The sequence below is a fragment of the Drosophila albomicans genome, chromosome 3, assembly GCF_009650485.2.
Source record: "Drosophila albomicans strain 15112-1751.03 chromosome 3, ASM965048v2, whole genome shotgun sequence".
In the NCBI taxonomy this organism is placed as follows: Eukaryota; Metazoa; Arthropoda; class Insecta; order Diptera; family Drosophilidae; genus Drosophila; species Drosophila albomicans.
In genome coordinates, this window is record NC_047629.2 from 1,680,831 (window position 1) to 1,814,348 (window position 133,518).

General features: G+C 37.9%; 11 protein-coding genes across 18 annotated transcripts; 3 read left to right on the plus strand and 8 right to left on the minus strand.

Moving 5' to 3' along the window:
* Nucleotides 1-2,945: 2,945 nt before the first annotated feature.
* LOC117568409 (protein ORD) lies at nt 2,946-9,244 on the minus strand. Of its 6 annotated transcripts, none has more exons than XM_052004824.1 (7): nt 9,141-9,241; nt 8,630-9,079; nt 4,052-4,146; nt 3,737-3,986; nt 3,492-3,671; nt 3,357-3,434; nt 2,959-3,292 (listed from the first exon to the last, which is right to left on the minus strand). In XM_052004824.1, exons 1-7 carry the CDS (start codon nt 9,171-9,173, stop codon nt 3,053-3,055), a joined length of 1,326 nt encoding a protein of 441 aa, XP_051860784.1. In that variant the 5' UTR covers nt 9,174-9,241; the 3' UTR covers nt 2,959-3,052. The 6 variants fall into 6 exon arrangements, with proteins under 6 accessions (XP_051860783.1, XP_051860784.1, XP_051860785.1 ...); XM_052004825.1 differs by lacking the exon at nt 8,630-9,079 and adding an exon at nt 4,204-4,653 and having other exon boundaries at nt 9,141-9,239; XM_052004823.1 differs by lacking the exon at nt 8,630-9,079 and having other exon boundaries at nt 2,946-3,292; nt 3,357-3,401; nt 3,474-3,671; nt 4,052-4,653; nt 9,141-9,244.
* Nucleotides 9,245-21,338: 12,094 nt separating this feature from the next.
* Nucleotides 21,339-22,553, minus strand: LOC117570900 (neurogenic protein mastermind). The gene is made up of 3 exons (XM_034252805.2): nt 21,644-22,553; nt 21,537-21,586; nt 21,339-21,476 (listed from the first exon to the last, which is right to left on the minus strand). Exons 1-3 carry the CDS (start codon nt 22,435-22,437, stop codon nt 21,451-21,453), a joined length of 870 nt encoding a protein of 289 aa, XP_034108696.1. The 5' UTR covers nt 22,438-22,553; the 3' UTR covers nt 21,339-21,450.
* Nucleotides 22,554-50,888: 28,335 nt separating this feature from the next.
* On the minus strand, nt 50,889-52,115 carry LOC117568380 (proteasome subunit beta type-5). Of its 2 annotated transcripts, XM_052005351.1 has the most exons (3): nt 51,881-52,115; nt 51,401-51,815; nt 50,889-51,328 (listed from the first exon to the last, which is right to left on the minus strand). In XM_052005351.1, the coding sequence occupies exons 1-3, from the start codon at nt 52,028-52,030 to the stop codon at nt 51,027-51,029; spliced, it is 867 nt and encodes a 288-aa protein (XP_051861311.1). In that variant the 5' UTR covers nt 52,031-52,115; the 3' UTR covers nt 50,889-51,026. The 2 variants fall into 2 exon arrangements, with proteins under 2 accessions (XP_051861311.1, XP_034104880.1); XM_034248989.2 differs by having other exon boundaries at nt 50,889-51,815; nt 51,881-52,114.
* An 18,531-nt stretch (nt 52,116-70,646) lies between these two features.
* LOC117569768 (uncharacterized) lies at nt 70,647-72,119 on the plus strand. Its single transcript, XM_034251061.2, has one exon. It carries the CDS (start codon nt 70,744-70,746, stop codon nt 71,614-71,616), a length of 873 nt encoding a protein of 290 aa, XP_034106952.1. The 5' UTR covers nt 70,647-70,743; the 3' UTR covers nt 71,617-72,119.
* A 10,350-nt stretch (nt 72,120-82,469) lies between these two features.
* On the plus strand, nt 82,470-85,165 carry LOC117569782 (uncharacterized). Its single transcript, XM_034251083.2, has 2 exons — nt 82,470-84,764; nt 84,828-85,165. The coding sequence occupies exons 1-2, from the start codon at nt 82,581-82,583 to the stop codon at nt 85,065-85,067; spliced, it is 2,424 nt and encodes an 807-aa protein (XP_034106974.1). The 5' UTR covers nt 82,470-82,580; the 3' UTR covers nt 85,068-85,165.
* Nucleotides 85,139-87,237, minus strand: LOC117569783 (probable serine/threonine-protein kinase clkA). Its single transcript, XM_034251084.2, has 2 exons — nt 86,805-87,237; nt 85,139-86,735 (listed from the first exon to the last, which is right to left on the minus strand). The coding sequence occupies exons 1-2, from the start codon at nt 87,134-87,136 to the stop codon at nt 85,139-85,141; spliced, it is 1,929 nt and encodes a 642-aa protein (XP_034106975.1). The 5' UTR covers nt 87,137-87,237.
* A 269-nt stretch (nt 87,238-87,506) lies between these two features.
* Nucleotides 87,507-88,504, minus strand: LOC117568508 (uncharacterized). Its single transcript, XM_034249204.2, has 2 exons — nt 87,813-88,504; nt 87,507-87,747 (listed from the first exon to the last, which is right to left on the minus strand). Exons 1-2 carry the CDS (start codon nt 88,407-88,409, stop codon nt 87,727-87,729), a joined length of 618 nt encoding a protein of 205 aa, XP_034105095.1. The 5' UTR covers nt 88,410-88,504; the 3' UTR covers nt 87,507-87,726.
* Nucleotides 88,505-88,547: 43 nt separating this feature from the next.
* Nucleotides 88,548-90,906, minus strand: LOC117571128 (phosphopentomutase-like). The gene is made up of 3 exons (XM_034253129.2): nt 90,496-90,906; nt 90,340-90,441; nt 88,548-90,290 (listed from the first exon to the last, which is right to left on the minus strand). Exons 1-3 carry the CDS (start codon nt 90,825-90,827, stop codon nt 88,685-88,687), a joined length of 2,040 nt encoding a protein of 679 aa, XP_034109020.1. The 5' UTR covers nt 90,828-90,906; the 3' UTR covers nt 88,548-88,684.
* A 1,700-nt stretch (nt 90,907-92,606) lies between these two features.
* LOC117570740 (glucose 1,6-bisphosphate synthase-like) lies at nt 92,607-94,892 on the minus strand. Its single transcript, XM_034252562.2, has 3 exons — nt 94,609-94,892; nt 94,448-94,549; nt 92,607-94,373 (listed from the first exon to the last, which is right to left on the minus strand). The coding sequence occupies exons 1-3, from the start codon at nt 94,767-94,769 to the stop codon at nt 92,762-92,764; spliced, it is 1,875 nt and encodes a 624-aa protein (XP_034108453.1). The 5' UTR covers nt 94,770-94,892; the 3' UTR covers nt 92,607-92,761.
* Nucleotides 94,893-112,742: 17,850 nt separating this feature from the next.
* On the minus strand, nt 112,743-118,623 carry LOC117571049 (glutamyl aminopeptidase). 2 transcript variants are annotated; one of them, XM_052005350.1, is made up of 6 exons: nt 118,568-118,619; nt 116,649-117,100; nt 116,437-116,592; nt 113,784-115,188; nt 113,237-113,718; nt 112,743-113,172 (listed from the first exon to the last, which is right to left on the minus strand). In XM_052005350.1, exons 2-6 carry the CDS (start codon nt 117,092-117,094, stop codon nt 112,959-112,961), a joined length of 2,703 nt encoding a protein of 900 aa, XP_051861310.1. In that variant the 5' UTR covers nt 117,095-117,100; nt 118,568-118,619; the 3' UTR covers nt 112,743-112,958. The 2 variants fall into 2 exon arrangements, with proteins under 2 accessions (XP_051861310.1, XP_034108908.1); XM_034253017.2 differs by having other exon boundaries at nt 112,744-113,172; nt 118,454-118,623.
* Nucleotides 117,573-118,491, plus strand: LOC117571050 (uncharacterized). Its single transcript, XM_034253018.2, has one exon. The coding sequence runs from the start codon at nt 117,660-117,662 to the stop codon at nt 118,434-118,436; it is 777 nt and encodes a 258-aa protein (XP_034108909.1). The 5' UTR covers nt 117,573-117,659; the 3' UTR covers nt 118,437-118,491.
* Nucleotides 118,624-133,518: the final 14,895 nt, after the last annotated feature.

Consider the following 133,518-nt stretch of genomic DNA (forward strand, 5'->3'; position numbering starts at 1 on the left):
CAGCATCAACTGGATGCTCTCTAATACTCAAAATCCAGCAGCCGCTTATTAATTTTTAATTATGGCAGAGACGAAGGCTTGACCTTTTTTATGCAGTACTGAGCAGCATATTGTCTTCGCTCTGATTCTGGAATACAAAAGATGAGGGTATACTCAATGCCTAACTCGAACAAGCTAACATAAATACCCTGTGTTCATTGAAATGGCTAGGTATTTACTTCCGGAGTATATTGATACCCTCCTGCGACGTTTACTAGCCCAACATTTTATCAGTTTTTGTAAACAATTATGTTCACAATTATTATATACTATACCAACAATTTCAATTCAATTTATGAACTGTTGCACTAATTGCAGTAATGTAATAAAATGAAAACAGTGCGGTATTATAATTAAAATATACCGAATAATATACCACAAAAATACTAAAACTGAAGACCATATTTGGAATATCAATGAAGTACTGCATTCTAAATATACCATAGTTGTCAAAATATACTAGATTGGTAGCAACCATTGCAGTAGCCGTAATTTGCCACACAAAAGTTATTCTATAACAACTTCTTTAATTTTTATCGGATTACCACAATTGTCAGAAATCATAAATAATATACATAGTTAATAATATTAATCTATACCAAAATTCGCGACACTAGTTTAGAAAGTACGCTTGTTATTCGATTTTTTCTGATTACAAGCCCTATGGAAAAAAATTATAGCTCTATGTTTTAGAGTTTTTGAGATCTAGATTGATTGCTGCCGTTAAAGATAAGAACTGAATTGATGGGGTGTACATACATATGTATTTGGATAAATGGGTGTTGACTTTAACTTAATGAGAACTGGGTGTCTCATAATCGAGCAGCCGATGAGAACGTTTTTGCTTGGTTTTTAAAGTAAATCTAGCCATTAAGAAAGGAAATTCATATGACAGCACTTTCAAAAACTGAATACCAATAGAAAAATTCTTATTTCAAAGTCTTCTTTGAGTCCTTGATGTTAGTTTACTTTCCAATTGCCTAAGCAGAAAATACAAAAACAACGAGTAAATCGTGAAATTAGAGCCAAAGCTCAGTTTTAAGTAATGTTCAGGGAGGATTCTTCCTTGGCGTTGCGCAATTTAAAATTGCCAGCGCGCATATGAAGAGTGTAAGATAGCATAAGGAACAACATGCAACAACGACAGGTGGCACGTCTAGTGCGTGTCTCTGATGTTTAGCTGTCATTTGACTGAGTGCTGCCTCCCCAGCATCTCATCATATGCATAAGGTGCGAAAACTGGCACGCAATTCAGCCTGCAGCTGTCAGCTGGATATAACGTGGGCAGCAGCGTGTACACAGAGAAACTAGTCAGGAGACGATGGAATTGCAGCCGGTCCAGCAACAGCCACTTTGCTGACCCCACAGTCACAAGTCTCGGCAGTAAATTAAACGATTACAAATATGATATCCAGCACTTAGCGGCTGAGATACCCTACTATTTTCAAATTTTATTTCTACATTTATACATTTGTTTATATCTTGGTAATAAGCTAATGGCTAATTAGCCAAGCATATGTGAATAAATGACTTATAATCTAATCTTATCTCAACTCATATTTATTTATTTACAAGTTGATTATTATACAAAATAATATAATAACTAAAAGAAGGGAGTGCTAGCAACTAAGGCCATCGACTCCTCAATTCATAATACAATTAGCGTAGAGAAAATAATGCCTTGGGGCAACAAAAATCTAATAACTATTTCAAAGCGCTGGATCACGGATACGCCCTAAGTATATAATACATATGTATATAAAATGCCTCTTAGTTTTCCTATTGTCGTTGCAATAATACTTTATTCAAATAGAGTTCATTTTGTGACCACGTTGCGTATGAGCGATGCACAAAAGCTTTCAGCTGACACTTTCTGTCTAGGTGCGAATTTCTTGTTAAAAATAGAAGAACGGCAATATTTCAAGTGGTTGGCTGGCCCAACGAACGTGCACTAAAAGTTGCACAAACAGCCACCAATCAGTCAAGCAGTCAGTCAGTCATCGTGTCGGGTACCGGATGTGGATGCGGCAAACATTTTCTGTCAGCAGCATCCCTTAGCTCTGTTTCTTCTCAACTTAGTGGGTGGACAGACGGGGAGTGCTAGAATATGAGTCTGTTCCTAAAAATGCTTTACAGTTTGCGCAAAATGCAATTCACCAGCAAATGACGCGTACCACTGACTGACAACCATTGTAGTTGTTTTAGCTCTGCTGCTGCTTTTAGCTATGGCCTCAGCCATATTTTGACTCTCAGCCTGCCTGGCCTTTTCCGCATCCCACAGATGAGATGACAGCGAGCTGACTAATTGAAGCGCAGCTAACGAATGATCCCACCAAGTCAACAAATTATGGAACTGTACTTCTTCCAAGGACTTCGAGAATATTAGACTGGTAAGAAAACTACAATCGAGTGTGCTTGACTGTGCAATTCCCCTCTTCCCATATTGGTTAGGTTAAAAGCTAAACAGTGCGGTAAAATTTCTATAATATACCAAAGTTCCTATTTGGTATATCGATATAAAATTACAAGATTGTCAACCAAAGCAGCTAAGACCCTACTGCAGCAACCTTTTGCTATATAAAATTATTTCTTGAATAACTTCTATGATTTTTGTCCGATCGCAGTTTAATTATGATCTTATTGTACCGAAAATCGTGACTTTAGTTTTAAAATTACGCTTGTTTAACTCTATTTTTTTTTATTTGCGAGGAAATATGTGGGCTTGTAAAAAAGTCTTAGCTGTTGACGCTACTGAAGAATATGGGGTCAGATATTACTCCTTCTGCCCTTTTACTAGCGAAACCTACTAATGAAACAAATACTGTTTTGGAGCATATTTGTAATCTTTAATATACATTTTTTAAATAAAGAATATAGTAAATAAGCAAAAACATTGTCAAAATTAAATCGAATGTAATTTTTTTTAATAATTCGGATATCCGATTAGGTATAAAATGAAAATTTTCAACTTCAAATATTCAATTTCAAACGTGATTCAATTCAAGCAATGTGATCAGTTAAATCCCATAAGCTCACTAAAATTACGGATTTGCCTCTCAGTATTTTTGGGAACATGCACGGAGAGATTCCAGAAGACGGACTTAGTGTTTGTATCGTAATGCTCAACACATTTGATCACATTCCGGGGCTCCGGTAGCAGCGTTAAACCAAATGGGAACTCAATGAAGACAATGATGTTCAATTTCTGTGCGACTTCAATAATGCGGTGTAAATATCGTTGGCAAACCCATTGCTGCACAAGAACAAGAATAACGAATCGTTACATATTTTAAGGATTAATATCAATCACAACTTACGGTGGAATATTCATTATCCACATTCATTTTGTTCATGAAGTTGGCCTTTATAGATGAAAGAGATGTGAATTCAGCCAGCTGTGTAAAAAGCATTAGTGAAGACAGAATAAAACTTACAGCGGATATTTTGCTTACTTTCTCCAGGTGAGTAAGGAATATCACCGTCTTAGTACCCAACGTGGCCAGCACAAGTTGAAAGGACACGTGAAGTATGTCCATAATGTTTTGATCAGTATGATCCCAATACAATGCGCTAGCGTCGCCTGTCAATTTTATGATTGTACGCACGTTGCTCAAGTCAAAGTCATTCACATTCTAGGAATAAGAAGCAAAAACTTTAAAATTGAGTTGCTTGTCAAGCAGACTAGATCTCTCCATACCACACCATGCAACGGAGTGTAGCAATTCAAACGGGGCACAAAGAAGTATAGAGAATACTCGTCACATGTGATGTATTCAAATACTTTACGAACATCATCGAAAACTGTCAGCAGAAAGCGGCGCTCACTTAGTCGAATTGCCTCCCTGTTAAACAGGCAGGTGGAGGCGGGCTGTTCCAAAAGCTCGTTTCTCTCGTAGTCTTCATGATGAAATAGTTTGGCAAAGGTCTCAAAAGGATTGCCCTTCTCGCTGTAAACAAACACGAACAATTAATATGTGTACTTAATCCGTAGATGTGTAAAATTTGATGTCACCTGAAGTGACTATAAGAGTCTGTATCTCCTCGTATTATTTTCATCCAGTTCGTTGGATTCATCTTATAGGCATCGACCAACACTTTTGGTAAATCCTGCGGTTGAACAAAGAAGAAATCACAAAACTCAATAATAGTTTGTTCTGCCCAAACTCCTGAGTTTATCTGAATCATAACTCGATCAAGAGTGCGAACATCATCAAAACGCCGAACCACGGACACCTCATAGCGTTCAAATGAATTTTTTAGATTCTCTAGCTCAAGTCGCAACTGCTGACGCTCAAATGCCTGCCGGGAAGTGCTCGGTCCCATGTCCAAATCCTCCAAATAAACATCTGAATGATTTGAATGCGATAGACTTAATGTCATTTTTACACAGCCCTTGCCAACTTGCAGCTGGGGCAAGTTTTGCAAGCTTGCTGTTGTTGCATATTCCTTGGAGCACATTAGCTTAAAAGCTTGAACAACTGGCGTAATTGCCATCGTTGACAAGGAACCGCTTCTTATCTGATTGCCTGCCTTATAGAGCAGTAGGTGCACATTATCATTTGCTGGGAATTTGATGTGCTCCTTCTTGCAGCCCAAGCAATCCTCGATAGTAATCTGTCGAACGAAGAATTTTAGTATAATTACACGCATATATCAATTCCGATTTCGTACATACCGTTGAAATACGCATAGTGGGGACGCCACTCATTGTTCACACATAAGATTGCAAATATTAAGGATATTGGCTTTCATGCAACTGGAAAGATATATATAAATAAATACACATGTAATAGTTTGCCTTTAGAATGTATTTTTTTCTTTCTTTTAATGAAAACTTCTCAATTGGAAAATGTAAAGCCCTATTTCAATATTATTATTAAATGGTGGACACTTGCTTAACCACGCAGTTATGTAGCTTCTGGTAGCCTCTATCAGTAAGCGATAAATGTCACTAAATAGTGATGAGAGCTTACATATGTAGATCATCGATACCTATAATCGAAACAAATAGTTTGAAACAGCGGTATCGATAACATGATGCTAAAATGCTTTTAGTAATCAAGAGCTGTCAGAATCTTAATTTCAAAGGTTGCAATGCAGAAACAAATTTGCTTAAAATTACTTTGTTATTATGTAAATAGAAAACTGTGTCAATAAAATTTGATTTCTTAAATATATGATTTATTTGACAATTCTTGTTGCTTAAAGATAACTTATATGAAGATATGAACAATATCTTTTGTATATTGTACAGCTGTAACTTTTAGCTTAACTTATTTTTAACTGTGATATGTTAGTAAATACATTGTCTAAGCTCGTCTTGTCAGGCATTACGAAAATTAAACTTTTTAATTTTTGAGATCTTCAGTCAAGATACTTGACCCAGCCAAATGTGAGCAAACACTGTTGTTCATATAATCGAACAATTGCGTTAAATATAAGCTCCGATTTATTTTTTTTTTTGAACCTAAATAATATTTATTTGTGAAGTCAATCATTTATAACATAGTTGAACATTTTTAAGATCTGGATCTGGAAACTAAATTGGTAAAGTTGCAACACTCATTTGATCTGCTAAAAGTAATGCTTCAGTTTTATCGAGCTTGTGTAGAAGAATTTGCGAAACTTTTTATTTCACCCTCCCATCCAACATCTCCAATTGATGCATCATAAAAATGCCAACAAAGTAATATATATTTTTTTTAAGATTTTCTTTTAATTTTGTATGGGAATCACAAAAGTTTTTTTTCCCCCTTTTATGAACAAACCAAATGTAGTGACACAGTGTTTAATGCGACGATGTCATCTGCAAAGCATCCTTCTCAAACTGAAACTCAATTAAAGACCAAAAATTATAAATATAAATATTTATAATTTTAAGCGCACAACGCCAGTCGATGAGAACGATTTTACTTGTTTTTTAAAGTGAATCTTGCCATGAGTAAGGAAATTAATTTAATACTACTTTCAAAAACTGAATACCAATAGAAAAATTCTCATTTCAATGTCATCTTTGAGTCCTTGATGTAAGTTTAATTTCCAATTGCCGAAGCAGAAAATACAAAAACAAAATACAATGAAATTCATGCAAATGCAAATGACGCGTGCAACTGACTGACAACCATTGCACATTGGGATGAAATGCCTTTATTTTGGCCACAACCGTAATTTTAAAGCTAGAAAGTTGAAACATGGAGAATTTGCTTATATTATTTGTGAATTTCGCATTTTCTTATTTTTTTAGTTTTTAATTTCTTATATTTTATTTTGTTTTTAATCACCTCTAAATCGTTTTCCGGGAAATCATGTGGAATTACCCAGACAAAAGAGGCGTTGACATTGCGATTTGTATTTAGCCAAATTTTTAGTGAGTCACCTCGACGAATAGAAACCTTGCTTGCATCTATTGAAATAAATTAAATTAAATTAAATATTTTCGATGTCTAGGGACCTTTCTAAGCTTGAAATAATTGTAGCATTATTGATATATTAACATGAACTTTTTAGGTTTTGGCCAAAATAAAGGCATTTCATCCCAATGTGCATTGTAGTTGCTTTAGCTCTGCTGCTGCTTTTAGCTATGGTCTCAGCCTGCCTGGCCTTTTCCGCATCCCACAGATGAGATGACAGCGAGCTAAGTAATTGAAGCACAGCTACCGAATGATCCCACCAACTCAACAAGTTCTGGAATTCTACTTCTTCCAAGGACTTCGAGAATATTAGAACTGGTAAGAAAACTACTATCGAGTGTGCTTGACTGTGAGATACCCTCTTCTCATATTGGTTAAAAGCTAAACAGTGCGGTAAAATTTCGATATAAAATTACAAGATTGTCAACCAAACTAGCTAAGACCCGACTGCAGCAACCGTCTTTTGGTTTATAAAATTATTTCTTGAATAACTTCTATGATTTTTGTCCGATTGCATTTTAATTATGATCTTATTGTACCAAAAATCGTGACTTTAGTTTTAAAATAACGCTTGCTTAACTCTATTTTTTTTTTATTTGCGAGGAAATATGTGGGCTTGTAAAAAAGTCTTAGCTGTTGACGCTACTGAAGAATCCATATTCTTACTCCTCCTACGGATATTACTCCTGCCCTTTTACTAGCGAAACCTACTAATGAAACAAAAACTGTTTTGGAGCATATTTGTAATCTTTAACACTGTATAAATAAAGAATATAGTAAGTATAGATTTTTAATCAATTCACAGTTAACTAATTGTATAGAAAATTGCAATTGCAGAAACATTGTCAAAGTTCAATTAAAAGCAATCTTTTTTAATAATTCGAATATGATCCGATTAGGTATACAATTAACATTTTTAATTTCGAGGACTCAAATTCAAACGTGATTTTAATTATTCAGACATTATCTGCTTAGGTATAAAATTAAAATTTTAAAGATTCAATTTCAAACGTGATTTAAGCAATGTGATCAATTAAATCCCATAAGCTTACTAAAATTATGGAGTTGACTCTCAGTATTTTTGGGAACATGCACGGAGAGATCCCATAAGACGGACTTAGTAATTGTATCGTAATGCTCAACACATTTGATCACATTCCGGGGCTCTGGTAGCAGCGTTAAACCAAATGGGAACTCAATGAAGACAATGATGTTCAATTTCTGTGCGACTTCAATAATGCGGTGTAAATATCGTTGGCAAACCCATTGCTGCACAAGAACAAGAATAACGAATCGTTACATATTTTAAGGATTAATATCAATCACAACTTACGGTGGAATATTCATTATCCACATGCATTTTGTTCATAAATAAGGCCTTTATATATGAAAGTGACGTGAATTCAGCCAGCTGTGTAAAAAGCATTAGTGAAGACAGAATAAAACTTGCAGAGGATATTTTGCTTACTTTCTCCAGGTGAGTAAGGAAAATCACCGTCTGACTACCCAACTTCGCTAGCGCAAGTTGAAAGGACACGTGAAGTATGTCCATGACGTTGTGATCACCATGATCCCAAAACAATGCGCTAGCATCGCCGGCCAATTTGATGATTGTACGCACATTACTTAAGTCAAAGTCATTCACATTCTAGGATTGAAAAACAAAAGCTTTAGATGTGTGTTGCTTGTCAAGCAGACTAGATCTCTCCATACCACACCATGCAACGGAGTGTAGCAATTCAAACGGGGCACAAAGAAGTATAGAGAATACTCGTTACATGTGATGTATTCAAATATTTTACGAACATCATCGAAAACTGTCAGCAGAAAGCGGCGCTCACTTAGTCGAATTGCCTCCCTGTTAAACAGGCAGGTGGAGGCGAGTTGTTCCAAAAGCTCGTTTCTCTCGTAGTCCTCATGATGAAATAGTTTGGCAAATGTCTCAAAAGGATTGCCCCTCTCGCTGTAAACAAACACGAACAATTAATATGTGCACTTAATCTTTAGATGTATTAAATTTGATGTCACCTGAAGTGACTATAAGAGTCTGTATCTCCTCGTATTATTTTCATCCAGTTCGTTGGATTCATCTTATAGGCATCGACCAACACTTTTGGTAAATGCTGCGGTTGAACAAAGAAAAAATCACAAAACTCAATAATCGTTTGTTCTGCCCAAACTCCTGAGTTTATCTGAATCATAACTCGATCAAGAGTGCGAACATCATCAAAACGCCGAACCACGGACACCTCATAGCGTTCAAATGAATTTTGTAGATTCTCTAGCTCAAGTCGCAACTGCTGACGCTCAAATGCCTGCCGGGAAGTGCTCGGTCCCATGTCCAAATCCTCCAAATAAACATCTGAATGATTTGAATGCGATAGACTTAATGTCATTTTTACACAGCCCTTGCCAACTTGCAGCTGGGGCAAGTTTTGCAAGCTTGCTGTTGTTGCATATTCCTTGGAGCTCATTAGCTTAAAAGCTTGAACAACTGGCGTAATTGCCATCGTTGACAAGGAACCGCTTCTTATCTGATTGCCTGCCTTATAGAGCAGTAGGTGCACATTATCATTTGCTGGGAATTTGATGTGCTCCTTCTTGCAGCCCAAGCAATCCTCGATAGTAATCTGTCGAACGAAGAATTTTAGTATAATTACACTCATATATCAATTTCGATTTCGTACATACCGTTGAAATACGCATAGTGGGGACGCCACTCATTGTTCACAAATAAGATTGCAAATATAAAGGATATTGGCTTTCATGCAACTGGAAAGATATATATAAATAAATACACATGTAATAGTTTGCCTTTAGAATGTATTTTTTTCTTTCTTTTAATGAAAACTTCTCAATTGGAAAATGTAAAGCCCTATTTCAATATTATTATTAAATGGTGGACACTTGCTTAACCACGCGGTTATGTAGCTTCTGGTAGCCTCTATCAGTGAGCGATAAATGTAGGGTTGTTGATAATATATCAAAATATCAATATATCGATATTTTTTTTATAAAAATAAATATTTATATCATGATATTTTTTCCCCTGATATATCGAATATCGCGATTTTTTTTTTTATATATCTTTGATATTTCCTAATTGGTCACATTGATTTGACCTAACTTCCTGTAAAGATGAGCGCGGCAAAAAGTTTTTTTTTCGGAAGTTAAAAATCATTCTGCAACCTGCAACATTTGCAGTAAAATTGTCAAAACGAGCGGCAACTCGTCGAACTTACTGTCTCACCTTAAAAACAGGCATCGGCATGTGTGTATTTCGCCGAAATTGTGCCAAGGGTTCACAATTTCGGGGAAATACACACATGCGTGTGTCTGATGTTTTTCTGGGGAATTCGTGTATTCCGTGTAAGAGATTTAATAGGCGAAATAAAATCAGGATTATATATGTTTTTATGCAGATGCATATGTTGATATACACAAAAAAATATAATTATGTATTTATTATAGATATATATAATTTTGGAGTTAAATTTTGGTTAATGAAAAACAAATAAATATATAAAAATTAAAAATCAAAAATACTTGATATATCGATATTTTTGGGTGATAAATATTTTTATCAATTTGATATATTTTGGAAAAACGATATATCACTGATACGATATTTTTTAAATATCATGCAACCCTAGATAAATGTCACTAAATAGTGATGTGAGCTTACATATGTAGATCATCGATACCTATAATCGAAACAAATGGTTTGAAACAGCGGTATCGATAACATGATGCTAAAATGCTTTTAGTAATCAAGAGCTGTGAACTGAACATAGTTGGAACGAGTGCTGCCAGAATCTTAATTTCAAAGGTTGCAATGCAGAAACAAATTTGCTTAAAATTACTTTGTTATTGTGTAAATAGAAAACTGTGTCAATAAAATTTGAATTCTTAAATATATGATTTCTTTGACAATTCTTGTTGCTTAAAGATAACTTATGTTCATATCTGTTGTATATTGTACAGCTGTAACTCTTAGCTTAACTTATTTTTAACTGTGATATGTTAGTAAATGCATTGTCTAAGCTTGTCTTGTCAGGCAATACGAAAAAGTAGCTTCCTAATTTTTGACATTTTCAGTAAAAATTCTTGACCCAGCCAAAAGTGACCAAAAACCGTTGCTTATACAATCGGACCATTGAGTTAAATATAAGTTCCGATATACATATTTTCGAACCATAAATAATCCTAATTTTTGCAACCAATTCTGTAAAAAAAAATCAAAGAAATATTAAAAAAATATTGATCAATTTGTTGCAATCATTTATTTAGTTGTACATTTTTCAGACAGATTCAAAATCTGGAAAATTTATTGATAAAGTTGCAACACTGATTGAAATTACTAAAATTATTGCTTCAGTTTTATTGACGCTTGAATAGAATTGATAGCAATAATATTAGTTGTACTAAATTCAAAAGTTATTTACATATGAAATTTATGATTCGGCAAACCAAAAATACAGGAAGTAGAGCAAAACGTTGTGTTTCAAATTGGGAATTAAGATTATGAGAGTTGTCCGCACGAAGTGAGCCATTAAATTGGAACAGCCAACATAGCACATAATATTAGGATTAACGGCTTTCTAAGTGCCAACTAAGCGCCCACAGAGTATTCTCTGGCCAACAATTAGTCCAATGTGGCATATTAAAATCGCTATAAAATTCCATACAAACATAGAGCTTGGTAAACTTTTTAATTTACCCTCCCATCCAACAACTCACATTGCCGCATCATAAAAATGCCAACAAAGTAATATATATTTTTTGGTTCGCATTTCTTTTTTTTCAGGAATAAAAGCAAAATTGTGATTTTCTTTTAATTTTTATGGGATGCACACAAGAGATTTCTTTTTCTTCCAAATGCAGAGACACCGTGCGACGTTGTCATTATTTGTAAAGCATCATTCTTAAACTGAAACTCAATTCAAGACCAAAAATTAAATAAATATTTATAATTTTAAACGCACAACGTACAATTTTAATGATGATTGCGCTTTGGTGCAATGCGAATGACTTGATTCATAGCACTGAATCTGCCCATGACCAGTCGAGCTGTGATCATTAGGATTGAAGGCTGTTCAACTACCGGAGAATATTGTGGACCACACAAGCAGTGATTTGATTTAATGACACGAGCTTCGTTTGTTGGAAATGCCAGCCAGCAGCTGTAAGTACATGGCTCGAATAATTACAATTCGATTTTTCCATTAGCATAAGACTTGATATAAGCCTATAAAATATTTACCTCTTTGATTCGCATCCCAAAATCACGTTGGCCTTAGGCGAAATGGTTGCGATTTAACTTCGAGATCTGTGGCCACCTAATAAGCCAACTTTGGCTCCCCCATTCACGTGGTTGAGAACAAGTACGACTTGGAGCGAAACTCGCCAGCTCGTAATCCAAAAGAAGTTATGGCAATTTAACGGACGATCGCGATGCTCCAGACTCCCAAAGTCTCACAACCCAATTAGACGGGCCTTCGGGGCACTCTGCATTCGAGCTGAGCTCCGTCTGGTACGACCAGAATGGTCGGTAGTCGTTGAGATTTTATCGCAAACATAAATTTCCACAGATAAAAGCGCGAAAATGCTGCTCAAGACTGGCTACATGTCCTCACAAACATTCTCAAGAAACATACTCGCGGCGGGCACAGCTAAAGATACTTCTTCCATTTGTATGAAAGCCCCGCCTCCGCTTTTAGATGCACCGCATAGTTTTCGATCATTGCATTAAAGAAATTATAGCAATTTGCTTGTCAAATTGTTGCGGACCATGGCCATAAATCGAGCGCTTTATGGCGCAATGTGGTGCCGATCGCGATAGAGTTGTTTTAGAAATAAATTATCCCCGAAGCTTAACTCAGCTGGTGGTGATCCTCGTTGGTGGTTGGAGGACTCCATCTGGATCCCCATTTATTGCTCGTAAATTTGTAAATTGTGCAATTTCATTGGTGTTGCTTTTACTAAGGCCGATCATTTTTTTCTCCACTAATTTAATGGTGCTAGACCGTAAAGCATTCCAATTGAATAGTTTTGAGATGTACCGATCGACGGCACAATAAATTGATTGAAATATGTATTGAATGGATGATTTAATGGTTGGGGGCAGGTAATTTTAATGTTAGCTTAACCCTTATGAATATTCGATTATCATTAGATCATTGATAAAACTTAAACATAGACTTGATTTATCGATTGGCAACTATTTCTAATTAAGATTAAATAAACAAAATGAAATTGAAAATACAAGAAAACAGAGTCATGTCAATGACAAAGTCTCCATTAAGATACCGATAATGTGGTAAAGTCAGTACTGATTCCTGATACCAGCATGTTATAACTGTGCGAAATAGTATTTCTTGTGTACTTATGTATTTTGTTGTATTAAATTCAATAATTAAATTCTAAAAAGCTATATTTTTGAGTGTGCTCGATTTCCATTTTATTTTGACACTGCTCTTGAATTTCTTAACATATTGCTTTCTATTTCTAACTTTAATTTAATCTTAAGCTTCCAATTTAATAATCAAGTTTATTATTATTACTCGTCGTTTTTCTTATTTCATTACAAAATCAATCCACAATTAATTAGCTAGCTTAAATATAATATAGCTGTAAGACTGACCAATAATATGTCTCGCCCATTATTTTACGTTATAAATGATTTTCGATTTCTTTTTATTTTTATTTTTATCAGCATTACAGTGGCCATTAGCTATCGTCGCTTCTACTCGATTCTGCAAAGTGTCTTAAACTGTTTAAACAAATATCTTACTAGCTCGCCATATCTAAGCTCTTTGATGTCGCGAGGCCGGCTTTCTACTCGAGGCCTCTGCAATTTGGCACAGTCCAAGTCTACATTTACCTAAAATTACAGGAGAGCATTTTTATTGTTTTCTTCTGTTTTGTGTGGCGCTTGCATCTGGCAGGGTTTTCGTGTATAGTAAATGGTGAACTGGAGCCATATGTACGAATTTGGAGCTACCATTCGGTCGTAATTCGAAATGTTTACGGTACATTTAATTTCATTTGGATTATTACAATATGCTTTAGGAGCTGTGGCTGTGAAATTTTTGGCTGTTGCCTTGGCTCTCGCTCTCTTATGCTCCATTTGCGGTGCTTTCCCAGGAACAATGAGCCATGAAGTGGGCGGTGTTTTGTAGTTCTCTATATAGGTGCTGCCTCCCACTCAATGTTTATCTCTATTTCACCCATCTTTCTCTTTCTGTGACATCTCTATATCAGGTGCTAGATGCCGGAATAGACTCGTCTTTCATTGTTGTTGCCAAAATGTAATTGCGAATTTCAGACAAATGTGAAATTTGAATTTACAAGTTTAACTTTTCTTGTAACGAGTAAAATCATTTGTTTGGCTTGCTTGCTCAACACACACACAAACGCACAACACTTCGACTGCTCCTTTTGTATGTGGAGCGGAGTGTGCAGTTGGCAATTCTTGACTTAGTTCATTTGTTCCATTTCAACGCTCTCAACATAAGGCGCCAGGCAGTCAGACATCTTCCGTCGCACTTCTTGCCAGGCCGCATAAACAAATGCTCTTGTCGGTCTCTAGATCTCTCGTTCCACAACACTGCAAGAGATTTACCCACCATATACTTTGAATCTCAACACTACCGCTTTCCGTTTTCCTTCTCGCTCGCAGACGTCGTCGTCAGTTCACAATGGCAACCGTTGCCATATTTCCGGCTTTTTGTATCGTTCCTCTTGTCCTTTGTACTTGGGTAGGATTGAGTTGAATTGAAGCCATAGGTAGTCCAGTGTAAAGATTTTATACGTGCGTACTCCTATAAACAAGCTTGCATCTCTATATGTATGTGTACATCGTTGTGTGAATGCTTGGCATGAATTTTTGATCAGGATTGCCGCTATTTATTCTACTCAAATTAAAACTGTATTAATACAATTTCAAACTTTAAGACAGACAATAAAGATGCATGAAATCTTGAATTTATTATTGATTTCCATTTAAACTGTTTTCTCTTTAATTGCGAATTCCAAATTTCAATATGAAAATGGGAATCAAAATACTTATATAAAATAAATGTGGCGGAGTAGTTCTGAATGATTTGCCTTGCATTGCATACTGTCATATTTTATTGTGAATATCAATGCTACAAAATAATATCAACATAATCAATAGTTAGCACAATATACTAAAATATACATTCCAAAGCAATATTATACCCGCTACCCATAGGGTAGAAGGGTATTATAACTTTGTGCCGACAGGAAATGTATGTAGCAGGTAGAAGGAGGCATCTCTGACCCTATAAAGTATATATATTCTTGATCAGCGGCAACAGCCGAGACGATCTAGCCATGCCCGTCTGTTAGTCTGTCCGTAGATCTCAGAGACTATAAGAGATAGAGCTATAATTTTTTGACATAATTTGTTATGTTTGCACGCACGTTTGTTTCAAATTTTTGCCACGCCCACTTTCGCCCCCGCAAATAAAAAAAAAATCAAAATCGAATAACAAGCGTAATAAAGCTAGAGTTGTGAATTTTGGTATACACGATAAGAACTATAGTAGTTATGATTCCTGAAAATTTGGTTGCGATCAGATAAATTGTCGAAGCTATTAAAGAAATACTTTTGTATGGGCAAAAACGCCTAGTTACTAGGGGTTTTAGTTGCTTTGCCTGACAATCTGGTATATTGTGCCGTCTATGGTATATTTTGAATGCGGCACTATATCGATATACCGCATATACCATTTGGTATATTTTTAGTTTTTGCAGTGTATTCGGTATATTTTGGGAATAATACCGCAAAATATATTGCTTTTATTCAAAATGGGTAGCGGGTATCTCACAGTCGAGTACACTCGACTGTAGCTTTCTTACTTGTTCTCTTCTTGCTATAGACCTTGCTAACCAAAAATGTATCTGGAATATATTTTTCATATATGTAGCTTTATTGTTTGTAATTGTTTTTTTTCGATTTACAATCGCAAAACATTTAGAAGGAAGAATGATAAAATAAATATTGGCTTCTTAACAACTAATACAGCATAAGTAAATATTTGTCAAAAGTTGAAACTTCCTTGTTATATAACATCCAAGAGTACTCAGTATTCGACTAGTTTGCCGCTTCAATTTGCGCCGTGCTTTTCTATGCATTTGTTCGGCTTTGTGTATGAGTTCCGTGGGGAGCTTTTGTACTCGAGCGTCATACCGAGAAAGTTGCATTTCACGTATTGTTGGCTTTGGCTGTATTCGCATCACTTCTTCATATTTTCTTGCTGTTGTAATACTGCTTCAGACCGACGACCAAAGCCAAAGTGGTGCGTTCCGGTCTGCCGCATAAAACACTGGCACACGGTCTACTGTCTACAGTCCGAAGACCAAAGCCCTCAATCCTCACTCCATGAGGAGGCATAAGGCATGGCCCACTGCAGGCGCCCTCGTATGCACACAAGCACAAATACAATTAGAGACTTGGTTTGTTGGTTCAACTTGTTTGCTTACATTCAACTTACTTCACTTTTGCTGCGATAGTTTCTTCCATTCCATGTGCCACATTCCTTCTCCCGTTCCATCAAAAGTTTTTGGCCAACTTTGTTCTCGTCATTGTTGTGAGCGCCTTAACTTAATTTTGTGGATTTCTATGCATTTCTCTCCGTGTTTATCTGCGTCTCTGTCTGTGTGTATGTGTGTACGAGTGTGTACGAGAGTTTTTGGACTTTTGTGTTTGTTTAAATGTTGTATAATTCACTGATTTCGTGTGGCTTTTGTTGTATTTTTGTTGGTCGGCAAAAGAGTATAACTGTGTGTGTTTATGTTTGGTTTCCAAATCTGGGCACACGATGCGTATGAGCAATGTTCATTGGCGTGCTGACACAAAATGGTTGCTGAGAATTGTGTTATAGTGCTTTTGTCGAAATATGACGTAATGGAATAATTAAGTAGATTGCCATTTCCGGATGTGTAGTACGCTTTAGTACTTTTTTAATTTCTTATGAAATTTAACTAGCCATTGGATTGTCTGCTTATCTGCAAAATACTTTTGATGCATTGCTTTCTGCAAAAAACTAAAATGCAAGAATTATTAATCCACATAAAAATCTTTGAATTTGGGCTCTCAACTACAAAATAAAAAGAGTAGCAGAAAAAGGCAGACAATCGACATGCCATGCAAATTGTGGTATCCAAAATTTACTGGCGGCACTTATCAGATTCACTCATAAATCTGTTGAAAAAAGCCGTTAAAAACCAATTTCTCTCTGTCTCTCTCTATCTTTCTCTCTGAGACACGCGTGGGTGGACGACATGCAGGCAGCGAGACATTTATTTGCATGCCCTACTGTCCGGCACAATCCACAAATTAACATGACATTTTTACAAGCCCAAACATGTGTACACATGAGCCCCCGGCCCGTGCTTGGTCCGGTCCGAGACCGAGTCCGGCGGGTTCATGTCCGAAGTCTCAACCATTCGAAATTAATAGCCAACCTATAACAACAAGAACAACAAACTAGGCATTGCCCTGGACATGGACATGAACAGGGACATGGACAGTCATGGACATTGGCCAAAAAGTCAAACATTTGAACAGCATCTGCGGCTGGTGAATATTGAGATCGAAGCGAACAGGTTGCCGGTTTATGCATGTGCCGCCAGACAATAAATTTAATTACTCAAAGCACACACAAAATGAGCAAAACAAAAAGCCATTAGCCCAGGTGAGGGCAACTCAATTCCAGCCGAACTCAATTCAACTCAACTCAACCCAACCAAAGACCAAAACCAAACCGATTCACATTTCTCTTGCCACCCGCAATAACCCCTTCAACATTGTTTTCCATGGCAGACATTCGATAATCTGGGCCAAGTGATGAGCACATACACACACTCAAACTTACATATAAAAAAAACTGTTCTGCTGTAAAATTTTCACTAGTCTATAGAAGGCAAAATACATACACAGGCGCATTTCCCACACGCAAATCATGACAAAACATTTGCCCAACGAGTTTTAACTTTTGTTTTTCGCTGCAAAAATCCATAGCCGGCATGATGATGCTAACGACGATGATGAAGTTATCAGCAAAAACGAGCAAACATGTTGGCACTGTTTCAAAAAGCGAAAAGACCCAAAAAACGAAAAAAAGCGGACAAAAAGAAAGACAACAAAAAAAAACACACAGTGCAAATTCTAAAAATGGCTCAAAGCCTAGTAACCCATAGAGGGAGCAGTAAGAAGAAGTAAAAAGATGGAACAGTCGCAGAAGCATCCTGCTGGTGTCCTCGGAATCTGTTTGCTTCCACTTTCTTTCTCTCTCTTCGTCTGAAAGCCGTACATGTTTTGTGCAACAATTGCAACAAACGACAAGTTAAATTCATGTTGACTTTCATGTTTGCCACAGAACTCCAAAATCATTATTTTTGCTGCTTAGGCACTTATTTCATTTCTGTTGCCTGCCGTCGTCGTTTCCACTTCTGTTCCCGTTATTGTGGTTAACTCGAGTCTTACCACAATCAGAGCAGAGACAATCTCTGAAATGTGACAGGTCTCGAATGAAGAAGCTGTCAACTTAATTTGTCTGCAAATTGAGCCTTTTGTTCGCAAACATTTTGTTAGTACATAATTTAATACTTTATGTATTAGTACTCCGTTTTAATGATTTTGAAATTTAATTCGAACTCCAAAAATGTAGAATTATTTACATAACTTTAAGTTGTAGTGTGAATTTATATAATTCGTATGCATAACGGCTAAGTATAAATTATACCATACTGCGGTATATTTCAACAGATATTTAACCCATTAAATTGTTTCTAGTATAACTTCCAAAGGTAACTAAAATTTGGGTAGAATAAGAAAAATTTTACTCGAATAAATCTAGTGGTTATTGTCCGACTGCTTATATCATCACCTATGTGACAAATATAAAATAGTTATATGTTTATACCATACTGAGGTATACATATATGGTATACTAATGTATAATTGCATAAAATATCACACAGGAGCACCTGATTTAGCTTCCGATGGTAACCAAAATTTGGGTAGACTAAGAAAAACTTTAGTCGAATAAACTTACTATTAACTGAATTGATGTACTTTTAGGACTTTAAATTAACTTTAATAAATGTACTATAAGTTATTATTTGGAAAATAAAGAAAAAAACAATTTAAAAATGGTAGGAATAAGTCCGACAGTTTCTCCATTTGTTGTATCTTCCTTTTTGTTTCCATTTAATTGAACAGTCACACTTTTCAGAGGGCACTTATGCACTTTCCTTCAGGTGGCTGCGCTAGTCAACCTGTTCCCTGTAGATGACTTCTGATGCTGCTGCTGCTGCTGGTGTGTCTGGAACTACTATTGTTACAGAAATATGACATATGTTGATGCTAACATGAGGTCGCCCGCAAAAATAATAAAACGATTCTAATAAATTTTGTGCTACGAAATATTCCAATGCACTTATTCTATGGATATGCTGCTCTCATGCGGAAATTGCACATTTTGCAGAAAGCGGACTATGTAAGTGTATGCGCTTGGTGTAGGTGTAACTGTAGCTAAGGGTGTGGGTGTGGGTGTAAGCCAGTGGACTTCAGGCGGAGTATAAAAGGAATTAGGAATGCAATTTGAGGTTATGCTGGCAGTGTTCGCCCAAGCAGATCGGTAGTTGGTCCCGGTAGTCGCCTCAGTATCTAAGCAACCGCATTTGTAATATAGTATATGTGTTTGTGTCAGTTAGAAAAGCAGACAGTTGCTCTGGCAGTTGGACAGATGCAGACGCAGCAACCTACCCAAAGCACTGGCGCACCAATATGGACTAGGACCAGGCCAGTTCCATAACTTGACCAAGCGTACTTGAACCCCCCACATGCACACACCCCAAACAATTGCCTAGATATTAACGGACAAAATTTTGAGTATTGCTTCCGTCATGAATAAAATTCTCCACACACAGACAACGTAGCACAACGAAGGCGACGCAAATGATGTACATAGGGTTTTCAACTTTTGACATGGCATCCATGCAGACACTTCTGCACTACATAAGAGAAGCTCCCCTTGGGCGCCACCTCTGGACACAGTCGTAGTGCACTCACATTGTCGTGTGCGTCAGTTTCCTTGCTTGGGAAAGTTTTCAAATGTCCATTCGTGGAGCATTCAACGTCCATTCAGCTGTCTGTTTTTGTGGGTTTTTTAATTTTAATGATGCCTCAGCTGCCACCCTATCATTCTGCCGTCATCCCGCTGTCCTTTCTTCCATCCTGCCGCCCGTTGGGCCCGCCCGCCCCACAACAAAAAATGTAAAATACTTGCGGGAGCTGCTTCTGCAAATTTCTCAACCAAAACAATTTTGGGCATGTGCATTTTATGTGCGCATCGGGACTCGGTTCAAATGGAACTCTACGCAAAGTATTTTTGTGTATATGAGTGTGTGTGTGTGTGTGTGTTAGTCCTGTATTTGTGGCACTGTCCGAGTTGCAGCTGGATGACAGTTTAAATGAGATGATTTTAGTTTTGCCATAGTTGAAATTTTTAGCAAGTTTACGAGAAACAACTTTTTTCAACCGAATGGTAGATTTTGTTGATTTCCGAGTCGGTTCCGGAATAGAATAAATGTGAAATTTGTAGAGTCATTGATTCTGTACATTTTCCTTGTTAAACTATTCTATTTAACCAACATCATGTTAATACAGCTCAGTTGTACCATAGACGAAAATACATTTTCATAAATCATTTAACAAATAAATTAAAACAGACTTCTTTGGTGCTGCTGGTTTGCTTTAAATAAGTTGATGCAACTAACTTTTAATCAACTCCATTTTTAAGTTGTATTTATTCAATCTCCTGGAAGTGTGACACTACAATTGGCGCCACTTTCATTCTAATGTGTGAAACAACTGCAATTTGTTGCACAGACATCAAAGCACTTCGCCCACGAAATGCGGCTAGAGCAAACGAGGTTGAATAAACAACTTAAAGATTTATAGATTTCAAAAAAAGAGTGTCACATAAAATATTCACACCTTCGTTGCCAGAATCTAACGACAAGCAAAGCAAAGTGACTTACTTATTGGTCTCAGTGCCAGCTCCAGTTCCTGGTCGTAGTCACAAGGAAAGGGTATGGAAAGAGTAAGCATGAATCACTTTATTAGGATCCCTATTTTTAGAGTGTGGTCACTTGGGCAGCAAGCTGATGCCATTGGCTCGATAAAGTCATTGTTTATATTCCATCCAAAGAGTTGGATTGCATTTTGGCTATAAGTTGGCAGCATTTTTTATGCGTTCATCATGCGGTCAGCATAAATTTTTCATCATGACTTCGCCGTTCGCTATTTGCCTCTTGGTTGGGGGGAAGAGAGAAACTGCTTTTGCTTGCTTGGCTCATTTTTTAGCCAAATGTCTTGATATCGGTCTCGGGCTAGTTGCAACATGTTGCCAATTTTGATGTCTGAATGCCATAAATCAAAGCGTTTAAAGCCAAATCCGCATCCAAGAGAAAACCCCACGCCAAATGCATTTGTGCCTGACAGCGAAAACTGAAAACTTTTACTTCCCCCTCCCCTTTCCTTTCTCGAAAGTTTTCAACGACATGGAGTTGTTGCTGTCGCTGTGGTATTTGCGGCTGTGGTCGACAATAGAATTATACAAAGCTTTTAGAGATACAGTATAGCACACAAAGAAGACCCATCAGGCAAGAGAAATGTTGGTGATTGCTAAAAGAAAAAGCGCTTCAGATTAAGGATATAATTAAATGCAACTAGTTTTAAATTGTGGGAAATTAAATATTGAAGAATAAAATAATATGGAATATTGAAAGTACTTATTTATTTTTTAAATGGACGAAAATATGAATCACAATAGTAAAAATAATATTTAATCATAAATTTGAATTTAGTTTTGGAAGTTTTATTCATTTTTTTTGTTTACAAGTAATTCTGACGATTCAATGAAAAAAGAGCGAAACAACAAATCCTAGATTTCTGGAACTCAATTTAACGCCAATGAGGGACCTTTTTTCCTGCAAAGAAATTATCAGAATAGGTTGTAATCAATCAATTTATATCATATTCATTCATACCATCATTGCCATTCCTTGAAAGCCTCATAGAGTCGTGCATCGATGGGGAGCTATGAACATATATAACTATAACTACTCTTTCATCTGTGACTATAAGAATCACTTACTTTAAACCGTTGCGAGCCTCCCTGTAGCTGCTGGAGTTAGTGGCGTAATCGTACTGTGATTTCATGCGGTGTTGTTGCGGTTGTTGCTGCTGTTGCTGGGGTACACTACTCTGCATGTTCGGATAGTTTTGAGTATAGTTCCACATATTGCCGGGCATCATTTGGGATCCATTGGCAGCATTGCCGTAACTCATCCAATTAGCGGTGCCCGCACTTGAACCGCCTGTTAATCTACCGCCATGTTGCTGTTGCTGCTGCATTTGTGGAATTTGTGGCATTGGGGACATCGGCGACATTTGGTTATTTGTGCCCATTTGAGCCATGGACGATAGTGGCTGCAGATCGGGCACAACAACATTCATACCGGCCCCATCGATGCCGCCCATCACAGGCATCATTGTGGTGCTGGTCAATGGAGTTACCGCTCCAGGTGGTATCTGCGACATGGTTGGCATTGAGAGTGGCGACATTGTCATATGGCTGCCCTGGTGACCACCACCCTGTGCCATCGATGGCATCATGCCCATCTGTTGTGGCTGCATAATGGGTTGCCCCGGCATCGGATAAGACATAGCAGTCATTGAAGACATTGGCATCTGACTCATCTGCGGCATGCTCCCAATCGGCATCTGCATCTGGTTCAAATTCATACCAGGAGCAGTTGGCATGCTCATCATTGGCATGGAAGACGGACGTTGGGTTTGGCCAAATGTCTGAGCCATGCCACCCATTTTATTAGTGCCATCATCGGAATAATCGGATTCATAAGGCATCTGATAATAATTCATATTCATATTTTAGATCGAAAATTTAGTAAAACACTTGATTTTGGAATTTTCGAAAATTTTTGGGTTTTTTTACGATTTTTTTTTATTATTTCGATCTGAACATGAGCACAAACTAACTAACTGAGAAGTTTCCCTTGCTCAATACATTTCTAGTACGAGTGTAAGGCCAGAGCCTGCCCTGGTAAAGAATAATGTTAGTTCTGGCAGTTAACACAATTATCGTAGATAGCCAACACTCAAATTAACTGTGGAAGCGCCTTGTGTCGTTATTTGTGTGTTCTCTCATGGGTATAACGTGATCCTAGCCAGAGTCAGAGTCATACAGGTTCCAGTTAGGAAGGTCCTTTCGCAGCCAACACAATTAATTTTACCTTCGCTTGTCATTTTATTGTTTATCTACATAAATACGAACACGAGACGGAGCGTACACTCTCTCTTTCTCTCTCTCTCTCTCTTCTCCTGCCTCAGAGCTTGGCGTGTCATTTATTCAACAGCACCGCAAAGTCAAGCCAAGTCAAGTCGAAGTGAGCTGAGCTGCGAGCTGTGCAGCTTACGGGGGAAGGGCATGTCCTGCTTTCCTGTCGGATGTCCTTACTTGTACACTAGTCGTCCGTTGCCACACCATTTATGCCATTAAGTCATTAGCTTTGTTTAACAAATAACAAACTGTCAATGAGTTGATTAACGATGTTTTTCGCATGAACTGCAATTAGCTGTCGCTGTCGCTGCTGCTGCTTCAGTTGCTGTTCTCTTCCCCTGTTTCTGCCTCACCGTTTGCCACTGATAAATGGGTGTGATTTTCTACCAGCATTGCCAGTTGACTTGCTGCCAAAGGCTGGCTGACTGGCTAGAGTAACAGCCATCCACTTTGCCAAGTTAGCGACGCTACGCGTTATTGATGCGCAACAGACTCCATAGCCAATTGCCATTGCCATCGTCATAGCCATCGTCATAGCCATCGTCATCACCATTGCTATCGCCATAGCCATCGCCATTGCCATCGTCATTCCATCGTCGTCACGCGGCAATTATTGTGTGTCGTGTGATGAGTTGTTGTGTGGCTGCCACAAGCCGCAGTCAAAGTCAGCAGCACTCATCACACAGCTCGCATGGCAGCGTCAACGCAATTACTACCCGTTGACAAGTGTAATGTCAGCCTAACGCCAAGTCCTGTTGCTCCTGCTTTTGCTCCGTCTCCTGCTCCGGCCCCTGGTCCTGCTACTCCTACGACTGCTTGAGCTGCTGTCGACGTGACGCGCTTCATCACTCACTACTCTCATACACAGCCATTTCTCATGGAACTAAACGACACTCGGCTCATTTCGATATTTGCCATTTATTTTCCATAGACATGGATACAGACAGGAGTGCACAGGAGTGCACTGAGGTTGAGATCAGGCCAAACTTAGCTCGCTTTTCAGATATGAATTCTATATACATTTATATTTACCTACTTTTAATGCCTCACTTTATATATTTGTCAATTGTATTTTTGGCAGTGAATTTTGATTTGCCGCTCCTGATTGTAAAATATTTACACTGTAATTATTATGCAGAATATGCACTTGTTGGGCACAACTTTTATTTACAATGTTGACATAATAGGAAAGGGGTTCGAGTCGAGTCGAGTCTGTCCGGGACAGTGGCTTGGGTTCGTTTCGGAAGCCAAAAACATACAATGCGCACATAAAATAAATTAGTTTCTGTGCGCGCTGCTAATTGCCTTAGCCCAAAGTTAATTATGGCTAAAATTTCAAATTTTGTGAAATTGGACTTGTCAAAAACATTTTGACATTTCCCACTAGGAAATTAGTTTTACAAACTTTTTCATTTTTGCGCGTACTTCGGTTTTTGTGTGTACTTTGTATTTTGAATTTGTAATTGTGCTCTTTTGTATATTTGACAATTTCGCTGTTACTTTATGCACAGTCAGTTGACGTTTTTTTTACCATCCATTTTATGATTAGCTATTGTAAACAGAACATTAACCAGGAAATTGTATTCCTGTTAAGCCCCCTGTGTGTATGGCGGGTGTCGAATTTCAGGCAAAAACAACATCAAATCCCATTCAAACTGATTAAAATAAATGGAACCGCACATAGTATTCGTAATTAAGAGGGATGTGAATACCTGTCGCGTGTAGAGTCAAATAATTGCATTAAAATTGCATGTGAATATAATTAAATGAGTGTAATACTTGGTAATATTGTAACTTCAATTGAATTTGTCATATTGTTAAGCATATATTGTAACACTGAATTTAATTCAAAATATGCTATTATAAAAAGTTTCCCCTCACAGTTTTACAATGCAATGGAAATATCCCATTCCATGAAAGCTTTGACTTCATCATCCCACTCGATGCACTTTTGCATTGCGCTCTTTCATTTTATAATCGACTTACACAAAGGGAAAAACTAATGAGCCCGGCAAGAGAAGTGACCCTGAACAGAACAAGGAAAATACTCGTAAGTAGAAAATGCAAATTATATCTCTGTGTATGTGTATGCATTTAGGTCGCACACCATCTTAGTTATCACATGGAACACCGAACTCATCTCTGCAACTCATTAGTCATTACGCATGCATGCCGGAGTACAGCAAGTCTTTGATTTAACACCTAAACTGAGCCCGAACAAAGGCGTCATTAATTAGGAATGCTAAGATGATGAAAACTAATCTGCTAAAAGCTTGCGCCTTCCCCTCTTCTCTCTCCTTTCTTCAGGAGGCTCATTTGTCTGCAAGGATCAACATAGTGCTGAGCTCCTCCTCTCTGTGGAGGAAAAGGAATAACAGCAGGAGAGGGTGTGACATTGTTTGGCACCGGCTCACATGCGCTTAATGAACTCTGAAGCTGCTACCAGTTACAACAATGTGGCACAGGATAAAATGCGCCAGATTTGAAAACACAGTACAGCACAGCACAACATAGCAGAAAAAGAACAGTAGAACAGAACAGAACTGTACTGAAAGAGGGCAACAAAATAAGGCGAACTTGAGCTCGACAAGCAAAAATCTGTGCAAATCACAAAATTTTTGTTGGCCGAAAAATAAAGGCACTGCAAAGTGGGGCTCCAAATTGCTAGCGAGTGTGTGTACGTGCTTTTATATGAGGGTGTGTGTTAGTGAGTTGGTTTGTGTGTAGTGAAGAGGAAGTGGATGCTGAAATCGAATCCGGTATCCGCATATAGATTCAGAAAGAGAGTGAGAGAGTGGACGTCATTGCAATAGTGTTGCCATAAACTAAGTTGTATCGGTATTGCTGCTCTCTTTCTTTCCTTCATTCTTTTTCTCTCTTTTTTACTTGCCTCTCTCTCGCTGACGGCCTTCCTCTGCATTCAGCTCATGATGCCGATGCATGACGCTTGGCTGAGTGCAAATTCAATTAACTTGTTACAACACAATCTCAGGATCAGCTTTAGCATCTCTGTAGATGAGAACGTCGACGACGATGGCGGCGGCGACTTTGACTGCAGCTCTGGCTGGTATTGCGATTGCTATTGGGATTGGGATTGGCATTGGGATTTGCTGCACTAAAAGCACAAGCAAAACTAAACTAAAATGCTGCGCCATTTCCTTGGCCATAAGCAGTAGCCGGAGGCGATTTTATGCCCCATCCACGTCCATGTCCATGCTCATATCCATGTCCATGTTCATGTCCGTATCCGTATCGGTGTCCTTCGTTGTTTCGTTCGCCAACTTTGTTTATTTTATTTAGAATTTTAATTCCAATGAAATTGGTTTGCGGTGCGCGGCACAACGAACACTGAACTGAACACACACACAATCCACAGTGAATAGACTCAGATACACATACATGTATATTGTATTTATTCACATCGTATCCATTGCCATATTTGACTATTTGATTTAAGTTCTTGTAAATGCATTTTTCTTATTCAATTAATAAAAGATTTTATCGTCATGGCTTGCTGTTATTCGATTGACAACACTCAGTCAGCAAATATTTTCACTATCCATAGCAGCGACAACAAAACCGGTTGAAATTGACATTGGATTAGAGCCGGAGTCAATTGCAGATGGAGTGGGATATTGCACTGTACACTGCAAATTAAATGAATATCTTAGCAATCGCAAAATGGAATTATTAATTAAGTGTCAATTAGTTTATGGTGAACAGTTCAATGCGGATTATAAGCAAAATCCGTTTTCATCTTCAAACATTGTCTAATACGAAATTAATAAGTAAAGAGATGTCAGCTTATTGTTCACCTCGCATCATTTTAGAACATCGCACTTCAAAAATTATTAAAATAAATCCAGCTTATGCGAACTCCAAAATAAAATAAAACACCGTCTTCACTGGCCGCGATTTTCAACCGAAAAAATTGTTAAAATGTTACCTTTTTATGCGTTTTTTCACATAATAATCACTGGAACCCATTCATAATTCATGGCCTGTTCCAATTCCAAGAATACACGCCGCCATTACGAATTTATTAGCACCTGCGGGCTCTCAAAAAAACTCAGCAAAAATGAAATATAAAAATGTAATAACAAGCCAAGCAGCAATTGTTAGAAGCTCTCGACTAAGAGATACTACGTAACTTATTAGCCAATTAAGCATACAAGTTGACGAGGTGTATAAATATAATAGTACTCTCATCTAAAATTCATTACTTCCTAAGCATGAAATGAACAAAATCGAAAAAATAAAAATAAAAAGACTAGCATTTAAAAAAAGAATGACAAAAACAGAGGCACTGGGGAAGACCAATGTCAATAGGATCCAAATTAATGCTTAAAAGGGGGAACTCCTCCAAATACGCCTACATTTCCTTTAGCTCTAACATTGGCATATTGACCGATTTCTTTCTTTTGGTTTTTGCTTCAAATTTTATTAAAGAAGTAGAATTGAAGATAAACGCATCTCAAACTTAGTTACCACTAAATGCCAGATTAAAATACTGAAATGACAAAATTATATTTGACAAGTTAAGCAACAAGTTAAGTTATTTATTTATTTTTATTTAACCATTAAATTATATATTCATTATTCAAGGCGGATTTCGGAACGAAAAGTTAAAGAAACGGTTGGTTTGTGATTTAATTTGTCGCACTTGTATGTGGATGTGAACATTTCAATAGACATCTTATTAGTGATGTACTTTGCAGCCATTGCTTTACCAATAGTGTTAGTAGAAATTTTAATTATAGCTAGCCGTTTGAAATAAATAAATAGTGATGCCTATATATTTATTAAATCCATTACATTTTTTAGAAAGTTTGTTCATTTTTTTCAAATTTAAATAAAATGAATTTACATATCCGTGCTTGAAGTGGGGTCAAACTAATACTTATGGCACCCATATTACTAATAGCAACCAAGAGATCCATGCTACGTGCCATCAATTCAACTGCTTAACTCGTTGCCTAAATGCGTGGCACGTTCGGCTGCAGTCTCCAACCGACTGCATTTGCAATTAGATCGACTATTGGGATTGGCAACCAGAAACCAGAAACTGAGAACTGAGAACTGGAAACTAGAAACTGCGAGTTGGCATCGACTGCAGTTGGTGTGGCTCTGCATCCGAAGGATTTGCAGTGATTTTGCGACGCTAAACAGTTAACCGTCGATGACAGCTGGTGACCCAGGCGGGTCGTCACAGTAGGATGCCCACATTGAATAAAAACGAAAGAAAGGAAAGAGCGCACACCGACAGCGGGCCAACGAAGCAAGTGTCATTTCGAATACTTTGGGGCCAGACGTTTTGTAGCCAAATGCGCGTTGGCAGCAAATCCTGCGACATTTTATGATGTCTGCCCAGTCTGATACGCTGGCCTCCTGCTTGCGACATCCTTGGCAATGTCACCTTTAAGGCGTTGTCCAAATCAACGTCACGTAGCAAATACAACAAACCATAAACGATTCGCACGACTTGACGAATAGTTTCTGCTGACTGCAGTGAAGTTGCTTCCTTCCCTCCGTTTCCCCTCTCTCTCCAACTCCTCCTTCGATCCTTGGCGATCCAAACAGCGTCTGTATTTGTTATACATCTTCTTGTGTCCTCTGCTGAGCTCATGAGCAGCTACGTGCTAGCTCTGGTTACAAGTTCAAAGCAATCGATAGATACGCAAGGTCATGGGGGTTAGATTGAGTGGGTTTGTTAGCTGCTTGGATGACCACTTAACCTGGCCTCAGATTCAAAACCAAGGCTTTTTGCATATGAAATCCCAGATACATATACAATACATAAAGGGAAAGTAATACTAGGTTTGCAGAGAATATGTCAAAAATAAATATGTATTACATTACGCCTTGCAGTTCTTTAGGAACAAAAGGTCTTTTTGTTTATTGACTTCGTCGTTATTTTGTTAATCGTCCATATTTAAAGACTATGATCTGGTAACTCTAAAAATAAAATTTGCACAAAAATGTATAATTTTTCTGTGAGTTTTATATTCACACATTAAATCAAACAAAAAAGCTTAAATATGGAATTGAATCGTCAAGATATGTAATATTAATTATTAGCACCAAATTTTTGTACATGTTATATGTATATTGTCCAATCGTATAACGTGTTGTTGCCTTGTTTTTAGGTCCCTGCTAACAAATGTATATGTATGTGTTTCTGTGGAATGTGAGTCTAGGCCAGTCGTCGCAATTTTAAAGCTGAATGTTATTAACTAAACTGTTAACAATCAAATAGTGGTTAACATTTTAGCCCATTTTTGCTACCAAGAGATGTTGTAATCTCTTGATATTGAGCTTCCAACAACAGGGGCATGTGTAGACAATAATGATAATCAGTTAGAAGAAGGCGGATATAATGAATTCGAAATTTTCGGGCCGGATTGGAGTTGGAGTTGGAGGAAGAGCTTTGTGAAGAATAAATTATTAACTGGGCATCAAGGTATGGAGTCACAAAACTTAATATTGGGCTCAAACTCATTTTTGATTTAATTTTGCAGGGATCTAAATTAAATAAAAAATGCGAATTATCTGAAAATATATAAATTAAATAAATGTAGTGCACATTTATTAAATATATTACATTAAAATATTTAAAAAACATTTTTTAGAGGTGGGCGGGAAGGAAGACGTGATCCAATTAAAAGAAAAAAAATCCGAAATACTATCTTTGTTTTTTAGGTATAGGTATAAAGTTTTATGATTCTATCTTTAAAAATAGTAAAAATGCCAAAAATAATGTGTAGTGATTTTATAGTTTATCTTTTATAATTTGAGTTGAATTGATAATAGCGATACAAAACACTTACTATCACACTCTATGCGGGGTTTTTCTCCGATGCTAAGTTGGTCACACTCAACCACCACATGTAAGCTAAATGTAATTACTATGTAAACGGAGACTGTTACAGTTAAACAAAGCTGCGAGTAACGGTCTTGTTGACGAGCTTAAGAAACAGTCGCTACACTATTTTAAAAAAAATTGAATAGTAGTATATGCTGACTAATTAGTTGTTCATGTTATTATGGCTTACTGACTTTTTTGCATTGAAAATCTGATTGTGATGCGTAGAAATGCAAAGTTTCTTCTAAGTTTGATTCTTGTATAGTTGGATTTCTGAACGATTGTACATCGTATGATTCTGCAATGATTTTTTGCTACCAGCAAAGTTGTGGCAAAAGGCAAAGTTCGACATTTGTCTTTTGATTGCTGCTAATGTCATTGCAGTATTAAGACTACGTGTCCAAGTGTATGGACATTCAGCTATCGGTTCGGTTCGACTGCTCAGTTTGAACAGCTGTCTGTCTGTCTAACTGAGCATGCTTCTTATTGTTGCACTTGCAGCTTTTGCACAATCCTCGCCATTTCCTCTCACGCTCCCCCTTACAACGAAAGGCTGTAGTGTGTAGTTGTGTGCTCTGAGTGTCTGTTCGTCGGTTTGTTTCACTTCAATCAGTTGTCGGTCGACTGCTTTCGTTAAGTGCCATCTTTGCATTTCGCTTTTCTGACCACCTCTCGCTCCCCTCCCTCCCACTCTCTGACAGACTGTCAATCTGTCTATCTCGGCAGTCGGCACTCAACTCGACTTGACTCAACGTTCGATGCTCGATGTTCGGTACTCAATGCTCGGTTTAGAGCACGCATTGCACACCACTCTGCTCCTCCTGTTTGCTGCCAGCCTGCAAGCGAGGTTCAATGGACGACAACGTTCGGATTTCGTTTGGGTCTGTCAGTGGCATGATTTGGACTTTTGATTACTTGATTACGTTTGCAATGCGTTTCCTCTGCAGACTCTGCTGGGCCTCTATCTTCCAACCGTTCCCTCCTCCGACTTGTTTCTCTCTCCTCTTTCTTCTTCCGTTGGCATATCACTCGGTCTTGTCACTCGGCGGCTTCGTCAATGATTTAAATGGAGGTCAAGCCAACTACTCTGATTGACGCAGTACATCAAAGCGCCCTTTCGATTGCTATGGCCATTCCCCTTTCCCATTGAGCCACATCTGTTCATCAATCTGTTGGCCAGAATGTAATTTGCACATTGATTACATGTACGAAATGAGTTGCGCTGCAATTTAGTGCGTAAATGAAGTGTAACCGATCGGCAATTTGTTGATAGTTTTGCCGGCATTTACAGCTGTGTATAACCCATATTCAGATGGCTTAAGAAAGGTCAATATACGATTTTATTTTATTGCTCATTTAAAAGATCCAGGCTTGGATGTATATTTATTTTGTAACAGTAAATAGCTAACGCGCTAACTCGTATGACAAATTGTTCATATACATATATATTTTATGTAAATTTTGAATAAAGCGCTGTAATTTGTTGAAAGACAATTACACACGAGAGAATTACACCTTTACATATACATACATACACATATAGTAACTACATATAGAAGGTATTCCGTTGCCTTGCTAGCCTCGTCTGTAAATATTCAATATAGCTACAGGGTGTTGGTGAGCAAATAAATCAATTGCGTAATTTTCAACACTTGCCCATTACAAACTTTGAGTGTATGGCGAGTCTTTGTTGATTTTGTTGTTTGGCTTCGGGGCATCACCTTTCACTATCTCCCCTTCCCTAGACACCTTTTTAGACAGAAAAGGAGAGAGAGAGAGTGAGAGAGAGAGACGCTTAATTGCCCGTTCGTGTTGTTTATTCTTAGTATTTTAAAGAAAATAATTCATAAATTAATTTTAGCATGTTGGTACATACGAAAAGTGCGCAAATATATACAAGAAATATGTAAAAATTGTCGAGTTATAACGCTGAATCGTTTATGAAAAATCACCTCATAAATTTATAACAACGCGAACAGCAACAATTATTTTTATGCTCTGCTCCTGTGAACAGGGGCAAAGTAATTGCATATTGGGAGGCGCGGTAGGAGGCGACAGAAGAGGCAAAATCAGGAACTTGTTCACGTTCACATCGTTGAAGCTTTTGCTTACGTGACGGCCACTGAAAATAAACATTTATTTACTCAACAGTTTGGCAGCCTTTTTGTTAACAACTTATCAAAATTATGACAAAATTGCTTGCCAATGCAGCACAACATTCAGAGCCCTACTAAATGAAATGCGCAACTTTGACGGGTTAAGGTTAACCCTATAAGTGCGAGGCTTAACCCAACAAAATCGTGATTGTGTCAATAATGTAAAGTGGACTTATTGGGAAATTTTTAATAGTTTTAGCTTAAATAATTTTAAGACAATATGATTATTATCACCAATGTCTGCAGCATTATGATAGAAGCTTCGATTTTTATTAGCAACCCATTAACTTCTCGAGTTAACCTCGCAAATGCAAAGCGTCTTTCGGCGCCGTCGCTGTTGATTGGCATTCAAGCACTTCATTACTGCAATTGCCCCATCGGAACTCGCTGCCTGTACCTTCTGCCTTCTGCCAGCAGATTGAAAGCCGCGAATTGAAATTTCACGCAAGTTAAACGCAGTGGGGGGAGCAGCAAACAGCAACAGGAGGTACGAACGACGTGTGGGGATTGTATGTAGTGCAATTTAAATGTCGACCATCGCCATCGCCGTTGCGCCAGGGTCCGCTTTGCGTCTGGGCGCGGACATGCTCCCGTTTGCATTGTTGACCACTGAGTGATGCAGCTCCGCTCCGACCTGTTCCCTTGGTCAATTGAGAGTCCTGTCCAGCCCCCTTGTTTGGGGCCTCGACTGCTTTGCGTTTTCGCGCCGCGCAAGCCGATAATTTATTAAAGGCGATTATTATGGCCTGGTTCGAAGCCGCCGCCTGTCTGGTTGGACTTGCGTGTTGCAGTAATTTACTGGCCTTTGTGGCGAAACAAGTTTACTCGCGAGCTCTGCAGACTGAGGGACCTGGAGACTAAGGGACCTGCTACCTTCGACTAGGGACTTGAGTGCTGCCCTCAATGCTGGCTGGCTATCCTCTAAGGGTCTGTTCGGGTGCCATGCGTGATGTTGTACTTGCGGTATTTACATATGAAATGTGTTAAATTGAGCTCTTTTTTAGTGCAAGTTTGTTTTAGCGAACAAATTGCTGACCTCCCCCACTTCTCCACTCTCGTCTCGCGCTTGCTCTTTGTACTCGTATGTATTATGCTCGAATTATAGTTTTAACATTCCAGTAAACTCAGCTTGCCCCACAATCGAGCGCCGATTTGATTAAAAAATCGCACAATCATCGCGACGAACGTTGGCCACACAATGGGAAGGGGAAGGGTGATGGGAAAAGGTGTAAGCCAAGGAAGAGCTGTGGGTCCACAAAGGCTTCTCAAGTCTGGAGGAGGCCCCTTCACTCACATCTGGCAAAATCAACTAACTAATGAAAAATTTGCATTTCCACATACTCAAGTGCTGAGGGCAAAGTTGAGTTGGGCTTTTGATTTTTATTTTTTCACTTTTTTTGTGGGCGTGGCAGCGTCGTTCAAAGTGCATTCAACTGCGAGTTTTCGCAGCACATTTGTTGCTTTGTTGTGTGGCCTTTAGCTTTGTGAGTGAGTTGGCTTTTCGTTGAAAAGCGGTATGTGGAAATTTAATCGCCATTTATTTCACTTGTTAAAATGTTTTTGTTCAAGATCTGGGACAGAGTCAGCAGACTGTAATTTCAATTGCAAATACTTAATAGTCAATTGCACATAAGTACAATTGTATATGTACAGAAAATATACATATATGTATTTATAAATTGCAATAAATGATTGTCAGTGAGTACATTGCGATTGATTGATAAAGAGCAGAAATAATTGCAATTGTACGACTGGAAGCACAATGAAGATTGTTTCCATCAAAAATGCAAAGTGCTCAATATTTAACGATACTTTGATTCAGAATGCTTCAAAAATATTTCAGCTATGAGGGAAACATAATTATAAAATTATCTTTAACCGGTTTTGTGCTTTCTGGTTTCTTTTTGTATCCTTTTGTATCCCCTAAGACAGTGGCTGGAGTGTGTCAACTTCGCTTGTCAAATTCTGTTGATTTGGCCAATCCACCAATTTTTGAGATGCCTCCGTTCATCTTGAGCACTTGGTTTTACGGCCCACAAAATTTCACGCAGCTTGGCAGCTCGCAGCTCCCAGCGGAACTGGCCAATTTGACAGGCGGCTGTGGGACGCACAAATTGAAGACATGTGCTGAATTTTATGGCTTTTAAATAACAAGCCATAAAAGCCCATCCTTTGCAGAGAGAGTGAGAGAAATGAAGACGCATCGCAACGATGGCGCAATGGAGAAAAAGGAGTCAACAAACCGGAAATTGTCAAAGGAATCAAACTAAAAGGAAAACCGAAAGTCAAAATGAAAGCGAAAATGAAAACGAAAACGAAAACATTTCGTTGTGCGTTTTTTATTTAAAAATAGAGTCAGTATCTCATACTCGTTCAGTTTTTATGCGCAGTTCTCTCTTGGACACCAGTCCGTTTTTTTTTACGCATGTTATATGGATGGATTGGCCCACATCGGCGGAGCTCAGAGTCGCAGCAGGAATAAAGTCAAGTGTCTCACTGACTGACTGACTGACTGCATGACTGAATGGGTGGGCCATAATGAAGCTGCCTGTTCATGGCTTGTTGGCGACTTTTGCGTCACGTCGTGCCGCCTTGTTCGTTATTCGTTAAAATCACAAGTGGCCAGGGAATTTTTGGTTGCGATCCTTCGTTAACTTGGTCACAGGGTCAGTGAGACAATGTGCCAAGCAACCACACAGCATCAACATGATGAGGAATATGTAATGTAACGAAACGGAACGCAGAATGAGTTTTTATCTTTTCAAGTTAAAGGCAAAGCACCACTTGCCAAGAGAAAGGAAGTGACAATGGAGAGCACAAATAAATGATATTTAAACTTCACAAAAAGCAGCCTCCTTTCATTAGACTTCTTAGTTCTCTCTTTTTCTGTCTATGCAATAAAACGTTGTGAGTAAAAAAAGTGACAACGAAACGAATTCCGATAGCCAAGTTAAATGCTTGCACTGATAATGAACAAGACCAGGTGGATGTGGCAAGACCTCAACCAGAAGGAGGAAGAGAACGAGGGAATGTTAAACAAGCGAAAAGCCAGTGGCAGTAAAAGCATTTAGATTTCACTTAAAAGGAAACTAAAAATGCAAACGAACCCGCTCGAATAAAATAGCAAAACCAGTCGAGAAATACGAAGGTGCAAACACAACAGAAGCAGCATCAATTTGGCGTATTTTTCATTCCCTTTTTTGTTGCCATGTTCTTGCTACTGGATGATGGTTTTGGCTTGGCTGTAACCAATGAGCCTGCAAGTGGTTGTGGTTCTGCTCAGTGCAAAAAGCGTGCCCCACAATTAGTCCAGCTGAGAAGAGAACTAAACGCAAACTCGTTCAATTGTTGATGTTCCGTGGCAAGGCGAGCTACTGAGGCAAGTACTACAATAAAAGTCTGCATTGTTGGTCAAAAAGTTGTGCTTCAATTAACACAAAAGTTGCGAAGAACTGGTCAAGTGATAGCTGGATAAAAAGTAAGCCAGACAGCCGAGTTGAACCCCATATCATTTGCATTACTAGACTTAAAGTAGTGTATACTGTAATCTCAGTGTACAGTGCGTATACTTAATACATTTTCTATGATAGAGTTGTTGTTTAAAGCTTTGCCTAAATGGTATTAACTTAACTTTTGCTCTGCTCAAGCCTTTGGTGCTGCCATTTATCATACTCCCCGTATTGTTTATCCGACGATATGACCGATAATCTTCGGCTATAAGCCCTACATAAATCAGTGATGTGGCTCTATCGGTGGATCGGAGAATAGTATTTACGTAGTTTTTCTGTTGTTTGCTTTTTCTGCCAGAGGAGATGGTATTAGAGGGCGAAACGAGGGTAGGTAAAGCATTGGCATAGTGTGACAAAATCACTTGAGCCGGCTTAACGAGGCTTGTAATTGAATTATGCGATTTTATTGTGATTATTTCGGAGCTCTCGCTCTCTCCTTCTTCTCTCTCTCTCTCTCACACACAGTTGATAGGGTGCCCGGATGGAGTTCTTGAAGTTGTCGTACTGAGTAATGAGATACGTAAAAGTTATTTAAACTTTTAAATCCGCGTCGCTGCCTTTTACTTTCGCATTCGCTCATTTTGACTCGGTCGCTGCGTTGAACGGCTCTCTCGCTCTCTCTTTGTCTCTGGTTTGGCCACCTCTTCGTATACTTAGGAGCAGCCACATCCTAAACGTTCCGGAATGTCGGCTAGTTAAACGTTTGAAAAGTTTGCCGGCTGAATCGCTGAAATGATTTGGAAAATTACAACAAAAAACAAGACCAACAACCAGACAGACGACTACGCCAGAGACAAGGAAATACAAATGAGTCGACGTTGATGCCAACGTCCTCCCTCCACCGATTTCCTAATCCTTCATGACGAGAGCGTCGGAGAAGGAGAGGCGCCGGTATTCATTCGTGCATATTCCACATACCAGGGCAAAGAAAGGGTTGATTGGCATTTCTCGCCGAGTAAGCAAAAGACGTTTTTTGCTTTGCTGTGTTTTTTGGGCCAACACCTCCCAGAAAACGAACATCAGGCACCGGGCTTCGGGCATGGGGCACCGGGCGTTGGGGACCGGAGACAGGAGACTACCAGGCATTGGCAAGTGTTTCAGTTTTTTGGACTGATAGCAGGGAGAACGAGAGGTGGTGTGAGGGCGAGTACGAGTGCTCGTTGCTGTCTACCAGTCCAATGCCAGACTCTGAGCCTCGGTCTGATCTGTCTATGGCCTTGTGGGTGTTTATTTTAACATGTTTCCTCTGAGCTTCCAGTCTCTGGTCTCTAGTCCCAAGGCCTGCTTGCCGAAAATTCATTTGTATTTGGAAATCCCCTTTTGATGAACTCAACGTTTTCGTGTTTGTCTGCACTTTTTGTGTTGCTCCCTCTTTTCTCTATCAATCGGTTAACTCTTGCTTCCCGAGGTTCAATGCGATTGCTAAAAATATTGTACCTTGTTCTTCAATAGTGTCTGGAAAGCCGCCTCTGATTAGTTCAGTCTGCGTCAGAAACCTAACTTAAATCGAGAGAAATATTCTGGGACTTGGACTCATAACTTGCTTAAATGCCAAATTGTATTTAAATCTGAAATTCACTTAGCAGAGTTGAGTATACAAACATTTCCTGTTGGCATAAACCTATAATACCCTTCTATTCTTTGAGTATCCAATGCAAAAATATGGCTGCACTATTAGGGATAAATTTGTTCAATTTTACCCTGGAAATTCTTGTTCAATGCGGAGAAATAAATTATCACTGTAATGTAGATTTGTTTGAGCTGCCAGCAATACCGTTTTGGCCGTGCACTGACTGTCTGTCAGATAGTCAGTCCATCCTCCCATATTTCCCTATCAATTATTGTCTTGCTTTGTGTCTCGACTGCTCTTGTAATGTCCATAATTGCAGCAAAGCTCTTGGAAAACTTTAATTGCTCTTCGGGTGGGTGAAGAGCAAAAGAGGGGGTTGGCTGGCTGGCCGGCTGCTGCCCAAAAACCGATTTGTTTGATTTATGGGCTGGCTGGCTTTTGAAGGTGTGCTTTGTGCGTCCCCTCACTACGTATAACACATAACCTTCAGAGCACCCACACCAAGAACGTAGAACACTCACTTATAGTGGCGAAATTGAATCAATAAAGCATGCATAAAAAGTTGGCGAAAATAAATTGTTATATTTCGCCTTTCCCACCGCCCACGCCCTCCCTGCCGTTTTCAGTTGCAATTAATGTCAGACACACAGACGACAAGGACGACATCGCTGAGGAGGAATAAAAAACAATAAAAGCGAATTACATTAAAATTACACAATCAGCAAAAAGCAGCAGCAGCAGCAGGAGCTGAAACAGTCCAGGCAGAAATGGAAACCTTGTTACGTTGAATGGGGAAACAAAAAGCGAAATGATTACTCAGTAAATGGAGGGAAGGGATGGAGGAGCTGCGATTGCTACTACGACTGCTACTGCTACTGCGACTGCGACTGGGGCAACAGGTTCTTGAACCAATTGAAAACGTTGTTAAACGAGTTTTAATTAGACAGCGAAAGCTGCAGCTACAAATACATACAAAACTACAGCTACAGTCCAATCCCCACGGACAAATTCGATATAATGAATATAGACAACTGGGCTGGCGATTCAAGGTAATTTCAAATCATGAGCACAGCAGAAATGGCATACTAATTAGCTGTGGGTGGCGAGGACTTTAACGCGAGTGATACGCGAAAATGTGTGAATGATGTATTAGTGGTAAAGTACACTTAACCCTCCCCCCGCCCGCCGCACAATTCCCAATTCTTTGCTTCCAGTTTGCAGTCAGCGAGAGAGCGCATCAAAATCAAATCGGAAATGCAGCAAAAGAAGTTCGCTTAATTACTTTCTTTGCGAATTAGCAGTGCGGAAATAACGAGGAAATTAAGATGGACATGGCAGAGGAGAACTCAAACTGGGAAAACTGGAGACAAAGAAATGAAGGCAGACAGGCAGGCGTCCATAACGAAGGGACGTGCCAAAGCTTTTGGTTTGACGATTAAGCAACTATAAAGAAATTGGCACGTAATCAGCAAAAGCTGTAGATGGAATGAGTAAGCTAACGAATAGTAATAGTTGTTATCTAAAATATAAGGCAACCCCAAAACTTTTACTTAATGAAATGATTTGCTTATCTCATTTATTACATTTACCTCAGTATTTCAAATGTTTCTAAAATTATTTAAGGGTGAACATGTTCAGTATCTGCACTTGAATATAGTAGTATATAGTAAACTTTTTATCTGAATACATAATTTTTAAAATATAAAGTGTATATATACATTCGATTTATTAAAAAACCTTCTTGGAAACATTTAATTTTTCTAATATGTATACAAACAGTATTTTCATGCTATGAATTTATGTCCATAACAAAGTTTAAGTTTAATTAAATTATTTATTATTAAATTTTCTTAAACTTGCTGAAACGGGCAGGCGCTTAAAATATGTATAATCATAAAAATTAACAGTATTGTACAGTAAAATGTAAAATACTGTCTTAAATTGCGCAAGGAAAATATAAGTTTAACTTCTATACTCTTAATTTTAATTAATTAGCGACTGCACATAATAAAACCTATTCTTAAAACAAAGTATTCTTAATTAAATGGTTATTCAAATTTCTCGTTTTAAAATTTAAAGATTTTGCATTCTCTTAAAGTATTCTTTGTCCTTTAGCATTTTAAACTGAAATAGAATTTTTATTCACACTATCCCTGAATTTATTAAGAACCAGATCAGTTGATTAACTTTAGATTTATTAAGCAACATTTTTATACTTCTACAGAAATTAAGACGCATCTGCACATAATAATGTAAAGTATTCTTAATTAGCCATTGCAATTCGCGTCGATTAATTAAAGCAAATGAAGTAATTTCTCTTGCACAAATCAGTCTGACGCTGATGAAGCCATAAGCCACGTGACACGCGGAGCAGACACCTGACTAGAGCCTATATTTTTATTTTTGCCTGGTTGTCTTGTGTGGTTGGGATCGCCTCGCCCACAGGCAAAGTCACAAGAGTTGTCCACTGTCCACTGTCCACCGAGATTGATTGAGCGTAACCTCGACGCATTTTTCATTCTCGAGTGAATTGCTGAAATTTCTTGGCCTTTTCGCTGTGTGTTAAATTGCTGGCATTGCTCCACATGGAGCGCCGCTTCTGTTACTTCTCGCTACCTTCGCGTCGAGTATGAGAATAACTCGACTCGATCCCCGTACACGCATTGTCAAGTCGATGTCCCAGCAGGCAACGATTTCCTCTATGCCCCACCCGTTTGGTTAGGCCATCCATCTGAAAGCCTTTGAGTTCTGCGTGGTTTTGCCAGCTGCTGGCGGTGACTTTTGAGCATTTCAGTGGCTAGCGGCTAGTGGACAGTGAACACTGAACCTTGGACAGCGGACAGTTCGGTTCGCGTTGGCTGTCAGCTTGCTGACAGTGGAATTGATTTAATGCTTTTTTGTGCCCCATCCACAGGTGGAGTCAGAGGCTCTCTTAATTGGCCCCACTTTGGCGGTGTTTATTCATGCGTTTGTGGTTGTCCACTTTTTTGCTGCCCAGAAACATTTTAATTATTGCTCCAGGCTCAGCCACATTCACTGTCGTTGACGTCGTCGTTGCTATTTCAACCAAGTGCTATCAGCAATCGAATAGAAGGCAGAGCATTGAGCAAAAAAATGATAAGCGCATAATTGCCATCAATTAAGTTGCCACTGAGGGCCACAAAAAGTGGACACAAGAAACTGGACACCTTGAGTGCTCAATCGAAGCTGTGGATGTCACTGAATCTCGACTTAATTGAGCTCAATTCAGTTGTGGAGATAGAGTTGTTTGTTGCTCTTAGCTAAAGCTGGATATTATTAGTGAAAATTGTGGATAATTGGTAACTTAATTGCGGCTTTTAAATTCATCTAATGCTCAATCGCATAAATATTTATTTTTTCTGATCCAGTGTATACTGAGTGTACACATAATGAAGCGAGTTTGAAAAATAATATCATTAATCATCATTATTCACATTTCATTATTTAATATTGGCAATGTGAACTGATGAGAATAACTCGAACATAAATTTAATACCAAGCAAGCAAGCTGCACTTGATTGTGCTCGACTTTGAGTTGACCGTGTTGAATAAAAATATACCAATATCAATATATTTATATACTATAAAGTACAAAATATACTAGATTTTAAACTGAAGCCACTAAGATCTGACCTGCTGTCGAAAAATTTACCGTGCTGTTTCGAAAATAGATAACTATGAAATAAGTTAAAGTTCACTTGAAGTTATCTCTCTTTTCAACATTTAAAACCGTGAATATTATTGATTTATTTCCTATCTTGTTTACCATTTGTTTCAATTTAATAGAATAATAAATAAAATCAATATGAAATTCACTAGTGATTAGGTCTTCGTCATATACATACATATATACCTTTATTTACTTTACTTGTCACTCAAATAATAATATTATTCAAATGTTGTTTGCACTTCGAATCTAATTGCATTCGGCGCTTCAAGTGCTGTTAAAAAGTCAAAACTACAAACATAAAATCTGCAAGAATTGATCGAATCAAATTTGCTAAATGTGCATATTGAAACATCGAAGCACTAGATGCCAAAAATCAGAGACCAAACAGCCGTTGGGAAATTGGTTGAGAGTGCGTTGTACCATCATCGATGTGAGTGGGGTTTGTTAAATTTTGGAATGTGACGCTTTTGCTTTTGTCTGAACTTTTCATGTGCATGTGTGTTCGTTGCCAAAATGGCATTTACAACTCTGACCATTTTATTATTGTTTTTTTTCACTTTTTTTTTGCCATTTTTGTTTATAAATTGGAACATTTATTTATAAACAAGACAAGGGTCTGCAGAGCAAGAGAGTGGCGCATGCATATCTGAAATACGAGGGCATTTCAATCAACACATCAAAAACTCTCTGCACTAAAGTATTTCATGTAAATTGCGCTCGCTTGTGCAGATATTTTTTCCGAAGCATTTAGCGCTCGTTGTAGTTTTATTTTATATTTTGTTTGATTTTTTGAGACTCGGAAAAGCTACAACAATAGCCGCAGTACGTTACATGAAATGGGGTTTGTGGAAAAGATTTTTGTTTTAATTAAAATTGAACTTTAATCGGAAATTGACAAACGCAGTTGCCCCGGAGATGGTGTTCTGGGTGTTTAAGTGATTTCAGGTCTTTTTTTTTTTGAAGGGATGAGTAAACTAGACTGCCATGGTCAGACCACAATTGGTTTTCCATCAAACAAATTGAAACACTCAGTGCTCGGGCACTGCTTGACTTTGGACTGGGCTCTACTATGGCTGCACTTAACTTAAAAACGTTTCATTTTACGAGTATATGGTTTTACCCGTTGCCTTGGGGAAAACTCACCTGCTCGACTCGACGTTGTGCCATAAAGTATGCAACTTCATTGATAACATTTATTTCAAATGCACTCAAAAACCACTCAATAGTATGAAATTTGTTGCAGTTTACCTGCACACAATTCACACACGCATACACACACACACACACGTATACCAATGCACAACACATACTTAGAGAAGCTCACACACACTTAAAGCCTCATCTCTGGGGTAAAACGACGCGTGCTCATATTGCATATCGCCCGACCCGGCAAATGAGCATAGAGCTGGATGCCTGATAGGATGTGTGTGTACGCGTGTGTATTGGGTTTATATTAAAAATAGTTCTTTATTATATTTCCCACATGCTTTGCATGTCTGCCCTCGTGTTTGTCCTTGTGTATATAACAATATATCCTGGTTTTCTGTTGCATAAATTTTATTGAAATGCGCACATTCATTTCCCGTTCAATACTCGGATGTGTGTGCATAAAAGTTTATACATAAATATTTCACTAGGGACTACAATGGACAGTCGATTTCATCGATTTCATTGCCTAATCATACGACAGCTCACACAAACACACACACACATACACTCCCATCCAAGGCTGTTCGAGTACAATAGACACTTTCCATTTCCGTTGCCTACTTTTAGGAGAGATCCATTTGTAACTTAACCCTCAAGCAATTAGAGCATATTTATAAGTAAGTGTATTTGTATGTACACATTTCCATTTAGAGTCACAAAGACTTTTAGAATTTTAATTACATTAACCTTTTGTCATCACAACTCATTCAATTAAATGAAATCATTTTCGACATTGTATTGTTGTATTGCCAAATAATTGTAATTTGCATCCCATTTAATATTCGTTGCGATTGCGTTGTAAATCAGAGCCACAACGTACAACATAAATTCAATTCGAATTCAATTCATATTTATTCAATTCACACCTTTAATTTACCAGTGAACAGCAAAGGTGATAACTGAATATTGTTTTACGCATTCCAATGAATTGTTACTGTTAGAGTATGTGACCTTAGAACTTTAAAAAATTGTATGCACATGCATTTCACACTATAAAATATGCTGAATTGAAGGTTAAAAAAAGATAAAAATATCCAAGGTTTGTCATGGAATTTATACATTTTTTTTTTTAAATATTATAGAGACTCTCCTTTTGACTATCAGTTGTGCTAATATTAGTCTGGTTTCTCAGCATATTCTTGGGGTGACCAACAAATATTAATCTGATTTTAGTAATTAAATGACCCGACGATATTGTCAAAATTATGTAAGTATATGCATGAGAATACTGGCGAAGGGAGTATGACATATCCCGAATGTGTACAAGCAAACCCATTAGGTCAACTCACACACACTCCTACACATAAGTGCATACATGCATGTAAGCATATTTGCATATGTGTAAGTGTGTAAGTACATATGAGCAATATGTCACTTATGTTTGGTCTGCCTGCTGATGTGAATTTGGTCATGTTCGACATGTAAACCTGTGTTCTAATATATAAAAAATTTACATACTCTTAGTTTGAGTGTGCGAATATCTGAGTGTGTATGTGTGTGTGTGTGTGTGTGTGTGTGTGTGTGTTGGATATGTGTTTGTGTGTTGAATAGTTAAAATATGGCCAGTTGGCTTGTTAGGGTCGATTTTTGAATAAATTAGTGACAGACAGAGGTGGACCTAGGACGGGTTGTAAACTTGTAACTAAGGCAAATGAGGAAAGGGGTATCTACAAATTAGGTTACGTCGTCAATGTTGTGGAAAATAAAATAAATAAACTAAACCAAACCAAAATGACTAAGACACTGTGTACCCAAACATCTCTCTACATATGCTTAGCATGCATGAATGACTGTGAGTAAATGTGTGTGCGTGTGTGGATATGTGTGTGTGTGTGTGTTTTAAACACAATTTGCTTGTTATAAAGGGAGCTGACCTAAATATTTTGGTACAAACATAAGCGATGACGACACATGCAAAAGTGCAATTTCATTTAGCAACAAACGAATTAATAGCATAAGGCCAAAACAATGAAAGGGACAGAAAGTGAGAGAAAGGGTGAGAGAGACAGAGAGCACAGATAACAAATTACTTGCCATGAATAATAATAAAGTGCACTAACTAGTGTCCATGGACACGCCCACCAATCCAACACAGAGTTCGTAATGAATTTCAGATGACAATGACGACAACGATGACAATGTTGACAAGCCGATGAGCATAAAAGATGCGCACAAAGCCAAACAACCAAACTACATATAAATGTACATATAGATATTTAAAAGAGAACTGAAATGTAAATACACCAAAAATCCGTTTCTCTTTGAAATCTCTGCTTTATGTGTCCCTATACTGCACTATAATCTGCGCAATTTCAATTGGGAAATGCTGAAGGGAACTGTAAGATTTAAAAAGTCGTACATTACTTTTAAAATAAATTCGAGGCAGTTGAAAACTTAGAAGAGTACAGTAAAATAATATCACCTGGAAGAAAATCAGACAAACTTCTTACAATACTTTCAGAATTTGCCTAAAAATGAGCTATTTCGATCAGAAAGTGAAATCGGGAACTTTGGCTGAGTTAAAAATTGCCTCGAACAAGCTGAAACAATGAGCAAAATTTCATTACCGGACTATGGACGATTCATTGCGCCTGTGGATGCTTTTCAAGAACGCGGAATGGGAAACTTTTCTTCAATCTTGACGACAATTGAAATGGAAAAGAAAATGAATAAAATGTGCTCACGATGATGGGACATGGGCCAGACAATTCTCTCCATTCCATTCTATACTTGCCTGGTTACTTGGCCCAACGCAGCCATTGCTGCAGTGCTGCCATGATGCCCGCCTCATCGTCATTCTCTGGTTGTCGCTGCTGTTGTCGCTGTCAACGTGACTGTCAAGTTGTCGTCCCGACATCTGACATCCCCCTCTCCCTCTCTATGTTTCTCTCATTTTCTGCTGTCCCGGTTATTTGCATTAAAAATATTATTCATTGCAATCACAAGGATTTGCACAAAAGTATCCTGCAATGAGTCACCATGCGGGGGCATGTGGACTGGGCGCTTTTGTCTCGAACGATATAAAAGGATAATGAAATAGTTGTGACACAATTTGGCATGGCCAAAAAAATGACCCGGATATGACAAACGACAAAGTGTTGAACGACGAGATGCTTAATAAACGACAGGAGAAAGCAAGTCAAAAACTTGAGTTTATTAAAATTGAAAGCGACAGGAAAACAAATGTAACAATAAAAAATGGTAAGATGGCAGCTCCTCACATACATATATGACCATGTTAAGCGTATAATTTTAGATCACCATAGGTGTAAATTTACAGAAAATGTTTTTTAGAACATCGCTTTATTTTATTGAACAATTTTGTATTCTCTTATTTTAACCTAACTAGTTAAACATTGGAAACCCATAAAGTCTTTAATAAATAATTATAAATTAATTTCGCTTTAATCTCAACTCAAGAATTATAGGTCGATTAATTGAGAAATAAATAAATCTTCGTAAATACACTATATTAAAAATAGAACTGGTTTTAAATATCTTTGTTTAAAAACTAATTAATTCACGAGTAATTGTCAAATTATTAATAATCAAATAGAATCGTGCACACTCGGAAGAGAAAGAATGAAAATCTTAGAAGGTGTTTTATTTAACAATGCAAAGAACAAGTAGTGGAACATTTGAATACCAAGTACAATACATCATGTATTTTCCCATTACCTGGTATTTTCACATTATTCGAAATAAACGAATAATGAACTGTAACTTTCTTACTTATGCTATTGTTATTGTAACATTATTTTTATTGATTTGGTATAAGAAAAGACAAGAACAAGACATTAACATAATTGAATGTCAGATGATATTGGTGTGCTTGTCATGCATGTTTGTCAAGCACTCAACAATTGGCAAAAGAGCCCTTACTTAAATGCATATCGTAGTATCTCATAATGGCTTTCGCAGCATTTACTGTTGCAGCAGCAAGAAAACCAGCAACAACAAAAACACGAAGCAACTAATTGCCGTGAATTTCAACAGATATGCGACTAATGTGCAGTTGCCGCCTCCAAAGTGGCAATAAATGGAGAACACACGACGACGTCAGCAACAGTAACAGCAACACCAACAACTATATGTATACGCTTTGAACTTGCCTCGCCCAACTAATGCAGGGACAACGTAAAGAGGGGCAAGTGAGGGGTGAGCGACGATGACGCTGAGAGGCCAAGAGCTGATAAATTGGAAGTGCATCTGACACTGAAGCAGTCGTGGCTGCAGAAGATGTTGCTGTTGCTATTGCAGCTTGTAATGTTGCAGCAGTTGCTAATGTGGACGTTGCTGATGTTGCAGTTGTTGCTGATGCTGCTGCTGCTGCTGAGGCGCGTGTCTTGGCCTAGCTGCCCTGTCGCTGCATTTGCATTTGGCGTCCTCATCGTTGCTTTCTTCGTTGCGTCGCGACTCTGGCGGCTCTGTTAATGAAAATGCCAAACGAGGCATCGTCCGCAGTTTCCACACTTATTTCCCTCTCCGCACTCCCTGCTCCCTGCTGCCTCTAACCATTTTCCCTCGACAGCTGCTCCAAGTAGTCGCATTCGCAACTGAACGTGTTACTTGACAGCAGCAGCTACATGAGCAACAATAACCCAAAACATCAGCAAATCAGACCGAACTCGGCCATGCGATACCCTATTTTGAATTCTATAATTTCAAGCCCATTAACATGATGAAATGTGTAGCATCCCCTTGCCATTGCAATGGAGTACAGGGTATAACAGCAATTTGAACACACATGCAGCATCTCTGGTCCAAATGAAGATGCCGCCATCCTTCCAGCTGCACATCATCCAAGCTGCCAACTCCCAGCTCAACAGTCACGTTTGCTTGTCAAACACTCTCGACTCCAGCTGTCCCTCTCCCTCTGTCTCTCTTTCTCGCCCTCTGTCTCTATTTCTATCTGACTCTCGTTGTGTGTGTGTGTGTGTGCAAAAGCGTGCTGTGTTCGCTTGGCAAAATCCATTTGCATATTTGCATCCTTATGCCTGCCAGTTAACTGCCTCTACAATGGCCCCCTCTCTACCACCCCAGCTAGCCGATGCCAACAGCCAGTTGCCACCTTCCACTTTCCCTGTTGCAAGCGGCGCGGCTTTTAACGACAAAGTGTGAAATTTCATTGAATTTGAGCTCGTTGACAAAAGTGGAATGCCAACACCAACAGCAACAACAAGAGGAACAACAACAGCAACCAAAGCAACTGCAACAACAACAACAGCAGCAATAATAGCAATGGTGCAGGTGTTGCAGTTTGGATGTTGTCGTCGGCGTCATCGTTGTTGTTGTTACCGTTGTAGTTGCTTTTGCAAATTAATTTAAATTATAGTTTTTGTTATCGTCGCATGCTTTTTAAGCGCATATTAGCCGACAGACAGCATAGAAAGAGCAAGAGAATGAGAGCGAGATAGATATAAATTGTTGGCTTGGGGAGCATTGTGGCAAGTTGAAAGTGGCATGTGGCATGGCGAACATTTTTCCGTGGAAGTAGCTAATTTTGCGCAAAATGATAGCCGCAATTAATATGCCGTCAACGTAGTTGTTCTTGTGCATTATTATTTTATGCAAATTTGTTGCACATTCCAAGTGGGGCAGAGATATGTGGCAGCGAGTATGTACATGCAACATGCTCGACAGTACTCATAAAAAGCGTCGGGGCACCTTGTGTAATTGTCGATGACGCCATTAATATAATGAACTCTTCTTTTATACCAACAGAAGAATTTAGCAAAAATTATAAAAGTTTTCTTTGTGACCTGTTTCCAGACATAAACAAAATATAAACAAGTATGAAAGTTACAGTCGAGTGTGCTCGACTGTGAGATACCCGCTACCCACTTTGAATAAAAGCAAAATATTGAGGTATTTTTTCAAAATATACCAAAAATAAAAAAATAATAAAAATATTATATACCAATTTGTATATTTGGTATATCGATATAGTACCACATTCAAAATATACCATAGACGGCATAATGTACCAGATTGTCGGCCAAAGCAACTTAGACCCCTAGTAAGTAGGCGTTTTTATACCCGCTACCCATAGGGTAGAAGGGTATTATAACTTTGTGCCGGCAGGAAATGTATGTAACAAGTAGAACGAGGCATCTCCGACCCTATAAAGTATATATATTCTTGATCAGCGTCAACAGCCGACACGATCTAGCCATGTCCGTCTGTCCGTCTGTGTGTCCGTATGAACACCTAGATCTCAGAGACTATCAAGAGATAGAGCTATAATTTTTTTTTTTTCGACAGCATTTATTATGTTTGCACGCAGATCAAGTTTGTTTCAAATTTTTGCACACGCCCACTTCCGCCCCCGCAAATCAATAAAATCGAATAACAAGCGTAATTTTAAAGCTAGAGTTGGTAGATTTTGGTATATACAATAATTACTATAGTAGCTATGATTGGTTGCGATCAGATAAAAATTGTCGAAGTTATTGAAGAAATAATTTAATTTTAATCTGATAAATAAATGTCATATGTTTATTTTATTAAAATTGTACTTAATTACACATAACAACAAAACAATTAATAATATGGACGACTTCAATAATATATGTATATCTTGTTCTTGTGAGCAATAAAACTTATATAAAAATCAAATAAATCTAAAATGTTAACCCTTTTAAGTATATGAATCTTAGACGCTGCTAAAATGATAAAATTCATGTTCTTCTACTCGTATTCACATTAACCAAATACTCCTCCAAAATAAACACAACGACTTGTTCGCCAACATGTTATGCTTTAATTACAAGAGATGTATGGAAAAAGCCACATGGTGAGCATGCTGGTGCCACATCAATGGTTCAAACAATAACAACAACTTTTGCAAAATCGCTGCGGAATCAACACAGAGAGACTTGAATGGGTTGGAGTCAAAGGAAGCAACAACAGCAGGAGGAACATCCTGCTGACAATATATACGAGCAACTTTCGCTCGCTAACGAACTTTTTCTATAAATCAAAATAATAACTTCTAAACTTTAAGCGACTTTCACCAAATGTCGTCCATTTCGAATGTTCGTACGTATACGTTATACGCTCATACGTTATTATACGCAATGTAACGTACGTTACATTTTGGAATTTCGGTGCATTTTGTGTCTTTTTTGGGGGTTGTCATCAGCAAATGCTGCACAGTATCCAAACAAGAGACGAACACCAGAGACAAGAGACTATTGCCTAGCGGGAAAGACGCAACCACAGAAGATGGCTCATGGGGAGGGGGATGAGGAGGTGCAAGGTGTTACCCCGAGCAGGCGATAAATTTAATAAATTACAAACCAAATCCGCAAATTTGTTGAATTCCGAAAAATAAAAAGCAGGAAACGGCAAATGACTATGGGCCCTGCCGAGGCACAAAATAGCAGTGACGACACTTGCACGGCATTTTGGGCACATGTGAGACGCCAGATGCTGCACATGTGCTTGGGCGGATTTTTGGGGGGCCTTGGATGGCCCGAAGAGCCTGCAGTCAGAAGGCGACGTTTGCATTTTGTGGACAAAAGTTTTGCTGTAAATTGCTTTTAATCTAATGAACATCGGTGAAGCGGAGAAGCAAGTTGAGAACTGGAGGGACGACGAACGACCCCTGACGCCAAGCTCATTTTTCCTCTGTGGTTTCATTAGGAAAATTACTAAAGGCACACTAACTGTGAGAAATTTTTCAAGCTTTACTGAGAGGTTATCTGAATATCCAAAAACAGCGGACGATTCGCTGAAACTAACTTCGGCAATGCGTAATGCCGGAACTGAAAAAGTGAGTGTTTAGTTTATTTTATGATTTTTATTAACTTATGATTTCGAATTTGTCTTTTTGATTTATTTAAAAACCCCCGAACCTAGTTCGGCTCGGCTGTTGACGCTGATCAAGACTACATATAGTGTGCTCGACTGTGAGATACCCGCTACCCATTGTGAGTAAAAACAAAATATTTCGGTAATATTCTCAAAATATACCAAAACAATATATCACAATATACAAATTTTTATCTGATCGCACCCAAATTAGGAATCAGGAATTACAATTACTATTGTTGGGAGTGAGCGTTGCAAAAATTTTAATCAAACTTGATCTGCGTGCAAATATAACAAATGCTAACGAAAAAAAAACAAGTAAGAAAGCTACAGTCGAGTGTACTCGACTGTGAGATACCCGCTACCCAATTTGATTAAAGCCAATATATTTTGCGGTATTATTCTCAAAATATACCAAATATACTGCAAATACACTAAAAATATACCAAATGGTATATGTGGTATATCGATATAGTACCGCATTCAAAATATACCATGGACAGCTCAATATACCAGATTGTCAGCCAAAGCAACTCAGACCCCTAGTAAGAAGGGGTTTTTGCCCATACAAAAGTATTTCTTCAATAACTTCGACAATTTTTATCTGATCGCAATCAAATTTTTAGGAATCATAAATGCTATAGTTATTATTATATATACCAAAATTCACAACCTTAGCTTCAAAATTACGCTTGTTATTCGATTTTTTTGATTTGCGGGGGCGGAAGTGGGCGTGGCAAAAATTTGAAACAAACTTGATCTGCGTGCAAACATAACAAATGCTGTCGAAAAAAAATTATAGCTCTATCTCTTATAGTCTCTGAGATCTAGGTGTTCATACGGACGGACGGACAGACACACAGACGGACAGACGGACATGGCTAGATCGTCTCGGCTGTTGACGCTGATCAAGAATATATATACTTTATAGGGTCGGAGATGCCTCCTTCTACCTGTTACATACATTTCCTGTCGGCACAAAGTTATAATACCCTTCTACCCTATGGGTAGCGGGTATAATTATAGCTCTATCTCGGACATCTAGGTGTTCATTCGGCAGACGGACAGACGAACATGGCTAGTTCGTCTCGGCTGTTGACGCTGATCAAGAACATATATACTTTATAGGGTCGGAGATGCATCCTTATACTTGTTACATACATTTCCTGCCGACACAGTTATAATACCCTTCTACGCTATTGATAGCGGGTATTAAAAATACGAACATTTACATACCTAAACTTTTTACTATGATAGTCGCAATTAAGAGTTTGACAATGTTAATTTGTAAATCAAATTTTAAATGACCTTAAACAATCTTTGATTATTTACTGAAATTTAAAACTATTACTTCTGATATTCTTTCTACACTTTCTCCATAGTCACCGCTGCGACTCGTGCTTGGACATTATCATGTCGTAGTTTTTGTTCAATCCATGCTTTGCTAGTGCAGGGCAAATGAGCTTGGTCATCATTACTAGTTGTCTCCTCGCAAAAGATGTCATGCAGATCGTTGCAGTCCGTGTTGCAAATGTTTTTCCAGCCCTTGTCGTTAATGTGATATAGGCGAACAATGCCTCCCGAGTACGCATCTTTACTGGTGGCATGGTAAATAGCACGCCGGGCCAGATCATAGGCTTCCTCATCTGTTAGATTCCAGCGATACCCTGTATCGAGTACACCTAGAGCATATGGAGAACCACTACCCACTGAGAAAACACTCCCATGAGAGCGCATACCCTCGGAGTCCACATATATGAGCTTACAGCCCTCGTCATCACATCCCGCCAGCATCATGCCCATGGCCAGACCCATGCCCTTGTACTCGGTGGATATATTGCACATTATTCTGGCTGCAGCATCCACAGGCATGCGGCTCTTGTAGCGCAGCTCGTGCAACCGGCACTCGCGTGCCAGCACTCGATCCCAGTAGACGCAGTCCGCAGCGCCGCCGGCTAAGGTGCCAAGCATATAATTAGTGAGCTCCACAACCTTCCTCATGCTCTGCGAGCCAATGTACTGGCCGGAAGTGGCTCGTGAATCAGCGCAAAGGATCACACCTCCTTGATACTTAAAGCCCAAAGTTGTGGTGCCATGATCGAACTCCATTCGCACGTTGCATTGCTGCAGAATCTTTGGCAGATTAACGGCAGGCTGCAGGCGATGCAGAGAATGATAAATAAAAAATATTGCTTTAAAGCCGAGTGGTAAACTAATACATTTTCAAACGGCGGAGCCATTAGACTATAAGGATTTCTAAGGTTGATGGTGGCAATTTGCAGCTGCTGTTGATCCCAGTCCTTGACTTGAGCGTCGAAACCCTTCATGAAGCCAAATTTATTTAAGCCGCATATTTCCTCCAAAGCCATACTCGAATATTATGAATTTAAAGATTTAATCTTACTAAATTGAAAATATTTTATTGAAGCTAAAATCTAAGGAGACTCGTTGACTGCGTTGTCATTAATCAGAGCCTTCTGTGCATCCCATTAACATTGCAAGATATGCTCCACATAATGTAGCTATGTTAGCTAGACTCTGAGTCGAAATCTTGCACTTGCACTGGCGTCATCTTAGCCTGGCTCTTATTAAAACAGGTTGAACTAAGCTCCAATTAATTGCCAGGCCACTGCAGCGAGAATAAAGGAGAAGCAGAGTTTGTTGCCCTTTAATAAACTCGCTGCGAAAATTTTTAACAAGTTGCCGTTTGCCAGCTCTCCAGCCCTGCTGCTCCGCAGTTCTCCAGTCTAAGCTGAGCTGTAATTAACGCACAAAACGAGGAGGAAGATGAGGAGAAGTAAAGACAGATGAACTAAGAGAAGAAGTAACCAAACTAAACTGAGTCCCTGACTCAGAATTTCCCTGTTGTTTCGCTACTTTAATGCAACTCGCAGCTAAACTAGTTGAGATTTTGCATATCAGATTGCCGCTCCCGGCTCGGGGTCGCCTTGTGATTTAATAATCAGCCAAACTGCCAACTAACAACTGGCAACTGCCAACTAACAAGAACCAACTGTAGCAGCAATCCTCCTCATTCTCCCCCTCCTCTCCAACTCCACATCCAAATGAATGACGTTGATGTGTTGCATGCCCATTAAGAGGGCAGCAGCAAACAGCCAACTGGAGGCGCGTGCAAAATGAAATGTGGCCAATGCTGAACACGCATGCCTCTGCACTCTGGAGTTCTGGTCCAATGTTGCAGCTGCCAATTTACATAAATTTAGATCAGTGACAACTGATGTCCGAGTGCACAGCGACAATATTTTATATTCCTCGATCCCAATGGAGCTCCACCTGCAACAAACGTAAACGCTGCAATCATTTCCAATTGGCGTTTAATTAGCAACTAATCCATTTTCTTTAACATTTTTGTGAGAGTGTGTGTGTGTTTTTTTTTTTTTTTTTTTTTTTGTATTCTGCTTTTTATACCCGCTACCCATAGGGTAGAAGGGTATTATAACTTTGTGCCGGCAGGAAATGTATGTAACAGGTAGAAGGAGGCATCTCCGACCCTATAAAGTATATATATTCTTGATCAGCGTCAACAGCCGAGACGATATAGTCATGTCCGTCTGTCCGTCCGTCCGTCTGTCCGTCTGTCCGTCTGTCCGTATGAACACCTAGATCTCAGAGACTATAAGAGATAGAGCTATAATTTTTTTTTCGACAGCATTTGTTATGTTTGCACGCAGATCAAGTTTGTTTAAAATTTTTGCCACGCCCACTTCCGCCCCTGCAAATCAAAAAAATCGAATAACAAGCGTAATTTGAAAGCTAGAGTTACCAATTTTGGTATATACAATAATAACTATAGTAGTTACTATTCCTGAAAATTTGGTTGCGATCAGATAAAAATTGTGGAAGTAATTAAAGAAATACTTTTGTATGGACAAAAACGCCTACTTACTAGGGGTCTTAGTTGCTTTGGCTGACAATCTGGTATATTGTGCCGTCTATGGTATATTTTGAATGCGGTACTATATCGATATACCACATATACCATTCGGTATATTTTTAGTATTTTGCAGTATATTTGGTATATTTTGAGAATAATACCGCAAAATTTATTGCTTTTATTCAAAATGGTTAGCGGGTATCTCACAGTCGAGTACACTCGACTGTAGCTTTCTTACTTGTTTGTGTCTGCTGCTAGCATTGCATTCATTAGACGGGTGTTGATGCCACTGGCAGTTCAATTAAAATGTCATGTTTTCTCATGAAAACTCCTCAGAAAATCGTCAGGCTGCAACTGCAACTCCAGTGGGCGTTGAAGCTGACTCGGCACAGAGTTAAGAGTTAATTGGCACTCATTAGAGCCTCGTTGAATTGGAGCTTAATCTGTGCGTTGTAATTTACACAGCTAACTAAAACAGACTTGCGAAATTAACTTCCATTTTCAAAATTAACAAATTTGTTGACGACAAATTTATTTATTCACTTTACTGACACACTGTACTAACTCTCCAAAATACTAAAAAAAAAAAGGAACATAAAAAAATTAAAGGTGCAAATAAATCTTATATAGCTTTCTCCCCCAAAATGCCTCCACAACCTTCTAAATCGCAACAACAGCAACAGTTGAGTAACAAGAAATTTATAATCCATAAGTAACAAGTAAGAAAGCTACAGTCGAGTGTGCTCGACTGTGAAATACCCGCTACCCATTTTGAATATAAGCAAAATATTACGGTAATAATCTCAAAATATTAAAAATAAATATGCATGTATTTTCGATCGGGATTTGAACTCGAGCTCCACCGACCGGGTGGTTAAAAAAAAAAAAGTTTGTACTTCGAGCTGGTTCGAATCGCATTGCTTAAGAACCCCTATGCATACAGATGCTAATATAGATGAGCATGTACATGTATATACGTATACGCATAAATACAATACATACATAGCAGGCGGTTTTGCACATACAAAATATTTCTTTAATAAAATCCACAATTTTGATTTATAATTGTTGTAAATACGATAAAAAAAAAAAAAATGTTTGTTCCCCGAGCGGGCTCGAACCCGAGTCCCTCGACTACCGCAACAGTAATATGCTTGCACTCTACCAATGGAGCTATGTGACGTTGCCAGTCTCACATTGGGTTAGCCAACCATTTATGACGGCGTTGCTAGACCCACGATTGGGCGCCAAAAAAATTCCTAAGAATAGTCAGCCCCGGATGTGAGAAGACGGTTGCAAATATCATTCACAACCATCTCGCGTGCAAGCATATAGCGGAGCGGGACCCATTGAACCCTTAGCTCTTTCGGGATTGTGGGGTGGGTTTTTGCTATGCTTTACACGAAGCCACGAAAACTTTATTATTATAGAGTCCCTCCTGATTCTAAAAAAAACAAAACACATGAGTCGATCCTCTTATCAATAATCTAATCCGACTCGAATCTACAATACGACTCGATCTGAATACTGCCAATATCTAATAAACAATAAAACAAATGCAGGCACACTGTTGAAATTCGGACAAAATTTAAGAAAAGCAGGGGTGGTCTTATAAGATGTTAACGGCCACACCCTGGTCTATACCCACCCAACCATGGTCATAAGATGAAACGTTTTTATGACCCCAAAACTATTACAACTCCCCCTTTATTTTATGCTCCCATGTCTCCGGAAATCAGAACAAAATCTAGAATTTCATTATTAAAGTCCAATGACTCAAAGTTAACATCAGTATTTATTTATAACAAAAAGCAAAACCATTTGTTCAAAATTTAATTAGAATTATGACGATATAATTATTTCCATAATTTTCTTTATAGGGCAGTTATTATAATCCAATACAATATTATTTTTTTATTAGCAACGGCTACTACTCATTTACAATAATAACTAAAAAGAAGCAGATGTGATGACTAATAATATTTAATAAACAAACAATAATTCATAAGCAAACAAATTTTGGCAACTATTTTTGGATGCGCGCTTTAGCAAACATGAGGTTTTTTCTATTAAATTTACTATTTTTACTTTAAAATCTTTATTTTCTTCTCAAATCGTTATTTTGTATTTTTAATATTTATTTTATTTTTATTGTATTGTGAAACATTTTTTTTTTTTAATTATTTTTGATATTTATTTTTTTTTTATTGATTTTTTAATATCTCAACCACTTTTATAATTTTTATTTATTGATTTATTTTTTTTTTTTTTTTTAATTTAATTATTTTGCAATATTTTAATCATATTTAAACAAAAAAAATTGTATTGAATTTATTTTTATTTTTGGTTTAATATTTTTACTCATGTTTAATATTTATTTTATTGTATTTATTATTGAATCATATTTATTATTTAATTTTTATTTATTTTATTTATAAGTTTTATTATTTTATTTTTAATTGTTATTATTTTATTTATTTTTACTTTTTATATTTTATTTATCCAAAATTAATATTGGCTTTTTTTAATTTAATTGTAAATCATGTTCAAACCACTGTGCTGTACCAACAAACAATAATAATAGTGACAATATAAGCGGAAGCAAATCAGTACTAAAAAGGTATAGGCCTGACCCAAAAGTTAGGGTATCAGCCGACAGCTCATATGCTGTTTGAAGCTTTCGCAACTGCGAAGAAGTATGAAAAAATACAATGCAAGCAAAACTGTGGGCAGCTGCTGCGTGGCCGAACAGGCACCAACATATGTATGTATGTATGTAGGTAATTACATATGTACGAATATTTATGTTATAAAACTTCTTTTATGTATTTTTATTTCGGACACTCGGACTTAAAACTTACCCGACAGAACTCCACGACGAAGGCCTTCATGATGTTGTTGCTGTTGGCGATGATGATGTTGATGATGATAATGATTTTAATGATGATGATAATAATGATTGTTTATATACCTTAAAGGTATATACTTTTGTTTGGTTGTTCACATACACACACATTGTCATAATTATTATTGTTTTGCACAGGGTTTTATGGTGACTTGTTATTATGTACGAGATTATATTTGCATTATTTATTTATTTATATATATTTTTTTGAATTATTGTGTTTCACGTTGGATATACCCTTTAAGGCCTAGGGCAATAATGGTAAACAAAGCAAAGCAAACAAAAAAAAAATAGCGCAAAAAAAATAAGTGCCAAATTACAATTGATATTTCTCTTTACTTTTCGTTATCTTTTTCGTTACTTATTATTTTATATGTATGGCAACTAAATTGTTGTTGTCAATATATTAATTGACGGCAAATGCAAATCTTGTTGCTTTTTATTTGGGCTTTTACCCCTTTTCTTATTGCCTCTGTGTACAACTATGGTATGACCTTTTAATGTTAACAAACTTATTTTTGTCATACTATTATTCACAAACTTGCACTACACATCTTCACTAGCACTGGCACTGGCACTGCACTGCTGCTGATGCTGCTGCTGCTGAGTGGAGACGGCGAACGATAGAAGCGGCAAACGAGAGAAGTGACGATTCTGGTACAAGAGCCTTGCGCGGCTCGGCACAGTGGTGCAAGAGTGATCTGCCCAGAGATGCACTGCACTTCACTGTTGTTGCTTTTTGGTTCTGCAGGCGGCAGACCAGAAATTTAAAAAGGCTTCCGGCACGAAATAGTCGGCCTCCGCTGACTAACATGCGCCGGAATTGTGGAATTCAAATCCACTATAGGTGTAGAATTTTGTCTATCCGTATTATTTAATAGAAAATAATGACGGCTTAGACGAATTTTCACAATCTACATATGAGAAAAAATACGAAGTTAGGACCAATGTAAAATTTCATTATTTCATAGAAATAATTACCTTTGCGTAGCAAGCGTAACGAGCTGGATTCTTTTCTTTGCTCAAAGCAAAGAAGCATCGATGGATGCTGATGATAATGACAGATTATGTTTGTCTTTTATATTCTGGTGATGCATGTGTTTTATATTTGTTTTATTAAAAACACCATCAACCAAGAATGCATCCGTCTCTGATCGTAGTCCAATAAGAAAAGAATGAGAGCTGTCGTTGCCAAAGTGACAAAGCTCGTCTCCTTCTCCTACGATCTTTCGCTAGACAATTCACCACGGAGAGGAAATTTAATTTGCAGAGGTGTATTGTCCCTTTATCGTGCCATGGTTTGTGTCTTCGCTAACTTTGCGCGGCAAATTTAAAATCTCAAAAAGAAAGAGATTTTACGCCCAATTTTTTTATTTGCGACCATTACACCCACCAGATAATCTCACGAGTCATACAAAGGCAGATTAGATGGGAATTAGACTCGAATATCTTTCGCATGATACACTCCTAATTCTCTACCTTGTAGATTTTCCAATAGATAAAAAAGAATTACCAATTTTCTTCTTTATCCGACATTTTGAGAACTGATGTCCTAGCTTTTTATTATAATTCTGACTGAAATCACTAAGATGGAAATTCCGTTTAAATACTTCTTGGCCTTCTTTATAAATGACAGGACTGGATCGAAGATTGTATTGTCTGGCGTTACGCTCGTAGGCTTCTCTACTACTTTTCTTAATGTCTTCTCGCGCAACAAAGCTAATTGATCACCTCTTTCTAAATATGGAGACTCCTCCAGCAAGGACAATTTTTTTAAGAGCTTGTAATCATCTCCGTGATTAATCATATTTACTCCAAATAATGCTTTGTAAGGGGAACAACCTATGGATTGATGAAGCGACGAACGTAAGGCAGATGAAATACTTGGCAAATACATATCCCATTCAGTTTGATCCGACTTAAGATAAGCACGAATAGCGGCTAGTAAGGAACGATTCACTCGCTCCGCTGCATTGCTCTGTGGCGAATATAATGCAGTAAAAACATGACGAATACCGAATTTTGTCATAAACGCTTCAAATTCGTTTGATTTAAATTGTGAACCATTATCTGATACTATAATTTCAGGAACTCCAAATTCGGCAAAGATCCTTTGTGACAAAAACTCAGTTATTAACGACGTAGTGAACTTTTTCAATGGACATAGCCAATGGTAGCGACTAAAATGGTCAAGAACTATTAGTAAACCAATGTTTCCTTTGCGACTTCGTGGATAAGGACCCAAGATATCTATATAAAGCTTTTGAAATGGTCGACTAGAGACGCTTTGCTCTCCCATAGGCGGACGTAGTGTCATATTTGGAGCTTTAGTTTGTTTACACATATCACACTGCCTAATATAGTCTCTAATGTCTTTTGATAAACCTGGCCAAAATAAATTACGACGCACTCTTTCGATCGTCTTTTGCATTCCACCATGTGCAGAGCTTAGACTATCATGTGCTTGACAAATCACAGCTTCTCGCAGTCTCTCCGGTACCCAAAGCTTCCAACAATGAGAATCTTGAAGATTATCTCCTGTTGATGGCTCCGTTCGTATGTATACGAATTTGTCTACAACTTTAAGATCTGGAAATTTTTCACCATGAGATTCAACTTTCAATTTTAGATCTAGATAATCAGGTTCGAGAAACGCTGACGATTCTAAATCGATTTCCGGTCCCACAAGTTCTAAACTATCTATATCACCTTCACCTATCCGTGACAACGCGTCAGGAATAATATGATCTTTTCCTTTCCGATGAGAAATTGTGAATTTAAAAGCCTGTAATCGAAAAATCCAACGAGCTAATCGACCAGATACATTTTGCTGTCTCATAAGCCAGACGAGGCTAGAATGATCAGTGATTATCTCAAAGGGCTGTAATTCAAGGTAACATCTGAATTTCTCTACTGCTAAAAATGACGGCTAAACATTCTCGTTCCGTGACACTATAGTTACGCTGAGATTTAGATAATTTCTTTGACATGTATGCTATAGGCTTTTTTCTTCTCCAGAAGTTGACAGTTGAATGAGCACCGCTCCAATTCCATAGTCACTAGCATCGCAATGCACATAGAATTTTCGACTAAAATCGGCATTTTGCAAAACCGGGGCTGATGTTAAAAGATTTTTTAACGTATCCATTGCAGACTGAGCTGCCGGGGTCCAATTAAAAGTTTTCTTAGTGGACAACACTTCAGTGATGGGAAAGGTAATTTCCGCAAAATTTTGTATGAAGCGTCGGTACCATCCGCAAACTCCAAGGAAACCTCGTACTTGTTTTAAGTTTTTGGGTGTGGGCCAATTTTGGACACAGGATATTTTCTCTGGATCTGGAGAAATTCCATCGCTTCCAATAACGTATCCTAAATAGTTTACTGTTGTAACACACAAAATTTGCTTTTTGAAATATTTAATGTGAGATTAGCCTTTTTAAATTGATCAGCTATACGCACTAATACTGCCAAATGTGACTCAAAATCTCCTGAGACAATACATAAGTCATCAAGATAACCAAAAACACAATAACGTAAGTCTGGTGGGATTAAGTCATCCATCAATCGACACATTGTGGATGGAGCATTACATAACCCAAAAGGCATGACGGTAAACTGAAACAGCGAACGACCGGGAACAGTAAAAGCTGTTAACGGTTTGGCTTCATCAGACAACTCAATTTGCCAATAAGCGTCTTTAAGATCCAACTTCGTAATTAAGTTAGCTTTTGGTAAACGAGAAAATATTCCTTCTATACTCTGTAAAGGATAAGCATCCTTTTTCGTTACTTCGTTAAGTTTTCGCGCATCAAGACATAATCGGACCTTATTTGGTTTCACCACAAGACGAATAGGTGAGCTCCATGCTGACTGTGACGGTTCAATGACTCCTAGCTCTAACATACGATCAATCTCTTTGTACATCAACTTCTCTACAGCTGGACTAATTGGATAGTTTCGTTGCTTCACCGCTTTAGCATCAGAAATATCTATATGATGTTTAATTAACGCAGTTCGTCCGAGACCTTGCTTTTCGAAATTCGGAAATAATGCTTTGACCGCTTCCAGTTGACGAGATTGCAAATCGGACAATGGATAGTGATCTTCAAATTCGATATTTTCAGTTTCTTCTTCAGAAATAGAGCTAATAATTCCAGGTGCTAATGCAAAAATACGCCAAAAATCTATGCCAAGAATTAATCGCTGAGCTATAGAAGGTATGACATACAAGTCAATATCTTCTTGCTGCTTCTTATATTGCATGCTCACTCTCAGAATTCCGAGTACCTGATGTGGTTTGGCATCTGCGGTACGCACTTGCGATTTAATGGGTTTAAAATTTTGGTAAATCAGAAAAATTTTCTAATGCTAGCGACGATCCAATGCAACTAATGTTGGCTCCGGTGTCGAGCAAACCAAATTCGCTAAAAGATAAGAACGCGACTTTCGCGTAACTACGTCGATCCGACTCATTTTGAAAAACTGTTGAGATAACCAGTTTCTTTTGTTTCTTTATTTTTTCTATAATATTTTCGCATACGTAAGGTATTACGACGGCTCTTAACTAAATGTGTTCTAAAAATTCTATCTCTTACTAAATTATAATTTCTTAATCTTTCATGGTAAGGTAAAAATCTTAACATCGTGCGTTCATCACCGATGTATCCTTCATTTTCTCTAATCTTAGGTTCTATTTTATTACCTATCTCTACTGTCGGGACATCCTTCCTGCATTGAATGCCCCGGATTGACGGTTTTCCGACCTCTGTTTACAGGTTTGACAATTCGGCTTGTATACCTGAGGAGTACCGCATCCGTAACAAAAAACTCTACGCTCATTTAAGCAATTCTCCCAGATGTGTCCGGGGATTTCACAGTTCCAACAAACTAATTTAGAAGCAGTTCCTCGCTTTACTTCAGCTATCTCTGCCTCGACCTCAGAACTAGACTCTTCTTCGGGAGCAGTTTCTTCCACAGCATAAACTCGAGAAGTTTCTTTGGCCTTAAAGATACTGATCGATTTTTTCCAACTTCCTGTAGAAAATTTTCGCGTTTTTGTACCAGACGACGTAAAGCGGATATAGAAGAGACTTTCTCAAACAATAACCTGTCTTTCATATCTGTTAGCAGATTACCTTGAATCATTTCCACGAATTCGTCTTCTGGAAAACTGACCGACAACTTATCCATAAGCTTACATATGTTTTCATAAAACGAATCAAAGGATTCGCCAACTTTTTGTTTACGAGCTCTTATCTGTTCTCGAAGTTCAGTGACAGAACGGCTCTCGCGATATTGCTCTCTTAACTCTTCACAAAACTCTTCCCAAGTGAAGGTTTGAACTCTTCGATGGAAACGCCAAAACCAACTACTGGCTTTTCCATTCAGTAATAAGTGAATATGTTTGTTCAATAATTGAAAATCATTGTTTAAGTTTTCTCGAGTGAGAATGTTCACTCTATACAAAAATCCTTCTACCGATAAACCTTCCGACGAACCATCAAAACGAACACCCCACTTTTGTAACATATCCGCAATTTTATGTGTAGTCAATAGTGGACCCAAATTGGTGTTACGTGAGCTTCTCTGGCTGGACGATAACCCTTCCACGGTTTGATCTGCTGCTGCTGCAGTTGCTACTATCAAACCTGAACTATTCATAGAAGCGATTACTCGACTCACCGTTTCTCTTACGATTGATTGTATATCTGGTTCTGGAGTTTGTATATTACGACGACCATTATTTGGCCTCGAAGGCTGTACTGGTCTAAATGGTCTGCCTCTTCTTCGAGGTGCATTTCCCCTTTCATAAGCAGGCACTTTTGGTCTGGCCCCCTGATTGTTGGGCGTACTACGAAGTGGAGGATTCCTCTCAGTACTTGTACTGTGTGATTGATCGATATTACTTCTCGCTTCTTCATCGGCAGCTGACAACGCTTGCGCGGCGTCAAATTGACGTTGCAATGAACGTGTAACGATTTGCGAGACTACGGGTGGATTTGGTTGCGTAGACAATTGCGATTGCTGTTTGGCATTAGGCGAATGATTTCCTACAACCACTTTCCATTCGTTATGACTAACCTTTTTCAAACAACTTGGACACTCTTTAATACTTTTGATTCGATTTTCTAGACAATTTTTGTGAAACACATGACCACAATTAGTTATCGCACAAGGTTGTGTATCCGACATGTGTTCACTGCAAATAAGACAAATATTTTCAGCCGCTTCTGCTGGTGGCAGTGGCTGAGGTTCTTCAAAACTACGTGTAACGGGCATATTTCAAATTTAGATTTCCATCGACATTTTTGGGAGACATAAATAAAAAGGAATTTAAACTTTGTTCCGACTCAACAGTGGAGGATTATTAATATGGGCTATTGAAACTAAACTTTGTCATTTTTGATACCTGATTACATCGAAGGCTTCTTCGTATTCTTCGGACAACGATACGCCTATGCATATACTATTGTATTCCAGAAGAAAGCGGAGTTACAATCGATCTTCATCAATGCGATACCAAAAAAGAGCAAAAGTTACTAGAAACTAATAAATTATTTGAACTATTAAGCAATCTCAATACCGATAATTTTGGTCGATAATATTCAAAGATTCAAATATTCGAATTCCGAAAATGTATAAAGAGGTATTACTTAAATTGCTCCAACAATTTATAAGACCTAGCGAAAACAAACGAGCTTGGTATTGAAGGATGTAAGGCTCTCGATAATCGATAACAGAATTACACAAGATAATCCTTAAAAGATGCAAAGTGCGATTCGGTCGAGTAATTTCACATACGTAAGATTAGTCAAAGTCCAGAATCGAAGACACTTTACTCCTTCTGCCCTACTTCCATCAAAGTAGGCCAACAACAACCTGTATCAGATCTTCCGATGCTGTTACAAGTTTCACGATGCTAAAGTTGTTGCTGCCCCACGTTGGGCGCCAAAAATTTATGTGACGTTGCCAGTCTCACATTGGGTTAGCCAACCATTTATGACGGCGTTGCTAGACCCACGATTGGGCGCCAAAAAAATTCCTAAGAATAGTCAGCCCCGGATGTGAGAAGACGGTTGCAAATATCATTCACAACCATCTCGCGTGCAAGCATATAGCGGAGCGGGACCCATTGAACCCTTAGCTCTTTCGGGATTGTGGGGTGGGTTTTTGCTATGCTTTACACGAAGCCACGAAAACTTTATTATTATAGAGTCCCTCCTGATTTCTAAAAAAAAAAAAAACACATGAGTCGATCCTCTTATCAATAATCTAATCCGACTCGAATCTACAATACGACTCGATCTGAATACTGCCAATATCTAATAAACAATAAAACAAATGCAGGCACACTGTTGAAATTCGGACAAAATTTAAGAAAAAGCAGGGGTGGTCTTATAAGATGTTAACGGCCACACCCTGGTCTATACCCACCCAACCATGGTCATAAGATGAAACGTTTTTATGACCCCAAAACTATTACAACTCCCCCTTTATTTTATGCTCCCATGTCTCCGGAAATCAGAACAAAATCTAGAATTTCATTATTAAAGTCCAATGACTCAAAGTTAACATCAGTATTTATTTATAACAAAAGCAAAACCATTTGTTCAAAATTTAATTAGAATTATGACGATATAATTATTTCCATAATTTTCTTTATAGGGCAGTTATTATAATCCAATACAATATTATTTTTTTATTAGCAACGGCTACTACTCATTTACAATAATAACTAAAAAAAGAAGCAGATGTGATGACTAATAATATTTAATAAACAAACAATAATTCATAAGCAAACAAATTTTGGCAACTATTTTTGGATGCGCGCTTTAGCAAACATGAGGTTTTTCTATTAAATTTACTATTTTTACTTTAAAATCTTTATTTTCTTCTCAAATCGTTATTTTGTATTTTTAATATTTATTTTATTTTTATTGTATTGTGAAACATTTTTTTTTTTAATTATTTTTGATATTTATTTTTATTTATTGATTTTTTAATATCTCAACCACTTTTATAATTTTTATTTATTGATTTATTTTTTTTTTTTTTTTTTTTTTAATTTAATTATTTTGCAATATTTTAATCATATTTAAACAAAAAAAAATTGTATTGAATTTATTTTTATTTTTGGTTTAATATTTTTACTCATGTTTAATATTTATTTTATTGTATTTATTATTGAATCATATTTATTATTTAATTTTTATTTATTTTATTTATAAGTTTTATTATTTTATTTTTAATTGTTATTATTTTATTTATTTTTACTTTTTATATTTTATTTATCCAAATTAATATTGGCTTTTTTTAATTTAATTGTAAATCATGTTCAAACCACTGTGCTGTACCAACAAACAATAATAATAGTGACAATATAAGCGGAAGCAAATCAGTACTAAAAAGGTATAGGCCTGACCCAAAAGTTAGGGTATCAGCCGACAGCTCATATGCTGTTTGAAGCTTTCGCAACTGCGAAGAAGTATGAAAAAATACAATGCAAGCAAAACTGTGGGCAGCTGCTGCGTGGCCGAACAGGCACCAACATATGTATGTATGTATGTAGGTAATTACATATGTACGAATATTTATGTTATAAAACTTCTTTTATGTATTTTTATTTCGGACACTCGGACTTAAAACTTACCCGACAGAACTCCACGACGAAGGCCTTCATGATGTTGTTGCTGTTGGCGATGATGATGTTGATGATGATAATGATTTTAATGATGATGATAATAATGATTGTTTATATACCTTAAAAGGTATATACTTTTGTTTGGTTGTTCACATACACACACATTGTCATAATTATTATTGTTTTGCACAGGGTTTTATGGTGGCTTGTTATTATGTACGAGATTATATTTGCATTATTTATTTATTTATATATATTTTTTTGAAATTATTGTGTTTCACGTTGGATATACCCTTTAAGGCCTAGGGCAATAATGGTAAACAAAGCAAAGCAAACAAAAAAAAATAGCGCAAAAAAAATAAGTGCCAAATTACAATTGATATTTCTCTTTACTTTTCGTTATCTTTTTCGTTACTTATTATTTTATATGTATGGCAACTAAATTGTTGTTGTCAATATATTAATTGACGGCAAATGCAAATCTTGTTGCTTTTTATTTGGGCTTTTACCCCTTTTCTTATTGCCTCTGTGTACAACTATGGTATGACCTTTTAATGTTAACAAACTTATTTTTGTCATACTATTATTCACAAACTTGCACTACACATCTTCACTAGCACTGGCACTGGCACTGCACTGCTGCTGATGCTGCTGCTGCTGAGTGGAGACGGCGAACGATAGAAGCGGCAAACGAGAGAAGTGACGATTCTGGTACAAGAGCCTTGCGCGGCTCGGCACAGTGGTGCAAGAGTGATCTGCCCAGAGATGCACTGCACTTCACTGTTGTTGCTTTTTGGTTCTGCAGGCGGCAGACCAGAAATTTAAAAAGGCTTCCGGCACGAAATAGTCGGCCTCCGCTGACTAACATGCGCCGGAATTGTGGAATTCAAATCCACTATAGGTGTAGAATTTTGTCTATCCGTATTATTTAATAGAAAATAATGACGGCTTAGACGAATTTTCACAATCTACATATGAGAAAAAATACGAAGTTAGGACCAATGTAAAATTTCATTATTTCATAGAAATAATTACCTTTGCGTAGCAAGCGTAACGAGCTGGATTCTTTTCTTTGCTCAAAGCAAAGAAGCATCGATGGATGCTGATGATAATGACAGATTATGTTTGTCTTTTATATTCTGGTGATGCATGTGTTTTATATATTTGTTTTATTAAAAACACCATCAACCAAGAATGCATCCGTCTCTGATCGTAGTCCAATAAGAAAAGAATGAGAGCTGTCGTTGCCAAAGTGACAAAGCTCGTCTCCTTCTCCTACGATCTTTCGCTAGACAATTCACCACGGAGAGGAAATTTAATTTGCAGAGGTGTATTGTCCCTTTATCGTGCCATGGTTTGTGTCTTCGCTAACTTTGCGCGGCAAATTTAAAATCTCAAAAAGAAAGAGATTTTACGCCCAATTTTTTTATTTGCGACCATTACAGCTATCGCAGTGCCTCTTGCATACAGATACAAATATAGAGGCGAGCATGTATACGTATACGCATACATACAACACATACATAGAAAGCGTTTTTGCCCATACAAAACTATTTCTTTAATAACTTCTACAATTTTTAACTGATCGCAACCAAATTTTCAGCAATCATAAATGCTATAGTTATTATTGTATATACCAAAATTCGCAATTCTAGCTTTACAATTACGCTTGTTATTCGATTTTTTTTGATTTGCGGGGGCGGAAGTGGGCGTGGCAAAAATTTGAAACAAACTTGATCTGCGTGCAAACATAACAAATGCTGTCGAAAAAAAATTATAGCTCTATCTCTTATAGTCTCTGAGATCTAGGTGTTCATACGGACGGACGGACAGACACACAGACGGACAGACGGACAGACGGACATGGCTATATCGTCTCGGCTGTTGACGCTGATCAAGAATATATATACTTTATAGGGTCGGAGATGCCTCCTTCTACCTGTTACATACATTTCCTGCCGGCACAAAGTTATAATACCCTTCTACCCTATGGGTAGCGGGGTATAAAAAGTGCGGATCAAATGGTTTTATTTTATTTAGTTGTATTTCATTTTATTTTGTTGTACTTGTACTTTGCTTTCAGTTTATTTTATTTACACTTCTGCTTAACATTATTGTTTCAAAATCTGGCAAAATCCTTTGTTTTACTGCTTATTGCCAGCAAAAGTTTCCTTGAGCAACTTTTAAGCTTGCTTAAGGCACAGGACGAACAGGAGCAGAATAAGCTAAAGAGCCGGAGAGTAAAAGACGGAGAGCTGAGGCAGTCAGATTCAGATCTAGCGCATGTTTTGAGCAGTTTCGTCACGGCAGCTCTCTCTTTTACTTCTATACTTTCTGTCTCTCTCTCTCTCTATCTCTCTCTCTCTCTCTCTCTCTTTTCGCATATCCCCATTGACAGTCAGTCGCATCCAATTTGCAGTTCATCATCTGTCCCGTTCCTGTCAGAGGCAACTCACAGCAGGCAACAGACGTCGACTGTTGTACGCAAATTTTGACAGTGCGCCTAATTGAGCCGCAAACAGTTTTGACATTTGCGACCGCGCGCCGCATTTAATTTATTTTAATTGAAACGGCCACGCGAGTTAGCCGGCCTAATCCTCTAGCTGGGCAGCTCCACTGGTAGTTGAGAGTCCAAGAGCAGAGAGCAGAACAGAGCTCAAAGTTGAGGCTGCAACTGAAACTGAAACAGAAACTTTTGCAAAGTTGCTTATTGGGTCAACTTTTGGCTGACAGCTTGTGATGCTCGGCCCATCAAGAAGTGGGGAGATGGGAGATGGGAGATGGAAAACGAAGGCGCAGTTGAATGACAGGGTGGGAGACCAGAGGCAACCAAAAGGGAATCAGAGAAGCAAAGCGAAACTATTTTTACAGCCGACTCGCTAACAAAGTATCAAATTTTTACGACGATGCATTAAATTAAAAAGTTTTCGCCTGCTTTCCTTTGCTCCAATCTCCAATCCCCCGTCCATTGATACCCTAACAGATGGGTCGTAATCATTTGATATAGAACTTAGCTCATCCCAGAACTGAATCATCTTGTAATTTATCAGATAGTCGTAGAGCTAAGTCAAGACGCATTGAATCGCATTTAATAATTATCTTGATCAAAAATGCTCTTGATAGGAAGAGCATTCAGTCTCAGTCTTTAGTTGCCACACTGTTGATTCACATTTGAGTTGCTTTTCCGGCAACATCGACGCTGGTTCGCTTTTAACGACTTTGCATTGGTTTTCATTGCCAAAAGGCCGCCCCAGCTTTTGCATGAAGGCAGAACACACAACGGTTTCAAGTCTGAGGCTGAGCGTTGGTCTGAAGTCTCGTTTTGCTTTTATGGCTGACAACATATTCGCATTCCATTCCATTCATTGCATTCGAATCTCACATCCTTGGACTTTGGCTAATTGTTGCGCTGTGGATTTTACGGCACTTTGAAAGCCGTTAATTCCCATTTTATGTACTTAATTAGTTTCCTGGCCCAATTTTATGACGCACTTTGAGCAACGTCTCGTAAATTTTGATGATCGATTTGCATCGATGCCCAAAGTTTGAAGTGCTCAGCGAGAAGATCCAAAGATGAAGCCGAAGACGCTCGACCAACTTACAATTTATTGCTCACACATCGTACAATAGATCTGCTCAAGTCCAACTCCATTTTGATGACATTTTAATGTTGGTCCTAAGTCATGTTAACTCTAAGGACTTGAGCAGTAAAAATCCTATGAAGCTATTTCAGCATAAATCCTTTTCTTCAAATGTATTAGATTAGCTGTTGGGCTGTGATATCTTTACTATTCGATTTTTTTCGATTTGCGAGGACCGAAGTGGGCGTGGCAAAAATTTAAAACAAATCTCATCTGCGTGCAAGTATTAAAAGTGTTGCCAAAAAAAAATACAAATCTTACAGTCACTGGGATCCAATGTTTCATACGGACGTACAGACAGACAGACATACAGGCGGATAGACGGGCATGGCTTTATCGTCTCGGTAATAATCAATAAGTGAAAGGGTCTTGGATCAACTTGCTTGTTTTAATCATTTCATAGTATATTTTGAATATGGTAATCTTGACAAATGGACAAATCCTCCAGGAAGTAATTTGACTTTGATTTGAAGTACTTGATATAGCCTTGTTTGGATATCTCAAACTACTGTAAACAGTAAATGACTTATTCCTGTTTACACAAAAAGGAGGCCTCATAAATATGCAGTAAGTATCTTTAGCAGTTCCATGTTCGAGAATTGTATAGTACAATAATTGAAATCGACATTAGACAAAATTACTTAGCTCGAATGCAAATTTGGGGCCAATTGCGATGCAATTAACCCAGATGAAATAAGTTTGTAAACAAGTCTTAAGGCATGGGTTAGTGGGCGTGTCTGGTCTATGTTTGTGTTTACGTCTGTCCCTCGTTTGGCGTTGCTTGTATTCAGTTATCAGAATCAGAGCTTAAGTGCACACAGAGACTAGATACAAGCATACTCCTAGTGGATTTGAGGCAAGTTAATGGTCCATGAAATGCAACTACAAGTGCACGCAAAACTTAAAGGGGAGAAGGACCACGATGGCATAGGGAGTAGCAAATGTTTTGCATTTAGTAATGCCTTCGATAATTGCACAATGCCATACAGCATACGAATCATTGATCCAATGCTTGCAATACGCTTACAATGCCAACTCACAAGGATACATCTATCAATGTGTCGACAGAATTGGTGAATCGATTAACATCATGTTAGAAGACATTGTTGTCTACTCATATACATACTACACATATATACATTTGCCTTCATTTCTGAATGTGAATGAGGTCATTCATTTATACAAAGGCATACATAAACGTGACCTGACGGAGGTTAGTTTTATAGTCATTTAAGTATTAAACAGAAAAAAGTTGTATGTACGTGCATTCGACGACTTTCATACATTTATTCCAAAACTAAAACAGTTAACACTTTTCATATATTTACACATAGATTTTTATACAGAGGGGTATTAAAACTTTGTGACGACAGGAAATGTTTGTAACAGGTAGAAGGAGGCATCTCCGACCCTATAAAATACATATGTTCTTGATCTTCGTCAACAGCCGAGACGATCTAGTCATGTCCGTCTGTCGAATGAACACCTAGATCTCATAGATATAGCTCTACTTTTATTTCTTTTTTATTTGTTATGTTTGCACGAGATAAAGTTTGTTTAAAATTTCCAACAATAGTTATTTTAATTATTAAAGAGATACTTTGTATTGGTAAAAACCCCTACTTTCTTTGGCTTACAATCTGGTATATTTTGCACTCTATACCAAATATACAATTTGACATGTTTTTTAGTATTTTGTGATATATTGTTTTGGTATATTTTGAGAATATTACCGAAATATTCACTTTTTACTCAAAATGGGTAGCGGGTATCTCACAGTCGGGCACACTCGACTGTAGTTTTCTTACTTGTTTTTAATTTAAGATGTTTTAGATGCCTCTAAGCCATGATTTATCTGTAGACTCAAGTTGCACTACCCTAATACGCTAGACTTACATAGATTTTAATGTCCAACATGAACAAAATTTCTCAATTGAGTTAAACTTTTCGGTAAAAATTTATTCAAAATTTAAAATAAATACTTATGAAAATATGGGACAATGTCGGCAAAACATCCGTTGAAGTTGGTTGCCTTACGAAGTCGGAATGACTTACTAAGCAAGCGCAAGGGGTATTCATTCTGCCGCCTGGGCATGCTCGGTATGAATCCCGCGCGAGGCGGCCAAAACAATGCCGTATCTTTGGCAGCATCACAAAAGCCGGCAAGATGGCATCTTCAAGTTGATGTTGAACGAGCGAAAGAAGATCCTCAGATATCGTTACCCTTACTTATGTACGTGTACAGTCCTTGGCATTTAGTTATTAACAAATTCAGCCTATGGAAACTAAAAATATTTTGGGACTGGGAATTTTCCGAACTTCAGTTCATCGAAAACGCTAAGCATGCAGTGGTGCTCATCACCAAGCTGATAAATAAGCAGCGTGAACAGTACATTAAGCAATGCACCACTCCCATGGGATACAAACAGATCCTGCACGATATTGGCAAGTTGCATAGACCGCAGACACAAGATTGGCCAAAGAAACTTTTACGCTTCGAGAAACGACACATTCGTCGGGCTATTATATTGAAGCTGCAACAATTGTCCCATTACGATCATAAGTTCGCCTTTGTTGATGTTGTCTTTTTGGCGTGCAGACGCGCCAATGACTTTGACTTGACTTCAGATATTGAAGAGATGGCTGATTTAATTAATCGGTTCGCCAAGAAGAAGAAGCACTTTTTGGTACCTTTTCCAATTGTGTTTGCCGAATTCTTTGTGCGTTTTCGAAGGGATTATTCGATGCCAGCATCGAAAAGAACAGGTCAATGGCTGGTCTCTACCTATAAAATCCTTAAATTGGACATGCTTAATTATCATCCCGAGTTCAGTGCCGGAAGTCAGTCAATCTATCAGTCTCAACCTGCATGAATTCAATACAGTTCAATATATAAATAGAATCTATCTGCTTAACTCCATGTTAAGTTAAATGAAAACCACCCAGCACTGATGCGAAAAGTGTTGAAGTGCTTCACAATCCTCTTTATAATGAGCTTTGTTTTATACAAACTACGTAGTTGAGGGCAAAGTTTTGCAAGTAAATGCTGAAGCAAAAGTCCAGGATGCACCGTGTTAGCTGTCGTGGCATTCAGATGCTGGCAACTTAGTTGTCCTGTTGATAAGTCGGCGACATAGATCATGAATTTGTAATGCCAAACCACAGCCCAGTGAGTGATGGCAGCATGAGCAACAAGTGGACAATTGTATTATTACATAGTCCTTATGTTTGTTTAACTTCTTCTACATTCTTGCATTACCTTAGTATATACATATGTGCATACGGGTATGTGTCTCAATATGCAGCTTTTCTTGGCCACCCAAAGCTATAAGTCCTTTGGCCCATCAAGTGGTAATATATCTCTTCGTATCTTGCATATCACCAGGTGCAAATTTTTTGTTTAACTGCATTCAGGGAATAGATAACTTAGGGGTGGTTTTGGGTGGCTGTAACGCTTATCGAGGCACGTCCCCTACTGCAGCCTGCCGATAAGTTGAATTTAGTATGCCTTGCGGAGAAGGGGCGAAGAAGCTGTGTGTCTTGGTTTTCTTTTACTGCTCTGTTCGAGCTTTTGTGCGATATGGTTACATTCGACATTTTGTGGGTGCGGTTGCTCCTGCCACAGCACCGATTGTGCTGCTACTTCTGCTGCTGCTGCTGCTCCACTGCATTTGAGTTTAAAGCATGCAATTTTATGCTTTTAATTTTACGCTTAATAAATTTTGTGGCTTGGCACACAGCAATTACCCCAGCTGGGTGGAAAAGATGCTCGCATCGCCTTTTATACACAAATAATAATGAATTTAAGCAGCGTAGCAACTTTAATGATTACCGTCCATAAACTTAGCCAAGAATTAAATGTCCATCTTGTGGATAGCACTGGTTGTTTATCTCCATGAATCTCCTAAGATGGCAATTGTTGAACAATTGCAGTGAAGTTTCCTTTTGACAAAAGGAACTGGCAAGAGCTGCAATCCACACGCTCTCATATCATGCATCATTTGCTGTCAAGTTTTTAAAGTGAATAGTACTTGGCCAAGACAACAAACACACAAAGAAGAAGCAGTAGTAGCAGCGACAACAAGTTGGGCGTGTCGAAAAACTTGAAATTGTTTTCCAAATTGCAATGTCACGCTATTCACCCCGCCCACAATACTACACGGCTACAAACAGTGAAGGACTCGCAAAAGCTCGAAAGTTTTTTTCGGGGGTGAAATACAAAACTTGCCATAATACAAAAGATATCTATCGGTTTGACGAACTTTCTATATACTACGACATATACAATAAGTTCAGCTGAGCAGCTGCAGGATGGCATGGATATCAATTTATCAAAGTATTTCTTTGATAGGGAAATTCTTTAGCTTCCTAGCTTCCTTGATGGTCTCATCAAGGTTACTATCACTCACTATGAGTGTTGCCAACGCTGTTAAATAGTTTAAGCATCCTCAATAAGGTGAATGTCATACGGGGCGAATACTTCATTTTCGATACGTGCCACAATCAAATACTTACATGTGCGAATTGTTCAAGTAAATTGAGAAAAGTTGGACTAAGAGTGGGAGCGATGCGATGCGATAACTACGCTATTTGACAATTTTAAGCAATGACGTTTTTATTTTTGCACTAACATAAACTCGTTCGGACACCGACCGCTGTAAGGGGCAACAAAGCAAACCATGTCATTGACAAGGCACTTGGTGCAGAGCTCGGAGCCTGGACCTCGGGTGCATCCGCCTGCTGATGACAATGACTTTTTAAATTGTTTCATGAAAGTGTCAGCTTTGGTCAAAAAGTTTAGCAGCTGCTGGAAAATAAATGAGCGCTGGCAACTGCCAAGCGCCAGCTAACAAACATACTATACATACATGGCAAGCAAGGCGACCTGCAGCAAGCTGACCAATAGTTAACATCATGATGCTCATCATCATTATCGTTACCAGGCTACAAGGAGCAGCAGAGCATGAAGTGAAGGAGGAAGGGTTGCAATCGGACTTTATGACTTCATTTTACTCCTTTATTTCACCATCCCGTCTCCCAACTGTTACCACCCCGCACGCGTGCGGTCTGCACGCAGCTCGAATTGCAGGTGTGGCCACCACACCGCAGACAGCAATGTCAGCTGTGACTGCGGTGCAGTCAGGACACTGCAATTCGAACGCTTCGCCTGTCTCTCAGCCGACATCGACGTCGATATCAACAAACACACTATTAAATAGACATTCTTTGGCTTTCATAGCGCCATTGAAGTACAAAGTGCAACTCAGGTATGGCACTGCAAAAGGCAACAGCTAATACATTGCACTCAAAGGTAATGTAACTCATACGTTCTGTTGGACTCAACTAATCATCATTAGGGTGAGCTATTCACATGTTCACTTGTAAAGCTTTTGACTGCAAATAATGTACGTTGGCATTTTAAAAAGACAATTTTAGGTATTTTTATTTTTTATCTAGGAACTCAAAATTGCATTTCATTTTTAACCATTTGTGTCAGACTATAATAGTGTAACATCTAAAGTGTAGAACATTTTTGAAATTGCTATGAAAAATGGTTATGAATAAAACCTTTAACTTGCTCAATCAAATTTTAATTGCCAAAGGGTATATTTGATTCATTAAATGAAATTTTAAGTACATGTGTGATTTTTTTTTTAAATATAATGAAGCAGCTAGAAACAAAATATTTAAAAGTTTGATCGGATTTCCTGTTAAAAATTAATTGTTCTATGAAAGAATGTTTATACCTAAATCGAATCGCAAAAGTGATTATGTCCAAATACTCACAACCGAATAAGTAAAGATCAGAAAACTTGTTGCAATAAAAATACAATTCATATATGTCTTTAAGATTTTAAGCTTTCGACGAATATTTTCTTCGACTTAAAAGTAAAGTAAGTAGCAACAATAAAACTTTATAATTACACGCCGCATTGATGGAGTTTCACTTCTGGCCTGAATCACATGCATATGGTTATGTGTAAAGTAGTCCTTCAAGACGCACTCACTCTTGCTTCAGAACACAAGAAAACCTCCAGCAGTGATGCGTGTGCATAAAACTTTTGCAGTTCATGGGGTAAGTATGGAAAATATTTAAAAGAAAAGTTTGACTGAAGTACAAAAAATAAACACTTAAGAATGGCTGACGATAAAGACAACACCCGACTAACAACACTTGAAGTTTAAAAATACAAATTTGCATACTCCTCCATGTCTGTTTGTATAAATATTTTGGATCCCTATTCTCAAAAAAATTATTGTGCAAGAGTGATATTAATGAGATAATAGAGTACAGGGTATATTCGAATCGAGTTCTCTCGAGAGGAGACATTCATTCTTTAATAACCAAAAAATTAAACGCACGGCGTTTGAATATTATGTTTAATGAGCACTCGCACGACTAAAAAAGTTATGTGTAGAAATAACTATACATGCTCATATTTATGTATGTATGTGATGATGTGCCAACGTTCATGCATTCCTTCATGAAAAATTACTTTTATTTTAATCAGGAGCTACAGCAAAGTGAAATGGGAAAAGAAGGGAGAAAGGAGAGAGAGTTGATGTGATGGAGACGGTGCAAAAATAGTGCAAAAAGACGAAAAATTAAATTAAAAGCACTTTCGTGAATTTAAGCAAATAAAGTGCGTCGGTCACGTGGGCGTCATACCGTGACACTCACTTACATACATACACACACACATGCTTACACCTGGCTGCACTTTGAGGTTATGTAGCAAAATGCATGCGGTTTTAAACACGTGACGCGCAGCGGAGTTTCATTTTTTAATTAAGCTGTTTACATTTACTCGTAATGTCCTTGCAACGTTCCCCCGCTGAGGTGAAAGGTTGTTTATTTTTCGCCGACCGAAGAAAACACTGGCAACCAACCGACCTCAACCCCCACCCGCTGACGCCATTGTGGGTCAAGTGAACAGCAGAGCGTTTCCAACTGTCGGCAGTACAATTAAAAATGTGCAAACAAGGATCTCACTTTGCTTGACACTTTTCTAAGCGGTTCACACAAAGCAAATTCTAAAGAACTCAAACGAAATGCAGCTCGAATTGCAAGAGACCTTGCTGGACCCTGTTGAAGAGAAGACTCCTAGGCTGGTAATATCATCTAAGACTATGAGTGAACCTTAAAAACATAATTATAAAATCAATATTTTGAAATCAAATTATCCGCTTTAGTGTAAAAACTTAAATATTGAGCGAACAATATTGTCCATAAATACCTAAAAAAAAACATTTGAAAACTACAATCGAATGTGCTCGACTGTGAGATACTCGCTACCAATTTAGAATAGATTTAAACAGTACAATATTATGCTTAAATTATACCAAATAATATACCGCAAAATATAAAAATAAATGGAAGGTTATATTTGGTATATCAATGAAGTACTACATTTAAAATATACCGTAGGGATCAAAATATACCGGCTCTTTCTATTATACTCTTTGAGATCGAAGCGTATAGACACTAAAATATATATACTAGATGGGGTCTCTTACAAAGTTATATTCCCGTTTCACCCTATGGTTAGAGGGCATAAAAAGCTTTCTTCTGCTAGATTTACTTTATAGCCCTAAAGTTATTTTCGGTAAATTTGACTGTGAATAAAATGAACAAACATTTCGCAACAAGCTGAGTTGATCATTTCACAGCAATTGATTAATTACTGACTATTAGTTAAACCGAATATCTAATATAATCCCCACAACCGAATGTTATGCCTGCAACCTTTGCAAAAAATGAGAAGAATTAATTAAATTGAGCAGCAAAGTCAATTAATTGCAACATTTTTGGTTAATTAAAGCCATTGAAATATTTATGTATCGGCATGTAAAACGCCCTACGTTACGCCACATAATGCAATTAATTACAATGTATTTTCATTTTTTCACTTGAGCTTTAGTCTATACCCTATAGCTCTGAAGTTAATTGGTTGGGTGTAATAATTATTAGCATAAACTATCATTGTCATTCTTCATTAGAACACTCTGATCTTTTTGAGCTATGATAAGCGAGAAATGTGAAATTATATGTCACGCCTAGTATATATAATTATAGAGTATCATGAGTCGGTCTGCTAAGTTAAAATCATTTGCAATTGGTCTCAGGTGAGATAGCATTTAAATGAGACGAGCTTTGTGGAAAAACGTGTTATTTTATTACCATACGCTAAAATATAGATGAAAATCGTTTTTCCAATGAAACTGATTCATATAGACAGAAACCCAATAACAAGAAACTGGAAGTGGAAATAAGTGAGAACAACAGTGCTATGGAAAAGACGTACATATGTGGTTATCTTATACCTCTATAACCAACGTATGACATAAACATAATAAGCAGTATGCTTTAGAATTTCATTGAAAAGCAGCAGGGAATGATAATCAATATTCCTGCACTCCCCATGTCTTACGACTTTTTTCTTATTATTCATAGGATGGACTGTAAGTGTTCTCGACTGTGAGATGCCCTCTACTCATTTTGTATAAGAGCAAACTAGTGCGCAAAAATGCTACAATTTACCAAAATTCTAAAATTTAAATAATGTATATTTATGTAGTAGTGAAAATGTACCACAGAAAACTAAACATACCAGATTGTCAACCAAAGCAGATAAGACGTTAATTCTTAAATAACTTCTACAATATTTATCTGAACACATCCAATCGATTTTTTTCCATTTGCGGGACGAAAGTAGGCGTTGAAAAAATTTTAATCAAACTATCACAAAAACGTACAAAAACACCAAGTGCTGTCGAAAAATTACTATCTCTTATAGTCTCTAAGATCGAGGTGTTCATAAGGAATGTCGGACAGACATATAGATGGATAGACGGGGTATATCTCCTCGGCTTTTGACGCTGATCAAGAATATATGGGAGTACATTTATGGGGTCGTAGATGCCGTCTTCTGCCTGCAGGCACAAAGTTACAATATGTATATGTAGCTAGTATTAAAATACAAATTCATAATAATATTAAACAAAATAAGTAAGAAATCTACTGACTTCTATTATATACCAAAAGCTATACCACATATAGCTAATATATCATAGAATATATCAAAATATGCCAGATTGTCAACCAACGCAATAAATACGTGACAGCTTCAACTACTTTTTGACATATAATATTATTTCTTCAATAACTTCTTTAGTTTTTGTCTGATGTCAAATTCTCAAAAATTACAAGGACTTTAGGTTTTATTGAAGATTTTTTTTTTCAATTTCCGTGACCGAAAATGGGCGGGAGAAAATAAACTTAATCGGCGTGCAACAATAACAAGTGTGGTCAAAAATTGACAATGAAAAATTTAAATTTCTGTAGTCTTCGAGAATTAGATGTTTAGATAATTTGACGGACATCGCTATATTATCCCAGCTTTCTGGCTGCGTGGTACATAATACCATTCTACCCGTGGGTCGCGGTTTTGAAACTCTGTCAATTGAGCGTTCCATTGTTTTTCTTTTTTCACAAATCAAGTTTGTAGGAATAGGCGCTCATTGCACAAAGAATTAATGCAGGGCCCCAGTTTGGTATGTGTGCATTGGCATAAAAATTTGAGTAGTGCCGCATTGAACAGGGCAACCGATGTGGTTACTAACAAACACACACATCCCGTATGCAGATCCTTAACATTGAGGTAGGCTCTTGACCGAACCAACGCAAACGCTTTTTGCGCAAATTAGTCTGATAGGAAAACAAAAGCTGCACAAGCTCACCAAAATGGAAATGCAAATCGTAACCAGAAAAGCATTGGGGCCTTGGCAGCTGTGGAACCTTCACCCAGGCAGACAAACGTCAGAGACATCGATGCGGATGCTGATTCGGTGGCCTTCAACAGAAGCGATGGCAGCCACATTAGCAGCTCTTGTGGTCATTACCGCTTTTTGTTGTGCCCCGTTGTCCAGTACCCAGAGCCCTGAGCCGCGCATGGTCGGATCGCTTTCATGGACAATAAAAGACCGCCCGTGGTTTTTTGACCGCGCGTGCCTCGTGAAGCCTTTTGACGCATTTTTCGAACAATGAAAGCTCTTTTCAATAGTTGTTGTTGTTGTGGTTACTGCTGATGCTGCGATGCTGCTGCTTGGCTAACAAGCGTTGCCAATAGCCCATCACGTCTTGTCACACACATTCAAGCTGAAACCATCGCACACACAACAACATTTGCTATTCTGTGCCAATATCAGATTTTAGCACTGTCGCACATAGCAAAAAGAAAAAAATACAGTTATCATATAGTTGCCAAAGTTTTAAACCGATTTCAGTCACTTTTTTATAACACATGAGATAGAACTAATTGATGTAAATAACAATGATATACTATGAAATATCCTTCTCGGAATTTTAACGAAACTGATTTCAATATTTGCATTACATACACCTACACACATTCATATGTAAAATGTTATTAAAAGCATTAGAGAATTGCCATTTTATAAAGGGAAAGTTTCATTTTTAAATAATTGATTTCCACTTTATACTATCAAAGATAATAATGGTTCACCTATTTATTCCAATTGTGTAACATCTGCCAAAAACTATAAAACTCCCTTTGCCTGTTAGGGTGTTTAGGGGGTATCCATAATGCCTTGTACCGACAACAACTATTTGGCCATAAAAGTTTACTGTCGTATGCGAACACTGCACAATTTATCGCATAAACGGAGAACAATAAAAATATGGCAGTAATACGACTATTCTCCTGCAGTTGTGAGTGGAAAGAGTACAACGAGAACTTGTGTGAATGTGCATACATACGTACATATGTAATGTACGTGTGTATGTTTGTGTTGGAGCATAAACATAAATAAATGCATAAACTAACAAGAGCGATCAAATGCAGCATTGGCTCAAAACTAAAAGTCGCTACAAAAATGAAAATATTTTGCTGAAATAACAGCTGAAATGCCAAACAAATCCTCATGTAATCTCCCCCAGAGCGACACGACCATCATAGAGTAGGAAAAGTATCGCAATAATATGTTAAGTAAATACGGAAAAGCAGATAGGCAGAAAGATTGGAAGAGCGAGTGAGAGCGAAAGCGACAGCGATACAGAGAAAGAGAGAGGCTAAACAATAAGCCAAAAAGTACGCTTGATTAAGTTTAACTTCCGGTTTGTTATAAATTGAGCATTTATGTGGGATTTGTTTGCGAAAACAGTTTCTACTTTGTTGGGCAAAACAAATGTTTGCCAGTCGAAGGCAGCGGAGCGCCATCGAGTTGCCAAAATGCGGCGCATGTTCATATGGGCATCTCACAGCTCCTACTCTCTAACTCTCCCTCCATCTCTTAGCCCAAACTCCGGACAGACGACTACTCAGTGTGAGCACGCTTGTGTGTCTATTTCCGGCGGAAGTGGTGAATAAAACATGAAATGAAATAAAATCACAAGGCAACAACACAGTGCTAGCTGCCTGCTAAGTATATGTGACTATGTAATGGAAGGAGGTAAGAACTCGATGGCGTCGAATAACGTAGAGGAGAGGGCTGAAGGCAGAGGCCAGGGCTGAAAACATTCAGTGGCCAAAAGCGAACTTCCGTTCGCCCTGCTGTCCGTTAGATTAGTTTTGCTCTTTGAACGCCCAGCGTAAAAATGTCGAAATTATTCCAAGAGGCCAATCGAAGCAGCCAAAAAATTAAATAATGAAATATGTTGACTACAGATTTGTTGTAAACTTTTCTATGTATCCAAAATAGAACAACTCCGCACTGTTTGCGCCTACATCTGACAACCGGACAACTGACAACTCAGCAAACTCAGCAATGATATAAGGCATTTAATATCCGTAAATAAAATATTCAATTTCCCCATGACAAAACTAGGAAATAGGCAACAAGCTGCTAGTCCTTCCAGCCTGTCGTTCGTACCTGCGGCTGCCTCTAGCTATGATAACATGAATTGATTTGGTAGACAGCATTCATATTTTGCATTGGCATTGGCCACTTAATGACATCTGTACGTTGACCACAAGCAACTTCCCTTGCACTTTATTATATGAACCATAACCTTGTCGTGCCTCAACTGAAAGAACGCAAGCACTCAAAGAAGATGAAATATTTTACAAAATGGTAAATTAATTCACTCGCAATACTGATACAAGCTTTTTAAAAATGTAATAACTTAGACCAGAGAAAACAGAGCGCATATACATACATATGTATAAAGAAGAGTTACTCAAGATTAACAACACTGCAAAAAGGAACTAAACATTAATCTGACCACTTATGTTATTGAAACTTGCTTTCATAGTAAACATCACATCTCTTTTCAAGTTAGCCTCAAACCTTAAAGCATTGCATTTAACATAGGGTACTTCTGTTTAGGCTTACCTGGACTAAAATTGCACAAGAATTAATGTAATCTTTATTACCTAGAAGGAAGCTTTTCGGTAAACAGACAAGTAAAGCTCGTGGATTGTGGTCAAGCCAAGAGCTATTTATGCATTGCTAAAAGCCTTCAATGCTGCATTAATAACAATAGCTTCATAGCTGCATTTATTTTGGACAACAGCTAAGTCGCATTTAATTTGGAAAGTGCAAAAGGGACAGGAGTTAATGTCTATGCTAATCGACTGGTTAACTTACACGCAAATTATTTTAGAGAAAATTGCCAACTACTAAATACAGTGAATGCTAATCTGCAGAAGCACCTCAGAAATTGAATACTCAAATTTATTAGCCATTTATTTAGGCATTGTTGAACTTAATTTGGAGTTTTTTTAATATGCAAAAGTTCTATTTCTTTTTTTTAAAACCGCACAACGGTGCGGTATTGAACCGAATGTATGGGATATTGATTTTTCTCCTTATTTTCTTCACTTACGTTTGCTCTATTTTTAGTATTAGTTGAATCTTATTTCACATTTTTCTCGTAAATGCAGTCTTTCTATCTATCTTATAACTTATCTGGCTCGCCTCTTTATATTATATAATCAAGAATCTGTCATAAGCGCATAAAATATGTAAGTTGTTTTCTCGACGTGCATCAGTTATTTTTATTCGGCGACTATTGTTCCCCCACATTTAGACGCAAGATTCAAATATTAGATATATATTAATAATATTTTTGGATTTTTTATATAGTTTTTTCCAATATATATATTTTATACTTATTAATCTGTTAAGGGTTTCATTTCTTCTACAGATTCTATTGATCCTTACAATGAAGATACTTTACTCAAGACTTCTCTAATCGTAAATTTCACATCAGATAGTTGGTGTTATATTTAATTTGAGATTGCATGAATCAGAGATTTCTCACCTTTCTTACGAATTTTCGTTTTTTTGATCTCCTGTAATATTGATGCATTGCCAATTCTAATTTCACTAGTTGATGTTGACAACATCGGGTTAGCTACATAATTTTGTTGTTGTTTGTTTGAACGGAATTATTTTTTTTTTTAAGAATGACAAAGCAGAGTCATAACGACTACACCACCTAATGATGTAAAAAAGTTTGTTAACTTAAAGCTACAAACTCCAATGTTGTGATTCCTAGTTTTACAAATTAAACGAGATTTTTGTTCATTGCGTTGTCGGTACATGATGTTAAAAAAGAGACAGTTTACAATAATTAATTAGTTCTTCAATGAAAATGTTTACAAATAAAATACAAGTCTCAAATGAGTTTTAAAATACAACTTTCGCAGATCATAGTAGTTCATCTCCAAAAAATGTTCTTTAGAAAAAGAATCAAGTTAGTTTTTCTATTCATTGAAAGCTAGAGGACGAGAAATTCTATTTCTAACTGATCGACGGCAGAATATTTAAAATTTTTGTATATTCCAAATTATGTGTATTAACTATATACAAAATGGGTCAAATTGATTCTCAAAATAAATTGGATGAGTTTCAAAAGTTACTCGACGTTCCCAAATGGTATTTGGGCTTATCGGATTATCAGGAAACTACTATCAAACAGTTCGCAGACGATTTGCGCGATGACTTCGAGCAAGGTACGAGCTTTCGTATTGAAAAAAGCTTGTGTCGAATTGGCGTGAGTCCATTGATAAGCAAGAAAAAGATTCGGACAATGGTGCAACTGAGCCGTGGAAACGATCTCGCCTTCCTTTTCTTTATACTCGAGGGCTACTACATCAGTGAACGAAAGAATGGCGAATACTCAACCAACGAAAAGTTATTGATGATGACAATGGCAAAAATAGATTTGCTCCCAACGTTACGAGAATTGGATCGTATACTGCCTCCACCGCAACTCAGTGCCTTAGATTTGAAGCGTCAGCAGATTTCTGAGGTGCATCATCAAAAGACAACCAATTCGCAAATATTGCCTTTGAAAAGCTCAAAGAAATCACAGAAGCTTCCCTACTTTCAGAAGCAACCTCGACCCAAGGAAATTGTGGTGAAATACACTAGTAAACCACCAAATCACATTGCCAGTTTTCCATTCTGGAGATTGAATCAACCACCACAATATGGCAGTCCAACTGAGCCACCGTGGTTTAGTGACTACAATTTGAATCCCGTTGGCCGCCTAGTCAAAAGTACAGTCGGGGAAGCTGTTGATAAGTACTTCAATCATCTGAACCAAATAAAACTTTTAGAACAAAAAGCCAGAGTTAGTCGCCGAGCTGCAGCGGCTTTAGAGAGGACAAAACATACCTTCACAGATGAGCCACAAATGTGCGCCTACCATCAGTCAATGGCGGGAGAAATGCAGCTGGTCAAGGACGAACTGATCGTGTTGGCACGGAATCGTGTAATGGAACTTCTGGATGTAACTATGCCATACCGAAAATTGAGAGAACGTCGAATACTTGCGCAGCTTGAACATGATGTGGATGTCTGCATGAAACGTTATGCTCTCAAGATGGAGCACACCACTGTGCACACGCTCTCAAAGTCCGATTGTGTGCTATGTCAGGCAAAGAGTGTGACCTTGCCCGTCCCAAAGCCGCAAGACAAGGAGGGTCGAGCTCTTATTGCCGAGACTCTTCATCTAGCCAATACTGATGTGACCAACAAGTGTGTGGGAGTTAGACTCTGTGGCGGCGGTCTGCGTCGGGAATCTGTTAACTTTGAGGGTGAACTTGATCCTTGCGAAAAAACACAACAAGTCAATGTGAAGATTTTTGATCCGGCAAATCCAAGTTGCAATTCAGGCAAAAAGAACCAACAACGCATATCGTTTCTATTGGATGATCGCAAAATGAAGCAGCTAAGAAAGAATCGGAAAGATCTACCCGTTGAAGTACGCTTCCAAGGCAAGCAGACAAAGAAGACGTTCTTTATGGCGCCCACAGATCACAAGCCGTATTTGTTTAAGTACAAACGCATTTTTAAGACAAACCAGGAGAAACCCCGCGATGTCAATAGGGTTATAGCCAAGGCCTTTGTAAAAGCGCTAAATGAAGAAGATTCACCTGATCCACCATGCGAAGAGCAACCTGCATATACATCCGAAGACGATGTCGATAAGCTGGCAACAGAAGTCAGCGGTTGTCGACTAACAAACAGTTGCTCGTCCACGGGAGACACCAGCGATCACAGCACCCATAGTCATGAAGATCGCAAGGCGGATATAGTAAATGCTGTGGTGCGCTGTGCCAAAGAAATCTGGATGAAAGGCGTAAATATTAAACGCTCTGAAATGGAGCGGGCTGAAGCGGAGAAAGCCATGAAGTCAACTGCAACTACCGAACTTAAATACGAAACACAAAATTTTGATCCTGATGACTCGGAACTGATGAATCGTATGCTGCAGGATGGCATGAAGGAACTTCGCAAAAATCAAAGATATGTGCTTGCCTCACTGCCCCATGCCCATAAGCTGCCGGTGCTTCAAGAATGGATTAAGCGACGATATGGCAAGCAATATACCGAAGCCGAGGTACAAAAGAGCATTCAAGAGTCGGTAAAAATATTTGAAATGATTACGATGCTGCAAGGACGACCACCATCTGCCGACCTCATGGGCATGGATCAGTTGCCTCTCGAGAAGGAGAACTACAACTATGCGAAGGCAGCAAAAGCTCTGGTAATTAATACATCGCATATTAATATTCTATTATTAATATTCGATTACTTCAATTATCCGCAGGGCGACAAGGTGAGATCGGCGTACTATCAAAAGCTGAACGATATGTACATGAATCACACAAGAGCCTGCTGGTATGCCATGGGCAACTATCAGTGTCCTGGCGGACCGCCCCGTAAAGTTTTCTACGCTTATATGTCGGCTAATACCCGGGACATTATGCGCAATCGTGTGTGGAACGGAGAGTTTAGGAACATTCGACAGTTCCGTGACAACAACAAAGAGCTCCAGAAGGGAAAGTGAACCATATAAATCGTCGCGTTCTTTTCTTCAGTGTGATGTAAATTTATTTTACAAAGTTAATGTGAATAAATTCAGTTTTTAATTTCAAGGTCCATTAATCGACAAGCACGCTTTCCTGACATCCCTTGACTCTCTATGTATTCGATAATTGCCCGCTTAGTTTTGACTTTTAGGCGGCGAACATCGAACTTAATTTTCTTGATGGGATGTTGGAAATGCAGATCCTCCGATTGGTAGATCATGTGGAACACCTTATGAAGCATAACACCCTCTAGCTGCAGCAAGCTGACTTGCAAATACGAATCGTATTCAAGTGTCATCGGCTCTTCGAGATCTTTGTCGTCGTCGTTAGCATCACTTGCCACATTCTCATATTCATATTGACTGTCCTCATAAGTGTGCGGGCTTTGATTAGCTCTTTCATATTCAATCCTTTCATTCCCGTTTCGGTTGCCCGAATCAACATTGCCATAGGCGTTGTTCCCATATTCGTTGAGGTTTTCCTCAGCTCCTTCATAATCAGTTCTTTCATAGTTATTCCCGTATCGGTTGACCGTATCAACATTGTCATAAGCGTTATACTGATATTCGTTGTTATTTTTATATTCGTTATTGTCCCAATATTGACTGTTATTCTCATGAGCGACAGCACCTTTATCTTTAACCCATACTTTGTGATCCGTTCCAAAAGCATTCCTATATTGATAGTCCATCACACGATTGTCATCAGCATTGTTCTCATATTCGTAGTTCATATTTTGATCTTCGCGGTTGTCATAAGCGTTGTTCAGGTGTTCATCAGCGCCTTCAAAGTTATTGCCATATCGGTTGTCCGTTGTAACATTCTCATAAAAGTTATTAACATATTCGTTTTTCCCCCAATATTGACTATTCCCATATGACATCCATATTCCATATGTGTAGTGGATATTTTGGTATCCGTTGTTATTCCCATATTGGCTGTACGCCTCACCATTATAAACAGCGTTACTCACATATTGATTGTTGTTATATTGATATTCGTTATTGACCCAGTTTTGACTGCTATTCTCATTAGCGCAGTTCATGTCTTCGACTGCGCCTTTATCTTCAATCCTTTCATTGATGTCCGTTTCAAAGTCATTCCCATATCGGTTATCCATATCAACATTGTTAAAAGCGTTATACTGATATTCGTTGTTATTTTGATATTCGTTCCTTTCCCAATATTGACTGTAATTCTTAAAAGCGACAACGCCTTCACCTTTTACCGATTCTTTGTTGTCCATTTCAAAGGCATTCCCATAGTCCTCCACACGATTCTCATCGGCATTGTTCTCATATTCGTAGTTCGTATTTTGATATTCGTTGTCCGTTTCAAACCTATTTCCATATTGACTGATCTCATTACCATTGTCAACAGCGCTACTCAGATATCCATAGTTCTTCCAGTGTTGTCTTTTGTCTTCAAGTGCGTTGTTCATGTCCTCATTTCTGTTAACTATAATGTATTGGCTAGTGTCTCCACCATTAGAGATATTTTCTTGTTCGTTGCGGTCATCTTCGCCTTTGCTTTCGCTTTCATCTTTATTTTCGTTGTCCACATCTTTATTCTCATACTCGTCACCGATAATCTCGTCGTCTCCGCTATCGACATTACTTTCCGCTCCTTCGTCGTTGGCATCGCACCTATTGAAATCGAAGTACTGCACTTTATCAATCTTAACTCCACTTCCGTGGGAACAAAAAGGCATATACTTTGCAACCAAGTCCTCAAAAATGGTCTCCAGCTTTTGAGCCATCACATAGCATAAATGATCAGGAGTGGTATACAAATAGGTATTTTCGAAGACTCTGCGCACATCAGTGACAAAGTGAAATGGGTTTAAATAATATTTTACATGGAGACGTCTTGAAATAGTCCCCAGGTCCAGAGGATACTTCACAATTTTTTTATAATCATCTAGTCCAAGAGTAGTCGGTTCCAGGGGGTCTTTAAATATCCAGTTTAGGTTCTTGTATTTCTTTGACAAAAGAGTTCGCATGATGTTCTTGCAGGACTGGAAATACGTCTCTTCCTTAGCTTCCATGTTAGAGAAATAACTTTAATTCTCAAATCCAATTCTATAATAGACTAAAGAAATTTATTTGATTTTGACATATGGAAAATTGTAAAAATAAAATATTGTTGAGGATTATCGATATACTATCGTGAAACCGATTTTGTTCGATTTTAATCGGTAACAATCAGAAAACGTTCAACAAATTTCTATGGTTCGATATACTATCGTGAAACCGATTTTGGTCGATTTTAATCGGTAACAATCAGAAAACGTTCAACAAATTTTTATGGTTCTAATCGGTTTTGGATCCATCACTTAAAAATTGCCATTCACGTCGAAACGTAAATAATAAACACCAAACTATTCTTTTTTAAATAGACGTTATATGTTTTCAATAAATGTTGTTACTATCCAACTATATACAATTAGTACGAATAAATGTATTCAGAAGTCTTCAATTTGACACTTTATTAAAGGAATAAACACAGTTAAGTGACACTGTCACAGATTCTCTCGATTATTTTGTAGGGACCGTAAAAATATTGAATTTGCAGATTTTGTAGACAGACACAAGCCAACGATTTGTGTGGTTTTTCAATTCCAGTCCCGATATTTTCTCAGCATTGGAATAGTTCCGCCTAAATCGCATAAAAAGCTCAATAAATACATATGGTAATTGTGTGCTGGAATCATCAATATGCACTTTAAGTTCGGGTTCCATTTGAATTAATGCTTTCTTCATCCTTTCTAGATCGTCATTCGTTTCACAATCGGCCATATGTCGTAATCCCACCATAACGACATCGATGACTGCATATTTTAACCCCAAAATTTTGTGGAGATGCACATTGATTGGAACTACTTGACGTATATCCTGTTTACGAAAACGCAGCAGCTCGAGGCAGGACTCTGGTAAATTGATCGACTTATTGGCCATCTGGTAGTAAACATTTGAAGTAGAAAAGTGATTGATTTTTTTCATATCGCGCAATCGGAGTATATCGGTCAACGAAATGGCCGCCTGTTTAGACTCCTCAAGAAAATTAGCCTCCTTGAAGTTATGATCCCATGTCCATCTGAGCTTTAACATGCGCAGCTTACTCAAGTAATACTTCAATGGGTTATACTTATAGACAAGTTGCGGTGCATACGCACTATTCACCACATTCACTTTGCAATCCTCGTCTTTGGGAGGTGGCATTATGAAATGTCTCCTATGCTGACGGAGATAGCATTGATCTCGGCCAGCAGCCGCCAGTTTGAAAATTCCAGGCCAATTACGCAACAGTTTCAAAGACATGTTTCTCCGAAATTTCTATGAATTTGTATATAATTTTGAAATTTGAACGAGTATGTAGCTATCGATCGATTTCATTGAATAGTCCTGGCACCTACTCAGTTACATAAATATTCAAAAAGTTACAAAAAAAATATAAAGTTGAAAGACAGATAATAATTTTAATTTGCTGTATATTGACTTTGGATTGACCTCTGTTTACAGCTTCTTTATCATTTGACCTGACTGAATATGTTTACAATAATTATGTTTTTGAATAACAGGTTTGCATCTAGTTTTTAAGAGTTACGTTGCAGACCATTCTTCTCTGGCTCGTAGAATTCATCAACTGCAGCCTTAACCATACGACGGGTAATTAATTCAAGCTCATCCCATCGTTTATCCTCCGGCTTTCCACACATCTCGGCGTAGTACTTCATTTTTGGCTCTGTTCCACTAGTGCGCAACGTGATTACGAAACCATTCTTGAAAGTAAATGTTATCATCTGAGTGCTGGAATTGACTGGGAGAGTGGCCTTTTTATCTGGCTTACTGCTGTCATATCCCGTGGTCAAATCACGAACATGTTCAATCTCGAATTCACCATCAAGAAGACTGGTTGGATACGTATTTTTCTCGTTGTTCTTAAATGTGCGAAGTCGCTTGAAGATTGTCTTAATTAAGCTCACATCGCTACAAATAACATAATTGACGACGCTTGTATGAAATCCGTATTTTTCGTAAATATCTCGCAGTTTGTCCTGCAAGGACATGCATTTCTGTGTGCGTAGATAACATGCCATGGTCGCCACATGAGCTGCAGCACTGATGCCATCCTTATCGATCACATTCGTGGTTACCATGTATCCAATAGCTTCCTCGAAAGCGAAGAGCACTTTCTTTCCAGCCTTCTGTTCATCGATCACCTTGTTCCCTATCCACTTAAAGCCGGTCAATGTTTCGTGGAAATTAAATCCCTCAACGGCTGCCATCGATTTTAATATCATCGAACTAACCGTGCTGGATATCATTGTGCATTTGGCCAAGTCTGCTTTCTCTGTGCCCATCTTATAAATCTCTAGTGCCCACCAGCCTAAAAGCGCAGCTAATTCATTGCCAGTAAATAATTTATATTCTCCATCATCAATAATCTCTCCAACAGCAAGACGATCAGCGTCCGGATCATTTGCTAAGATAATTTGACTGTCATTCGATGTTGCAGTTTCTATCGATAACTTCATGACTTTTTCGCCCTCTTCAGGATTTGGATGTGGCGCCGTTGGAAAGTCTGGATCTGGTTCAACTTGCTCCTCTACAGGAATAACTTCGTCTAGATTGCACGTGGGAAATGCCATCTCAACATATGCGTAGCCAACACCATGCATGGCCGTATAAGTAAAGGATAAAGGACAATCAGCATTGGCTACCAGAAGTTGACTTGGTATTTCCCTTCTCAGAGCATCGTAATACGCTGGAATAATGCTATCGTACGGATCGTATAACAATTCGTTGTCAATCAGTATATTCCTATCCCACGAACATTTGGTGGGTTGTAAATTCTTTAGTATGCACTGATAGATCGCATCATCGTGTGGAGTTATGATTTGAGTCCCGTTTGACCAATAAACCTTATAGCCATTATCCTGCTTTGGATTGTGGGAAGCAGTAACCATAACACCTGCTAGACAATTGTACCGCAGAATTGTGTATGGTACAAAAGGAGTGGCAACGAAACGCTGAAACAGATTCACACGAAATTCATTGGTTAAGAACACCACGGCTGTCAGCTCTGCAAAACGTTTACTGTTGTGACGCGAATCATAGCCAATGACTATACCTTGCTTGCACCACTTCTTCTTATCCGGAAACTGTTCTTTTAAATAGGCACATAATCCTTGAGCAGTTCTTTAGAGCAGGAAGTGAGAAACGAACTAAATATATACTATAAACTTACTGTATAACAACCAAGTCGTTCATTGCGTTGAAGCCAGGACGCATCTCTGCCCGTAACCCTGCAGTGCCAAATTTGAGTCGTCCCATTAGCCAAGAACGAAGTCTAATTATAGATGGGCGGTGATTGGCAATTTTGAATTGAAAATCATTTACTCACTTGTCCCATTCCTGTGCCTTAATAGCATCCTTAATTGTGCACCATGTTTCTGGGTTGCGATCCCATTCAAGCCAATTATTTATTTTCTTATCTAACTCGCGATCACCAGATAGGCAGTGAAGATTAGCCGTTGCCCTTGGTGCTTTGAGGATAGGAAATTGATGGCTCCAGGTTTGCTTAGATTGACAATGTGGTAAGACAGCAATGCGGGGATGTTGACCAACTATATGCGTTTGAAGAACCGTATTGGGGAAGGCCCCAGCATTTCTCAGCAAGCCCCGCCAGTTTGACGAAAGTTTCACGGTAACGAAAAGTTTTTGAGTAGCTAACATTTCCAATTGAACAAATTATAACATTGAATTTAAGAAATGTAAAATATGATACTCGACTTGACAGACATTCTGAACTATCGAACAATAATTTTTAAACATTTTAAAAAATGTATTTATAATGACTTTCGCAGTTTTTATCAGCACATTTATTTATAAAATCCACCCTTATATTTTTATTTGTCATCTGGCATTCATTTATTTATTGTAATTACCAAAAACAATTTATAATTGAACTAAAATGTAATTTTTACAAATAATCCAATAAGCAATTTTTTTCACTCGGGTTTGCCGATCAATTCTTATGAAATTTTATTCTCAAATTATCAGCACACAATTGTTAAACTTAAAAAAGTATTGTAAAACAAAAAGGAAACCTACAAACATGGCTGATTGCAACATATCTGTTGTAATATATGTAACATAAGTATACTTAAGTAGTATTCAATCGTGTCCCAATTTCTTTTGATTGTGAACGCTCAATGTAAAGCAGTGTTCGTACTCCCAGTGGGAGTCTCCCACTTAACTAATAAACTAAAAAAACACAAAAACGGAGTTTGTTTTTTTTAGACAGGGTTGCATGATGCAACTTGCATCATTGAAAATTCTTGTTTATGATTCTATAAGCGGCAGTGTGTAAGAGAGAAAAAGCCACCACATTGATCATGCAATTATTTTGAAAATGTGGCCATATTTCGGCTAATATTTTGGTATAGTTATCGAATTGCTTATTATGATGCAAAATGGAAGTAAGGGACTGTCCATATATTACGTAAAATCTGTAATCTGTATTTTCAAAAGGAGATTCCAGCCAATCTTTAATATTTATTATTTTTGGAAGTTGGCTTGTCAAAATCTCTTTATATCCGCAGGTGTCATCTTCTTCAAGCCATTCGAGGTCTTCACATCCTTCGTATGACTGAATTACTAGGCATTCTCCCTATCGCCGTCCAGCCACACGGTAAAGGAGTTTCATTGATATCCAATCGAAGCTTACAGCTACATTTATATGAATTATTGCATTCGGTACTTATCAACAGAGTAATCGGCGCTAAACCAATTTTTGAATAAATACTTTAAACAACAAAATTTTTATAAAATGATTACGTACTCATTGTCCAAGACCCCTCCCTCCCCATGTAATCATACATAAACATTTCCTTGACCCCCTCCCACCCCCTAAGTGATTACGTAATATATGGACAGCCCCTAAGTAGAATCAATAAATGAAAAATAAATAAAGTTTATACAAACATATAATTTTTGAATACCCTAAGTGTCGCATAATTTATTAAATTGTTCATTTGCCTTTTATTGCCTTTGATATTCTTCTTCACTTGCAACATAGAACCGCATTAATGAGGCAGATGCACTTGGCCTAAATAGGGTATAATCAATTGTAAATAAATTGTATCGATAGTTTAAGCTCTCATTATGCAGTTTGCTTGAGTTGACAGCACAGAGAGGTTGGCAGCGTGCCGGTAACGATCAATCGAAAAGCAATGAATTGAAGAGATTCAATAAAATGTTCAATAATGCGTTCTCATATGTGTATGTATATAGTTCATTTTAATTTTGATCCTTTATTTCTAAAGTGTCAAAAGGTAAACAACCTAAATTTACAATTTACAACATCATATGTATATGCAACTTTTAAAGAAGTTGACTGATCTATGGGCTCGTAAATATGTAAATACTTCTATGCTATTTGACAAACCCAATTATTTGAATTTCACTTCTATCTAAAGGGTCTAATATAATTTAAAATAAAAAGGGATGCAATATTTTTATATGTTATTATAATATATGTGCATTCAAATTACAACTCAAAATAAATTGATCTATATTTCTGAACTCATTTTGAAGTTAATATAACCAAAAATGTCTTGCATGCCTATGGTTAAATAATGTTCAAAATAAAACTGCAAATTTTTAAATTAATCCACTGGTTTTCGTTGCAATCCATTCTTTTCAGGCTCATAGAACTCATTGACAGCAGCATCGGCCATGCGTTGTGTTAATTTTATGAGTTCGTCCCATCTTTTATCCTCCGGCTTTCCACACATCTCAGCATAGTACTTCATCTTAGGCTCCGTTCCACTCGTGCGCAACGTGATTACAAAACCATTCTTGAAAGTAAACGTGATCATCTGAATGTTTTCATCAACCGGTAGAGTTGCCTTCTTATCTGACGTACTGCTGTCGTAGCCTGTGGTCAAATCACGCACGTTTTCAATCTCGTATTCTCCATCCATAATGCTTGTGGGATATGTGTTCTCTTGGTCTTCATCGAAGTTACGCAGGCGCTCGAATATCTTCTTAATTAGCGATTTATCGCGACAAATAACATATGAAACGATGCTTGTGTGAAATCCGTATTTTTCGTATAAATCTCGCAGTTTCTCCTGCAAGGACATACACTTTTTACAGCGCAAGTAACAAGCCATGGTAGCCACATGTGCCGCTGCACTGATACCATCCTTGTCGAGCACATTCGTTGAAACCATGTAGCCGATAGACTCTTCAAACGCGAAAAGCACATGCTTTCCTGCATCACGTTGTTCGATCACTTTGTTGCAGATCCACTTGAAACCCGTCAATGTTTCGTAGAATGAGAACCCTTCCATTTCAGCCATACACTTTAAGAGCTTTGAACTAACCGTGCTGGCGACCATAGCACAGTTGGATACGTCGGAAGTTTCATTGCTTAGTTTGTAGCTCTCCAATGACCACCATCCGAGAAGAGCACCCATCTCATTTCCGGTAAATAGTTTGTACTGATTATCGTCCCCAATCTCTCCAACCCCCAGGCGATCGGCATCCGGATCATTCGCCAATATGATGGGAGTTTTTTTGCAAGTTGCCGTTTTTATAGACAATGCCATTGCTGTTTTACCTTCCTCTGGATTCGGACTTGGCGTTGTACTGAATTCTGGATCCGGATCAATCTGTTCACGTACAGGTATAACTGGCTTAAGACCGATCTTGGGAAACGCGAGCTTTATGTATGGATATCCGACACCGTGCATCGCTGTATAGGTAAAACTCAACTGACATTTTCCATTCGCTTCAAGAAGTGTGCAGGACATCTCCTTTTTGAGGGCATCAAAATACGCTGGAACAACGTCATTATATGGATCACACAGCAAGTCATTAGAACACAAGACCGTCTCGTCCCAGGCATCTTCTTTTGGCTTCAAATTGTCGAGTATAGCGTGATTGATGGCCTCGTCATGTGGCGCTACGATCTGGGCACCATTTGACCAATAAATTTTATAGCCATTATCCTGCTTGGGATTGTGGGATGCCGTCACCATAACACCAGCTAAGCAATTGAGTCGTATAATTGAGTAGGGTATAAATGGTGTGGGAACATAACACTTGAAGAGATACACTCTGAAATTGTTGCTTAGAAAAGTAATGGCCGTCAATTCTGCGAAGCGCTGACTATTGTATCGACCATCGAATCCAATGACTACGCCTCGATCGGACCACACAGACTCATCTGGATACTGCTCCTTCAAATACTCACAGAGACCTTGCGAAGACCTACATATATAAAATATGGAGACTTCACATTACAACACAATTTACATAAATACTTATTTATTTGTAATACTTACTGAATGATGACTAATTCATTCATGGAGTCGAATCCTGCTCGCATTACCGCTCTCAATCCTGCTGTACCGAATGTAATGCGTCTACACAGACGACACCGCAGACTAAGTGCAAATATATATTAGAATAGGGTTATTATTTGAGTACTATTTTGACTGCCTACACATCCCACTCTTCGTTCTTCACAGCATCCATGATTTGACATAAAGTATCTGCATTATGATCCCATTTAACCCAATTCTTTATCTGCTCGTCCAGAACCCTGTCGCCAGAGAGCGGCGTATTTCTCAGCTGGCATATCGCTTGGGGCATTGGGTGACACATTGTGGACCGCTGTTAAATTTAGAAACAACTTTCTTCGAAAAATTTTTTTATATCGAATAAAGAACTTATAATTTTGACAAAAATTTCGACACACCAACTTTGTGCTGGAATTAAAATAGTCTAAATAGAATATATTGTTGCATTTTTGAATGATAATGCTGTGATAGCAAAATTTAAGAAAAAAATTTAAAAGGACAGAAATGGAGAAGAAAGAAAACTTCCATGTTTTCCATGTTTCCTTTCTTCCTCATCTAATAGTTTTCCTTAAGTTTCGTTCAGTTTAAAAACAATTTGCTACTAGCCTAGGGGAACTCCACATATGAATGTGTTGACCTAATAACATATGCTACAAACATTTTTAGCCAAATAGCTAATTATTCAAATGGGCTGTCAACAAATTATCATAACAAACAAGCTTAAAGTCTGCACTAATTGTGCCTCATAATGAGAGCCAAGCTAATTGCTCAGCTGGAAAAAGGAAGCTAAAAATTCTGACAATATAATTCCAGATGAAATTGGAGCAGGACGCAGTTAAAAGCGAAACTTGAAGAAGTAAACATGTGTACGGTCACTAAAAGCACTTGCCGCAGATTGAATTAGTTAATATAATTTTAGCATACATAATGCAAAGTGTCCATCTGCTTATCGCGTGGGTGGAGCTAAGGAAGCGACCCAAATCGAAATAAGTAAACACAAATGTCAAAATATTGGGCAACAGGCGACAGACGTCAGAAGTCAGTCGATAGACGGTGGACGGCAGACGGCAGACAACTGAAGCCAAGCCAGGCCCAAAGCGGTCCCAACTTTGGTCAACCGCTAATAACAACTGGTCAGGCAGAAGTGGATTGCGGACGAAGAGTAAAATTGGAAGGAAGCCAGAGGCAGATTAACCCAACCACTCAACTAAACCACCCACCCACTTATGTACTATATGCCAGTATATCCATTCATTCATTCAGTCATCCTTCCCAACGGTTTGCATAAATTTTCTTCCGCAAATGTTTCATTTGCATATTTTCGTTTGAGTTGTTGCTTTTTTACTTTTTCAGAACACCTCCTGGGGCGATTGAATGTGTATAGAATGTATGTGTGAGTGAAAAGCAAGTTGAGAATTTCGAAGATGTCAACGCACAAGGCAAATCTAATTCTCATATATGCATCGATTTCAATATGTCTAAAATGTTTTTATTTAATTTGTGACCATTTTGTTGCCTTGTTGCCCTCAGGATTTAGAAAGGACACGACCCCATAATGGAATCCAGCCTTTGGCAATCCACTGGATATTTCATTATTTTAAGTATCTCTGATTGCCTACTATATATCGATACGTCAACAAACCCATCATTAACTTGCTATACGAATTTCTATGTGGTTGATTGATCGAGATGCAATGAACACAAAATAATGCAAACTCAATTGCTCACTTAACAGTGATTATTAAAAGCACTTGTTAACAGTGCCGACAACACTAAGAAGCACTGTTAAAATATCCCTAGTTGTGCTGTTAACTTGACTTCCACAGCTTAACAGCGCAGAGAGCCAAATAGGAAATTTGGCTGATTTTGCTTTCTCTCTCGCTCTCTCGCGCGCTCTCACACTTTCTGGCTGTTGCTGTTAACTTACGAACCACTTTTCGCTCTCTCTCTGTTAAATTACTTGCTCAATGGACAGCCCCAAATCTTTGCGGCCCTATATTCTTATTGCCAACACCTTGGGACTTCAGTCCAGAGCAAGACTCTGAGTAAGTTGGCAGCAAATTGGCGACTTAAAAATGCAAGTTATGTCATGCCAAAGTACATGTGTAGTTGGTTTGTCTGACTCAAATACGTTGTTGCCGATAATTAGTGACCCAGTTGGGGACACTGCAAAAGCTATTGGCCTGACCTTTGACATGCATTTAAATGCATCATTAATTAATGTGCGATGTCGCGATAAGCAAAGCGAATTAAAACACGAGTAGCGCCCTTTGATTCCGAGACACAAACTCCAACACGAAGTAAGAGAATCAGTTGCTGCCTCCGGTCTTTCATCTTGCTTGTTACACACTGTATGCTTCGTTTCTTATTGGAAATTATGCATGCCAAGGCAACTGACAATTAGAGCTGCCACAGCCCCCTTTTGAATTGCTCCAGAAGAGTGGGAATAAAAGTGCAGCAAGTGCCTCACATGTTCAAGTCCATCTCTCTGCCAACAAGCACCAAAATATGCCTTTTCGATTTTGTCTCTCTTCAGCGTTTTTTGTTTTTTTTTTTTTGCTTTACTCGTATCTGCATCTTTTAACATGATATTCCTTTTAATATTGCCGATTCATTGACAACAGCACTCAATCCCCCAGGCTGGGACTTGGTCAATAAACCAGTTTTGCGCACAGGCTTTCAACGCACTATCGAAGACAGATGAAAGCCATATACAGGCTTAGCATATAATTATGTATATTTCGCATGTTTTCTTTCCCTCTCTCAATATATCTCTCTTTCTCTCTTATGTGCTAGCTGCTTCTCTCATTATCAGTTTCCTTAACTCTCGCTCTCTTTCTGTAGCCCTCTAAAAGGTTAATTAAATTAAATCCCTTTGTCCGCATTCAGGCGTTTAAGCCCAAACAGGCAGTTGACAAAAGAAATTATACACCTTGCTGGCTGAGGAAGGCGGCAAAATACTGAAACGTTGAAAGAAATGGCACTCAGCGCCTTTGCAAAGGTAAACAAAACGTGTGACGACGTCTTTGCCAATACAAAAATATATATATATATGTACATATAGTATAGCTGGTATCTGGCATTCAATACTGAAGCGGCTAAATGAAAAGCAACGCCAAGCAAAAAGCATCAATTCTGCCCCCCTTGGGCAAGGATGAGTATGAGTTACGTTCGAAGCGGCACGGACAGGCTAACAGACAGCGACAGTCAGTACAGGACAGGACAGGACAGACAGTCGGGGGACAGGGAAGGCAGGCAGGACAGACAGACAGACAGTCGGAGCAGACGGACAGTCAGACAGAGAGACAGTCACATGTCAAACATTCTTTTGACACTTTGTCATAGCATCTCGCAGTGACACTTGTCAGCAGTCGGATTTCGCATTCGCAATTCTCTCGCATTTGGCATTGGTGTCCTTCACACTCCACTTGCCCCCATTGCAAGCACTTGTCACTACCCCCTCTCAACACTTCACAGTTGATTTATAGTATGTGCGAGTGCGAGTACGAATACTCGTATATATCCACACATCCGCAATTCACATTTACTTATGAATCTTTTTTGCGAATTCAATTTTCCTAATGATATCTGTTGCTGCCTCACTCTACGAGCTTTCTGCGTGGCAGGTTCCCCATTTGCTTCAGTACCGCGATAAAGTGGCCATACGGTGTTCCATATAGTTGAAATTGAATACAAGGATGAGCTGAAAATATATCGGTTAAAAACTTGTTCTCTTTCTTAAAAAATTATTTTATTAAATGCTACATTTCATGAGCGAGTTTAGCCGAGTTCGGCCACACTGTTTCTCATATTTAAACAATTTTTTCATCAACTCTTGTCAATGTCAATGTTAAATTTTAAATATCGATTTGTAATAAGATATCGGATTAAAAAAAAAGAGAGTAAGAAATGAATATAGAATTAAGATATCTTTATTTGGACTCTGCCGCTATACCACAAAATAGAGTCAACAAGATTCAATTTAGGACAAACAAGCATTTCTACGAATAGTATATGCATAAAAAGAAATAAATATCAAACTCGTGATATATAGTACACTTTGCTCAGTTTACCAGTAAAAGAAAGTTTTTTTCAAAAAGCTAACAAATTTATTTATTTTCAGTGCTAAATACCATTCCATTGACTAATCACTAATTCTTTTCTTTAAATTTCATGGAATTATTATTTTTATACTCGCTAACCACAAGGTAGAAGGATATTATAACTTTATGCCCCCGAGAAATGTATGTAACAGGCAGATAGAGGCATCTCTGCCCTATTAAGTTTATATATTATTGATCAGGGACAAACGCTAAGGTGATGTAGCTATGTCCGTCTGTCCGTCCGTCTGTATGAACTTCTAGATCTTACAAACTATAAGAGAGTCAAATCGTCAAAAATGAAATAACAAGCGTAATTTTGAGGATAGATTATGTAAAGTATGTATGATTTTTAAAAATTGGTTCGCACAGATTAAAAATTTAGAAGATATTTAAGAAATTCTTTTGTGTACATGTCGTGAAAACTTTAGCTAGCAATCTGGTATATTTTGTATTCTATGGTATATTTTAAATGTATGTAGTATTATATCAATATACCGATTATACGTTTCTGTTTATTTTATTATTTTTGCGGTTTATTGATTTGATATATTGTGAGAATAATACCGCACTGTTTTGCTTTTATTCAAAATGCGTAGCGGGTATCTCACAGTCAAGCACGCTCGACTAGTAGTTTTCTTACTTTTGCTTATTATACTTAAGAGCCTGTTTCTTGAATAAATATTCAATGAATATTTAAATACTTTTATGTGATTTGTCAATATTTTTATTGCCTTCAATGAATTATTAGATACTTTCATTTAAAATATTGTTTTTAGAATGATAATACAATGCGATCCAAATACACGAATTTAAGTTAGTCGGAAAATCGAAAATCATTATAGCATATCTTTTCGCATCACTTCGAAATACATGTTAATAAAAAAGTGTTTATCAAAATTGTTATTTACTTAGTGCCTATAAAATTACCTTTTAAGAAATCAGTTGATTCAATGAACTTTATGTTACTGTTAATTAAGCTTTTAGTTTATCAAGATCTACTCTCCATTCTACAAGCTTTGTAATTGATCTATAAATCTCGCTTGCTGCCTTTCTTATTATCGAAAGTAATACACAATATCTGTGGGAGCTTAATGTAGCTAACTGAGGAGGGTATGTGGGCTATGGGTTATGGGCTATGGGGAGCTATCAACAGCGCAGAGGGATAAATAAACCGCAATGAAAGTTACAACAATTTTTTGGGCTAACACAATTAGCGCTTGAAGGCTGAGAGCAGTTTTCTAGTTAACTAGCACGCTGACGGCCATTTATCAGAGCATCTAATCTAATCCTTTTACTGGTCAAATAAATTAAAATGGAAAGCCTTTTTCGGCAGCCACCGCAGCGGCCACTAAATTACGCCAAACATAATTAACCTGTAGACTGTGGCAACAACGGCAACGCCAGCTGTGACTGAGACTGCGACAGTGGCAGAGGCAGAGGCAGAGGCAGAAGGAGCCTCCTTACAGACACACACAAATACTGACAGTATATATACTCCAAATTATATACTTATATATATGTAGTGGGTATCTGTTGGCCGAGCACTATATTAGGCCTTCGACCCTTGGAGCGGAAGTTGAAATGGGCGCTCAGAGTCTGTGTGGAAGAGAGTCGAGCCTCCAACATTCGAGTAGGCAATGTTAAATTACAAAATGGCGCAAATTATAGCGCAGCTGAGGCAGGAACGACATCGGTGGTTAGGAGCAAAAGGGGGCGGGGACGGATCAGGCTGAGTCGAGTCGAGTCGAGTCGCGTCGCGGCGTTGGCCATTTCCGTTCGAAGGCATTTTTCCAAATGAAGTTTGCAAGTAATCATGAAAAAGGTAATTTAATAAAAGCAAAATCGAGAAACATAAAACTAATTTACGGATCTGAAATTGCTTGGGAAAAGCTAAAAAGCAACAAAAAGACGAAGAATGCCGCCGAAAAAAAAATATAATGCAACAACGACACAATATCGAGTTGCGGGTGCGAGTTGCGGGTATATCGCTTGATTTTTGAGCTTTTGAAGTTCAAGGTTGAACAAGGAACCCATTACGAGGGCATTTGGATTGAAGATGACCCGTAAGATGTTCTTTACGATGTCCGAAAAATGGAAACGAAGAAGTCGTCGACAGAAAGCAGCTTCAGTCAGGCGAAATAATGTACTCCACATACTGGTCATAAGTGAGCAACTTAAAGAGCTCAGGCGATTCAATAAAGGCTAACAAAGCAAATGGATAAGCTGCTGTCCACTCGTAAACTATTTATATATGTATGTTTTGCAGCTGGAAGACAGGCGAGTGCGACGGCGAGGAGATGCAGTTGAGAATGGGTTAAGTCCACACACGGCAGCAGCACAAAACATGTCCAGCCATTTCACACAGCAACTATAAGCTGCTCAAGAGAGAAATGGAGCAACTTGCTGACACACACACATACACCTCTTGCTCTTGCTCTTTTCCTCGCTCTGTCCAGCCACACGTATGACAAAACAATTTGGGAAGCTTATTTATTCTATTTTTTTCTTGGTTTTGTTATATTTTTTGTGGTTGCCTCCTTTGGCTGCGTTCCAACAAAAATATTTGCAACAAAATGTTACAAGGCCAAGAACTGCAGCAAATATTGCAAATGCTAAAGGACAACATGTTAAAGTTTAAGCAAATACATATGTATGTGCGTGTCTCCTCCCTCTCAACTTCCCTCTGTCTTTCTATCACTGTGTGCGGATTTCCCAGAGTATCCTCTTTTTTCGTGCTAGCAGCGCTTGCTTGCCAAGGCAGCCAGTGACCGACATTGGCTGCAATTTTATGCCAAGCTGATTTTCCAGCCAACTTGTGCCACATGCGAGCCGAGCCGAGTATTTAAGCAAACTTTTACGACTCTATGCAACCTTAAAATACTTGTAGTATGTGTGTGTGTGCTGTGCACATTTGGTTGCTTGAATTCTTTTAAATCAATGAATGCCACTTTAATGCCATTTTACGAGCACAAGTTGTATTTGGGTCCCATTCAAAATCTGATGTCTCAGCTGTGAGTAAACTTGGCATTAGCAAAATAACTAACTACTTGCTAAGCCTAAATTTGAATTGCACTTTTGTGACATTTCCCAAAAACTCAGTCAACACAGCTTTTTGCAGTGTGCATACTTGATAAAATTACGCATACGCCACATTGCACATCAAGTGGATTTAAAACAATAAATTTTAAATACAAATCGTTTATTTGGCCAAGTACTTATGGCTTAGTGTGCGTGTGTATGTGTATGTGTATATTTATTTAAATATCTTATCGTCTAGCTGCTTTTATTTAGTATAGTCGAATTGCAAATAATAAAGTTGGTATGCGATTGCATTATTGTGACACTCTTTAACCACGCGATGGCTGTTGTATTTTCAAGGCAGAGCAACATAAGTGGAATGTCAGTAGCTGAAAGAAAGTCAAAAAAGCCACAACAACAACAATTAAAATCCATTTTAATTTCTATTATGCAAATTTTGTCAAGTGGCTTTGTCAACCATTCTAGGCACACACACACACACACATAGATACCTGTAGAGGTAGTAAGTGGTCTAGTCGGGCTGAACTGGAGCTGTGCCTTGCTCTGAATGCATGCATAATAATATCATTTAGGCGAAGGCCTTCCAGCTTAAGGGAGCACAACGGCCTCACATCCTACTAACTAGCTGCAGCTGAGTGGCCTATGGAGTGCTGGGATCATGTCTCGACGCAGAGTTGCATATGTCGCGGCTGGCCATGTCAGTAGGCAGCTGGTGACTCTGTGACTCTGTGACTCGGTGACTCGGAGTCTCCTCCTGGCTGACCCAATTTGCCTGTTTTAACAATTTAAATTTGCTTTGCTGAAAACAAAAACAAAATATTGTGTAGCCAGCGCGCTTTGCTCATATTTTGCATAGTTAATTCAATTCGGTCAGCATTATATTAATGAGAATATTGCACAAAGCGGCCCAAAAAGCAGCCAAATTTAATGCAGAGCGACAGAGGCAGAGGCAAAGCGGAGGCTTTAGCGTAAGAGGAGAGTGAGCAGCAGAGCAAAGTGGGTCAAAATGAGAAAAAATGCGGCGCATTTCTCGCGGGTGACAGGCACATAACGCAACAGCGAAAAGCACACAGAAGATACACCATGTGGCACACACACACTCACACAGACACACTCAACCTCATACACACATATGCGAAGTAGAAGGAGCATGTTAAATGGCGCCCTTGCCACGCCCACGCTTGCCACAAGCGCGGCCCAGCGGTGTCAGCGGCGGCACTTTGACATTTTTGGAGCAGTGTGCTGCAAGCGAATCGGAGCGGTGCGGTGCGGAGGTCGTGCTCGAGTTTAAGTTTCAGTTTGAGTTCATGCGGTGGCGCTGCGCCTGAAAGGCAAATCATGTGCCATGGCCTCAACAGCCGACAGCAACAACATCAACAATGGCATGCAAATAGAATAAATGGAGCAGCAGCGGCACAAAAAGGGAGACAACCAAGGACCTGAGAGACAGAAGCAGAGCAGAGCAGAGCCACAGAAAGAAGCCGGAGCAGCTGCGACATTGATTTCGCATTTGACATTCGCAGAGGCGCGAATCATTTTACGTATGTTGCCGGCGTTTTGCCTGGCGAAATTCTGTAATAAAATTTTATGAGCGACGCCGGCGACGCGGTGTCAATTTTTATTGTTATTCCTTCGCCTCCTGCACGAGGCGTCATAAACTTGAAATCGATTAGCCAACAGCAGGCTGGCAGGCAGGCAGGTCGACAGGAGGGAAGTGAAGCAACGACATTGCATGATACCAAACTCAAAAAGCTCAAGTGACAAAGTTTTATTTTGATTTATGACCTGGAATCATGGAAACGCATAGCATAGAATTGAATCGTATCGTGAAGCAGGCGCCAAGAAATCAAAGTCATCCTCGTGCTTGGCCAAGAAGATAAACCCAAAAAGTGAAGCAGTAGCGAAGACCAAATAAATCACATAAATTAAACGCAGTCCAATGCAATTTTACTTTTCCGAAAGTTGCTCAAAGTTCCGCACGAGGAGCCTGCAGAGCCCGCAGAGCCTGGACATCCTGCGACCAGATTGCTCAACATTTTATGATGCGGCTAAAGTTTCTGTTTCGTGTGTATACCACGCAGCCAAGCGCCTCAAATGGGTTTGCATGACTGAGGAAAATTTGCAATACTTTCAATTCTTTAAGCTAACTATATTTACTCCGTATAGGGTATCCTTGAAGTCAGCGTCTCCCGAGGCTTGTGTCCTTTACGTATCTACTCAGCTTTTTATGCATTTAATTTTATGACAATTGATCTGCCGATAACAAAAGTATTTTGAATTGAACTCTTAAATTAGCTACAAACATGAAGTTGGAGTATTCAAATAAGAAATAAAATTGTCAAAAATGTACAATAAGTTTTCATTTCCTTCTAGCTGTGAGCTGCCATTTTCGTTTAACAACCCACAAGACCTCACTTTGCGGTTAATATCATGCGCTATTTGCACGTAAATCGTTTATAATTTACCCAAGTTCATAATAATCATTCAGAATGCAAAAGACAAGTGAGCTCGGTATTCGAATACCCTGCAGTGTTTGCATTAGAATAGTTCTGAAACAACAAAACAATTTGCTTTCAATAAACTCTAAACTCCTTTGTATAATTCTTAATTATTATAATTCAAAATATAAAATAGGTAATATTAGCTCATTACTATTTATTATCAGATGTGATTTGAAAGGTCTGAGATGCAATCTAAGGATGCTCATCTAAAACTATAGAATAATACATTTTATATTTTATATTATATAAAGCTTATGTCTTAACCAATTAATTTAATCAATGGTAATATATTTTATATGTATTATATAATTTATTCTTCGGCATTGCATTTTTGGAATATGTATTTTGATTAAGACATTAACAAATGAAATCACGTAAGAAAGCTAAATTCAAGTGTGTACCCGCTACCCATTCTGAACAAAACAGTGCTGTATTATTCTTAAAATATTCTAAATATATATTTCTAAACATACTAAAATATACTAAAGGATATATTTAGTATACATATATCAACCATAACATCATAGACCCGACAGTAGTAGCCGTTTCTCCATATAAAAGTTGTTCTTTAATAACTTTTACAATTTTTATCTAATCGCAACCAAATTTTCAGGACTCATATTAGGTTCATATTGCGGGGGCGGAAATAGGTGTATCAAAAATAAACAAACAAGTGCTGTCGACTTAAAATTATAGCTCTAACTCTTATTGTCTCTGAGATCTAGGTATTTTTACGCACAACGGCCAGACATACGGACATGGCTATACCCACAATTTTAAGGCATGATTTTTAATTTGAAATATACTTAATTTTATTATAAATATTAATGTTCTTATACTTATGCGTTTACTTACTTAAGCGTTTAAAAAATGTATTTAATACACCGTTATTTCCAGACTCTTGATGATTCTCTCTACTTGCACATTCCTTATGTGTACAGGGTATAATTATGGATAAAGTGAGCATGTGTGTTTATACATACAGAACATATATCTGTGCCTATGTAAATTGACTTTTTGATAGCATTTTGTCGCTTGCTTCTCCTGGACATTTGCCGTAAGTGCGCACAATTTTCTTATTGTCGAGTCGATTTTTTTGTCGTGTGTTCCGTGTGGATGTGACCGAGTACAGACACGAGTGCGTCTTGTGCTAGTCCATAACATGCCCAAATAACATAATTTTTGGCATTAAAATCAATTTTCATCGTTCCCCAGACACTGTTACTTGTGAAGCTGTGTGTGTGTGTTTTTGTGCGTGTGCCAGAATCTGAATCAGATTCAGGGCTAGGACTTTCCCTTTCCATGTAGGAAAAAGAATGCCAATTCAATGTGCAGCCCATTCCATTCTATTTGGCATGAATTGGCCGCATTGTCGTGAAAATAATGCAAATAGTAATTTCTGCGATTGCCTTGTGTCCAGGCAACGAGCAACGTGGAATCGCTCGTACAGATTTCAGACTGCGACTGGCTAATGACAATAACACCATTTCCATTTATTCCTGCGAAATTTGCGCCTGATATCCGCCCAACAGCAACAGTGTAGGGGGGGAGAAATTTCGGCTAGTTCCTGTTGCCGTTAAGGCATGACGACAACATCAACTTTAATATTAAAGATTAGAGCAGTAAAAATACTCGTTCACTTGATAAATTTATTTTGCGAAATCAATTCCTTAAAGGCTTACCAAATGTGTCAAAGCAGTTGGATTGAAGGAGCCGCCGGGAAAGGGCTGAAAGAAATGTGATATACATTACAAAATAATATAAATGGGAAATAAGTATAAGTATACCACTATGCCAGTGTGGGCGCTTGGTCCAGGGATTTGGTTTTTTGTGGGGGTTGGGACTCTGCAGCTGAAACGGGAGCTGGGGGAACGTGTGAAAAATGAAAGGAAATGCCGCGACGCTGAGGCGGAAATGAAAAATGCACGAAAAAGAAAAACGGAAATGCTACCAACGGCGATAAGAATGCTTAACAGCAGCAACAACAACAACAGCAACAACAAGTAGATGAAGTACGAGAAGTAAATAAACAACAATAACAACAAACAGAACAAACAGAAACAAAAATACTTCACAGGGAAAACGCATTAAAATTGCACAGTTGGACGAAATATATACAGATGCAAGGACATTCTTTACTTATTTTTCAATTTTTTTGTTTTTTGCAATATTAATGTGAAAGTTTGCTATAGTCAAGACTTTACAAAGAGATCTATATATTGAAATTGAAATAAAGTCGTCAGTTGGACTCAAGTATTTAATTGAAGACTCAACGAATGTCATGATTTGCGCTAATTGCGAAAATGTTGAGATCCACTCAAATCACGGAAAATGGATGCACAAGCCTGTAATGAATTAAAGCACCTCCAGGTATGTGCAGTGCATGAAACAGACAATGAAGAATGTGCTCCCAAGGTCCAGTCAGCTGGGGCTGCGAAGCTGGGCCCAAAATCCAGAGAGAGAGACAGACCCAGACCTAGACCCAGACTGAGAATGGGTCGGAGTCGGAGACTGAGACCCATTTCCATTCATATTTCATGGGCCCCGAAATTGGTGCGTGTTTGTTTGGCTTTTTCGCACCAACTTTTTAGCTGGCGTCGTCTGACTTAAATCTGAGAGGTTGAGAGTTCTTTAGGACCGTAACAAAAGGATCGTCAGAGCAGCCCAATTGTCACGGGCTACGTTCCAGAAATGAGTCATTAAGCAATAAACAAAGCACTTGGTCGAAAAAGGGGGAAAACAACAGCTGAAAGAGAAAAAAATACAAAAAAAAAAAGAAAACAGAAGAAACGAAGGCACAAAAATTTGCACACGCGCTATCAATTTGTACCCAACAATGGAGCAAGGGTCTTAGGGATACGCTGAGACTCCTTTTGGCATGGCGCGTGCCGGCAATCAAAAATAATAAACACCCCTAATTTTGAGATATGCAAGAAGAAATTCATTGCCCTTTGTCCGCTCGAGTTCGAGTGGGATTGGGAAGCTGGGATGGGAAGCGGGGATGAGATGGGAAGTGTGTTGTCCTCCACATTGTCTCATTAAAATCAACACCAACATCAACACGAATGCGTTGATGATATTTCAGACATCTCAGCATCATTAATATTTGGCGCTTAGGCAAATGCAGCCGCATTTTCCCAAACGATCCCATACCATCTGACCTAACTCCGCTCCTACCCCGCTCGCATCCATTTAGTAGGCCACCCGCTGCGCTGAATGCTTGTCATGTGCTCCCAAGCACACACAAGCACAATGCCAGGATGACGCATTGTTTCATCCTGTGCGGAGCGAAACAGAGATTTGGATCTTTGCGCCATTGTTTGCAGCACCGAAATAATGCCGTTTCATGCATATGCATTTACGAATACATAGAATGCTGTGTGATGCTACCACAGAGTGGGTGTGGCAATGCCGCCAGACAATCAAACTCGATGTCACAGTGTGCCAACGAATAAAATTGCTCTGTTTAATATGCATATGCATCTCGTATTCGTTTATGCGTACTATAGAAAAGATACCCACTAATTTGAGAATACACTAAAGACTCGCAAATTAGAACCAACATCCAACCAAAACTCAAAACAAAAAAAAAGGACGCTTCAAAAAAGTCACATGCTTTGGGGCTGCATATTAAGTGCCCGCAAAAAGCGTTGCATGGTTTCAGGCGCATGCAATAAATCTTTGAAATATTTTGGAAATTCATCTACGACAAAAACTATTGCATAAAGCAGAGCGCTGCTATTAAAGCTTTCGACAAAAACCAGCCTAAACGAAATGAATTTTTAAATGCAACCAAAGATAAGAGATTCATTGGTTTCTGCTGCCAAGAAATCGTTTCCAATTTCGAAGTAAACAAATAAAACTTTTGTCAAATAAAACATCATTGTTACCTGAGTGCCCCAATTTTTTTTGTATTGTTATTATTTGGTAACACTCGCACTTTCAACAGCGCAGCAGCAGAAGCAGGAGCGGCAGAATAAAAGCACTTATCTCGCTCTCTTCTTATTTAACTAGCTATTTGCGGAAACTGAAAAGCAGGCAAGTCTAGAAAGAAGCAGCTGATGTCCTTTGCTCTCCACTCTCCACTCTCGACTCATTTCGCTTGTGTTTTGTCGAAATGCTTTTTGCTTTTTGCTTCTTGCAATGGTCTCGAGTTAACTTGGCCGCGTCCGTTCAAGCATTGCTCTATTGGTTTTCCCCTTCGATGCGTGCTAAAAGTGTTTTTCTTAACGGAGTGTGGGAGTTCGGAGCAGAGCTTGCACGGACGGAACCTGTAGAAACCTGTGTAAACAGCAGCAACAGCAGCAGTAGAAGAAGCATCAGCAATAGCAACAGCACCAACCGAAACAATAATATAAGCAACATCAATACCAAGAACAACAACAATGACAAGCACTTAAAAACTGGCGCTTTGAACTTGATGTAGTTGCTGTTATTGTAGTTGTTGTGACTGCTTGTCCGTTGTATGTGTGAGTATGTGTTTTTGTTGCCAATATTATTGCTACACTAGCTGGCACTTTCCCTGAGTTGCTGGACTTTGTACGGTTGCGGGGGGATTTGTTTTGGCTTTGAGTGTAGCTTCAAGGTCACACTCAAAGAGCTAGCATTCCGTCAAATGCCTTTGAAGTGGTCAAGTGTTCAGCTGACCTAGTCAATGGGAAATTGAGTTTGCATTTCAATAAAACATAAACTGCGGGACCTATTTGGCCACAGCAAATGGTTAACATGGCTCTAACTATATTATGGTTGATCGACCATCATTATGATAATTACACTCACATTGTATTCCATCGAAATCGATAATTTGTGACTTAATACCCTCATTAGACCGAATTGAATGAATCAGATGTGCTATGAAAAATCGATAGTTGTACATCTTGGTGCACGTTACGTATACGCAGTGTAACATATACTAGTATGCATACAAATTATGCACTATGAACTGTCCGTGCACAAAGAGATTACAATTACTTTTGGTGCTACTGTTTTGGCCATCTGCTGCCTGACGTTTGTTTGCCTGGTTAAATTTAAGGACTACTAGGCAAATTGCTGCAACTACAAGTATAAGATATTTGCAATTTAATTAAATGAAATTAAACAATCTTGGCAGCATTTGTGCAAACATGTGTGGCAATTGTGCTTGTAATCTAAATTTGTAAGTTTCACATCTATAGTAAGCACAAGGAGCTCGTCCTGAATCCCCCCCAGAACGACTTCTTCTCTTCCCCCTTAACCAGGTCTGGGCAGATGCAAGTTTTTAGATTCGTTTCTGTGGCAATTGCTGGGAACTTTCTGTGAATGTCTTTGCCTGGCGGCGCCAGCACAAAGGGCCAAGAAGGAGTCAGGCAATAGTTTCACGTCTTGCAAAATTCAAACAAAACTGGAAGGAAGCAATAAATGCAATGCAAAGTTTTCCCTCTAATGACATTGATAAAGGGACGCACAAAAAGGAACAAATGAAAAGAGAGCCAGCCAGAAATCAAAATAAATGAAACTATGAATCGATTTATATACATTCATTTATTTATTCTTTGCAGCATTTATTACTACATTTTGATTTTCTCACTTTGATTTATATTTTTCTTTTCGTTTATTTATTTATGCAATAAGCAGGATCAAAGTAATGGTAAATATTTGCATTAAATATTCGCATTGCTGCATTACTTGAAAACTTTTTAATGAATTTATTTTCTTGCAGTACTTTCACGTCCCCTGCCTTCGTCTATTCAATTTACAGCATAAGACAAAGAAAAGCATAAACATGCAACAAAATGTGAGCCAAAGCAAGCAAAGAACCAGCAAAATTTACAGCTAAAGTTGAATCCAGGTGTGGCAATAATTGAAATAAACGCGATTTTGGCGAACCCTGCACAGCAGCTCTTTGCAACTCAGTTATTAGGTCAGAACCCAATTGAATTACAATGAACTGCCACAAATAATGGGCCAATGGCAGCCCTTGGTCCCATACCAATACGAAAGTGAATATAGATTGTCAACCAAGCATTTCATATGCAATTAGAACTAATTAGGCAATGACTGCATTTCTGCCATATAAGACCCGATATATATAGAGAATAGCTCACAAAGCACGCATCTAGAAATTCAATTTTAATGACTTATTACGTAATTTGATCCTTATCGTTGCAGACGCTCTACACATAATTAATTAACATTTCACATTTGCTGTGGGATCTTCAAACAGAGATGAAGCAATGCAGACTACGAAAAGGTCTTTAACCAAGAAAATAAAATCGATTATCAGAATAATTTGAGAACTGTACAAGCAGAGCGGAATCTGTCGCTTAAAATAATAATGCATGTGTTAACATAATTTTACACGTATTATTCCAGAAATGACTTATTCATCAGTGCGTATAATTTCATCGTAAATCATTTTCAATTTTTAACAACAACAGGTTAAATATACGTATTTCCATATTTATACTGCCCCTCGTTACGCATAAGAGTATGGTTACTTAAAGACCATGTATGTAACAAGTCAGAAAAACAAATTTTATTATTATTAGAGCAGTTTCAACAATATTAACAACATTAACATAAAAATTATAAGATTTCTAGAATCCATTTTTATCAGTATAAACATATGTTACATGAAATATTTGTTCATCGTAATTTACTTAGAATAAATTTAATTTATATATTATAGGAATTCAGTTAGCGAGTGTTTCAAAGTCGAGCTTTTAGCCTTCCGAAACCCTAAATGTTTTTGATGTTGTTTTAATTGAAACCCCTTCTCCGCACCATAGCTTAAATTTCAATTTCTGTTCATGGGCATTATTTTATTTGAGTATCTGTCGGTAGCTTTCTGTATTCACACTGATAATTTGACACACAAATAATATTAAAGTGTCGCATTCACATGTTATCGTTCAATTAATTCATAATAAATAAATAAGTAAAAGTACCGCTGCACTGAAAATATGAAACATTCATAATTATGTATGTCAATGTGTGTTAAAATCATTAACTCATCCAGACTCGGGCACAAAGTGTGAGAGAGAAAAACAAACAAGCTACGGATGCATTTCTGACATCACATTTAATTAATTTAATATGCATTTTTTAACGGCATTAATATCGTTAATTTTATGATTGGGCCAATTTTCATTCTCACATTGCAATTTTGCATGACAGGTACAAGAAGAAATGCAAATCGTAAACACATCGAAAATCAAATACTCTTGCAGGCTGAGAATCAATTGGAAGTAGAATTTTTAAATTACTATGAATAAATAGTATACAGTTGCTTATTATATTTATATTGAATTCAATGAAGCTCAATAAAATACTTTGAATAATGTAAATATAATTTAGTCATATATAAAACTTAAAGAATACAACCCAAGCTCAGTCCTCTATAAATTACTTATATTTATTTTCAAAGAATAATGAATCGGAAATATTAGCATATACATTTTGCAAAGCTGTAAATCGGTATCAATGAACTTTTTTAAATAATAAATATAAAAATAAACCGACGTAAAATAATTTATGTTCCATATTTGCGGGAGTTAAAAAATTTAGTTTAATGAAAACTGAATAATATTTTGGAGTTCTGGAATTTAATAACAATACTTATACTTATACTTATATTTTAGACTTCTGAAATTTAATAACAGTACTTGTCAAATTCAAAAGAAATCCTACGACAAAATTCGTTTTATTTTACGAACTAGGTGCTTGATTAAATGTAATTTGAAATTTATATTTACTATACCGTATTCAATCATATATAACACGAATTTAAGTAATCTACTTAGGCTAAATAGCATAAGAACATATCAACACATTGTTGGCAAATGGCTTGAATAGTTGATTAATTGTACAAATTGGCAGGATATAAAAGAGTGATTTGTGAGCGAACTACAAGTATATACAACAATGGAAATATCAGTCGGTTTTGTTTTATTCTGTGTCTGAGAATGACAGGCCACATCAGTGGGGCAATGTCATGCCCAGAGCAGCGCACACACACATATACACACACACACCCGCACACAGATGCGAACTGCAAACAAAAGCATATGGCATACAAGTTTGTAAATGAATGTGTTTATCTCTTCGCCTGAGCTGTGTGTCTATGTGTGTTAGTCTATGGCGCATCCCGTGTCAAGCAATTCACAAGTCAAAGCCACGACAAGTTTCTGACAGCCAAACAGGATCCAAGACGGATTCCCACCATCTAAGGAGCTAGTTCCTGAAACTGCTTTATTCCTTTCAATTTCAATTCCAAGATTTCATCACGATTCGGTTAATTAATACCATAGATGTTGTATATGATACGTGAGGGCTCCAGGCACGATTCGCATAGATTAGTTCCTCATTTCTGAGAATTGAATCAGACTCATTTGCAGATGAGCAATTAATCAGTTTTGCCAGTGTTATGAATGTAAGTTAAGTTTATTTATTTTAAATTTATCGGAATGTTGTCTACGCTAACCTTCAACACCATTAAACCCCGGATATCTCTAGCAATTTTCAGAAGTTCCCAAAATTTTATTAAACTCATTATTTCCATCAATTTGTAGATAGACGACTTCCTTATATCTGAAAGTAGACTCAATCGTAGTTGAGTAATTAATTAGTTTTCCCAGTATTGTAAATGCTGTATAATTTATGTAAGCTATGAGTTTTTATTTTAAATATATTTTACTAAATATCTAGTAAATTTATCAGAAATTTGTTTTGGCCAAGCTTCATTACCATGAACATCAACTGCAATTTCCACAGCTTTCTCAAATAACTTTAATCTCATCAATTCCATTCATTTGTTGCATAGATTAGTTCCTCATTTCGGATTTTAAATACTATATGTTATGAACTTTTATTTTAAATATATTTTATTAAAACTCGTGTAAATTCATCGGATCGTTGTTTTCTCCAAACTTCATTAACATTTATGAGATTATGTGCAGTTTTCACAGGTTCCTCAAATTTCTTGTATGTCATCAGTTGCATCAATTTGTTGTCGCCAGGCGCAATTAATCCTTTCTCAATTATCAGCGTGAGTAAACTTTTGATATTTTTAGCGCTAAATTTATCACTGTAATGCAAATAATACGATCAGATTTTATATCACTAGGTTCAATAAATATTTGAGTACTTACTTGAGAATTCCAGCATGTTGGAAGATGTGATTTGTAGTCTCTAGAGCAACATGTTTGCGGCTTAAAGCCGATGACACGACCTGTATATAATAGGCAGTTGTAGTTTTGTCTGCCTCCTTCAACAGATAATCTAGCAACGGTTCCAACAGCGTGAAGTTACGAGTACAACCGAGACCTCTTGCCCACATATCCAGAATTGGTTCGATAGTCGAGTTTTGGAAACGTTGCCGCATTATCTGAAACTGCTGCTCATCGCCATACTCAATGCTCGCACTGTTCACAATATCGCGATAATTAGCAGGCACTTCCTCAATAGTTAGCTTGAGCGCTTCGCTAATGCAGTTCGCCATACCATAACGACAGGCTTGAGCATAAGCCAAGCGACATAAAGCAACCTCTTGCATAGAAGTAGTCGCTTTGTTTATGGAGCTTAGAGTGGGGCAGCGCTCGTATAGCGGAGCTATCAACTTCTGCATAAATACCTGAATAAATAAATGTATTGTTACTAGAGTCAATATCCTTTATACTTCTCATTTCGACAACTTACTTTAAATATCGGAGTCTGCGATTCATGCAATAAATCTCCGTGTTTGCCGAGCACATCAAGTATTCTTTTCCAAGGCACATATTGATCTTCATGTGGCAGATACTCCAGTATACTAAATGCCAGCTCATAGCTTTGCAAATTACTCCAGGCCAATGCCATAAGATCGTCCATTAGCTGCGCTCGATTAAGCACATGAATATCGTTAAAACTCTCCGTTGAGTTCAATGTTTGAATGATCACGCGCCAATTCTTCAGATCATAGTTCACACGATAGATGGTATTTACTTGGGGATTCAGCATGATCCATTCATCCGCTGCTGGCTTTTTCAGCAGCGTTATATTTCGATCAGAATTAGGGCAATCTAGCCAAAACTGAGGTTGTGTTTCCTCAAAGTTGGCCTGATGTTGAGCTACAAAAGTAAGGGGAATCGACCAGCATTGCTCTGGGTAATCTTGCACTTCATCAGGTAGCCAAAAACGTGTCTGATTTACACTGACTCTGCCAGTTGTGTAGTCTCGAATCACGCTAACAAGTGGATAGCCCGCTTGCTTGGTCCAGGTGTCCATAACACTGCCGATACGAAGATTCTCGAATGAACCATTAGCATCCACAGCTTCCTGCATTGACTGCCAGAGATCAGACTGAGACACATTTGAATAGGCATGACGTCGAACATAGCTGCGTATACCCGAAAAGAACACATCTTCTCCCAGTAGCTTGTGTAGCATGCGCACCGTCAGCGATCCCTTCTTATAGACATATTCGGAAAACTGATTTAAAATGCTGTCCGGATTGTCAACATCGCGTGATATAGCTATTGAAGAGTTGATGGCATCCTGACGAAAAAACGTCGCCAAATCGTTGGCAATATACCGTTCTCCAGAGCCCCAATCTGGCAAGAGAGCATCAAGCGATGCGTAGCCAAAATACGTAGAAGGTCCTTCCTTCAGCCAAAGATCATTCCACCAGCTCATGGTTATCAAATTACCAAACCACTGATGGGCATATTCATGTCCAACTGTGGAGGCCTTGCTCTCCTTATTCTCCAGTGTCTCTTCGTCATCGTTGTGCGTAAATCTACTCTGCTTGAAGGTGACGAGTCCCCAATTCTCCATTGCAGAGAATTTATGTGTTGGCACTGCCAACTGATCCACTTTTCGCAATGGAAAACTAAACTTAAACAAGTTCTCTAAAAAAACTATCACATTTGGAGCGAAATTGGCAAGAAAGTGACCGTCTTTAACTACTTCTGGTTGAAGCCAGCTCGTAAAAGTTACATTATTATCAGTGTCACTCGTTTGCTTATCAGAGCTGGTTAAGTTGTGTACTGCGTAGGCCACCAGGTAAGTTGATGTTCGGAAAAGTGGTTCATGCTGGCACCAAATATAATCATCAAGCGTTGCACTGCAATACAAAATACATTAAAGATTAGTGTTGGTTCGTTCAAGAAAGATCGAATTTAAATTATCTATTTAGAAAAGTGAACAAACTGAAGCCTTCTTATTTGTTGAGTTGCTCAATTTTATTTTTTACTTGGTTCTTCTTTAGCTGTAGACTTGTTTACTTTTGATCCTTAGTTAGTTCTTGTTCACTTTCTCCATTTTTATACCCGCTACCCATAGGGTAGAAGGGTATTATAACTTTGTGCCGGCAGGAAATGTATGTAACAGGTAGAAGGAGGCATCTCCGACCCTATAAAGTATATATATTCTTGATCAGCGTCAACAGCCGAGACGATATAGCCATGTCCGTCTGTCTGTCTGTCCGTCTGTCCGTCTGTCCGTCCGTCCGTCCGTCCGTATGAACACCTAGATCTCAGAGACTATAAGAGATAGAGCTATAATTTTTTTTCGACAGCATTTGTTATGTTTGCACGCAGATCAAGTTTGTTTCAAATTTTTGCCACGCCCACTTCCGCCCCCGCAAATCAAAAAAATCGAATAACAAGTGTAATTTTAAAGCTAGAGCTACGAATTTTGGTATATATATAATAATTACTGTAATAGTTATGATTCCTGAAAATTTGGTTGCGTTCAGAAAAATTGTGGATGTTATTAAAGAAATACTTTTGTATGGGCAAAAACGCCTACTTACTAGGGGTCTGAGTTGCTTTGGCCGACAATCTGGCACATTGTGCCGTTTATGGTATATTTTGAATGGTGTACTACATCGATATACCAAACATACCATTTGGTATATTTTTTAGTATTTTTTTAGTATTTTCGGTATATTTTGAAAATGATACCGCAATATTTTGCCTTTATTAAAAATGGGTAGCGGGTATCTCACAGTCGAGCACACTCGACTGTAACTTTCTTACTTGTTATTTAGTCGTTTTAATTTTCGTTTTCTGTTATGTTTCCTATTTTCAGCGTTAAATCTGGATTAAATATACAAAATATGTATATTCAAACTAATATAAAGATAATTTAAAATTAACGACCCAAGATCGCCAAGGAGCGAACGATAATTGAAATTAATTAATTATATTTATAATTTCGAACAATATCGGGAACTAAAGCGAACGAACGAAACGAACGATTAGGTTTACTGAATATGAACGAACGAACTTATTCAAAAAACTTTACGTTGTTTCCGCTGTTTGACTATTGCTAATTGTACAATATATATCAAAAATATAAAATCACTTACTGCTTTTCACATTTGATAATGGGTGTATTGCTTTGCCCTATATAGCTCTTATGGTAGCCCAAGGTAATATTAAATGTCGCTTTTAAATGAGGCTCATCGAAGCAGGGAAAGGCTAATCTTGCCAATGTTGGGGAAAATTGTGTAACAGCCAAATAACTGTAAGAAAAATAAAATTAGTAATTACTTAATTTTTAAATGTATCAAATACTCACTTGGTTTCATTGGTCTTTGTGTTGTTGAAGGAGCTCCAGTAATACCCACTTTGATTGTTATTCAAAAATCCCTCGAATGGAATTATTAGCTCATAGTGCTCATCATCCTGAAGCAACTCGCAAAGTTGCAAAATGAAAAACTCCTTATCCTCATCGAATTCAGACTTAACAATGCAGTTGTTTCCATACCTCGAGGTTACTATTATTTGAGTTTCATCAATGGTTAAATTTTTGGAATGCAACGTAATATTGTTAATGTGACCGTTGACATTGAACTTAATCTTTACTTGTCCTTCAAAACGCAAGTGATCAGGTCCATTAATATGTGTTAGAATACGAAGTTCATAGTGTTCTGGCCTGAATACATCGGGCAATCGAAATGAATCGTTTATAGACAGCACACCTACTGTCATTAGAAGCAATATAAATATTCGGGCAGTCGGCATGCTGAACTGGAATAGTATAAAGAAATTATTAGAAAATGTTAATAGTAGTGTAAGTTGCTGAAAGGTATCCTTTGCTTTTTCTTTGCTTTGCTCTTTATTAGAAATTTGTTACGAAATCTTGAGGTATGATTCCAATTTTATTTTGTAAATTGATTCCCAAATTATAATTCTATAATTATTTCCACAGCAATTGTAATGCTTTCACACAGATCCAGTTTGTTTTTTTGTGGTATACTTTGACTTCTATGCTATATTTCGAATGTAGAACTTCATCTATATAACGCATTATCGATTAACATAGTATATTATTTGGTATATTTTCAAGATTAATACCACACTGTTTTGCTTTATTACTAGTCTTATATAGATTTAAGATTTAGTTGCACAATTTAGTTAGCACATTTTTCACTTCCTATCATTATGGTTCAAAAGCCATTTCTTGATCTTAGCACGTTTTATTCTATACACCTTTGTATTTGTTACATTGTTTACAAAAAACAGTAATAAGTAAATCACTAGTGCTTTCAGAAATATTTCGGCCACTATTAGTTAATATTATGAAAAGATGTTTGTTAAGTTTATGTGCTCACAACTTTCTACAATCTCAACTCCACGAAAATTCAATAATCTACTTCGTTATCCAAACACTGCCTGGCTTCAACAGCGAAGGATAAGTTATCACAATCCTCGTCGGCGCGGAGTACGCTTGGCTCTGGTTCAGTGGATCAATGGATTGCGTTCTCGATACTGCATGTGGAAGCTGAAACGTTTGCTTGCACCCAACTTTGATGAACTTGACTTTCTGTTTGGGGCACGTCAGGCGGCCACAATAATAATCAAGGCAGTGCATGAATCAGACTGGAATCGCATTCGAAATTGTTGTACGGATCAAGGGAGCTGTGCCATATACAGTCTTTGCCAGAGTCAGCGGAGTATACACTATTCGAAACTGTTACGCTTTGAAAGCCAACATCTCTGCCAGGTATCGCCCACATCGGTTAAGAAACAATGTGAGGATGGACGCAATTTCGTCTATGTGAACTTGGTCTTTGTCGGACTACGCAACATGCGCGACTTTGCGACTCAAAGTGAGCAGGCCGAAATGCTTCAGCTTATGCGGCAACTTCTGGAGCAGTCTCAAATTCCAGATCACAATTTGATCATCCAGCAGAGAATAGTGTTAAGTCAATTCGCATTGACTCTGCGGAGGGAGTTGAAACAATCTCAGCCTAATCCTCAGGAATGGCTTGTGGACTTTTATAAGGTTTTCGGATTCAAGTTGGTCAACTATAGTCCCGTCACGTTGGAGTATCGAATCATTGAGATTGTAAAACCAGTTTAGCTTCATTCCAAACGCACCTTGATAAACTCTTGTCAAGCTCGCTGTTTGTTTTTTTTTATAATTCTTCAATTGTTCAATATCACTGTCAATTACGTGCTGCTTCTTGTGATCGTGGTATTCATTCAAATTACCGATATTAATAAGTTACTTTTCGATATTCTTAGCGACACGTCTGTTTACCACTCGAGACCGATACTGACTGACTAGCGACAAAAAGAAATCGTCGCTATATACTCGTTTTTTTAGTCAATTGTCTTCCATAAGCGACATTTTCATAAAATGTTCTGTACTCTGCTACCTGAGAAATATAAATATCTCAGATGAAGTAAATTTTGCCGATACTCGTATATATGTTATTATTTGTGTTTTACCTAACCCGTTGCATCAAACAGATGTTGTTTATTATCCCAGCCAGAAGCTGGCAGATGCTTCTTAATTAAAAAATTTATAATAAGAAATGAAATGAAATGTCCAGTGACGCCGACAAAAATCTACCTGCTTAATAGCTTTAGTTAACAATCTGGTATATTTTGCTCTCTTTGTATTTAATTGTAGTAGTATAGTATAGTATATCATTATGTGAAACGCTATTCTGAGGGTATTTCATAGTCTAGCACACTCGATTGTAGCTTTCTTACATACTAAAATAAAAATTGAATCATAACCATTAATGAATACTGCAAACATTTGCTAACAAAAGTTTAATACCCCGTTTGGAGCACTTTCATTTTTAAAATTTTGTTATGATCGAGTAATAAACGTGAAATTTGTTGAAAATAGAATATAGTAAACTAAATTATTCAGCTGTGAATGTTAGCCTAAACTGATTAACCTTAAGATTAAAGTTAATTTTAAATGTTTGTTTTGTGTTAAGAACAGCTGATATTTGACCAAAGCAAAACTTAATTTGCATAATATGAACATATTTTTGTATTCCTTACAAATGTCATCAGTGTCTTACACGCGAGCATTTTCGACTACGGGTTTCTTAATTGGTTTAAATATCATTATTGCAACTAATTATAGTGGTTTGGCAACAATATGCATAGCAACCTAAAGATGCGTTGAATTACATTAAATGAGTTCTAAGCAGTCCATTGTCATTAATCCTACTTAGTGGCTGTCATGCTCATTCCTGTGCCCTTCAATTAGACCATTTTAAAAAGTTTTGGCACGCTCTTTACAGTCTCATTTGGCCAACAAGGTCAGAGTTAACAGTTACATTTCCCCTTCTGCCTCTACACTTGGGTCTGACTGTTTTGCACGCACTTTATTTTTTTTTTGTCATTCTGCACTTTGCACTTTTGCCAGAGGGCTCTGGTAGAAAAATAAACTATTCTCGCACTTCTCGCACGGAATCACGCCGTGTCGCTTTCGAAAGGCATATAAAAAATGGAGGGCTTAATTAAAAAGCAAAAATGTGCTGCGATTTTCCGCTTTTTTAACGCCAACTGCAACAACACATCGTGCCCCAGCACTGCAGTATGCTATTCAAAGGCAATGTAACTCGACTAAACACATACCCTGTGCAATAAGTTTAACATTTGAAAACGCATTAAATTTTAGTTATTTATTTACAGCATTGTACTTAAATTTCACTCAACAAGTATGAGATGAATTTCTCAAGTCTTTAACGCAGTTAAGCAAGTCATTCTTTACGACGCTTGTACACCCATTTCCGTATTTGATTGTAGGATATAAGGTAGAGAAAAGAATTGGACAACATTTACAAAAAGAAAACACTACTTAGTGGCGACATTTTATTTGCTGTTGTTCCTTTGCACAGACGGCATCCATTTCAAATGTGCCTCGGCATGGCGGGACTCATGTGTCTTCTTAGACTTTCAACACTTCTCCACGGCAGATGGTGTTCTCTCTCTTTCTTTATCTCCTCTTTTATTAAGAAACTCATTTTTGTTAATTATAGCTGCTACTGCTGTAACACAAAAAAAAAATGCGAAACTCTCAAGAGCTCATTAAAACTAACAAGTAAGAAAGTTACAGTCGAGTGTGCTCGACTGTGAGATACCCGCTACCCATTTTTAATAAAGGCAAAATATTGCGGTATCATTTTCAAAATATACCGAAAATACTAAAAAAATACTTAAAAATATACCAAATGGTATGTTTGGTATATCGATGTAGTACACCATTCAAAATATACCATAAACGGCACAATGTGCCAGATTGTCTGCCAAAGCAACTCAGACCCCTAGTAAGTAGGCGTTTTTGCCCATACAAAAGTATTTCTTTAATAACATCCACAATTTTTATCTGAACGCAACCAAATTTTCAGGAATCATAACTATTACAGTAATTATTATATATACCAAAATTCGTAGCTCTAGCTTTAAAATTACACTTGTTATTCGATTTTTTTGATTTGCGGGGGCGGAAGTGGGCGTGGCAAAAATTTGAAACAAACTTGATCTGCGTGCAACATAACAAATGCTGTCGAAAAAAAATTATAGCTCTATCTCTTATAGTCTCTGAGATCTAGGTGTTCATACGGACGGACGGACGGACGGACGGACGGACAGACGGACAGACGGACATGGCTATATCGTCTCGGCTGTTGACGCTGATCAAGAATATATATACTTTATAGGGTCGGAGATGCCTCCTTCTACCTGTCACATACATTTCCTGCCGGCACAAAGTTATAATACCCTTCTACCCTATGGGTAGCGGGTATAAAAAGTCACAGAGCACCAGCAAAAATAGTCGTAACGTTGTTTCGTTTCGAATCAAGAATGGTGTGAAATTGGGCTAACAATATTGCAATTGATTAATTGAGAAACTTTGAGCAGCCGTTACAATTTCAACCATTTTCGAAACGTAACGTTAAATAGAATTTAAATTGAACGCTATGAGCAGCGAAAGCGAAATACACTCGCTCCGATGAGATGGGACTTATTCACAGCACTCACTTCATGGGTAATTGTTATTCATCAGTGTGCACACTAATGTATATGTAAGCGTATGTGGAAAGTGCAACAGCAGATGTGAGTGTATGTGAATGTATTCATGGATGTGCGTTAAAACTATACAGGCCAAATGGCGGAGATCCATCACAATTTACAGCGCAAGCGGACCAAAGTTGGCAATAAAATTTAATTTATATCCTGACAGTATTGCTCCAGTTTTTTGTTGTTGCTGTTGTTGTTGTTCCTGCTTGTTGTTGGTTTAGCTCCGGCAAGGCAAACGCGTCCAAGTGTTTGCAAAACATTTAATTCCATTTTCGATTACTGTGAAATGTGCTCGGGACGAGACGGGGGACAGCAGACATGAACGACCAGCTGAAAGTCTGGATAGGATTCACCACATGGGCCACACGCCGGCATATTAATGCTATGGGATTGTGCTTGGGCCTCGCAGAGGCAAAGCAGGGCAAAAATGCAATTGCAAATTCCCGACAAATGTGAAATTTGAATTGGCAAAACTACCTGCCAGGCAGACATACAGACTGACAGACAGACAGCCAAGCTAACGGACAGACATTGAAACTGGCATCTGTAGAGGCTCGACTAGTGTCATTTGTAAGCGTTGTCCAACGTCCACTCAAAGAGCATTTGTTTGGGTTAGAGAAGAGCATAGAGCTGGTAACTCGCAGCTCCAGCTACTGCTCCAACTTGCTGCCTCGCACCTCGCAGCTTACACTGGGCCCTGCACATCTCGCACACCTTGCCTGTGCAGTGTGAATCAGGGCAATTGAAGTGCTTTAAAGTGCTCTATGGCTGGCACATAAATAAATGTTTGCACATTTACTTTACCTTCCCCGGATTGGTGTTGGCTCTGAATTGGGTTGAGGGGTGTTTTGTTGCCTCAGGCTTCGATTCGTTGCGCTTCCTGTTCCCAGCACGTTCATAACTCAACTCTGTCTATGGGGCTGCTGCTCCTGCTGCTGATGTTGTTGGCAGTTGGGTGGAGTGCTGCTCGTCCATCGCTTTATTTACTTGTAATTTGAAGCTCTATTCTCTATACTACAATCTCGATACAAATGTTACACAGCTCAAAAGGGAACTAGCCAACTAGACAAGATGGCCAACCAGGTCTGCAATTCAATGCCCCGGAGAAGCATTGCCATAACTTGGTACATATATTGTAATGGCTATTCGATTGACCGAATCTGCCAAAAGCATACTTATACTTACATACATCACATGGTTTCGCTGAGTAACTAACTCCTACACCAAAATGTCCAGTCAATCCAAATACTGCAGAATTTGAGCGGTTGCAGAAATACGAGAACATGGCTCTCTGGTATCAGTTGAGTACTCGGTGGCCTCCGATTAGTGTTCCAGAATGCCAAAGTCGATTGGAGTGATGCCCCATGTTCTCTAAGCGCACATTATGATCGAAGCACCCACAAATTTAATGAAGATGCGAAAAATTACACTAAAAGTTTTATGTGCTGCTTAAACTAAGTCTCAACATCTTTCTCTATAAAGAAAAAACTCTTCAGTCCAGCATTTATTTATTAATCGCACCTTTACTTTGCAATTTTTATACCCGCTACCCATAGGGTAGAAGGGTATTATAACTTTGTGCCGGCAAGAAATGTATGTAACAGGTAGAAGGAGGCATCTCCGACCCTATAAAGTATATATATATTCTTGATCAGCGTCAACAGCCGAGACGATATAGCCATGTCCGTCTGTCCGTCTGTGTGTCTGTCCGTCTGTCCGTATGAAACACTGGATCTCAGAGACTATAAGAGATAGAGCTATAATTTTTTTTCGACAGCATTTGTTATGTTTGCACGCAGATCAAGTTTGTTTCAAATTTTTGCCACGCCCACTTCCGCCCCCGCAAATCAAAAAAATCGAATAACAAGCGTAATTTTGGTATATACAATAATAACTATAGTATTTATGATTTCTGAAAATTTGGTTGCGATCAGATAAAAATTGTCGAAGTTATTAAAGAAATACTTTTGTATGGGCAAAACGCCTACTTACTGGGGGTCTTAGTTGCTTTGGCTGACAATCTGGTATATTGTGCCGTCTATGGTATATTTTGAATACGGTACTATGTCGATATACCAAATATACCATTCGGTATATTTTTTAGTATTTTGCAGTATATTTGGTATATTTTGAGAAAATACCGCAAAATATATTTCTTTTATTCAAAATGGGTAGCGGGTATCTCACAGTCGAGTGCACTCGACTGTAGCTTTCTTACTTGTTTAATATTCCCTGATCAGAGTATTCATAGCTGTTTCATGCATATGGTACTTGAAAAAATGATATCTCCTTCATATTATAAAAATAAATGTCATTTGGTAAATATATTTTTTTGCATTTGATGATGATGATGATTTTAATGATTATTTGAATCATATTTTCCCTCCTTTTATCCTTAAATAGAAATATACCTTGTGACAAAGTTTTTAACTCCATCTGAAATCATTGATCACTTTCGATACTGCGAAATATATGTACGCAAGAGAGTAAGTGTATTGCAGATAATTGGATTCTTGGGTACACTTTTAAATTAACACCGTTTTCAACACAACTTTTTATACCCGCTACCCAAAGGGTAGAAGGGTATTATAACTTTGTGCCGACAGGAAATATATGTAACAGGTAGAAGGAGGCATCTCCGACCCTATAAAGTATATATATTCTTGATCAGCGTCAACAGCCGAGACGATCTAGCCATGTCCGTCTTTCCGTCTGTCCGTCTGTGTGTCTATCCGTCTGTCCGTCTGAACACCTAGATTTCAGAATAATACCGCAAAATATATTGCTCTTATTAAAAATGGATAGCGGGTATCACACAGTCGAGTACACTCGACTGTAGCTTTCTTACTTGTTGTTATTGAATTTACTACACTCTAAAATTATTATTAGTATAACCAGTGATTCGATCAGTTCTTCCTATACTGCACTACATACATACATGGATACATATATTATACATACATATATTAAACTTGATTTTGGACCAAATGCAAAACAAAGTCCAAAATGCAAAGTATAAAAAACCAGTAAGAAAAAAAGTCCAGTCACAATTAAATGATCCCCAAATTGCTTTACTCAATTTTAGCTAAAAGTATTAAACGCGTTAATTTTAAAACAATAAGCCAGAATCCATATGCTATAAATAATATAAATATATACATATATATATATTTATTTTTAATTGATGAAACGCTTTATTAGAATGCGTGCTTAAATAAATAATAAAAGGTAAATTTCATCCTTTATACCTAAACTTATTAACAACGCAAAAAAATACTGTAAGAAACAGAATACACCATTTTAATGTAAAACAATATCTTATCTTGCTTATATCCAAATAAATGTATTATCTATAATTTGTTATATGATTTCTTTTGCATAAATAAGCTGTGATCCACTGTAATCAAATCACGTATTGCGTGATCGCAATTGATACAGTTCCAAAACGTAAGCAGCTCTGTAAAGTTTTCGTACTTGTTCGTCTTGTGCTCCAAGAGAAGGGGAGAAACGGGTAAGGTTGCATTTGCAGTTGACAATGCTTCAGTTCTTGACCCCTTTCTTTCTCTCTCTCTCTCTCTCTCTCTCTCTCTCTCTCTCTCACTCTCTTTCTCTCTCTGTCGCTCTTTTCGGGCAGTTAGCAAAATGTCACGTAGCAAATGTGACAGCGTGGTCAACATAATGAATGGTTACCACCCCGGAAAGGAGCAGCGAAAAGTGCAGCATGACACAGGTGCATGTGTAGCTTCATCGTGCATGTGTGCGAGTCTGAATATGTACGTGTATGTGGTGTTTGTGTTTGAGCTTTTGTGCGACTATAACACATGCACTTTGGGAGTTCATGTCTCCGACATTGATTGCCTTGGCGGCGATTGCAATAACCTTAGCCGTTGTGAGGCCAAGCGCGCCCAAATGTCACGACATTACCGACTGCTAAAAGGCAACGGGTGGCTAGGGGGAGTGGCAGGAGTAACGGCAGCGGCAGTGGCAATGGTAACGGTATCGGTTCTGGCAACGGCCCCAAAAATGTGTCCATGCACGTGACACTTGGTTGCAATTTGCAATTTGATTTTGTTCCTCGAGCGGCCGACAACAAAGTTCCAGTTGTGTTGGCTGCATAAGTTCATAGATCCAATTGATTTCAGCGTCTATGTTCAGCTTCTTTGTGTAGGTGTCAGGTGTGTGTCTGTCTATGTTAAGTTGTGTGTGTTCGCCGGGTGTGTGAGTGTGTGTATGTGTGTATGTTGTTCAGTACTTTTGCTGTCGCTGCTCTGTCACTGCATTGGCGTCTTTACATTGTTACACTTGACCAATTCGAATTGCAATTACACACCTGAGTGTGTGTGTGCCCCTCCTCCTCGTTTAGCTACGCCCTTCGCTGCTGCTAACACATGACTTTTGTGTGCAGCAATTGGCGAACAACGATTTGTGTTGGCTTTTCGTTGTTTGCCAATTTCAACTGCACTCACTATCATACCTCAGTTTTTCCTTCATATACCATCTTGTGGATTATTTGCCCACAAACTCACATACATATAGCTCGTGTACTTGTGACTTTGCTCTAATAGACTGCTTAATGAAAAGACTAGGTTATTTCTTCGTATAGTATATCTGCAGTGTGTAGTAGCTGTCACTGGGCATGATTGCCACACGAGTGTTTGCACTTAAAAGTCCGCAAAATACGCAAACATTTGATTAAATGAAACTCATGTAACCGGTCATAGGCCAACGAGTTTTCCCGAATCCGAGCATCCCACTTGTGGATACTACATTTTCCCATCCTTTAAGAGAACGCTGCTAAGTGGCAATTCTACTCCGCATAAATCGACTTCCTTTCGGATGTGCCACATAAGTGAATGTCCGTGTATTAAATTAGTGGCGATTTTCTATATTTGATCACTTACTTTGGAAGAAATTTGTATTCGGACTAAAATCACTTTAATATTCTATATCTGATGAATGCAATTCTTGCTTATTAGCTGTATAATGTAATGAGTGATTAAAATCTTTAAGATTCAACATTGGTGGCGCTTTGAACCGCTTTATAAGACAACATATAATATTTACATTGTAAGGGTAGCCCAACCCAGTATACAAAGTTCTACCCTTTATTCCTATTTCGAATATTTTTCTTGTTATGTGTTTGTTTGATTTTCTCTTTATTGAGTGACTGTTAAGTGTAACATATGCCACTTAATGATTTCTTATACCCGCTACCCGTAGGGTAGAAGAGTATTATATCTACATATGTGCCTGCAGGAAATGTATTTAACAGGCAGAAGGAAGTAGCTCTAAACCTATAAGTATGCACATACATAAATACTTGATGAACGTCAAAAGCCAAGACGATATTGCCATCTCCGTCTGTCCGTTCGTATGATTATTATTGATTCCGGTAAATTTGACTGCGATCAGATCAAAATTGTTGAAGATTTTAAATACTTTTGTATGACAAATAACGCCTACTGCAAACGGGGCTTAGGTGCTTTGGCTTACAATCTCGTATATGTTGATCTCTATGGTATATTTCGATTGTACATGGATATTCAAAATATAGAATTCGGTATATTTTTGTATTTTCTCGGTATATTTAATAAGTTATACTCGTATTGAAAATGAGAAGCGTGTGTCTCATAGTCGAGCACACTCTAACTTTTTTACTTGTTTACAGTGTGACTAGCCTAAATATTTCGATGTCGACATATGTAGTTAGTTCAGAGTTTTCAGTTTAATTGTAAGCTTTTTTGTTTTTACAAAATATTGTTATTTCATTGATTTATTTTTGTTTTTGTTGTGTTGCCTATGCACATTGGCACTGAATTTTTATATTATATAGTATTGTGATACTCCAAAATGCCAGCAGACTTGTAAGTAGAGCCCACTGTTTACAATTCCATCTATTAGTTATCCTTGCTCAGGCTGACATTGTTTGCTAAACGCGACAACTCGAAGGTCGCAAGTGGCGGCTCCTTGGTCCATTGTTTGCTAAAGCCCATGTCCTTGGAAATGAAGACTGGAATGGCGATGATAGTTCGAGTGCGTCGGGCCTGTATGCGAGAGCTGCTGGAAAAGGAGTTTGCACAGCAACAGATGGAGTTTAAAAGAATGAGGAAAAGATAAATTTTGGTTATCTGACTGCAACATTACTAGGGAATAATTTTGCAGTGCAATCGTAAAGTTGTTCCCTAGTAATGACGATTGTCTAATCGACTAATGTGTTCAGGAATAAATGAAATTGTAATCTTAAGTATAAAAGTCCTTAAAGAAGCCCAGAAATTTATTTAATGCGGTCAACTGCCCGGAGGCGGTATAATAAATTGATTTAGTCAGCTCTGTAGCCATTAATCTAGTTTGTATGGCCCCAAAAGATGCCACGCCCCTAACAGAATTTGCTGTTTATTGTTTAATGAATGAATGTGAAATTTCAATAGGGCGTTTCTTGTGCCGAAAATCCTTTGAGCACCAGCCTCGTTTTTTGTTGCATGCAGTTTGCAAATTTTGCTTTGTTTCGTTGTGATCAACTAACACACACAAACACAACCGACACACCCACACATACAATGGCGAATAACAAATACAAACTGATTATCATGGCTCGGCTCAACTTGTTTTTGTGCCATTGTTTTTGTGCTGCGTTGCGGTCCAATAAAAACGACACTTGTATTATTAATTGAAAGTCAAAGATATACTTTGGTTGGGATTGTAGGCGCAGCATCCTTTCCCCACAGCTCTGTTCGTTTATTTTTTATTTGACTGGATTCACTTCATCATTTGTCAATGTCTGGCACTCTGAGGCGTCTAACGAAGTGTGACTGCCACCCGCAGCAGCGTCATTTGCATGTTCAATAGGTAGAGATAAGATAAGGCTTAGAATGGACTGCAGTTTCGTAGGCTGAATGCACTCAGTTGCACTTCCGTTAACTTTCGAGCGCCTCCATTTTGGGTCCTTTGGACAATCGTCGTCGTCGCTCCCTTCGCTGTGCAGTCAGCGATGTGCTAATCAAATTATAAATTGTTCCCCATCGGGGAAGTCGTTTAAAGCAGAGCCCGCCCAACAGGACTCGGCATTGTCATCATCAGCCTAGCGATGGAGATGTCATCGTAATTCTCATTCGATGGCCCACAAAAAAAAAAAAGAGCAAGAGTTGTGGCTGCAATTTCTTTTTTCCCTCCTGCCACCTCACCCACGCCTAATGTCATAATGGAAAACGCCATCAGATGGCGGATGACATCGCATCTAGGTCGCGGGTCCATTCGCAATTGCTGTACTTTTCCAGTTTGAGTGTGCTGGTACTGGTGTATGTGTGTGTACAATGTTTGTGCGTGTAATTGAGCGAGGGTCGTAACTGGAGCTGGTCTATTGAGAGCCACGCAGGTGTTGGAGCATGTGACCCACGAGGGGCACATTAAACAATGCATTCTTTTAATTAACAATTTGCATTTGCTGTTTTTTGCGCCTTCCACATTTGAGTATGTGCAATGCTTTTGTTTCATTTAATTGCTATTTATATAGCCCACCACTGTTACAGCCTTGCAAATACCCAGTTCTAACATGTCCTTTCCAATACAACATCGTTGTTGAATAAATGTTGCCTTGCGTGAGTATTTGTTCGCCGGTAGACAATTAGAAAATGTGTCGAAACGTGGAAAAAATAGACCACTTTCAGCAAAAGATGTAGTAGAAGCAATATACATACATATGAATGTATCTCATACAAGCAAAATATTAAATGCCAGGGTGTTCAACTATCATATGATACTTAGTACAAAATCATACTGATTGATGTAAAGTGAATAATAAAGTGAAGTGAAACAAAAACCTATATGTAAATTTACTATAATAAACATTAACATATACAGTGGCGAGCAAAATTGAGTGCATGTTCAGAACTCAGACTTTCGTCACCCACAAAATCATAACCACACAAGATAATCCAAAATTTTTTTTTGTTTTATTTTGATTATTTAATTCTTAATAAATTTTAAGCAAAAACAATCATGAAAGAGATAAATTCGAGGAGATTTACAGTAAAAACGAAAAAAACCCGCATATAAACTCAATTTTGCACGTTTCTAGAAGTTTTAATTATTAATATAATATTAATATTTTGTCCAAAGACCTTTATTTGTGATAACTTCCTGTACACGGTCAGGCATGCTCTCTACCAAATTTTCAATAATATCTTTGGGAATACGTCTCCATTCAGCTTCAACACGCTCCCAGAGGTTGCCCATATTTGATGGAGCTGCTTCGTATTGCCCGAGCCGTCTTTTCACGATTGACCAAAGATTTTCAATCGGATTGAGGTCGGGACTTTGTGCTGGCCATTCCATTAATTTAAAAGGTTGCTTTTCAATCCATCCCTTAACAATTTTGGCCGTGTGCTTCGGATCCCCATCTTGTTGAAAAACAATTTCCTTTTCGGGATAAGCACATTTCTCAATAAAATTGGGAAGATTGGTCTGTAAGACTTGTAGGTAGTCCTCCTTCCGCATAATACCTTCTATTAACTGTAGAGGGCCAACATGCCACCACGTGAAGCATCCCCAAACCATAATACTTCCACCACCATGTTTTACAGTTTGTTTTACATGGTGTCTTTGGATACGATCTCCGGGTCTACGCCAGCAATATTGCTTTCCGTCGGACTGAAAACGGTTAAATTTGGACTCGTCAGACCAGATAACACGTTTCCAATCATCCACAGTCCAATTTTTGTGTGCCCTTGCAAATTTCAATCGCGCTTTAACATTTTTAACGGATAATGCAGGTTTGTTTTTTTTCACACTTGCAATATACCAAATGTCTCGCAGCGCTCTTCTAGCTGTCCATTCGCTAACACTCTTGTTGATAGCCAAGGAAGCACCCTTTGGTGTTAGAAGCTTGTTCTTCCTCATTTCCGACATCATCAGTCGAGCATCTGACTCCTTCAATAATTTTTTGCGACCTGCGACTTGCGCTTTGGGAGTCACATTCCGCCTCTTTTGAACAGCGATTACCGCCGATTGGCTTATACCGAGCCTCTTCGAAATTACACGCGATGTACAACCATTCTCGGTCAGGCTAACTACATTATTTTCGATATCTTCAGATAATTTTCGCATTTTTATGCTAGCAAATTTTCAAATTTATTTATTTATAATTGCAAGCTAGTCTGAAGCACATTTAATCTGTGCTACGAACATCAAGAATAATAGAAAATCAAAAATAACGGTGAATCTTTCCGATTTGTGCTGATAAGAAGAGTAAGAAGCGAAAATAGGCGAAAAAGTGCCTACGTGCAAAATTGAGTTTATGCGGGTTTTTTTCGTTTTTACTGTAATTCTCCTCGAATTTATCTCTTTCATGATTGTTTTTGCTTAAAATTTATTAAGAATTAAATAATCAAAATAAAACAAAAAAATTTTTTGGATTATCTTGTGTGGTTATGATTTTGTGGGTGACGAAAGTCTGAGTTCTGAACATACACTCAATTTTGCTCGCCACTGTATATATGTATACATATAACAAAAAATCGAAGTAAAACAAAAACTAACAGAAATCTTTATTTGTATTTACCAAAACTAAGAGAAACCTTTATTTATATTTACTATAAGTAACATAGATTAAACGGGTATTAAAGTTAAAGTTATTTTTATTTTAACGTTTTACAATACCTATGTACATAAGCATACATACATTTAAACAAATCTTTACGAAAACTCCCAACCTTGTCGCAGATAATAAATTTGGACTGCAAATGTAAGTATTATATTATATGTTTGAAATTTAGCTTACATTTAATGAGCACTTCTCTAACAATGAAAGTAACAGCATTCGAATATACAATCCACTGTGCTCGACTGTGCGATAAGTTCTACCAGTTCTCAATAAAACCAAAACCGTGCGTTGTTATCTTTTAGATACATCAAATTGATATACCGATAAAATACTGAAATATGTATAGGGAATATTGGAACACATTGTAGCTCTATATGTTATAGTCACTGAGATTTAAGTGTTCATAAGAACAGACGGACACGGTTATATCGTCTAGAAAAATACAGGTTCGGTGAGGCATCCTTTTACCTTTTACACACATTTCCTGCAGACGGGTATTATACCCGTCTAATCATTGCCAAATCATTATATTGTTTGGCAAATAGAAAAGTTTATGCGGTAGATAAGTACTAGTAAGATTGATTCTGGGTAAACCAAAAATATTGATGATGAACAACAAAATTTAAAATAACATATTTCAAAAATAATATGTGCATTCAATGTGCCTATAACTTGTATGTAAGCGCACATAGTTTATGAATCTTACAACTTTTTCAATATTGTAAATATGTAGTATAGTACATTTGCAAATCAAAGTGCATTCATAAACATTTTGAATTTACATTCGATTGCCATAAATTATTACACTTGCTGCAGCACACATATCTTTTAATATACATACATATGTATATGTACATACATATTGTACTGGCATGTGTTATGCCTATCAAGTAAAACAATTAAAATATTGAATGAAACGTACAAACAAAACAATATACGAACATACATATGTACATATGTATGTGTTCGTAGTACGAACTTTGTACATACTCATGTATGTATCGTGCAATATGAGACATGTATGTATTTATGTATGTATGTAGTTTCATGCTGTGCATACAGTTGTAATTCATTTCTTTAAAAGAAAAATCCATTAACACAAATCTTTTGGAATTTTCTTACATCCTACGAATGTTTTTTGTTAGTTTTTCTATTTTTCTATCTGTCTCTCTCTCTTTCTCTGTCGCTCTACCTATTTTTCTATGTTCGTCTGTTTTGACTTGGCATACTGTCAGTGTTCTATTTAGAAGGAAAAAACTGCAATCACCTTTGTGATTGTGCTTTGCTTTTCAGCTTTATCGCAATTCCATTCAACAATTTTCGCTTTGTGCACTAAAAGTATTAAATTTCTTCAAATACTATTCTGAAATAATCCAAGCACTTCCGTCTGAGCGGAATACATATTTCCAACAACTGCAACCAGAAGCGGTCGGCCTTTCAGTGGGATTCCCCTTTTTATTTCTTTTGGTCAGCTATGTGGTGCAATCACTCCCTTGCAACCCATCTAAACCAGCGAGGAATGCTTTTAATGGCTTCGCAACCATTTCTTATCATTATCAAGGCAAGCGTTTAACTTTAAGCGACTTTTGTATTGTGGTTCCTGGCGCTTTCGTTATTGTTGCTGCTGTTGCTACGGACACTATTGCTACTGTTGTTGCTTTCAGTTGTGTACGCTTCATTGTCCCGTTTGCATCCAGAACAGCAACCATTCTTGATTTTCATTTTGGTGCATTTCCGTCAAAAGGCATTCACGTTTAACAACAATATCTACACTGAAAAGTTAAGGTTCCAATCGGAGATGCCGCAGTCTACAAACCTACATACATAGTATGTACATATGTATTACATACATATGCATATTACATATGCATTTAGATATTGCATTTGTGAACACATATGTATGTACATATGTATGTATCTATGTATATAGTATTTTCACAGATACATTATTGTTCATTTGTATTATACATACATATATATGTATATACTCATTGTATTCAAATAAATATACTATATTCATTTGTATGTATGTATTTTAAAAAAAAGCTAAGTAATTGCGCATTATTTAATTATAATCTTATCTCTACAAGACCACAAGTTTGAGATTAAAGATGTAGCGTACAACGCACAGCAGAATCAAAGATCATGCAACGCGAACATTTGATTTAATAGTAACTACAGTAAGGCAAACAAGAAAGCTACAGTCGAGTGTACTCGACTGTGAGATACCCGGTACCCATTTTGAATAAAAGAAATATATTTTGCGGTATTTTCTCAAAATATACTGCAAAAATACTAAAAAAAATATACCGAATGGTATATTTGGTATATCGACATAGTACCGTATTCAAAATATACCATAGACGGCACAATATACCAGATTGTCAGCCATAGCAACTAAGACCCCTAGTAAGTAGGCGTTTTTGCCCATACAAAAGTATTTCTTTAATAACTTCGACAATTTTTATCTGATCGCAACCAAATTTTCAGAAATCATAAATACTATAGTTATTAT

Excerpts from the sequence above, each read along its gene's own strand:
- LOC117568409 (XM_052004822.1), bottom strand. The coding sequence starts at position 9,173 with ATGAGTGGCGTCCCCACTATGCGTATTTCAACG. Across the intron at positions 3,987-4,051 it reads GACTCTTATAGTCACTTCAG|CGAGAAGGGCAATCCTTTTG; the intron begins GTGACATCAAAT and ends GTTTGTTTACAG. Across the intron at positions 3,435-3,491 it reads TCCTTACTCACCTGGAGAAA|CTGGCTGAATTCACATCTCT; the intron begins GTAAGCAAAATA and ends CTTTTTACACAG.
- LOC117570900 (XM_034252805.2), bottom strand. The coding sequence starts at position 22,437 with ATGAATATGAATTATTATCAGATGCCTTATGAATCCGATTATTCCGAT. Across the intron at positions 21,587-21,643 it reads GAGGCTCGCAACGGTTTAAA|CTCCCCATCGATGCACGACT; the intron begins GTAAGTGATTCT and ends ATATGTTCATAG. Across the intron at positions 21,477-21,536 it reads TTCAAGGAATGGCAATGATG|GAAAAAAGGTCCCTCATTGG; the intron begins GTATGAATGAAT and ends ATTTCTTTGCAG.
- LOC117568380 (XM_034248989.2), bottom strand. The coding sequence starts at position 52,030 with ATGGCTTTGGAGGAAATATGCGGCTTAAATAAATTTGGCTTCATGAAG. Across the intron at positions 51,816-51,880 it reads TGGCTCCGCCGTTTGAAAAT|CCTGCCGTTAATCTGCCAAA; the intron begins GTATTAGTTTAC and ends CATCGCCTGCAG.
- LOC117569768 (XM_034251061.2), top strand. The coding sequence starts at position 70,744 with ATGTCGGCAAAACATCCGTTGAAGTTGGTTGCCTTACGAAGTCGGAAT.
- LOC117569782 (XM_034251083.2), top strand. The coding sequence starts at position 82,581 with ATGGGTCAAATTGATTCTCAAAATAAATTGGATGAGTTTCAAAAGTTA. Across the intron at positions 84,765-84,827 it reads CGAAGGCAGCAAAAGCTCTG|GGCGACAAGGTGAGATCGGC; the intron begins GTAATTAATACA and ends AATTATCCGCAG.
- LOC117569783 (XM_034251084.2), bottom strand. The coding sequence starts at position 87,136 with ATGGAAGCTAAGGAAGAGACGTATTTCCAGTCCTGCAAGAACATCATG. Across the intron at positions 86,736-86,804 it reads TTTGAGGACTTGGTTGCAAA|GTGCGATGCCAACGACGAAG; the intron begins GTATATGCCTTT and ends CGATTTCAATAG.
- LOC117568508 (XM_034249204.2), bottom strand. The coding sequence starts at position 88,409 with ATGTCTTTGAAACTGTTGCGTAATTGGCCTGGAATTTTCAAACTGGCG. Across the intron at positions 87,748-87,812 it reads AAATGGAACCCGAACTTAAA|GCGGAACTATTCCAATGCTG; the intron begins GTGCATATTGAT and ends TATGCGATTTAG.
- LOC117571128 (XM_034253129.2), bottom strand. The coding sequence starts at position 90,827 with ATGTTAGCTACTCAAAAACTTTTCGTTACCGTGAAACTTTCGTCAAAC. Across the intron at positions 90,442-90,495 it reads AAGGCACAGGAATGGGACAA|ACTTCGTTCTTGGCTAATGG; the intron begins GTGAGTAAATGA and ends ATCTATAATTAG. Across the intron at positions 90,291-90,339 it reads AACGACTTGGTTGTTATACA|AACTGCTCAAGGATTATGTG; the intron begins GTAAGTTTATAG and ends CCTGCTCTAAAG.
- LOC117570740 (XM_034252562.2), bottom strand. The coding sequence starts at position 94,769 with ATGTGTCACCCAATGCCCCAAGCGATATGCCAGCTGAGAAATACGCCG. Across the intron at positions 94,550-94,608 it reads AAGAACGAAGAGTGGGATGT|TCTGCGGTGTCGTCTGTGTA; the intron begins GTAGGCAGTCAA and ends ATTTGCACTTAG. Across the intron at positions 94,374-94,447 it reads AATGAATTAGTCATCATTCA|GTCTTCGCAAGGTCTCTGTG; the intron begins GTAAGTATTACA and ends TTATATATGTAG.
- LOC117571049 (XM_052005350.1), bottom strand. The coding sequence starts at position 117,094 with ATGCCGACTGCCCGAATATTTATATTGCTTCTAATGACAGTAGGTGTG. Across the intron at positions 116,593-116,648 it reads ACAAAGACCAATGAAACCAA|TTATTTGGCTGTTACACAAT; the intron begins GTGAGTATTTGA and ends TTTTTCTTACAG. Across the intron at positions 113,173-113,236 it reads CAACATGCTGGAATTCTCAA|TGATAAATTTAGCGCTAAAA; the intron begins GTAAGTACTCAA and ends TTTGCATTACAG.
- LOC117571050 (XM_034253018.2), top strand. The coding sequence starts at position 117,660 with ATGTTTGTTAAGTTTATGTGCTCACAACTTTCTACAATCTCAACTCCA.